Here is a 144,179-nt window from a genome sequence, read left to right as displayed (position 1 = left end):
GAAAGTAATGTCAACTATACTTAAGCAACTGTCAGAAGCAGTTAGTTCAACATGCTCTTAAAAATTCCCTCTGCTAGACATTTCCATAAGCAGTGCAGGTAATCTATTCCTGTGCTTCAGTGTAATTATAGTGTCAGGTGCCCCTGTACCCCAGGTCAGAAGCACAGAACACTCACTGAGTTAAAACAGCAGGAGACAAATAGGCTCAGCTTCATTTATCTATCAAGTTCAAGATGCTGTCTCAGTTTTGGGTTCCCAAACAGATAAATTCTGCTATATTTACACTGTGCTTTGAACTGCCAATTGTCATGGTAGTCGCTAGAATATTTATCTTGGGATGTTTCAGCTGGAAGCACTTAAACTGAGCCTAATTGAGAGAGACTGAAAAAAAATTTTAATAAGAGGACTGATCTGAAAACAATTAAGAGTATACTTGGATAATTATGAACCTACATTAATTCAAGGACTTTTAGAAGAGGAATTGAGTGGAATTGTCTGGAGGATTTTCTGGGTTGCGATACAAATGCTGTTATGCTTGTGAAAGTTAGGTAACTATTAGTTGAAGTAGTTCATACAGCTGTGAAAAAAAGCTAAGCCATGCAATTTGTTTGATCAGAAGAACAGATGACAAAGGTTGCTGAATGATATGAAAACTGGGAGAATGTCTGCATGGAGGCTTGGATTTTGGAAATAGAAGTGCAGAATTCAGACCATTAACCCCTGTGTAAATGAGCCCCTCCAGGCTTTCCAGAGTAGTTCAGCTAACACTTGCATTTTGCTGAAGGAAGGTTGCTCTATTATGCTGAAAAATGCCAGCTGATTTCTACAGAGTAGCAGTGTAATGATGTCAGTAATGCTGCAAAAGCTTCTATGTGAAATTCTCATCTTTAGTCCTTGTTGCTGCTAGAGGTTATCACGACTTGTTACTTTCATGATGTTCTAGGAAAAAATATGCGCTACTAGATTATCTGTTATCACTGTCACAGCCCAACCCTCTCTGCTGCTAACATAAAATGGAATTATAAGCATCAAAGGGAAATGAAAAATCAAATCCAATTGCCTACTGAGTGACTCAATTGCATTTTCTGTTTTTTAGATGTGATGACAAGATAAAATACCATCATTCCTGGGCAGTTCAAAAGCAATCACTGGCAATTTTTTTGATAGTTATCTCTTTAGGCTCTGTCTTTGTTTCCAGTCTGCACAAGAAGTATTTATCTGCCTAAATTTAGCCATTTTCCTTGGATGTCTGTGTTTGCTGGCTTGTTTTCTAGTCTGCCAAGGAGAGATGGAAACACCTTCAGAGGATTTTTGAGTAGGTGTAGAGCTCTGAATCACTGTCTGGGAGAGCCCACTGAAGCCTCTTTTTCCTTATTTTGTTGGACAAGTTGCCTCCTTTATATAGCAGTTGAAAGTTGACAGTGACTTTCCCCTTTGATATAATGTGACCCCCCTGGTTGTGAGCTGAGATTAAACTCCATGCCATGCTTTCCCTTCCTTCCTTATTCTTGGGACTAGGATGGATATGCAAGGAGAAAAGTCAGTATAGGCCAGCCTTTGGGAAAAATAAAATAAGATGATACAAACAAGGACCCCATTAGATGTGCTCTAGGATCTGTCTAGTTGAAGCCTTTTTAAAAATCTCTGGGACTTCACAGACAGACATATTACTCATTCTTTACGGCTTACAGTTACTTGAGAGAGAACAGCATGGAAATAGCTATTTTTAGGAATTTTTAAGTTTTAAATCTTTTTTAATAAAAACCCTGTATTCCAAGGCTCTGCCTCCAACAAAAATCAAAAGCAAATATCTAGAATTGAGAATGAGCACAGGAAAAACATATATGTCTGCCATCCTCTAGTCCTTTTTGTAGCCCCAAGTATTTTTAATACAGAAATATGTTGAGGTAATATGCAGAGAGTTACTTCTGGCATATATCTCTTCCACAAATTTGTCTAGTTTCTCTTTAATAAAAACTTACAAACTTTCACTGTTATATGGCAAGGGGATCAACAACTTTATGAACTTTGTATGAAAAAACAACCCTTTTTGTTTGTTTTAAGTTTGGGTTTTGCTGGCCTCATTTGAGGCCACTTGCTTCTCGCACTGAATGAGATGGTGAATGGGCATTTTACCTTACTATCTCTATGACATTCACAGTTTTGAAGATCTGTTTTGTATGTCTGTTTGGTTTTCTAGATTTCAAAGTCTTGGCCATTAATGACAAGCATTTTCCTATCTTTTAGACAACCTTGTTTCGTCTCTGTGAGTTTTGTCTAACCCTACTTTTTGAGAGCAGACCAGAACTTTCCACAATATTTCTCACTACTCCCTCACCCTTTTACCTTGTCTGACATGTCCCAGGGTTCACTGATGTGACTTTTTTCAAAGGTGCAGTATTTGTTCAGATTTGGAACAGCACAGAACATATGCACAAACATGCTGTTCTTCTCAATTTTAAGTTACTATTCTGGATAGTTTTTAAAATAACTATTAGACATGTTTCATCTTAGGAAAAACCTTGAGAATGGTTGAAAAAGAAAATGCAAGATTTCAGCCATGTGCAGAGTTTAACAAATTTCTGTGCAGCTAAACGGAGGTTGTGCATTGGAACGTGCTACCAGAGGCACTTTGCTCACTGCTCCGACGTGGAGCTGTGTGTAGAGATGAGTTGACAAATGTAGGTCCCCTGCTTACTTTGTCTAACTTCTTGACTGCTGTCTTTTTTTTTCAGGGGGTCAGGAAGCTTGTGGGGCAGTTTCAATGCTCTCCCTCTTTCATGTTCCTGCAATGCAGTTTGAATTTGCTGCAACATATGTGCTTTTTGCAGGAACAGTAATCATGTTGATGTGACCTCATGCAAATCAATGCTGAACCTGGGTAGTCTTCATGATTTTGCACATGTATTTGAAGTGTACTGCACATGTATTTGAAGTGTACTGCACCTCATTTTCCTTCAGTAAAAGCCCTCTGGGCTGAATTTACAGGGCTCCTATGCAAGCTGCTGCAGAAGAGTAAATCCTATTAGGAGATTTCTGAGGCGAAACTGAAGATCTGACAAAAACATGGGTCAGTTCAACTAATCAGCTTTGTAAATGTATTAGTATTTCATTCAGGAGAGATGACCTAGAATGGTCAGCTGCCTACACTGTCTGTAGGACTGAAAGGACCAAGCTGCAGAGCCTGTTTTTGCAGGAGTGTGGTGTTGCTCTGTGCAGACAAGCTGCTTGTTCACATCTCTGGGTGATGGGCAGGAGAGATGAGCACAGTGACTTCACCATTCAGTTACACTCACATATCTTGCTTTATGCCATAACTAATCTGAAACAAGCATCTCCTAAAGGATTGTCCCCAGTGATCATCCTGCAGAGGGTCTATGTGAAAAATACCTAATACTTGACAGATGTGTAGCTGCTGTCCTAATTGTAACACAACTGCAGCACAAATCAGGCAGCAGCTACTTTCTTCACAGGACAAATTTTAGCATAAGATGGCTATAAGCATTCTAGTGGCTCTGTTGATCAGACCTTCACTGGTGAGGTAGCAGAGGCCATGATCAGCAAATTTTGGTGGTAATTAGCTGTGTCAAACCCAACTTTACTGAAGTCAGAACAACCACTGTTTGTGGAATGAATGTGTTTGTGCAGAGCTGGGACACAAGTGATTAAATAACTGCAGGTTTCTCTCCTAATTGTACCTCACTGTCTTTCCAGACTACTGTCTATGAAGTCGTTTATTATAGTGGCTATACATGCTGCAGAAATGCTTGTAAAAGAGCCCTGACCCTGTGATTTAGAAGATGGGAGTGCCAAGGGTTCATGAAAAAGGGTTGCTTCCTAGAAGCAGTAGGTGATATACAGCAGGTAAGTCCTGAGCAGCGCTTCCCAGGTGTGTAAAAATGGTCTGGTTCCTGCAGTGATGATGTGGCTCAGAGAAAGCAGGAACTACTGCTGCTAGTGTAAATAGAGATGTCAGAGAGACAATTTGAGTATACAAAGCATTTGTTGGATTATTATCTGTGTAACAGCAAGAAAGTGCTGGATTTCCATAGCCATTATCATTATCCTTTTATTTAGGCTAATACCAAAGCCAAAGGGAAGTATGAATTATGTGAAAAATAACTAATCCTGGTCAAGAACAAAGAGTGTGTGTGTTTGGTCTTTTTGGTTTCTTATTTTTTGTTGGGGGGGGGGGTGTGAGGGGATTAAGTAGCAAGTCTTTCATAGTCAGTCATTTATATAATTACATTGACTCATTGCTTTTGATGCACTGAATGTTCCTTCTGAAGGCATAAAGATGGAGAGGATCAAGGTATATTATGTGGCAAATTAGAAGTTACAGTGAGGGAGCTGTAGTGAAGAGTGGCTCTGTAGACTTTACTGGTCTTGGGAGGAATAAGGACCTGTGGCAAAACACAGGTCTCTTTAGAGCTATTCCTATGAGCAGAAGGAAGCATTCACGTTAAAAATCTGTTGTTTCAACATCAGAAATATTACCATCAGTCATGCTAGTCAGATACCTGAAGTGTATGTGCATTTCCAATGGGTTGTTGATGCCAAGATCTAAAAGGGATTTCAGTGCAGAAGTACCATTTCATTCTTCATTCGTCATATGCCTGTGTGATATCCCAAATAATAGGAAGCCATTTCACATCTGCCAACATCACAGCTGTACCATAGAAGATGGTTACAACTAAAAAGAAGTTCTATTAGGGATATTTGAACTAGTGTTGTGTATATGTTGTTTGTATTAAAAAGTTCTATTGAGCAAGATTTTTTTCAACTGAGAAGGCTGCAGATTCCTACATATGTGGAGTTTTGCACATGTTCGCAGTGGCAGATGAAGACATGATTATGCAGATGCTTGTCTTGTCTGTTAAGTCAGACAATGCACAGATAAATATAGACCAAGAAAAAAAATCTAGTAAAACATTTGACTTCATAAAACAAAAGCTATGTAGGGGGACAGCAAGGTTACAAACTTAGCAATCAAAGACAACAGAGACAAAAAACTGAAAGTTACTCGTGCTTTTGGTCTTCCACCTGCAGCTTTCTGATTTCTATCTGTGCTTTTTTCCAATCTCTTGTCCTGGCTCTTGTCCCACCTGCCAGTCTGCTTTCCTTGCCATATTGCCTGGGTGAGAGGCACAGAAGCATTGAAACCCAGGAGTGAGAGAGTGTTTCTGCTTGACTTTCTCTGCCTATTGCCTCAACAGCCTGGGCTCTCCTGCTGGTGCCAGGAGACTGAGCATTTGTGAACTGCATGGGAACAGCTAAGTAGTATCTGTCACAGAAATGGTGAAAATTACATTCCTGATGACAAGGAACACATATACATAGCAAGATGTTAAAAAAAAAAAGTTGTGGATATTGTTAACAGGGGAAAAAGAGAAGTTTCTACTAATGCAAATTTTTAAAAATGACTGAAGTGCTTCTGAGGTAATGTCCAAAAAAAAAAAATCCTACAGTAATCCCACTATGGAACAGATAATGTGGGAAGTCTTCAGTTCCATTTCTTGGAATATGAGAAAATTCTAAAATTGCCTCATATTTCCATTATAGCAGTTATGCATTATAATGATAGACACTGTACTGGTAGCGGTAGGCAATATTGCTTGCTCTGATTACTTTTATTTACTTCTCTCTTATGATTTAGCTCATGGGCTTTCCCAAAGTTTTTCAGCTGCATGAATAGCCTCTGTCTCACCTGGCTATTCCCAGGCTGCTCTGTTTTTTCCTGTTGAATTGTCTCTACTAGGGGAAATTTCCATGACACTGCAGTTTGTTTCATAGGTGTGACCATTGCTTGAGAATATTGTGTTACAGGATTACAAGTAAGATCTTAGAATAAATGAAATAGATTCTTATTAGGAATTATTTGTTTCCTGCTATTTACTGACTTGTTTATAATCAAGAATTTTGGTATTAGAGAATGAATATGGTTATGGTTAAGTCTCTTTTGGAGTGTTTAAGAACACGGATTACTCTGTACATGTGACTGTATCAAACTATTTGTTGAAACAAAGCAAGGTTTATTTGCTAACATTCTCATGACCAACAAGACAAAAATAGCCAGTATGTTACTGGTGTAGAGTCTTGTTTTGCTTGTTTTTAGTGGCAAGCTGTTGTTTTTGGCAAATTAAGCTACTCTATCAACCTTCCTTTGAGTGACTGTTGGCGTATACTTTGTAACATAAAGAGCAGTGCAAAATTACAAAACTCTTAAATTTCTGAAATAAGGTCATCTGCACTGACAAGTGGATTGATCTGTATTCATACTAGTTCTGATGGAAAGGATCTGCAATGAAATTGCCATGTACAAATTTCAGTATTAGCTACTCCAAGGACTAAAAACCCCCACATAAGTAAACAAACAATAGCAGTTCAAGAAAAAACAAGGTTTTTTCTTGTTACATTCACCTCTAGATTTTCTTTGTCGTTGAAGTTTAATTTTTGTCTCAGTCATGAATATTACAATGGTTTTTGCTTTTAGTGGAAAATAAGCTTCTCAATTAATGCCTCATGTCAGAACTTGACCCCTTCAGAAATAAACTAAATAGCACAAAACTTAAAGTGGAAAAGAGAATAAACAATGCTGTCTTGACATTGCACGGAAGTGTTTATTAAACAACTCCATCAGCATCATGCTTCCAGCCTTGCTCTGTACTCCCGAGTTTCTGGTATTGTTTGAGACCTGGAGTTTTGAGCAGTTCAGCTGTATTTATATTTACTTTGCATAGAAGTAGAACAATCTCGCTTGTATTAAATGACTGAAGTATGAGTTGAGGATTGCAACAGCAGATGTGAAGGAAAAAAAATATTTTAGCAAAGGTTGTTTTTCCTGTGTTGCCTCCAACTGAGGCTTGTCTCTCTAAGTGCAGAGTTCTATTCTACCAAATGACAATTAAAATTCAAAGCTTTATATTTAGATAACTATTCCTCCTCAGAATACTCTCATACGCAGGATTTAGTTTGCTATTTAGGTTGGTTTTTCAGACATCCAAATCCTGTCAGGCTGAGCTCCAGTCTCCTCCAGCTTTATGGAACATTTCCAGAGGATGCATTGAAATGGATAGATTTCATGTCTCAGGTGCTTCCGCCATTACCTGGTCTCAGTGCTTGGTCATAAATTAACTTGGCACTTTGAGATATTTAGAAATTTCTTCTCTCATACTATTCTGAGTTCTTGATCTGACTAGTATTTTCATAGTTTTTTTGGGCATGTAAACTTACAGAATCAGAACCAGCATCTGCTATAGCCAACAGTAAGTTCCTTATAAACAGCCAGAACATATAATATAAATAGCCAGAATATATCCTTATAAACAGCTGCATATCTATTCAAAACAAAGTAGTACAGTGAATGATATGATTTTAAGCTAAGCAAATGAGTCTGGGAGCTGGGCAAGTCTCAGCTGTATTAAGCTGTTGGCTGGCTACCCAACCAACTAGGCAGTAGAGGGAGTAGGATTGAAGTTGTAGGTAGGTTTTGTTTGCTGAGGACTCCTGAAGATGCTCGACTCTGACAGTGCTAGCACACATTTTAATTTTTTAATGTTACTGTGGCATTTGAGTTAACAAACATTTAAAATTTACTCCAGAAGTGTTCAGCTCTTACATTACATTGTTGTATGGTGCTTTTCAGAACGATCAAGATCCCAGCATCCATCTGGGAACATGTCACTTAGAGAGTCAGAATTTCTACTACTGTGTTAAACTCCCCTGACTACATCCCTGGTTGTCTTAGAGCTGGGATGTGGCAAACAAAGGTACTCCACAGAAACCACTCCTAGCCCCTTACCCCCCAAAATTAATGTATGTGAAACATTTTTAATGTTCACCTTGCTCGCACAGCAGTCTGATGGCTGCCCTACTATGAAGCATTTCCTGACATGGATGGACTAAAAAATTTGGGTTTAAAAGGGCTTTAATTAAAACCAATTGTTTCAGAGCCTCCTGATGACTGGAGCCCTGTAGTGTTTAAGGTGGACTATACTATAACAGCTTTCTGATCTAATGGATTCTGGTATTTCCTGTCGGGTGTCAATACTAAGCTGATGACTCCAAGCTAACTTTAACCCAAAAATATTGTAGAATCCATTCCCTTAAAATTTAAGGGAGAATTTTATCTCTCATATTGGTCCCTTCATCAGTCAGTATATTTACTGGAAGTCTTTCATTTGGAGACAGAAGTTATCTGGTATAATCATACACTGAAACATCCCTCAGGCCCAGCAGTCACCAGCCTTGGTGCCTGTGGCAAGCGTTGCTGTACAATGATGACTTTTCTTTTTTTTTTTCTTTAAGTTCTATAAAATATTGTTTTTGTTAAATGTGCTGGAGTCTTATCAGAGGAAATAGTCTTAAAGACAAAATGGTTGTTGTTTTCTTTGTGTTTTTTTTGTTTTTTTTTTTTTTTTAATGGGAGGTTTTGGCACAAAGTTACACAATTTTATAGCTTCAAAAGAGCTCAGTAGCAGACTTTAATTTTTTTAATGCGATTTTGTTGCTGTTGCTGCAGTAGACAAACCTGTTGTGTTCCACACAGAGAGCAATACTACACTTATCCAAAGCATGGCCTCAAGCTAGCATCTGAATCAATGTCAGTTTGGGATTTCAGACCTGACTTCTTGTTCTGTGTCTGGAACTACTTTATGAAAAAAAATCTTATCCATGCATTCAGCATTCACCTGTGAGACTCCTCAGTCCTTTATTCCTCATTATGCAGAAAACCCCTCTTTAATAGAGACATTTATGACTTTTTATGACTGTAAATATAGACCTGTCTCTGTGTTTAAGAGTATATCTCACCTGAAATGATCCCAGTCAGCTGCTCTAAGAATACTTGCCCTTTAAACTCGGTCTAGAAAAAACACAATTTCTTTATTTTGATGCAGCCCACACTTTTCATGAAGCAAACTAAATATATTCCATAATTACGTAAATGTTTTTATACCAGTTTGTTGCTTATTTTGGGGCAGCATCTCAGACAATGTTTGTCATACTTGCATTTTCATTTCTGATCATGCACTTACTGGGTATGCAGGATGATCTTCAACAACCAAGTGAAGTGGAGGTCAGACACACTGAAGATTGTTCATGCTCTTTAAGAAGAAACAGCTTTAGCAGAACCCCTAGTGATGGATCACAACATGGAATATATCACTAATACAGGGTTTGTCCAGAAAAAAAACAACATTTTTCTTCAGAGGTTGGACACTGATGGATTGAGGAAATAGCAACAGTGATGGGGATGTGTGATTTCTTACATAAAGGAAGGGATAGCCTCAAATATAAAGTTCTATAGCTTTATGCAATGCATGCTGGTAAGATTAAGAGACATCTTACTGCTTTATCATAGAATAATTGGATTTTGGCATGCATTAGAGAAGTGGGACTAGCTGCATCAGAAAGAAACCTAGTTTTATGAGCCTAAAAAGGGTTTAATATATTCAAAGGGAAGTACTATTAGAAGAGCAGAAAAAGAGAATTGGGAAAAAAATCTCTTACCAACAGGCTGAAACCATGGTCGTGGGCCATCTTGGCAGGTTGGGAAGGAATCTGCGTATAGAATTCTTCATGGCAGTCAGGCATCCCATATTTTTATTTCTTTGCTCAGATATGGTCAACTTGGTCCTTTGTCAGAAAGGCCCCCGAGTGCCTTAAGAGCACTCTGACACTAAATGGAGGAAGTGCTTGAAAGGATCTCACAAGCAGGCTTGGAAATTAATTCCATAATGTACCTCTCTTTTATTTGGAGTGGTAGGGTGGTGAGACTAAGAGAATATCTTTAGTGTTTCTTCTGTAGAAGCAGATGTAAGTTCCTGAAATGGCTTGTGTGACTCGAGGAGGAGGACCTGTGTTTTACAATACTTCTCCCAGTTTTTCCATTCCAGTCTTTAAGAATGCAGTGCAGAAGGATGTGATCTGTTAAGCATCCCCCAGTTTCCTATGGTATCCTGCTGGGGGTTGTTTTAAGAACTGCATCAAAAAGGAAGAGGTATGTTTAGCCCATAATACTGTTGAGTCATCATTAAGTATCAATTGCTTCTCCATACTGGAAGTTCTACTTTTTCCCTAATTTAATTTAATTTACACATTTTCTACTTGGTTTAACTGCGCTAACAGGTATATTTTAGTACCTCTCTGTGCCTAATGACTTCAGGAGAATTTACATGGTTCTTGTTACAACTTCAAAGAAACAAGATAATACAAGTTGATTTAAATGAAAATATTAATGCACTAGAGAGTTGCCTGTGCAGAATGTGCTATGACTTCTGTAATCCCTGTATTTATTGTTTCATACAGGATATTTCACCTACTTGCACATCGTTTATCAGCATGTTCAATATAATCCTTAAAGGCTATAGTACTTGGATTTTTGGTTTTGATCATGACTTGTGCTTCTGCTATTACCTGGAAATCAGTCTGTACATAATTTCTTTAAATTTCTTTCTGTCAGAATCAAATGTATCATTTTAAAGGAACAAGCCCACAGGGCTTCCATATTTTGTCGATGTGCAGCAAGTAATTTCATGAGAAATGTTTTTAATATCAAATCTCTGCTCTGGTATTTTAATATTCTCAAATTTTACTGTATGACACAATAATGTTTCTGACACATTCTGATTACATCTTTGGCATTAGGACAGAAAGTGACAGATTATATTTTCTGCAGTATTTGTCTGTTATTCCCAACTCAAGAAGGACTCTAACATGCCCTGTAAGATCACCTAGGAACTTACTCATTTACTTGTGATTTTTAATTTGTAAGAATGTTAAAAAAGCATATCTCTTCCATGAAGGCATCTGACTTCTGCTGGGAATTTCTGCAGCAAATACTGTGGATACTCCTCCTGAATCTTATTCTACAGCAGATCCAAAGGGATCTCATCTGTCATAACTTGCATGGTAAAGATTTGAGCTTTATTAGACTATTCAAAAAAAAAGCTTGCAAAATAAAAAAAAAATAATTAAGACCAAGTGGTTGAAACATGCACTCGTGCCCCTAAAGGCACTCAAATTTAGACTGTGGGTCTTCAGTTTTGTTTTTAGAAAGTATCCAGTCCCCTGTGGATGTCTTTGGAAGATAGGACTCAACAGCTTTTAGGTCCTGAACTCCCTTCTTTCTCTTCGAGTTATTAACTGTATGCTGATGGTTATAATACTAATTCTAGACATGTGCCTACCATTTTTCCAGCATCTAGTTTGCAAAATATACTTCAATTCATGCAGAAAACTACTTGTTGAGCCAGCTAGAGACTTAGGGGTTCCCTGTGTCATGTCTTACCACCACTGAGATAAAAAGCACTGCTGCTCTGCTTGACTTGCAAAATGTTATATTGAGGACTAAGACCTTATTTGAGCAGAGGAAGGTAGAAAAGCTGCAAGAGTCATCGGCATGCAGGAATCTAAGCCAAGCTGTGGGAGAGTCTTGTAAACAAAAGGCTGTTTTGATTTAATCACTACCACAGGAGAACTCAGGTAGAAATGTTGCACAAGACTGTGTATTATCTGGAACACTTTAATGCTTCAAACTCTCCTACAATGACCTTGCACATACAAAATAAACCTAATTAACATGTTTAATAATTATGAGACCAAGTCCACCATTTGGCACTTGTAATATTAGTAGAGAAGACTGTCTTTTATATATTGACAATGTTAATGTTACAGAAGATTCCTACTGTTCTTTCCTTTTCCTGCAATATTTGAGGAACTCAGTGAAGGGCAGATGGCATGAAGAAAGTTGGAGTGTTATTTTTCTACAAAAAAGGTAGAAATATGTTCAGTATGTATCACAACAAGCTGTTTCCCTACCAGATCATGTGCCTCCAGCCACATGACCCTGGTGTGTCCTGTACTAATATTCCAACCAAGTACCCATTCTAGCCCTTAAGGACAAAGCAGGTAATGTATAATTGTAGTGCTTCCCTGAATTACAAAACAACGAGCACAAACTTTTTTTAAAATTTGCATTTATCTTTGTTGGTCTGTTGACTCCCTCATGTATTTTGTTGCCATTTTGCCTCTTTCCATGTTGCAGGTAGGAGTGTTGTAAAAGTTGCACAAAGATGGGTGCCCTAACAGTTAACTTCGATGGCTAGCTCTGTCACAACCTTCTTTTCTTCTTAACAAAAGGAAAGCTATTGCCTTGAGTAATGCATGAAAATTGGCAGAAGTTACAGATGGCACTGTCAAACAGTGAAAGAAAAAATAATGTCCCATCTACTGTGATTTGTCTGGCAGAATTGAGGATGCTTCTGTCATTTCCCTGACATGATGCTATACTTATCCATGGCACATGGACAAGACTTGTCGTTTAGATAAGAGCCAAAGTGAACAGAGAAAGCAGAGCCACAGTAGATTTATTAGTTTGGATTGAATTCAGAAGAAAAACTGCTGTTGAGAATTTTGATAGTCACTTTATGTGATTCTACACTTGCTGCAAACTATAGCATCTTGACCCAATAAAGTTGTTCTGTTTTTTAAACATGCCTTTGTCTGAAGTTAAAGTGTAATATCTCTCTGCATACCTTGTAAAAGGCTCATCTATGCTGGTGATAAAACTTATGTATAATGGTGGTGTTAACCTTGTGTCACTTTTGTTTTTAAAAGCCACCTAAATAAATAGAGAAATCCTAGCAATCTGTGTTACTACATGCAGAGTCAGTTCCCCAGCTTCTAGCCTTTTAATGTTCTACACTGTGTTCTGTACAGCAGCCATATGTCATTTGAAACAGTGTGTTGCCTTTTCAGGTGTAATTTGGTTTACAGCATGTTTATTCTCAGCAGGCGTTTCTCTGGTCTGTGAGTGACTCTGAAACCACTTCAAGATGACTTGCACAGTGCCATAAACTTCAATAATGTTAATAAGAACAACTTAACTAGAAAAAAACCCAAACCAAAATCAAACAGAAAAAACCCTTGCCCACCTAACTAAGAGTAAAGTATTTGCCTTATTTACATTGGAATGGATTCAGAATGCGTCAGTGGAGTGAAATATTGAAAGGACTTGTGAAAGAGTAGGTTTAGTTTTGGTGAAGGAAATGGGAATAGGAAAACGCAAGAGATAGGCTGTTAACACAGGTTTGAGGATCCACCCCTTGAGGTCTGTTATGAAGTACCTTCATGCTCTGTACCCAGGATATTGACAAGTGTTTTGATTCAGAGGGTAAGCTCATGAGAACTGTCTGTGTCTTCACAGGCATACTTCAGAAAATTGAATAGGTCACAAAACTTTCTCTGACTATGAATGACAGAAAAAATGGTTTGGAGAGGAAGTGGTTTGGTTAGTAGTGGACTTGTTGCATGGTGATTCTTCCTTTCCTGCTGTAAAAGTTTTCTCAGTACTGACCCACTGACAGTGTCTCTCCTAGGAGGTACTTCTTAGACACAATAACCTTGGATGCCATCTTGTAATATCTATGTATTTAAAAGGAATAAGTCACTTTGAAAGAGTGCTGAAGGCTCTCCTGAGTGTAGCCCAGGTGGGAGGGTTAATTTCATGGGCATGAGAGAGCCCTGGGCTGGTGCAGTCAGTGTGGCTGGGTGGTGCATCTGTTCCATGTCTGTATCCCTTCATTAGGAGGAGGCAGTCATTGATGGCTTGTAGGAACTTCTTAGGACATTTATAATGTATGTTAGAGGACGTGGGGTGAGAAGGGCACTGGTGTTCTTTACCTGTGTAAAGAAGCAATTGAAACCTTCTGTGCTTCTCCATTGTGTATGAATGCAGCTGTAACTGGTATTCTTCTTTTTCCAAAGAACTTGCAGACTGTTGTAGTGTCTTCCTTACTTTTTAACTTGTTTTTAAGTTTGTAAAATACTAACTTCCTAGAGCGAAAAACTAGTATACATTGGTAGGTGTGGTCATAACAAAGATGGGACCTTGGAGAAGTTGTGTAGTGGGGATGTGGAATTCAGTCACTGTAGTTGAATATTGCAAACAACAAAGGGAGTAAATATGTAGTGGGAAAATAGCTTGAGAGTACACCATTAGTAGGAACAAATGTAAAATGATGAGGATGCAAATCCAAAATCTCTGAGAAAACAGAAAGGAGGCGTAAATCAAGCAACTCAGTTGCTAGATATGACACTACTCTTTTTTTCTCTACTGCACTCTAAAGACAATGAACATAGTAAGCGGCCGATGTGGGGCTATATCTTTCTTTAGAGTGCACTCTCTGGAGTCAGTGAGAGGTAAAATGTATATTAAAGGCAGAATTTGAGGTAGAATTCTCTAAACTTTACTTAGATTCATTAAAACGTGTCACTGCAACTAGAGTAAGTGACTCAAATCAATGACCAGCCTTTTGGAATAATGTCAGGTTATCTACATTTTTCCCACATAAAATTCAGTATATCCATATGAAAATTGAGATTATAACTAAACCTGATGGGGAGGGACACAGCACCAAATGGAAGCATGTGAAGGTTATGTTTCAGCCACATGCTTGGTAGTAATAATGACATTACTGCAATTCTCTATTACTCTTCAGAGCTGAAGAATTAGTTTAACAGAGGGGTGGCATCAGCTCTCACTGATGAAGTCTAAGTTGTGAGTCCCATCTCACAGGCAAATTTACCAGTTCCCCTTTTTGTGTTCGGGCATCCAACAGACTGATCCTAAAATAGATGGTGTGTGACCTAAACTGTTGTGGTGTTGCATAACAAAAATCTGCTGCCTGCAGGGCTCCACTGCAAGCAAGAAACACTTACCCCATTGGAAAACATCAATACTCTTATCTTCTTTTCCTTGGAAGGTGATAATTTTGTTTACCAGAATGTCATAGCACTTCAAGAAAATGGAAAAAAAACCCAAACAAACCAGGAATAATTTTACTAGGTCAGACCAAAAGTCTGTTTAGCCGTTTTTAGTCTTCAACTATGGCGGTAATGAACAAAGTCAAAGGAGGATAAGTGTAGAGTGATCCACTTCCATAGGCTGTGGAAATCTGCAGTCAAAGCACTACCAAAGTTGAAGACTGCATGAATTGTATTAGTGTCCATCAATGGACCTCTTGTCCATTATTTGTTTAGCTCCTTTTTGAACTTGCTTGTTTTCCTGATCACCCCAGTGTTCTGGGGAAAAATAATCAATGAATGAAGTATGTAAAAATATTTATTCTTCTATGCTTTTAAAAGTAGCACTAAATAGCATGACTTGGGTAATTGTGGTGTTCTGAGAAGCAGTCGATATCAATGTGGAGAAGATGAATAGGAAGTGATTAGAGATGCATGAAATGAGCATACTCCATCTTTATTGTCAGGTTTCCACTCTGAAGAGTCCTTTTCTATTCAGTCTCTATTTCTAGAAAATAATTTTGTTTCTAATCATCCTCTGTTGCCCCTTTCTGCTACGTGGGTTATGAGGTTACTAAAATTGCACTCATGATTCAAAATGTGGGCACCCAAAGGATTTATAGAAAAACGTAATGATGTTTAAGGTTTTGTTCTCTGTTGTTTCCCTAACAATTTCTTATTTACATTTAGACTATTGGACATTGAAATGATATTTTTATCAAAGTAACTGTTATTTTTGATCAATATCAGAGATACTAAATTACTTTTTGAGTAGAAAAAGATAATTCAAGCACATAATTTTGTACTTATGTTTTCCCTATGGACAGTTCTTAATTTATTGATGATGAATTTCATCTGCCTTTTACTCATTCAGAATTGTTAGCTCTTTCTGGAATTCATCTGGATGTGTTGTGGTCTTTATTACCTTGACTAATTTATCATCAACAAGACAATTTTTTATTCTTATAATTAGCCTTCTATCCTTTAGCAGATTATCTGTCTGCCAGGGGATGTTCTTATGCAATGATAACTTATTTTCCTTAAAGGTCATTGAGAGACTTTTCTAAATTATTTTCTTTCAGAAGATCTAGGATCCTCCATGGCTGGCCTATGCTAGCTTGGTTTCAGTATCAAAAACTTAATAAATTTGAAATTTTATTTTTATTGGAAAAAGAGAAAAGTTGATTTGCTTTCCATTCTGCCGTATTTTTGAAAGTACCCAGAAAATTTATTGTTTATTTTACTTTCAACCTCTCTACCCAAGTTAAAAGCTTTTGTCAAGGTTTGTAGTTGATTGGATCAACCTTGCTAACATTCATGTATCTCATATGGAAGCCAATTCAGGAATAGGGCTTTATAGAGTAGCAGGTAGTAAACAGGCAACTTCATTAACAAATTTTTCAAACTTCTGGCTGAATATTATCAGGCATGTTGTTCAGGTGGTGATCAATAACTAAGCCTTCTACAGGCACTGCAGATTTTTATGGATTCTTAGATGTGACCTGGTCATGCTCTGGTGTGAGGAGGTGCCCATAGCTCTTCCTGCACTGTGAACATCAGCACAGAGATATCATTGAGCTTTATCCTATGGTTTCAGCTTCACTGAATATTTTGCCTGCCCTTCAAGCACTATCTAGAATGGATCCTTACTTTTATGTCTTTAACAAGTCTTTTTTCTTTAAAATCTCTGCCTGGCCTTGATAGTTTCATGTTAAACTCTAGGGTGTTTTGCTTTTTTCCCCCCCTGGCTTTTTTATTTTTCTTTCTTTCTTTTTTTTTTTTTTTTTTCCATTTGTCATGTTTTCTATTTCCTTACAGATTTCAACTCTCCCCTCAGTGAAGAATGACCCCTTTAAACTGACAAGATAGGTTTAGATTAGATATTAGGAAGAAATTCTTTACTGTGAGGGTGATGAGGCACTCAACAGGATGCCAAGAATCATGGATGCCCCATCTCTGGTAGCATTCAAGCAAGGCCAGGTCTAGCAATCTGGTCCAGTGGAAGGTGGATTGGAACTGGATGGTCTTTAGAGTCTCTTCCTACCCAATGCTTTCTGTGAGTCTAGGCTACCCTGCTCCCAATGTGGACTGAGAGTTTACATTGGCTGAGACTGTGGAAGAAGTTCCAGTTGAAAAAGAGCCTTTGGCAGAGCTCTTTTATTTCCACACTTCATTAAAACACCTTTCAGGGAAGAAATACTCTGTCTCTTTCAGCAAGAGCCATTTTTCATCCAACCTATGATGAAGATTCACAATTCAGTCAGTTGCCAAAATACAATTAGGGTGAAAAAAATAAATTACATATCCCTTCGTAAACTGTTCATTCCTAACAGGTTCAGTGTGGTTAGATTACTCAGAAGAGAACCCCCTGAAGACAAAAATTAGGCAAATTACCTAGGCCAGTACTGAGTGACTGAGAACTTTTAATTAAGTTGATATAAAACATTTACATGTAAAGTGTTCTTTACTTAATATTGGCTGCATAAATAATTCAGCTGAGAAAAGATGAAGATTCTTAGACTAGTAGATTTGACAAGCCTGATTGTGCTCATGAAAGTGTAGACAGAGCTTAAAAATTATATGCTCAGAACAGGGATCCTAACATCATCATTATCACAAGTTACTGAAATGAAAGAAGAAGAGCAGCCTTAGCTTTTATTTGCTAACGAAATTTGGCTAGTAATAGCAGCAGCAACAAAACAAGCAGGTGCCCTGTGCCTATGAGCCAAAACTATTATATAACAACAGTATTTGATTATCAGACTGATGACTTGGGAAGTGCCTTTGTGTGTGTGTGCACAATCCAGAGACTGACTGCAAATACCTGATTTCCAGACAAGTCATGTTGGGTTGTTTGGGTTCATCCTAATTCAATGAAGCACTTGTGCAAATGGCTGTTTACAGTTGAAGTCCACTTGAGAATCCCCTGGTAGAACCAGAAAATACACTTTGTTGCCTTTTCTTGTGTTATCACAGGGGCCAGGCATAAACTATCTGAAATCACAGACAACTCACTTTTATCAACAGTTCTTAAAATACAATCCTTTATTTTTTTTCCCATTTCTCATATTTGTTAATGTTTTCTACTGTTAATTGTTCTACTGAGGCAGAGTTCATGAGGAAGGTTAATCCACATCAGGCGTCTGGGGGCAAAGAGCTACTGTCTTCTACAAAACAGTCCCAAGCATGATGTTAAAAATGTATCTGTGTAGTTTGTGTCCTAAAACAATTGTTAGAAGGATTTCTGCCTTTTTCTGTTCGGCATATGCAGGTATTGGCTTCATACACATATGTTTAATTTACATTTGACTTTAGTGAGTGTGTGGATGGGCTTCACTTGCTAAGCACAGCTTCAAGAGCGAGTACCCAGACATTGGTACTCCTGTACAGAGTGAAAGGTGGGCAAGAGAGAAGTGAGAAATGCATTCTGCAATTCACAGCTCCCATTCTTTGCTCCCGCCCATGAAGTATTGGCAAAAGTGGAGCTAAGCAGTACACATTAATTTCAGACAGTTGTTCTAAAAAAGCAGAACATTTTGATTTACTTGGGTGGGGTTTAATATAGGCATCAAGGGAACTATTTGGGTTTCCCCAATATGAGGAGAGGAAAATGCAATTTTTACCATTTTCCCACTGATGGTTGGCTCCCTTTGTTGTACTGGAATAGCTGTGGCTGTTAGTATTTTATTTGTTCCCTCTCCCCATCAGAGCTCTACAGCCTATCTGGAATAGGCAGGAACAAAGAGTGGGAGACAGACTTTTAGCCCCAGGTCTGTCAGGGAGGACTCAGACAGTGAAGCAGAAGCTGTATTTGTGTCCTCACCTGACCTCTCTGTATGCAGTTTCTGTTTTGCAACCACCTGTGTCCTTTCTTTCCTGGGGTCTTCATTACACATTTGTGACCAGGGCAGGGTTAGCACATGGGCTGCATTGGGGCTCAAATCCTCTCACATGTGTGGGGACATCTGTGTACAGGAGGAGGAGAACAGGAGGCCTGACCTCCTGCCTGTGACTGACTAACTGAATCTTCCTCTCAATTACTTCAAAATGTTAGAGAAAAGTTTGTTGTTCAGCTTTTCAGAGCACTTACCTGAGATGATGGCAGCACAGAAATCATGTAAACTTTCTGTATGAGTGAAAAGTACAGTTTACTATGTTTATTGCTATCAAACACAAAGAATAGACTGGAAATTGTTTCACTGCAAAGTGAAATAAGAGGGGAAACATGAGAAACAATCATTACAGCCTAAAGTGTTAGGAAATGAGGTGTTGAAAAACACAAACAACTGAGAAGATGTTTAAGTATTTGTATTTAAATCTCTAAGTCTCTTTATGAAGTTTTTGCTTTTCTTTTCTTAGTAAAAGGAGTTAAAGTAATCTGTGTAAATCCATAAACTTTATCAGGGCTGTCAATGAAAAGGATTTGAATATGCTCATCACAGGATTGGAGCTTGTGTTCTCCTGTTACTTGGATATATCTCTTTCTCCAGATTTTGTAATGCCTGTTACCTTTTCTCCCTTAGAATAATTTAAAAAGCTAAACTTTACCACCGTGGCCATGAAGAGGAAGTTATGGCATAGTTGTTATATAATACATAAAATGTAGTATATTCTACCAATACCCTATAGAAATAATCTTTTTGTTGCCAAGGGGAAACAGAAATTATTAAAGATGTAATCACACAACATGAATAATATAATAACATAGTATAATATTTATAATTATGATAATATAGATAAAAATATAAATATTTTTAAATACATATAATGCAATAAAAACATGTAGTCTAAACACAGACTCAAGTATTCACTGAAACAGTTTTGTTACCAAATTACAACCAAATTCTGGAGAGTTTGGCCTGCAAAAGCTGAGACAATAGAACAAATTGGCCAAAAAGTATTGGTATATTTTGAATTATTTAGCCTTAAGTCAGATGAAACATTTCTAAATGGACTTTTTGACCTAGGAATTGAACGCTCCCATTAAACTTTTCTCACTGAAAATGTCCAAGTCACATATTGCCCATGGGTTTCTAAGTAGGCACTTTGCTTCCAACAGAGCTGTGTGCTTATCCAGATAATATGGAATGCAGGAGAAATGCTTTATATTGACTTTTACTGGGTACAGTGTATTGGTATCCATTCCTTAACTAGAGAAACACATGACTGGCTTCCGTGCAGCACAGTGTGCTGTTTGCAGACAGTTCAGCTTTTAAACAAAAATTAAATATTGTGCTTGAGAAATTGTGCTTTGAATGTAAAACCCACTGAAATAGCATTAAAAGCTTTATTATACCAAAAAGGGAGCTCCTTTTGTGCCCTGCCTGCTGTTGGACTCTTTAGTACCCTGGGTGCTGCAGGTTGAGTCTATGTGGGCAGAGTTTATTTGACATGCAGAAAACACTGCATTTCTTGTTGGGAATCCTACTGAGCCCACACTGCTCATATGCAGCAGGTGTCCTGGCAGGGCATGTGTGCCTGTGTGTTGTTTTGATACACATGACTTTCTGCAGTTATTTTTTAAATTTCTTTGTGTTTGTTTTTGTTTGTGTGTTTTTCATTTGGACAATTATATTTTCAAGAGTGGCCTCATTCTTGAAGCCTTGTCTTTTATTTCTCCTGTAGCTGGTTGTGAGAAGAAACTTGAGTTGCAAATGGAGTGAATGTGATATGAAATTCATCAAGAGGCAATAAACATAAAATTGATAATATAATTAAATGTGTTTCTGCATTAGACATTATTTTTTGGCTGTAAGTGCAGTTCAGCTCTGAACCCTTATGCAATGACCTCATTAGTGGTGCTGGTAGAGACTGCACTAGGACTAGCAACAAGTCCTCGAACAGGGAAAATTAAAGCAAAATCCACTTTCAAGTAATTGAAGCCTTTGCAAGCTGAGAGTTCTAGAAAATTGCTTCTCAGTTTCATCCTTTCAAAAGCTTGAAATTATATTTTTTTGCTCCTCTGGTGATTTTGTGGTTTTCCATTTGGAAACTTTAGAATATTTTCTTCCTTAGGTTTTTAATGGAAGTTGAAGTTGCAAGACATTTTTTATGTTTTTGAACAAGCTGGGCTTATGCTTTATCTGTGGCTAATCATGAATTATTGGGCAATAAGGTATAGAGATTTTTTGTGCATGGGCTATTGCTTAACTGCTGTTTTCTTCACCATTCTGATAAGGCACTTCATAGGAATTATTCTGCAGATTATGTTGTTAAAAATGTTTGTGATAAAGAATTAACTGTTTAAGTGTTGGTTTATGAATAAATATTAGCAAGTAACTTGCAAAATTCGCATAAAATAATTGTAATTATTTTAAAAGGTTCCCAAACCAAAATATTTCTTATAGCAGTGCAGATTGGCCATAAAGTAAAAATTGGACGACATGAACATATTTTTAAATGCATGTATTAACAGACATGACTAAACTCTTATTTTTATAGGGTAGTAAGTAACTCCACACAGGTCTTCATGAGGCAAGAGGCTGCCTGGCATGTATTGGAAGTGAAGGCAGAGCTAAACCTGAGATTTTGTTAGGAGATATATGGGGGGGGTGGGGGGAGTGAAAATGGTTTTTAAATCACAGGTTGTCTTTTCTATCATCTGACTTTTTTCTTTGGTAATTCTTCTGTAGAGAGAGCTTTCCAATATTAAAGACAAGTCTACTATGGGAGCCTCTGCCAGCTTTTGGTATCTTTCTATTACAGCTGGGGATGGGGGTCCGAGGCTCTGACCCAGGAAGAGGTGACCGGTCCGGGGAGATGGTCCCGAAAGGAATCGCCTTCCCGAGGCCCGGTGTCTTCCCTCAGCTGCTGGCAGGAGGGCCCTTGCAGAGACTGTCAGCTCTTCAGTGATTATCAGCTCGTGATTCCAGCTCAGCTCTGCAGGGCAGCCTCCAGGCCAAGCCAGACCAGAGAGAGAGACAAGAGGCCCGTGTGGCTGGTTCCGCACGGAGGCGGCTTTATTATGGGTCCTCTCCGGCGAAGGGGAGAGCCAGGGACGGGAGCCCTCTCTCTGCGCCACAGGGGCCCATAGGGCTTGCTTTTATAGGGATACAGGGGATCAATAAAGGCCAATGGATTACAGAGGATCTGGGATGGGTACAGGCCAATGGGTTACGATGAAATCTGCATAGTGTCTCCCAAAGGATTGTAGGTCTGTCTTTCCTCCCTGTGACCAAAGTGGTTGCCTTTCCAGGGAGTCCTGCTGGGCGATTGCGAAATCTCTTATCTCAGCAGACATCCCTCCAGGGCAGGGGCTGAGCATACCCCGCATCTTTCTTCCCAGTACCTCTCTCAATTTGTTCAGCTTGCGAATGAAGAGTCAAATTAGGCCACTGATCAAAATGTGTGGCAAGACTGACCAAAACGAGAGCTGTGGCTAGGCTACTATTAGTTTATAATGTTAATTTAGGAATTTAATTTTAGTTTGTACCCTAAAATCCGTGACGTACATTTTGTCTATAAAATCCCATGTAAAAAAATCCTTGAAACTTAGAGGGACCTGTTCCTTCTGTAGGTACTGCCCCAGCCCCTTGTGGGCCAGGTGCCTGGAAAACTCAAGGATGCCAGTAAGGAAATTCTGACTTTGTTCTCTGCCAGCATTGTCTTAGTTGCTTTAAAGTATTTTAGTCCTGTTGTTCAGCAGTTATATGCAGGCTTTGTGATGTGGCTGAGGGGAAAAAAAGTCAGTAGCACAAACTGCTCTACAGTAATTAGCAAAAGAGGAAATGAAGCAGTTCCTGCTCTGGGATGAGTATACGGACACTTAAAAGCTTCTGTCCTTGAATTAAAAATGATAAAACAGCAAACTGCATATTTTCAGCACCTCGATGTTCTAGAGGATTCGGACTGTGCTTATTTGTTTGTTGCTTAATGCTTGTAAAGCTCTGGGGACCTGTATTTTAGCTGTAGGAAACCTTTAGATCTCCTTTTCACTTCCAGCATGTGAATAGTTTAGCTGAGGTCCATAGCGTGACTTTAAACCTGAACATGCCGAGCTGCTATGCTGACCTCTGTAGTCTTCCTCTATTCCTTCTGAGTTCATTGGGACTTGTGCCAGGGGATGGGATTAATTCAATTGCAGAGACAAGCCAAGCTGAAGAGACAGTGGTTTTTTTGCAAGATGTTCTGCAAATCACAGCGATGCTGCAAGCAGGCTCAGACCAGAAAGGTGTTTTGGGGTGAAATACAGCACAGAGGAACAAGAGCCTGGGGGCTTCTGCATGTGAGACCATGGCTGCTTTACCCTGACTGAGCTGAGTCAGTTTTGAGGGCACTTGTTCATTTCCAGGGAGTGATGGCTGTGACTCACAGTAGGAGAACAGATAGTAAGAGGTGGAGGGAAGAAGTTTGGCAGTGTCTGATTGCTCTGCATTCTTACCTGCAGCAAGGTTGTAGGATTTCTTTTGCCAATCCTTTTTCAATTTTTCCTGGGCTTCTTGTGAAGTGTAAAGGAAAATGTGCACAGCAAATGAATGCTGGGAATGAGTCTCTGGTGCTGGCATGGCATAATTAATTTTCTTATGTTCCTTTGCCTGAGCTGTAAACAGCACAAACAGCTGGTAAATGAAGCAGTTTCTCTTGCATGTAAGAAAGGTGGAGATAACCATTTTCCTGGCTTGACTTATTTGTTCCTTCTTCACTGTGCTTAGGTGGTGTTAAAGGGTTTCTGCAGGTCAGGTATGGCTCTGTGGATTTTCCAGCACACTTTCCCCCAAGTAATTACAAGTTCATAGAAACAAATCTTTCAATGTCAGCGGGGCCTGTTTTGGCAAAGCTTTTATCAAAAGGATCTTTTAAATTCTAGCATGTAATTCCTACCCACTCACCCCTCTTACCCATTCCTGAATAATTTCTATATTACTCTGTATTTATAGTTTTTACTTGGTACTCAGAAATCAAGAGCATTTTCTGTACTGTATCTGAGTGCTGAAGTTTGAGTGCTGTGGAGGAGCCTTTTGTTTTTGTCCAAATGAAAAACAAATGCCAAAAGTTTGCTAAGTAGAGGTCTAGTTTTGCAGGAAATTTTAGTAAGGACAGCTGCAGAAGAAACTTTCCTACTAATTTGAAACTCTCACTCATCCTTTCATTTTATTACATTGTCAGAATCTGTAGGTGGAAAGGCTGATATTCTGCAAGATGTGGAAGGCCTGAGCTGTTAGAGAAATCTGCTGTAATTGGGTGCATTAATGGCAAGCTCAGTGCTGGTTGTGAGATTGTATTTCTATTGTAACTGTGTTTTCTTCTGCCTTTCCCTCTCCCTGAAATGAAGCCTAAGATCTTTTGACTACTTGCTGTATACTTGTATTTGTGTATAGAGCTTACTTGTGGAAAAACATGGCTACAGTTGTACAGCATCAACGTTATCCACTTCTCTTCCCTTAAAATGCTGTGAAGCAGAACTACCCTTCTGCAGAGCTCTGTCGCATTCAGTTACAATGCCTCACTACAAACCACACAATGGAATGGCAAATTCACATCTCCATTTGTAAAAGAGCATCCCTGCATCATTTCTAATTCCAGTGCTGCTTGATCCTGTTCTGCTGGTGCCCTGAATTGGGAGGGATGGTTGGAAGCTCTGTACTGCACAGCTCTTGATGTAAGAGTCTGTGCTAGCAGGCTGACAAGGAAAAAGCTAGGGCATCTGAGATTTTGTGGCCTAACTCTGAATTCAAAGCCTATTAATGATTTGTTACAGATAATTGCAATCCCCATCTTCTAGTTGTATTTATATAGTGTCACACTTTCCCTTTTACTTTTCCTCTGTTATTTTTATCTATGAAAAATTCTGTTAACTAACAGATATGAAAATCTTATGTGTTCTTTAGAATTTTTTTAATATGGTGCTAACAGGTATGTTTCCTTATGTCATATTTCTTACAGTGTTTTGTTTGAGCTTAGAAAATGCTTTGTGATATTATTAGTCTTGTAGCAGCATGCAGGATGGTCATGGAAGAGTGTTTAACCTCCCATGGGACTGTGTGTTATTTGAAAAGTTACAGAGAAGATATTAAGAGGAAGGCATATAAAGGCATATTACAGGCAGTATTGTAATTTTGCTATGATGTTAGATTAGTTTTTAATATACATTAAAAAAAATAATGTTCAAGGCCACATCCTGTGAATCGTGAAAGATCTGGAAAATGAAGTGAAATATTGCATCTTCACCTGTGGCTTTTTCTGAAGACCACCTCAGTAAACCACTTCTAAAACTATTTTCTTTACTCTTACAAGTTGCAGTGGAAGAAGAATGGGCGTCTGCTTTGCATTTCAGCATTCTCACTCTTACATTAGTACTGTGCTTAATTCTCTCTTTTCACAGGCTCAGTTTCACAAATTTTTTTCTTTTTGGTTCCTTTCCTGATCCATGTCACTGAATATTATCCTTGTCAATTAAAATAGCATTGAAAAACCATAGAATACCCAGCAAGTTACAGTGGGAGAGTAAAAAAATCCCAATTCTAACAAAAAGTATGCCTTAGTGGTGCTCATTCAAAAGACGTTAGTTTGTTGGTATATGTGGATATTCTATGCGAAAGTACATAAAGGAATTAAATATATTGGTTGTGTTTATAAAGGTGTGAAGTTTAATGACTTAAAAATGGAGATGTTACAGGAGATTAAACCTTATAAGGAAAAGCTACTATACAAATACTTGTATCAGTACCAGCAGCTTTCAATATGCTTTTGGATCAATTTATGAAGTAACTTATCCCCTCCAGTTAAGAATAAATAAATCATTAAGCAGACTAAGAATTTTACTCAAAAAACCCAAAACCAAACCAAAACTAACGAAGCAAAAAAACCCACAATAAAACAAACCAAATCCAAAAAACCCCTCCACAAACCAAACTAAAAAGTTAATAAAATTTAACTTAGTCAAGTTGAAACAACTTCTATAGCCATCTTAAATAGCCGCAATATTTCAGTTTATTTTGACAGGTATGTACCAACCTATCTGCCTAGGATTCCGTATTTGGCTTTTTTGCATGAAGCCTACTGACTTCTGTGGGAACAATATAAATTATATGGAAGGCATATAAAGTACCACAGGCCATACAGATAGAAATCCCAGTAGTTTTCTTACATCCCTAAGACTGCTTTTTTTATAACTAAAAATGTAATTTTGAGTGGTTTCTACTGTTTACCAGTACACAGCTCCCTTCATTCAGTCTCTCTAACACTGTTCTTCCCCATGCTGTGCTTACTTTCAGCACTCAATATTAAAGCATTATATATCTGGAGAATTCTTCTGTGGTAAAGTCCATTGGATTGATCAGGCCATTTTTAATGTGATGGAACATTCAATATTTATGCCTTGAAAAATAACTAAAACTAAACCTAGCTAATGTAATGTACTGGCTGTTGCAAAAGTTGCTCCTTTTCATCTTATGTTCTTTCTTATAAAATTACCTTGATTCTAAATGTGTCCTGGGAAACCTGTTCCACGTAACATGAATATGTATTGTTGGAACAAGTTTTTCCAACTAGGTGGAAAAGGCAGAAGCAATGAAATGCAGTGGGAAGACAGGGAAAAGGCATGGCTTGTGCTTGTGTCAGAGGAAGACACAAGACTTGTGTTGTATGGTGGGAGTAACACGTGTGTGTGTCTGTGTGTATATCCAAAAAAAAGAAATATTTAATGCCTTGTTAGTAACCAGAATAATTTTTTGAATAATACATTCTGCTCCTGAATATATCTGTGTTTCTGTGTTCAGATATCCTCCTTCAAAATTCAAGTAGTAGCTTTCAGTGTTCTGAAAAAAGGTTGGAATTAGAAAGGGTTCCTGGGGTGTGTTCTTGTCCACTTGTCTTGTATCAGTTGCTCCACTCTAGTTTATCACTGTGCATGTGACCTATGACTACTTCTACTTTTCTCTGTATATTGTCCCTTCAAACATGGGATCTATTTATTGTATCACTGGCTCTAGACTATATGTGCATGGCAGATCACCAAATGCTACTAAAACCTCTCTGACATGAAAGGCAGAAGAGTCCAGATCCAGAGCATGGTCCAGGACAGAAGCAAATAAGTGTCAGGCCTGTAGTGCCAGGCCTCTGAGCACAAGGACTGAGAGCCACTTCTATTAAATTGGTTTGGCAAGTCTGCAAGAATATGTTTGTCCTGATACTGGCTCTGCTGCTCTTTTGTATGATCTTCAAAAATGCCTGGATTCCTCTGCTTCTGAATTCTATAAGCTACCTTAATGATGTATTAATATCAGGCAGGACTTCTGTGAAAATTTGTGTTGGTTAAGTACTCTGAAGATGTGAAGAGCAATGTACTGTAATTATGACTATATGATATTATATCCTGTTTAATTGGTTGTTCTTTCTCTCTTTGCTTTTTTTAACCTAAATTCTTGTTCTTCATTAGTGAAGTACTTGTCGTTGAGACAATTTTCAAAGCAAAATAAGAGTATTCTTAAGTAATTTGAGCTGAAGTAACATTTGAGATTCAATAGAAATCAAGTTGTTGCTCAGCTTTCTCGACTTCTTCATGAACAGATATACTCTGGTGTGTAATAGGCTGGACTTACAAAATTAGAAGAAGATAGCTACACTCCTCAAAGGGCAGCCAGACTTGTGTAGTGTTGTGCATCTTCTACAGATAATTGACTACATAAAGTAAATCGTGATAAAAGAAAAATGTGCAGAAAATATTTTGCCATTATGTAGTCTGTGAGTGGCTAAGAAATTATGAACAAGTTTTACAGTCATCCTGCTGGAAAAATGAGGATTTAATAGATTTGGAGGAGGATTATGCTTTATTCTTTTTATGGTTTGTCTTTTGTTATATCCTTCCAATACTATAATCAAGTTCTGGCCACTTTGCTTTGTGAGACTAAGGCTAATGTCTTCAATCTGGGGCTCCTCTGGAATTTTAAAGTGTATTTTAATAGCTGCCCAATCAGGAGAGTCTCACTTGTGCACTTGTTGGCAAATCCAAGTACAGTGGGATTGAGAGCAAATCCATGAGAAGTTCTTGATGCTGGTGCTTCCCCTCAGTCTGTTTCCATGCTGGTGTCCAATCCTGGAGCTAAAGATGTATCCTAACGGGCATTATTCCCAGCCCCTTTGACAAAGTACAGCATATTACTTGAAGCAGGAAAATCCCTGTTGTCCCAGATTGCATCTCCTTTCAGCCTGTTCCAAAGGAAGGTGTATTGATTTCCGCACCACCCCCCCCCCCCCCCCTTCCTTATCTGGGGCTAAAAAAAAGGAGATATGTTATCAGTATAGATACTACAACTACCAGAATTCACGTCATACAATGAGCTAGAGTTCACTAACAAACTTATATCAAAAAGTTTTAAGAGGGCTTCCTGAGGAGCTGTGCAGGTTACTGACTATTGATCTGTTTAGCTCTTTTCAGAAAACTGCAAGAATTGCCTAAAAGTGAAGGAAGCTTAAGCTATGTGTTTGTGTGGTGGCTGAGGGTAGAAAGGAACAATCAGTCATTGATTCCTTGTATAGTTTTTGAATAGTTGTGATAAGATTCAATAATAAAGTATTAAAAGAAGGTTACAGTAAAAGAAGAAATAAGTGTATTTCTAAACAACCAGAAGATCATTAGTTTGAAAGGATCTGTCTCTTCTGTCTGGGTTATGAGTTGAACTGATGCAGGCAATACTGTTGATATAATTATTTTCACAGAAAATGTGAGCTGCTGATGGTCAGAATTTTGACCATGAAATGAGAATGATAGAAAGCTCACCCAGTACATAGAGAAGGGATTAAAACTTGGAAAATTTTCAGGGAGCTGCTTTGTTGGTGTGTGCAGGCTGTAACATTTGACATTGTTATTTTCAAAGTAGTTATTAGAACTGCTAAAATAACTATTAAAACTTGCATGTCACACACAAGTGAGCAATCAGACAATGTGAGAGGACAATGGGAAGTTCTGTGTCTAGAACTGAAGCCCGTAGTTGGCTACAGTGAAGGACTAATCCTCAGCTGTAGAAACAGAGGGCTTTTCCAGTAGGAAGAGAGGGTATCCTGTACCATTAGCAGTTCTCTGTTTCTGGAGCACCATATAAAATCCTGGGGTGGTAGTTCCAGGAGGATCTCGGTAAGGAATGTTCATCTAATTGAGGCAGAGGACTAGAGTGATTTCACAAAATTAGCTATTGTAGTTTAGCAAATCACTCCCAAACTTTTTCCTTAACAATTTCCCCCTGCCCCCTATGTTGGGGGGTATACTCATTTTTCTTTTGTTTTCCTCTTTAACAGAGAAAAGATATTGCATCACTGTGATAATGTCTGGGTTGAGGTTAATTTCCAGTGCTAGAACCTGGAAACAGGGATCCTTCTCCCTTTTTTTTCCTTTTTTTTTTTTTCTCTTTTTCTGAAGATGAATGTTGAATTTCATCTGAACATTAGCCTTAATGTCTTCAAACTGTGTTTCTATGTTCAAGCTCTCATCTGTGTTATTTGGGAGAGCATATTATTCATTAACAGTCATACCCTATACCTTTTGTATCAGTGTGAGCCTCCCCAACCTCACAACCAGCAACTCATTTCTTCTGAACAAAATAAGGTTCAGAAATATGCCTAAAGGTGAAATCCCTTAAATAATAAACTACTAGCTTCTGTCCTTTTGTCAACAAAACATATAAAAATGCCCTTCCTTGTGACTTTATATAAAGTCAAGTTATTACAAATCTGTTTGTGCTCTCTTGTTTCCATGGAAACAGTCAGTCTAATTTTAGGGAATACTCTTCACTCCTCCCATTTGGTTAAGCTTGACATAAATTTATGTAGTACCACTGGAGTCTCTTGCATTGTCATCCAAGAGAGCTCAAAATGGAGTTGGAGACAGTGTACACCATCAGATAAAGTGGATGCAAGTGAAAATTTCCAAAAAGAAGAAAAAAACCAAACCCCAAAACCAACCAAAGGAAAAACAACCAAAACTGAAAACAAACAAAACCAACAAACCCAGAAATCTGCCGTGTGAGCTTTGTGAGGTACCTCTGTGTTTGATTAAATGTACTGTTACTGGATTTGTCTGAAATAATATTAAAGGAAGAAAGAATCTAGCAAGAAGTGGATTTTATTTAACTCATATATGTAGCAGACCTCTTCCTTCTGGATATTTAAATTTTAAAATAATGAAAATATATATTGTCACATGCACATGTAGAAACAAAGTAGAAAAGCAAATTAGAAGACAGGTGGAGAGACAGTGCTGCTCAGTTTTTAATGACTAGATAACTTCATCTGTGTTTGTAATAAAGATGAAGCTACCTAATGATATAACTGATGAAATGTCGCCTATAAAGGCCAGGGTGCCTGTATTAAATCAATAGTGCCGGTGTGTTGCATACAATACACCGAGGAGTAAAAATGAGGTGAAATCTCGTATCTCAGCTGTCAGCAGAGTATAAGCAGTGGAACAGAACCATCTAACCCATGGTCAAACCTAGGAGCAAGACCTTTGCTTCTGCTAACACCGAAATGGGAACTGTCAGAGCATCAGGAGCTCTCAGGAAAATTATGCTTTCAAAGATTAGGGAGACATGAGAGAGGTTTAAGAATTCCAGCTTTAAGAGTGCCCGTGTCTTATGATTTAAGCCAAATAATAGTTCTAGAAATATCTCTGTGCTTTAGCACAACCAATGATATTCAGGGCATTGCACAAGGAAGTGCATAGAATGTGTCTATAACCTAAAGTTCTTAGTATTGAGATATATTGAGAGCAAAATAATCTGTATTGCTGAATGTAAAAGAAACAGATATCACCTGCACAAAGTTTTATTCAAGGAGATTTAGTGCCATAAAGAGTAACTTTATTTAGTGCCCACAAAGAGCCAATTCTTGACTCTGGTAATTGCAGGGAGCCTAAAGAAGTTAGAGTGTGCATAGTGCTTGTTGGTTTTGGTTTGTGGCTGAGCCCACAACAGCTCCTGAGTGTACTTAGTTAGGGTGACTTATCTCAGGCAGTAAACAAATGCTCATCTATACCATTGCATCCCTGTGTGCAATTATATGAGCAGAGCTCCTTCAATTACTTCTCTAACAACAATAAACTATTGTAGACCATAAAATCACAGACAATGGATTGTTAATTGTCATGTCCTTAACCTAATAACATTATTGTGGATCTAACAGTGTTTGTCTTCACTCATTCTCTTATTTTTAATTATGTTATGACCTAAGAGGAATTTTAGTGAATTGAATGTTTTTGTTTGGGTTTTCTTTTGGATTTGGTCTCGAAGTGTTATACTACATATATAAATATGAATGGGAAACCTGTAATATAGAAAGTAGCATCATAGAACGTGCAGATGGAAAAGGATCTTCACAGGATAAGTAATGCTGCTTTATTTACATTTGCTGATAAGGAATCTGGGATAACTTTCACAATATGCTTCGGAGAATTAACATAGATCCCAAAACACACGTAACAAATTATTCTTTTCCTTGAATTGATATGAACAAAGTAGCTCATTTAGATTTACATTTAATAAACTGAGTAGCTTTAAAATATTTTAGCTAGAGACTAATTTGCTGTTGATATTAAAGATATTAAACTTCCCATTTGTAGAAATAACTTAAGGACTTAAGGAAGAGTAACTCCCATTTAACAGGAGTGTGGAGTGTTTTAAATATTTCACCATGTTTTTATGAATTGTGGCGAAATATTTTGAGAGCAATGTGACTCAAAGCAATTAGGCATGCCATAGCTATCTTAGTGATTCATCTAGATTGCAGAGACATGAAGTAGCATGTATGCCATGACCATTGTCTTCACTACTATATTAAGGCAAACTCTTTGGCATTTCTTCTAGAGCTCCCAGATAACTGGGTTTTAAAATTTATTTCAGCAGTTGTCCTGTTTCCAGTTGTATATGTCTGGCGGCAATGAATCTCTTCCTCCTTTCTGCTCATGCTCCACCAAGCACAATTTTTCTGTTCATGTCAGGAGACCTGTTGCAGTGCTTTAATTTGTGATTTGTGAAATACATCTTGTTAGGAACAGCAAAAGCTAGCCCCAGAAGAGTACAGTTGGTGACAGTGCAAGCAAGACAAAGGAATTGGCAGCAGAACAAGACACTGCTGGGAAAGCATCTGTGCTGTGCTTTCAAAAGTAGTGTGTGGGGGGAAAGCAAGAACAGTGTGAGAGGTAGAAACTGTAGCTCCTGGCTTATGCCTCATACAAGGTCAAAATAAAAAAATTAAAACCCTATTAATAGTTCCAATTCATTTACTCAGTTTTATTATTTTTCCTATTTTGGCAGGATTAGGAGGAACTGATTCTTTCTGAGGGCTGCCAAAGGTGTATTCAGGCTCAGGTGCTCATTGAAGTCTTTAGACCACCTGCTAAAAAGCCTTGCTTGTGTCCTGACCCACCCTGTGCTGCCTTCTGTTGCTCTTCTGACCAGCCGTACCCCTTTCTGGAGTATATATATAGCTCTCAGCAAGACATAGCTGGATGTTTGATCTATTCTGGTGCCTTCATTCCTTTTGATACTTCCTGACAACATTAATGGAAGTTGCTGCCTCTAAATTGATGTGTTAGCTGAAAGAGGAAGGGTTTTTTGCTTTTTGTCTAAGACTGCTATGTGTGGTGGGTTACACTGGAAGAGGCTTTGCAAGCTCTTGGCTTCCCGAAGGGCACTGTGTCAGATGGAGCTCAGGAGAGATCCTTGGTCTCTGTGATGGCACAGTACCCTCACAGAACTGCTTCTTTAGTATCCCAAATACTTATGAAAAGTCCAATGTGGAGGGGCCCCATTTGTGCTGTCAGTTTTACAAGTGAAAGGCAGGAGTGGAAACCATTATGGAAACCAGAAAATAGCCCTATGGCTTTTGGCTGTCATACAGAAGCATCCCATGGACAGACTATTTCACAGCCTCCACCCACCTTCCTCAGTCTTTGGCTTCCTTTTGTACTTTGGCTTCTGCAAAACATGCCAAAAAACCCCAATCCAACCACTGTCCCAGTCCCCACAAATTTAGGTGTAAATCTTATTCTTCAGAGAAGAAAAATTGTTGAGTGCTGGTGATAATTTAAGTTTGTAGGGTTTTTTTGTCTTTATTCAACATGAAATTGGTGTGTGGTCAGAGCTGAATCTAGAGGCTTTCTCTCTTTAAAAAAAAAAAAAAAAGAGAAAATATCAATTTGATTTAAAATCCCCAAATTTCTTCTGTTGTCTAAGTTGACAATGGGAAAAGCAAGATTTGCTGCATGTTCTTATACCCAGCAATGACTAATTTAGAGCAAAATTAAAGGGCCAAGAATAAATGATAAAGGCAATTCTTCATATTTGTTTAACAAGTGCATGGTTAAATTCAAAGTTACCTGTCATTTGTGTATAAAATGCTAGACTGTTACACTGTATTTCTTCTCAGTAAGTTGTGCTGCAGCTTTGGACATATTTTGAATGCTTCCAGAGGAATAATGCAATCAATTTCACAAATAAGAAACACTGTGCATCAAGCTCAAAAAGCATGAAATGGAATAGTATTAGACTAGACAAGAATTCCTGGCATCAAATGCTGTTATCATTCTCTTAATGGCACAGCTCACGGTCACTCTTGCCTGGCTTACAGACCTAAGAGCATTTCTGTGTTAAGCTGGAGAAGTTTTTGAGCAAATGCTGTTAAGGATCAGAGAAACTTTGCAGAGCAAGGATCTTACCATGTTTGCAATAATATCCTGGTAAATTTTTAGCTGACATCAAGGAAAAAGCCAGTAGTTCCTCTAGAACTCTCACTGTCACTAAGTACTCATCGTGATGTTCAGGGAGCTCATGGGCTGATGCTGAGATGGTGCAAACCCTCAGCTCTTCCACAAGGCTCCCAGTCTTGGTGCCAGACAGGATGTAAATATCTCCACTATGACATTTTATGCTGAAGGACTGCAGCTCAGCAGACATCAGTCTGGTTCTGCTGGAGGGGTTAAGAAGCTGTATGTTCCTGGTAGATATTTTAAGGTGATTTTCTTATACCTGTATGTGGGCTGGTATTTGGGAACATGAAGTATTGCTGTCTGTGCTGACCTTGCCCTGTACATACTAATAAATACTAATACATGCAAGATGTCACCATGGTTGAAAGGCTCTTCTTTAAATACCAAGTGCTGTTGGGTGCTATCTTCCAAACTATCAAACATCTTCAAAACCAAAAATATTTTAATACGTGTATTTCTTGCTTTTGCAAAAAAACAAACACGTACTTTTAAATTATGCTTCAGTAGTGTAGTGATTGTGTAACAAATTAATAGAGTGACATGTGATAAACAAAGACAGTCATAGTAACTGTGGTGTCCCTTACAGCTAATTTCCCAGTAAGATTTGTTTTCAGCTGGAAGGTTGGCATTCAGCTTTCATCACAGTTGCCCTGTTGCTACAGGGATGTTTTGCATACATTGTATGGAGAACTGACATGTAGGGAAGCCAGATTCTACTTTGCCTTTCAGCAATCTTCTTAGTCTGTGGGGAAAACAGATGTGGTTTTAATCCTTTTTATCTGTTCATTGCAAAGTGACAGTGCATATTATGTAGGTGAAAGGGAGAATAAAGTCTTAATGCATTTATTTAGCTTTCTTGCATGTGGGTTTGTTTTTTTGTGGGTTTTTTTTTTTTGTTTTTTTTTTGTTTTTTTTTTTTAACTCCAAAAAGACTACTAATTTTGGCAGTCTTTATCATTTAAGGTATTTTTAAAGCAGACTCTCCAGTTCCCTGGATGAAATCAAATAGCTTTGTTTGACAATGTATGTGGTGTGGAAATGATTCTGTGATCCTCTTGTGTATTGGAGTATGTACATGATCTGTATTTACTAAAGAGGCAGGAATTATACACGCATTTAGGTAATCCTTATCTCTGACATGAACCTGTAACGATTAGTTTGTGGTTTGGGTTTTTTTTACTTTACCTGTAAAGCTTAATTTCACATGTCCCACTTACATGATACAGGTAATTTCTGCCCTGTGATCTTTTCCATGGCAAGGTGGGTTAGTTTCCAAGCTGTTGGTCAATTTCATGCAAGAATGTGAAGTTCTAATCCTTGCTTTTGAGAATGGAGGAACTATTTCATATACACCTTTAGTTCTGGAAAGACTAGCTTATGTAAGAAAATCCTTCTCACTGGATAGATCTTAGTGGATATAGCTAGACAGACAATGCAAAGCACTGTCCCTGGCTGACCAGCCAGCCATACATCTTAAGAAAAGGTTCTACTACAGTCCTCAGAAATGCACTTCAAAAACAACATACCAAAGTGAGCCAGAAAGAAACCCAAGTATTTTTAGGGTTTATTTTTCCATGAAATATTGGAAAACTCTAACTGTGTGAATCTGGTTATTAAATAAGCTATTTGGAAAAAGATGCAATAAAGTATTTGCTGAAGGAAATAGAAATAGGTTTGGGTTTTTTCCTGTTGCAGTATCCATGTACAGAGCCTGCTCCTCCATATCAGCACAGCTAATCTGCTCTGTGTTGAGGCTTCCACAGTTTGCACATGGAGGCCCTTCAGACTGCTGAGAAATTAGTAGGAAAACTTTTGGAAATATTCTCTGATTACTGGGTGCTTTTTCCACTAATGGGAGAAACAGAGAAAAGTTCCTCAAATTAATGGCTTAGTGTACTGCTAATGACTCTAAATTAAGAGGCTGTGCTTTCTGAATTCTTTTGTGGAAAGTCAATTTTGCCAGTTTTTACTAAAGAAAGGGTATTATTTCTGTTAAATTACATTTTTAGGTTATAGACATTATGTTATGTTATGAAGGTCTCCCCTGGAAAGACTATTACCTGTCATCTCAGGACTTGTCTCTTTGCTTTGATGCCACAGTTAAAAACAGTTTGCTCTTTTTTGAAGTAAAAGCCTGTGGTAAAGGTGAAAAGCAAAATTCTGAGTTGCCTGGAAACCCTACTAGTTTAGGGTTAATGCAGAGTTTTAGTGGTTTTTTGTTTGTGGGTTGTTGGGGGTTTTTTTTGCGGTGGTGGATGTTTGTTTTTGGGCTTTGTTTTCATTATCTCCCTCCCAGTCATATGGACAAGAACAAAACTCAAGTTCAGTGATGTTGCTATCATGGAAAATAGATTAGGGTTTCAGAATGAAACATGCCATGAAGCAAAAGGGGGAAAATTTCGTTTTGCCATATTCCCATTCTGAAATAGATATTTGTTTGAAAACCAGCTCTTGTCAGGGAAGTGTCTGTGATATTTTGCCACAGAAATCCATAATATCTATAGAAAAATGCTACATGGGTGCAGAGATAGTCTACAAAAATAACAACTAAAGTAAGATTTCATAGAACATGACAAGGGTGGGATCAGCAGAGTTTTTTGGTTCTGGTCTCAGGATGTGTGCATGTATGTGCTTGAGAGACAAACATTAATGGGTTTTAAAGTATGCATTTTTATTTCTCTTTGGTTATAATGGAAAAGCAGAATAACACTAGCCTAGGATCCTATATACTTCATTAAACTAGTGATAAGATGCTTTTTGCAAGTCATGACCTTTATTAATTTCTATTTGTATGGCCACACACAACCGAAATACACAAAGTATTATTTCTGTTCATGTATTCCTTTCGAGTCAACACAACATACAGGCATAGTTATATAGCTAAAAAAAAAACCCAAACAAAACAAAAACTCCATTTACTTGCTACAATAGTAGTACAATTTTTTCTGGTGCAAGATGGAAAAAAATCACAATTTCTTGTTATCAGCATGTTAAGACATGGAAATACCCAAACTGCATATTTTGTATTTGTATTAGATAAGAACACCTCACATTCTCTACAAGAGGCATGAGATAGGAAACTTTCATAATTTTAGAATACTATGGTGTAAATAACTCTCTTCTCCAAAGGGTCAAGTCCACAAAAAGAAGAAAGATAGCTGCATTCCTATTTCTTTGATGAAAGTGGGGAAAATGATGTAGCACTGACTCTACAAATTTATAGAGGAGCAAAAGCAGAAAGACACTTTAATATAATTTCTGAAAGCTTGAGAAAAGCCAAACGGGATTTTCAACTACTTTTTGTTGAGTCAAAGGTCCTAAGCCATCCCAATTGACCTAGAGAGAGAAATGTGGGCTTGTCACTGGTTGGTAATAAAGAAAAAATGGGAGAAGAATCTTTACTGCATGTGTGTGTGGGTGAAGTGAATCCTGCTGTTCATCTTCTCAACAGGCCATAGGATACCATTAGCATCCTTCTCATCAGCCAGTGAATTTTGTAGGTGAAGAATAGGTTTTTTTCCTTTCTCTCAAAAGTGTGGTTGAGCAAAAACTAGAAACACACACAAAAATCTTATTTTGTCTTGGTAATGCAAACAAAGAAGAAAAGGAGAGGAGCAAGCCAGAACTGAAGTTGGAGTCAGCATTTTAAATTAGTTATTCTCCCTCTGCTTCACTCCCTCAGTGTTCTGGCACCACAGCTGACAATAAGCATTTTCTAGTTAGATTATCGAAACTCTTAATGTCTGCAACAGCATCTGTGCAGTGAGGATTAAGCAAAACAATGCATTTTAGCCCTGTGGAGCCACAAGCTGCAGCCAGCTCCAGTGTGGATCTGTTCAGGTTTTGCTCCAGGAGATCTCCAGCATAGGGGCTTTGCTGTTCTGAAATGGGAGGTACAAAGAGAAAATGGCTCAAGGCCTCCCTGAGCTATCCCAAAGCCAGATACTTTGGATTTCCTCACCAATGAGTGGCAATGGATAGCCTGGGGCTTTGGGGTGCTATATGAGGCTGGCAGTGCTTGTTCTGCAATTTAGGCTGCAACATCCCTGTATGGGGTTACCTGAGTTAGAACAAGCTTATTCTGTGTCTGTTGTACCTCGGTTGCTCTGTTTGTTGCTCAAAATTATTGCACAGTGTGTTGTACTTCAAACAGGGACCTAAAGTCAGAGCCGTGAAATGCATTTGTTCCTTGGGAGAATCAGTAGATCTTGTCTCAAAATATTAGTTTTCTTTACATATAAGTGATAAAATGAATTAAGAAAAGGCACGTGTGTTAATTTGAAAGCTACACGTAATAGCTGAAGAAAGGAAACCCAAAGGGTTTCTCCATGTGGTAACTTTTCATGAAAATCAACAGCAGATTTATCTAGAAAATAAATTAATAGGAAACCTAGGGTTTGACCAAAGCAATGTTATTAACAATGTTATGATTGATAATCTTATCAACCTTAGCAAGATTTTATTAATGCAGTATTCAAGTGAATGTCCAGCTACTAGTTTTGAATTTCTGTTGTGCATTCCCATGCTTGGGGATTATTTTCTCCATGTGGGGTTGCTACCTGCAGTCATTTGCCTTAAAATGAGCTGATTAGGTAACTGGAATTCATACAAGAGAGACACAGTCTCCAAAGAGCACTGGTGTGTTTTGTTTTCTTCCTTATTTATTCTGGTGAAGCACAGGAACTCTATGTTCTGTCACAGAAATATATCTTTTTTTCATAAGTGCTATATAGGCACAAGAAGGACATGAGAATTGTCCTAATTACTCATAATTTGTGTCTTAGAAGAATTCAATATCTTGCTGCAAACACCAGCATTTGGGAAAAACAGCAAGCCTTTGCTTTCCTTCTCTTCTTTCCCTTCCCCCCCCCCCCCCCCCCTGCCTTTTTTTTCCTTTATCTATTTCAGACATTCATCCTTCATCTCATCCATTAAAGCTCTTTGGGAAAGGCCCTATATTTGCTCCCTGGTAGAAAAATCATCAGTGTTTTCATGTTAAATGAAGAATAGAATTTTGCAGCTGACTGAACATGAGAGCAAATTCACTATTCATATTAATTAGCTGTAATTTTCCCAAACTACTACTAGAAGTTGATCCTAAAACTACACAATAATGTGCAGCTCTCCATGGAATTGTACTGATAAATATTTTAGAAGGAAAATCTTAAAAGGTGTCAAACATCAACATTAACACCTTTCTTGCCTTCATGATAGGAAAAGCAGTAAGTTCCAAGGTATGCCTATGAGTTAGGTTGAAGAGATTCATTGCACACATTTTGGGAGAAAAAGAATTCTAAGCTTTGAATTATCCACTGTTCGCTTAATTCTGCTCCAGCTGAAGTCAGTGAATCTAAGTGAGCTGCCAGTGCAATTAAGGGGAGTTGAATTAAGCCTGTCTGCTGCCAGCTCTAGCTGGGAAAGGGAAATATGCATAAGCAGCATAAGAACTCAAAGTCCTTTCTTTGATAGTCTTTTCAGATTTTGCGATCTGCTATTTCATGAGTGGAAGAGAGATCACTTCTAAGGGGTGGCAGAGTATGTCAGTAATGGGCAAAAGAACCTGCAGTTGTACACACCATCAAAGCCAGCAGATTGTGTAGCTGGAGTACCCTGTACCTGCTGATGTGGACATGAGAAATGGAGAGTTTCCAAGTAAGAGCAAGGCTAGCAGGGTGTGTAAAGACTGTTATTTTTGTGCTGGCTGGTGTATTTGCCATGGGGAAAGCTGCTGACTGTCTGGGCTTTGTGTTGGAATGTGGTCTGTTTACCTGTTGCAATGAGGGGCTTACACATTCAGTCTGACCTTGGATGATAATGTGTCATTATACCCATTTTATCAATGGCCTTCTTTCTTGAGGCTTTTACTGGGACTTGATTTCTTCTTGTTGTTTTCCCTTGCTATTTAATGCTCTCATTAATGTTGGCTAACAGTCTAAGAGAAGCAATATCCAAATGGGCTGTGCTGGTGAAAGTCTTGGATGTTTCTCTGCTTTTATTTCCAAGACCTTTTTGTTGCCTGTTTCTTTGTCTCAGATTACTGAAAGTTATCAGAAAGATGTTTACAATTCTCTCTTTCATTATTGCTGATGGATTCTGTTAGCTTTAGGGAGAAATATATTTTAAAAAAACTCCAACCCAACAAAAAAAAAATGATGCAGATGTTTATGGCTTGTTTTTCTTGATTGTAACACTAAAGAACATTCAAAGCAATAGCCATAAATGACTAGAATTACAATTATCTTGCTGTTTTTTGCACCTTTAGTACTAAAACAGTTTCCATATCTCTGTAAATCAGCCAGTTCCTGAAAGCCCAGGAGAAAATGGAGTGAATAGAGCTTGAGAACCATTGCATATTAGGGCATCAGTATATTCTTATTTATTTTTCTTAATCACAAAAGAGTAGGTAGTCAAAGAATACATGCCATTGATTCCCTTGCTTTTTTTCTCTTTCACCCATATTTTTGTCTTGCCTTTCTGCTGCCACTAGGTCAATTACATGAGCTGAAATGCAGTTTTCTTGAATATTACTCTTCTCTCCAGCAGAGAGGCTATCCCTTATTTTAAACACAAGGCTTTTGCTCCCACATGACTGTGGCAGGAACCTTGTGCATGACTTTTTCTGTGTATTTTGGCCATTAGCTTTGTCATATTCTGACTTATAAATCACCCAGGGGATAAGGGAGAAAGAAATGGGTTGTAAGTGGTTCTTACATAATGTACTATGAATCTGGCTTTCTGATACTGAAAAAATATATATGTATTTCCTGGGAATTGTTCTGCTCCTTAGTAGGACTTGGTCATCTCCAGTTATAAAGACAATTCCCACGCTTTGGACCTGGTGTGTTGTGGTGGCCTGAATCATGTTTCCTCCACTGCTGCTCATTTGTTATGGCCAAGGGAATGAGCAGTGCTGTCATCCCAATTAGCTGGGGAAGAAGCTTAGGTCTGATATTCAGCTTCTGACACCTGGTCAGATGAATCAGCTCAGAACAACCGAGATGCTGCCTGCTGGGCCAGGGCTGCAGAGGCTGCTTCTATTTTAAGAAGACACATGGTACATTTAGCATACTGATGGCAGCACTGCAACTGGCAGGAAGTCAAGTGATCTCTTCTAGGAAAAGCGGTTTCAGGTGCTGAAACCAGCCCATCTACATTCTTTTCAGCCTTTATTGTCCATAAAATGAGATTGAAAACTTACACTGAAGCCCTAAAGTTAAAGCACATCACAGGGATCCATGTTTTGTGTGTATTTGTGTGTGTGAGCTAAACACTAATCCCTTAATGGTATTAATTAGACCTAAGCAGGTGCGATGTTCAGGCTGTGTTGGCATCTAGTACCACACCTGCTGTAAGAGACTGACAAAGTGGTGTTAATTGGTACCATTTTTTTTCAGACTCATTTTGCTTCTCTGCAATGTTAGCAGAGTTTTCTGTCACATACATTCATCCTTTCAGCTAACACAGTGTTTGCTGTTTGGGGAAAATACTAAAAAGAACCTATGTGGGTGGATTTTCTTGGATTTTGCTTTTACTTCTCTTTTTTCCTGATGAGGTACAAGAATATTGTGGGTCTTACAATGTGCTACCTGATGTCCCTAACAGACAGACTGAGACTGTTAATGAACATGGATAGAACCAAATGATTATTCCACTGTTAATTAAGCCTGTGCTTTCTCATATGATCACTGCAGAGTCAAATCAGGTAACTCAGCTTCCTGAACTTCTGGTTTGCAGGAGATTTGCAGGATTTGGGGCAACCTGGGTTTAATTAGCTAATTAAATTAAACTGTAGCTGTAGATAGCCCTGGCAGAAGAAGGTAATCATTATATAGAAATAATGAGCATGCACAGTAAACCCTCCTCTAACCAACATTCTGAGTAGTCCCTGAGGTGAAGGGAGGGATATGGTTTTCAACTTGGATCTACTTTTTTGTTTCTTGAAAAAAAACTGAGCATCCAAACAGCAACCAATTACAGTAGAATAAGAGAAAGGCAGATAAAAGCCCACCAGTGTTGCAGGGAATAATTATGACTGGTTTACCTTCATACAAGCATAGCTACAGAAAAGGTATCTGGTCTGATGTTCTCTCTGAAGGCCAAACTGTTCAATTTGAAAGAAGAACTTACACAACTTCTAGAAATCTTTCTGTCCTGAGGTGCTTTGAGGGAGAGGCCATTATAATTTTTTTTTGTCTGCTTTGGAAGCAAAAATTATTAATACATCTGTATGTAGGAAACCACTGTTCCATTCATCTCTTGACACATGCACCCAGAGTGTGTAGTACTTGTCTGTTTGAAGAGCTCTGCTGTTAAAAATATGTTAAAGACAAGCTCCAGGTAGAATCAGAACTATTTTTGAGTATAGTAGCAGGAGGTAGGTACTTACCCAATTTAAGCAGTGTTGTGTTTGCTGGTGCACTGCTAGTCTGCTGCTCTGTGAACAGGAAAGGGGTGATAGTGTAAGAGCCTTTGCCTTAAATCTAACAGAGTGGTGCAAGAAGAGCAGATATGGTATATGGTACAAACTTCACTGCTTCTAGACCCTAATCTGTTCTCTAATTCATACAGTTAGGAAGACAGGCATAGGAGAAATGGCATATGTAAGGAGGCACAGAAGACAGGAGGGAAAGAAATAGGATAAATTCTTTGTGGGAACCAGACCTTGGATGTAGCAGTAGATGTTTTATTCATTCAAAAAAGAGGAACAACATACATGGCAGTAGAGAGGTCAGCCTTGGGAAGGGAAAGGAACAAGGCAAGAGATGCTTTCTACCCCTGGTACTCTCTCTTATATCCCAGAAGCATTATTTGCTCCCTGGAGCACTGCTGATCTTCCCAAGCCTCCCTCTACTCCCCATGAGATCTTGTTCTGCAGAGCGTGCTTGAGGCAGGAGAAACCAGTTCTGCTGCCAAATAAAGAACTTCTGAGTGGGCTCAAAGCAACCTAGTGCTGTTGACCCCCTTCATCCCAGCTCATGCCCAGAGAGAACTATTTGTTGCCCAATCCTGCTGCTTCTAGCAAATTACTGCGTGTCCTCATGTCTGAGAGAAAAAAAGTTGTTCCGTCTGGCTCTTGTGGTAAGAGCAGAATTTGATGCCATATATTATGTAAGTAAGTTTGAACTCCTGCAAAATGTAATAATCAGATCACAATTCAGCAAATAATTTGAAAATTCAAGGACCATGTTAATTCTCTGCTTACTGAATTTGTTAAATGGGTGTTGCAGGTGCCCTTGAAGTTCCTTTTGCTCCACATTTCAGTCAAGACAAAGCAGAAGTGAAACTCAGGCCTAAATAAGGTAAGTCATCACTGTTTAAGTCTTATGCAACATTGTAGGTCTGCTTTAATGTTAAACCACATGCTTACAAACCACTTCTTCAATATCCAAGGACTCAAGTAATTGTGTGTATGTTTTCAGGATCATGTTTTAGGCAAACTGTCATATTTTTTGTGCTTAAAATTGGATGTCAGCAAATAAAAGTTGAAGAAAAATGGTTGTTAACTATTCCAATAGTGAACAGCTTGTACAAATCATCTTTCATCATTTACCAGGCAGAACCTGAGGTAAAAATACAAAGCTAAGGTCTTGCTACTAAGAATTTTTATATACACGTATGCTTCAACTGTGATTATTGTTCTGTTAAAGTGAATTAAAACTCTTTGTCCCTAGAGTGAATTAATGAGGCTGCTGCCATAATAGAGTGCTTCTGTTCAGTAATTTTGTGAAATTTCTTGACAATATGATTGGTTTTTTCAAAAGTGAAGTGAATCTACTAAAATAATATTGTAAATGCAACTAGTTCAGGCTAATGATGAATTAGTTAATTATTAATTGATAGTCTTTAATTTGGTTATATCATCTTTTAATAAATTTCTAACTCTTTTAATTAATTTCACTGGAAGTATTAATACAGATAGAAATCCAGAAAATTATTAACAGGAAGATGTTGCAACCAGCACTAATCTCACAAGTTTAGACAATTTGTCTGAGGCACTGCAGGATGGAATTGTTCTTGCCTCAGTGCTCTCAAAGATTAATGAAGGAAATCCCATTGCTTTATAATTCTTGCTGTTTTCCTCTTCATATGATGGTACTTACTTGTGAGCATGTAATAGGAGATAGGTCTGAATCACAGATCTGAACTTCAAAAATCTTCGTCCGGCTCAAAATTTAGTTTTACTTCTGCTACGCAAAAAACCAGTGAAAGATATAGTGGCTTTCAGCTTTGTCATAGATGTGAAGAAGCTGAATTTAATGAAGGGGATTTCTTCTGAATGTGCCTAGAGTAGATTTTATTCATTTAGGAAGACTTTTCTTACTTAGTTTAAAGTTTTTAAGGTAAAGGAAAATATGGTGAGTTCAGCTAGGTGAACATGTAATATCACATTACTTTTCTCATCAAAGTATAATTCTCATTTTTGAAACAGTTGTGTTTGTTTAATTATTTTTAAATCAATTATTTATTAGGAATTTATGCAGGCCTTACTGAATCACAGCTGCTTTACTAGGCTGCCATGATGCCCTTGTGCCTGTGTTGGTGTTTTGGTCTTGTCCCTGCCAACTCACACCTGATGCTGTGCCATTCCAGCATAGCGTTTTATGTGTTTTGTCATCTTTTACTCTTTAGATATATTTAGAAGTTTTTAGGATGAAACTACGGGGTTTCATTGCTGCTTGTTATTATGAGGTAACCCTGCAGCACTTTCCAGCTTTCATGTGGCACAGATATGTGGCAATTTTTTTCTGAAGAGAATAAAATTCATCAGATCAAATGAGTTGTTGCAAGAGTATGTGTTCCTCAAAATGCCTGCTAGGATTAAGGGCGTAACTTGGATGTATAAAGTCTCTGTACTCAAATACTGGACAAAAATTAATCCCAAGCTCCTTATTCTACTGTTTTTTCAAAGCTAAAGGAGCTTGCTGCCATGGGCATCCATCTTGAAGTTACTTTGGAACAGAATTTTAAATACAAATAAGCACACATACAAATTTTAATAAAGTATGTCATAGAAATATATCAGTTGCAAAGAAAGTAGAGTGCTGCAATTCATGTAGTGATCCTATAAAAATCTTTCTTTATTCTTATGTTTATTGATTTTTGTGTAGAAACAAGAGAATGATTGCTGTATTTCCTTTTAATTATACACTTAAGAGTGTTATAATTACAATAAAGGTGCACTGCTTTTCACTCATAAGTACTTACGTTTATGTAAACCAAATGACAGTTAAACCACATTTATTATTTAATTTCTAACCTATGAACAAATGTAATGCCATTTGGAGAGCAGGGATATTTTCTCACCTTAGTAAGCAAATAGTTGTTAGTGTATAAAGAGAATATTTAACAATGAGGAAAATATTTCTTGGTACCCTTGATTTTCTTTTCAGCATTTGGGGATAACATAGATCAGGAATTTGGAACAAAACATGTTTGTTTCACATTGCATTGCCCTGTAGGTTAGCAGTGTGAAAAACTTATTGAATGCTGTTCAGTATTCTATATCACAAGAGTAAAAGTGTATCTTGTGCAGTATTTTCTATAAAAGCTGGATCAAATATCCACAGATTACTTACCACACTGGGAAGTGTATTTAAAACTTCTGTTCTTTGATGATTGTCTCCATGATGGTGTCAAACATCTTCAACTTTGCTGAGCAGCTGTCTCCTTGGTAAACAGTGACTCTCCTAAATAACTGATACTTTTTTGGTTTTTTTCCTCTACCAACAAGTAGCTGCTTACAGGAGCTGTAATTTATTTTGCAGAGGAAACCATATAACCTTAGGAGTGCTGGAGGCTGAAATACTAATGGTGTGAGGACATGGCACTGTATAGATTTGGCACTTGACTTTACAGGCTGTGGATTAAAAAAACCCAGCAGCAGCAGAACAGGTTGAAACTTGAGAAGGAACCAAAATTTTGTGAGTTTCAAAATTAAAATCTGTATATGAAATTGTTTTACATGTGGTGCTCCACAGACCAAACTTTTACCAATTTTTTTTCTGTAGTTGAACAAATTCGGTCTCTGTATCCGGACCAGGCTTCTCACTAAGATTTATACAGCTCTTCACTTCTCCTCTCATCCTGCTCAAATAACGATCAGATTAAGTCTTTTTGGAAGAATATCCTCTCTCATTCAAAAAACAAGTATAAAGAATGAGTTACATCTGTATAGTGCCCTAGTGGAGGAATAAAGAATGAAAGTTCATGTCATGGACTAACCAAAACTTCTTCACATATTTTAGAAGCCCTAATGCAGTATTTACAAGCAGGGTTTCAAGGATGCTTCCAGGAACAGCTATTTGGATAAAGGTAGAGTCACAATAAGGGTTCACAGTTGTTGACAGTGCTCATATAAGCCCATAGTTTTTGTATCTTTTCTTAAACATTCTTTCCATCCAGTGGCAGGCTTTGGATTATACTGGCATTTAAGCAGTAGAATTGAAGAATGGGAGAAAAATTTAATGACACAAATATTGAAAACCAGAGGAAATTTGAGATGGATCTTCGCTTCTAATAAAAATAACAAAATCAAATAAATTTGCTGCATTAACAGCAAGAAGGAGGAGCAAAATAAGAAACCTAAAGTCAAAATAATTTGATTGTGATGGTCATCTTATCCCATGCTTGCATCATCCCATGCTGTGGGAGTTATTAGTCCTTGCAGATGTTCAGATCAATGAGCAGTGTGCATCTCAGCCCATTTTTTGAGCTGAAATCTATACTGATTTAAAAAGTGAGGAGCAAGAAACCTAAACAGTAGACTGGGGAGCAGCTGCTGTTGTAAGGGGAAAGGTGGGAGAAGTCAGAAGAGAGCAAATGAATAATGAAGTGGAAAACAATCATACACGCATTTTAAAGTGTTTTAGTCATGGCCTTCTCAGGAACCTGGGTGTTTTCTGAGCAGAAAGAACGTGATGGACTAGATGACAAATCCTACCTAGGTCTACGAGTGACCACCCATGCGAATGGAGCTTTTATTCCTGACTGGGGACATTTCTGCTCTGTCATGATTGTACAGAGAGGCAGTGTTGCTGACCTTGAATGAATTATTTTCCCCTTTTTTCTTTTGGCCTATGGGCTGACAAAACAGTTATTTCCACAGCTCTAATTACAATCCACAGAATGTATATTTTTCAGAAAGTAAAGTTATTGCCTCAGGCTCCAATTCCCTTTTGGGCTTAACCTTTCAAAGCAAAACTGCCAGTTGTTTGTTCTCTCAAGGCTTTTAAGTTGTTCAACAAAGTATGAAATGACTGCAAAGTAGTAATGAATAAGTGGTCCTTTTGGCTTTTACTCAATCTACTGACATAAAGAAATTTTGGTTCCTGTGTAATTGCTGTACATCATTAAAAATGTGAGGGTTTACTGCTTTGTTCAGTTTCTCTGCTTTAGAGCTAGTTTCCTTGATGTGGCTGTACTATGGACTGGATGCTTTGGTTGGTGGGGGCAGGGATGCTGCTGGAATTGCTTTTTTTCTGAAGTACAGAGTAAATCTGATTCTCTAATGTCCATCTTGCAAGATCAGCCAGTCCCTGGTTCGAGTCAGCCCAAACTCAGTTTTCCTTGTAGTCAGTAAAGCTGTTAGCAGAACAAAGGGGCATTTTGCATTTGTTTCCTGGGCCGAGCACTGAGGAGGCAGGAATAGAGACCAGTGTGGCGACTTTGCTCTGTACAGGCATTTGTGGCTGAAAAAGTTCTTGCGGGGCAGGAGAGGCAGCTGTGGAAGGTATAGCATTTCAGCACACTACAGCTGTTTTCTTTGAGAGCTCCACTCTTCCTGTTTTAATTATTCTAGAACACTGTCAGAAATAATTAGTATTAAAAGGTCAGTAGCAGTTTCCACTTAATTAGTTCTGCAAACGTTTTTTTAGAGTGAGGCCCACAGAGATTTTTACATACACAAATAAGAATAAGAAGTGGCTCTAGTGTAGAGCAGAGCTCCTTGCAGGCAACTTGGAAGCAAGATACGGCTGGCCGTGCCCACTGCTACCTTGGGCCCATGGCTGGACCAGAGCTTAACCCCAGGGCTCTGCCTCTGGGCACTGCTCCAGCCTCACCCTGCTCACCAGAGCTCCCCAGTCACTGCACATCGGCTGGGGGCTTCAGCACAGAGCTGAGACCAGGACAAGGGACTTGTGAGAGTCTCTGTGGTTGCTGGAGGTCCCAGATCAGTTACAACACGTCTGTGCCTCAGGTAGCACACTCAAAACTTGTGTGTGGAAGGGCAAGGCTCAGTTACTGTTGGTATTTAACTCAGTCAAACACCAGCAGATTTAAACTATATTGAGGGAAGGGTAAGAATTAATTCCGTCCACAGCACAGCTGACTTCATATGTAACAATGAGCTAACACTGAATTTGTATTGTCAAGAAGATTTATCACATGTACTCCTTAAGATAAATATTTTTTTTAAAAACCCTGGGTATTTCACTGTATCATTTCTATACCTACAGCCTTTTTCCTATCATATGTTTATCTGTTAAATCAAAGAGCATTGGGGTAGAGAACATTCCTATTAGTATTTTTTTACTTTTGCCATGTGTTTGAGATATTGTGATACATGTAGCTACATACCAATCATTAATTTAAATGAGTCTAAATCTTTTCTGTCCTTTTCCTATACTTTAATGCAGACAGGTATTACAATAACCTTTCTGTATTTGTGAACACCCTGACCATACCTTCAAAATCAGAGTTGGCTCTTCTAAACAAAAGCCCTTAATTGCATTGTAAATTGCAGTAAACTTTGTGGTGAATACTGAGAAGTAAACTTGGTTTTCTCAGTTATTTTAAGTAGGCCTAGCTAGGAGGGAGTGACTTTAAGATGGAACAAAGAAATTCAGCAAAATGAACACAAAGTTATTAAGAAAATAGTTATCATTGTATATGCATGGGTAAATGCTGATACTTTTTTTTTTTCTGTAAAACTTCTATAAATATTCTTTGGCTGTTGTAGTGGTTTCCCACTAAAACAGTGTTTTGATTTGCTTTATTGAGTAATGTATTGGGGCTGTAGTTTAGTTAAAGCATTCCTGCTGATCTAATGTGTTTGCATTTACCCAGGCTTTCGATTTGGCTACCTCAGACAGTCTCATGGACATTAATAAATTAACCTCCACAACCCTGAAACTGGTAAGAAGGGATTAGTACTCCTATTTTATAACTGTGGGCTGAAATTGGGAGTAAAGAGAGAAATGTATGTTGCAGTTTAAAATCAAACATACTGTTTTTGGAAGGTGTTTGCAGACTTTGAGACTGATGAACAAATGCATATATACACACACAAATATATATACACACAAACCATAGAGTGCTGAATTGTAGTTGCTTAATAATGACCAAGGATTAAGATGGGTGACAGTGTCAGAGATACAGTTTAGAATCCTGTCTTTCAGGTGAGTGCTTGAAACATCAGGATGCTATTTTTCCTTGGTTTGGAGTGTTATTCTGACTAGTAACTCAGGAGGTAACAGTTTGAAACTGAGAAATCTTTTTTATCCCTTTGAGTGAAATCCACTAAGGAGGATAGTTGGAGGGGCTTATAGGCAGTTCTTTTAGTGCTGATTTTTTCAGTGGTTTGGATCCCTAAGTGAAATGGATATATTTTACCTTAATTTCTGTGGTGCTGTGTCTATCACTGCTATTAATACTCCTCTGCATAGACTGGCATTTTTGTATCATTTTGGTGCAAATTTGTCTTGCATGTAATTTAGGTGAGGCATATTGAAACCAAACTTATGGAATGGAAGTAAATGGGCTGTTTTTTCTGATAACAGATGCTGACTTGTGCCAAGTTATTAGCACTGATATGCCTTACACTGTGGAAATCCTCAACTCTATTTAAACGTGGCTACTGAAATGCAACTCCCTTATCTGAGTAGTGCAGATTTAGCCAGAACAGTGATATGCTTCTTGGTCAAATAGGCCTTTTCCTTTTTTCTTTACATTTAGAAAGATCTTTCTTTTTGAAATTTAGGAGGCTAACTTTGTTAGCATTGATACCTGGAGAAGGTTTGCTCCATCAACTGCATGCAGACGTGGTTCTGCACCCATTGCAAAATCTAGGACTCTAATTTAAAAAGATAGTAGGCATCCTCATATGTTAAATACCATGGTTCAGCTGAATCCAAGTCCTGAATACTGTGATTTAGCTGCTGTTGTCTGAGGTGCTCTCTTTACAGCCCTCCCACACCTCCCTCAGGAACTGCCAGCTCTCCTAATGTGTCCCGTGAATGGCCAGACAGCAATTTTCAGCAAATTCGTGCCTGTATTCCTTCACAGATCTTACCTGAATTTCCTGCCTGTCTTTAGTGTATGCTGTATTCTCCAAGCCAAACAGTAGAGTTTGTTTGTTTTCAAGGGCACGCAGTACCATAGCAGTTTTTCACCCAGAGAGTGGTTGGGCACCGAACAGACTCCCCAGGGAAATGCTCACAGGACCAGCCTGACAGAATTCAAGAAGTGTTTGGACAATGCTCTGAGGCACATGGTGTGACTCTTAGGGTGTCCTGTGCAGTGCCAGGAGTTGGACTTGATGACCCTGATGAGTCCCTTCCAACTCAACATATTCTACGATTCTGTGATCTGATTTGCAATCTGTGTGCTGGTGCTCATCTCCTCTGTGCCGTGGTAGTTAGATTAGTTAGCTTGGCTCAGAGCCCTTACAGAAAGGAAAGGGAGCACAGAGGATGAAATGCCATTTCTGCTGCCAGCCCTAAATAGCTTAGCTTGATATAGAGAAGGATTTCAGTGCTGAGGGTCATGGAATCTGTTCTAAATGCAGTGGAGCTCACCTATCGAAATCACTGTGGCAGTAACAGTGTGCTCTGTGCACCTTCTGTGTGCTCTGCTGCATCTGAAAATTTCGAGGAAAGCAAGCAGGTTTGCATGTTTTACTCCTCACCTGCTCTTTGTCCTGTCTGCTACACCACAGGTGCACCCATATGTGCAGAGCTCCTGTGTTCTTGGAAAATGTCAGTCGCACAGACCCTCTGAATATCCATCCCATCTATTTTAACTGCAGAACCACACCCTGCCTGCAACCTGGCAGACATCAGAAGAGTTCAGGACTATCACAGGATATTATTTCCTCAGTAATAGATAGATCATCCAGGCAGACAAAGCTCAGCAACAGAGGCTTTTAAAACTTCCCTTAGTCATGTAAAAGAAAAATTCAGAAAAAATTACCTTAAAAAGAAGAAAAAAACCAATGAACACTTAAATATATATCTTCTAAATACTGCTCTACTCCTATAATTTAAATGGTTAAAAGGTATCTGAACTGCTTAGATCTTTTAGCAGCCTTTAGATACCTATCCAGTTTTGCATGTCAGACCCTTAGTCACCCACCTTGTTGCCCATTCTGTTTCTAGTTTCTTAGAAACAGATGTAACAGCCTTTCTGTGCCTACAGAGAAGCTGTAAGGAAAAATACATCAAAATGTGCTGTTATTCTTCAGTAACTCCACAAGCGTTTTCACTGTATGAGCATTTTTTGGAGCCTAACACTTACTAGTTGTACTGTGGAGTTCTTCGTTGACCTTATTGAAAGCTTAGTGTTCCTAATAATATGCCTTGAACAGAGTGCTACAACTTTTTCAATGCAAACAGCACATCATCCCACCCCATTGCCAGATCTAGCATCAAGTTGTTGCTGTTCATTTTTATTGTTGTGCTGACAAAGGATGTACTGTACTTTGAAGGCATTCTTGTTTTCAGTTTTTCATGGTAGGATGCACTTCTGTATAAAAAGTATGGTGTTTACTCTGTTATCCTCCCTTGCTTATGTGTGATGGATGATAAAGCTCTGCAAATGCAGTGTTGTTTGTCTTGGTTTTGATAGGAAACTGCAATTTGCTTGCAAAAATTGCTTCTTTTTTTGTGGTTTTAATTACGTCTGTGATGACAAAAGAGCATCCTGTCAAATGTCTCTCAACCTGCTTTGTAGAACAAAAGCTAATGGAAAACTGTTTATGTATTTGAAAAATAAGAAGTAAAATATACTTGAAAGGTGATAAATTCTTGGATTGCCTAAACAGATATTCCTGAGCTTTTGCCATTTGACTCTTCTGAAAAACAAACTGTTGTAATTCCTTCTTCAAAAATGTTTTTCAAAGATTTCCAGAAGTGACTCTGTTCAAAGAAATAACATGTTGTAGGTGTTTGGTATTAAGAAAAATCAAATAAGCAAAGAAACAAACAAAATTCCCATCACCAAAACCCCCAAGTTCACTTTTCTCAATATTCAAACAAGATAGATGACTGGCAGTTTTCTGTCTATTTGACCTGGCACTCATTGATAACCATGAAGAGGAAATAATTTTTTGTATCAGTGGAACAGTCAACCCTCCAGAACACATCATCAATTGAGTGGGAAACAATTACCTACAAAGTTCATAACATTATAAATTATGCAATAATTCTGCAAGGCAGAGTGACGTGTGGATGTTGCTAAAGAAATGAAAGATTTAGTTAGGTATGCAAAAACCTGGTTATTTCAGAAACTCACCTCAGACTCTAATAATTACAGTGTTTTTCATATCAGACTTTTCTGGAAAGTAGTGCTTGAGACCAAAGATTTTCTTCCTGAAAAAAATGGAATTAATTATCTGTAGTCTGTGTAAAGCACTAAATAAATGTAAAATCATGGGGAGTTATAACAACTTTAAGATAAGGTAATTTTGAAAAAAAAATTTAAATGAGTCCATGCTTCAAAATTTCCTATTTTTCTGGATTTATTGACTTAGATCAAATGTACAGCAGAACTGTTGAGAACAGAATCAAATACACTTGTACACAGTATTAAGGAAACCCCGTGCATTTATTTAATTATTGCAGCTATCAGTATTGCAAATTACAGTCTGATTTTGCCAGGTTCTGCAGACTGCTCTATGTTGCCTCTATGGTAGCTGTTCACTTCTGTAGTTCCACCCATTATGATACTTCAAAGCTGCTAATGAAATAAATTAATGTATAATGCCAGGGCAGTAATCCAGAAGAGTTTCAGAAAAAGTTCCATTTGCGAAATGGAGTGTTTAGGTTTCTTGTGTTTCTTAATTAGTTTTTCAGTGTATGAGTGGGTTTTAGTTCTCCAGTCTTGAGAACAGAAGCATCACAGAACCTGAATACCAAAATGCTCCATCTCGTGAGGCTAAATAAGCAGTCTTAAGTCATGATGTAAATTAATAGAAGAAGCACAAAGGTCAAGTCTACACACTTGAAAATGATCTGTAATCTCTCTGCCTCAAGTGGTCAAAGAAACTCCTGGAGTTTTCCCATTGAAGAAAGCTCTGAGGAATCATCTGTGGGTTTTATGTTTGTTGCTGTGTAGCTGATGAAAATATTGTTCCATTTTACTTTCTACTCATGCAGCCATTGCCAGCTGTATTGAGTAATAAACACAAGACAAATGTCACTGGCTTACATACAAATATTTGTGTTTTTAAGATAAGGTATGGGCTAGAGTAACTGTAAAATCAAGACAGCTTTATAGAATAATATATATATTTATTTATATACACAAAAAAATCCTAAATACCCCAAAATCAAAACTGAGACTTCCTTAGTAGTCTGAACTGCTTAAAAGCTGAACAAATATCCTGAGAACAGTCTTGAAAACAGTCAAGGATGCTGTTTACTGCTTATGTAAATTGTGTTGCCTATCTAGGGGAAAAATCCCAACATCCCTCTTGAGATTTCGTTTTATTGCTAAAATTGTCCTGAGTGGTGTCCTGACATATGAAAATTGCTATGCAGGGAAGACTTCACACATGTCAGTGTTAGTCTCTTGATAAAACTTTTAAGTACTAGTCACTCTTACTTGCATATCATTCTTTTAAATCTTTCTTGAAACTTCTCTGCACTACTGTTAAAATCTGTTCTGTCCTGTTGAATTGGGCCTGATCTATTTGCCTGTGGGAGTTCATACCAGTTGCCCAGATATGAAGAAACCTGTGAACTGCACAGCATGAAGCCAATGATATCAATGAGACAAAACTTCATTTTCAGTCAGAAGAAGGATTAATGCCTAAGTTTATTGCCTGCCCCCTCCCTCATGTGCAAAGATGAAGTAAAACAAATATCCCAGTAGTCACAGTTTGTAGGACAGAGAACCATAACCTGCTGAAATGTGTGGATTTAGGTGTGTGTAGGGAAGGGAGTGGAGAAAATAGGTGTAAACCTACTCACTCAGTCAACTGGAAATCTTAAAAAGATGTGGTTATAGAGTGGCAGGGGCTGTGACACTTTATGTGTGTGTACTGAGCAATGTACGTTCACAGTCAGTGCTCCAGTTCAGTGCACATAGAGGTGCAGTCAGTCTATTTTGTGCATCTCTACTGGGCTCTACTCATCTACGAGTTGGAGGAGGTCAGTGTTGTGAAAAAAAATACAGTGTTTAATATTTTTACAATATTTTTTAATCCCTGCTTTGATCCTGGGAGTATTTTATTGCGCTAACTTGAAATATCTCTTCTGATAGTAGTATATAGTTATACAAGGGATTTTTTTATTTTTGTTTGCTCCAAGGATAGGCACTGAAATGTTTCTGGGATTTTTTTTAATGCTATGTAATGATGAGGATCATATAAACCGCTGCTGCTGATATTCTCTTGATAGAATAAATACAGAAAGGTTTCTTTGTGTCTGCTGACAGCCTTCTAAACTTTGGTTCTTCTAAACTTTTTCATGTTCTTTCTCTAAAGCTGAAATAGAATTGCCAGAAACGTAGATATACACAAGAGGCAGTTACAGGTTTGCAGGATGTGCTGAGACTCATCTGGGGACTTGTTTGTTGCTCTTTGTTTTTAAAGTGTTTTGAGCATGTTTTTGCTCTGCTGAATAAAATTCATATCTTCACTTGAATTTATTGTTTAAATATGATAATTTGATGTCAGATCTTTTGCAGAATTTCTGTATCAAAACAGTTTAGTAAATAAAAAGAAAATGTTAAATATGTTTTCTCAGTTGCCAACTCATGCTGATGTGAAGGCCAGAAAATCCTCACAAATATGGTTTTTCTGCCAGATGTGATAGGAATTGCAATTTCACCTATTTGTATGCATATAACATGTGCTCTAGCTGCTGGCAGGAAAACTTAAATTTAAATGAGTGATGAAGAAATACATGGAATTGAATGCAGAAATTGTGTACATAGTTTTCGGAGCAGTAGCCCTCCCATCAGCAATGAATTGGATGCTGAGCTTCTTAATTATTAAAAGAAAGTGCTGGCTGTACTGAGAGTTGTTAGATTAGTGTTCCCCACATCGATCCTTTCACTGAGGTAAAGAATATATTATGAAAAAAGCTTGAGGGATTTAATCACACATATATTGAAGTCAGTGGTGGAGTGACTATTGAGCTCAACACGGGGACAATGTTGCCATGATTTGCAGGACAGAGGGAAGTCAGCAAACATGCAGAGATGCCACTTGGCTCAAAGTCAAAATCCTAGAACTCAAGTATATTAACTTCCATGAGATATCTAGTGCTTGACCTTGCTTCAGAGGAAACAGCCTTTCTGCAGGGGAATATTCTTGTGGCATCTCAGAATGAGTCTGTCATGTTGAGACATCCTGGATCATAATCCACTGACTTGCCACACTTCCTACTTTTTTATGCATGTTGTGGTTACCATCTGCAGCATATTTGTTAGTTCTTTGCTTAGATCACACTTAATGACAAGGTCCTTAATTTTAAGGTTTTAGCTATTGGTTATTGGAATATCTGCAGCAAATCCATGGGATGAAGGAGAAATAAATGCATTGCTTTTGGTAGATTGTGGCAGCCTTCCTTCTCTTTAAGCTTAACTGATGTGGAAAAAGGACTTTGAATGCAAACTCCAGGATGTGGCTTTATGCTGGTTACTTGAAAGTGGCAGGGGGGTTTGTTTGGGAGCTGTTTTTTTTTGTTGTTTTTCAACTAAAGGAGATAAATGAGGCAGTGTGGCAGTTATTGCCATTAGGAGGGTGAGTTTAAAATTTACTTACTTGTAGTGCCAGGATCAGCAGTTCTGCTTGTTTCAGGTAAATAGCTAATTTGATAGCAGGTGAGGAGTTGGCAAATGCAGCTACATATTCATTGTAATTGTAATGCCAAATTAATTATGGTAAGAAAAACTTGCATGTGACTAAAAAACATAATGCATATAGATGGTGCTTAGAGAGTTTTCCCTATAGAAAATAAATGAGTACAGCAGTTGGTATATAATACTGTAAATAATTTAAGGTATAATTTGTGAAACACATTCACATAAATGGTTTGTAAAAATTAGCATGTTTGCAAAGCATTAATTTTGCTGTCCATGAGGGAAAAACATGCAAAAATATGATTTTTTTTTTGTATTCATTGAATCTTCATTTTTTTAATCTCTCAGATTTTTATATACATAATATGAAACTTAAAGTATTTATATTATAATTTAAAAAAACAGATTCTTTAAAATAACTATGTGTCAACTCTGATAACATCTGTTACAATGCTGCTTCATTTCTTATTGGTTCTAGCCACTTGTCAGGATTGGCTTGCTTTTGTAGATATATGGGATGGATTTAGATGTTTTATTAATTGACCAGTAACACCATGTAACAGGCAATCTTTTTTTCTTTTAAAATTCATGTTTTTTTCTTGAGGGTTTTCTTTTCATGGGCTGAAAAAAGGATATATATTTTAGAAAAAGCATATTGATGTGCTGATGTGTGGTGAAGTGTTTGTATGTGACTTCTGCAAACTGTCCCCACTGGACACATTTGATTAAATAACACTAACTTGACCTTTTGGCAGACACTGTGATTCACATGACCTACTTAGAAGCTGTTTTGAAACTAAACCCAGAAAATACTCAATCTTCTCTCACCCTAATTGCATTGGTTAAAATGATAGATTGTCAAGGAAGACATTGGCAAAAAGAATAGATTCTGCTTTCAGAAACTACCAGCTGATGCAATTATGTCCCTAAATGGAATGTGGAATTGTTTTCTCCCAGGGAACACATAATTTAAAAACTAGCTTATGTTTAAAATAAGTGAAATCTGAATTTCTACCTGCTGCTAGCATTCAATCATTGAAATCTTTCTTCTGAGTGGTTAGACTCAGACCCTTGGTTTCCTAGCAAATATCACTGCTTGGGACACAAAAAGTATCCAAGAGGTACCTCTCCACAAGTAAAAATCTCTGCTTCCTATTTTGCCTTTATTCCTCATTCTTGTTGGAACCTTTGTCCTCTTCTGACTCTTTTCCCCCTTGACACTGCTGTCCTCCTCTTACCCTTCTGGACCTCCTGGATTTCCTGGGTGGGCTTTAGCCATTTGTTATCTCCAGCACTACCATTTACTGCTCTGTTCATAATAGGTCTCATCAGGACTTGAAATGTATGTGGGAAATCTGAAAAAAAGGACAAACTAGTGCCTAGGGTCAACATTCAAGAAAAATTCATCCCCAAAACTGCTGAACAGGATCTCAGCATACAGAAGTTAGGGCTCAACCTTTCATCATTACAGCTTTTTCGTTTGGGCAAAGGGTTAAAGATGCCACCTTCCCATGGTGTAAATTTACTGGATCATCTTCCATTCTGAATGGTGCTAGGCCCTGGAATATCCTCTCTGCAAGGCTTACAAAGTTCCCAGGCAGCTGAGTTGATGATGGCAAGATCCCTGGCAGCATTGCTCTTCCACACATGTTTGAACATACAACAGTCTGTAATTCCACCTGGGAAAATCAGAAAGAGTTGCAAAGAACTGGATGTGTGTGCTCTTGGGAAAGGTAGGGCTTTCATTCACATTAGGAAGGTTCACACTAGGAAGATTGACTGTGAAGCAAGGAGTAATTCCACATAGGTTTTTTTGGTTGGTTGGGTTTTTTAATCTTATTGTGACAATGCTTTTCCTTTTTCCCTTTTCCTCCTGTGTTTTTCTGTGCTGGTGAGGGGAGCTTCCTACAGTCTGCATGCACATTTAGGCTCACTTGGGCTCCTACCTTGATCGCAGTCTGGGTTGTTCACTGGCATGTCACTTCATTTACAGGCATCTGTTTGTGCTTAGAGGGTCTGTGTGCATGCATGAATGCATGGAAGGATTAAAGAATGTGCAGTTCTTTTATTCTTTCACTGCACCCTTTGGATGCTGTGTGATATTTTATGTGACATTTTAATGTGAAATTTCTGAAAATGAAATTTAGCTCTTGGGTCAAAGCTCCAGCTAGTATGAAATAATTTGAATTTGGCATTGATTTGCCCAGGCTACAGTCTGGGCTACTCTTTTTCCAGAAGGGTAGTATAAGTTGATAGAAAGAAGTTCCTGTTTTAAATCACTGCTGGATTAGCGTGAAACTATTCAGCTATTTGACGTTGTAGTAAAATTGCAATGGTGGTCAAAGCATTGACATAGATTGACTTTCTTGCACGATTTAGCCCAGCCCACTGCATTGGTGTCCTGTGTATCTGTTAGAAACAATTCTGGGCTAAATCCTGCTGATCCTGTCCCAGCTATAATGGGCCACACAGTTGGCTCTGCTGAAGTCCCTGGGAGAAGGCCTTATCTTAATGTGGGGAAAAACTAGTCTTATACAGCCAGGAAGATGTAAACACTGTTGCTGAGTTGTGACATTTTTTGGTCACTTTGAATGTAGCAGACACTGAAGTTAAAAAAAAAAAGAAAGATAAGATAAAGCCAATTTGGTAGCAGGGGTCAGATGTTTTCTGGTTGAATCAGCAGACAGCCTCTGATATTGGCTTCATTACACCTATTGTTACTGTGGACACCTTCATTTATAACCACTAGTGTGCATCAGATTATTTCTCACAGCAAGGAACTGAGTCTGAGAAACAGCAAGAACAAGTATCAGCCATAATCACATTAATACTCAACTAAATGCAACATCTAAAACAGCCAGAACAAGTATTCTGCTGGGTCCTGTTGTTGATCCTTCAATAAATTCAGTGGAGCCAAATTAATTTGTACAAGCTGAAGTTCTTGTGCAGTTAGTATTATTTTTGAATGGGCTTCCAAGTCACTGGAAAATAAAGAGTTTAGTGGCCAGTGGAAGGAGGAATAATAATTTCCCTATGGCACTGAAAGAAGCCATTCTTTTACCTTGGAAGAGAAACAGACAAAAAGTTCTGTAGCTCAGCTCTGGGCTACAGTTGCCCACTATTTAAGTGGGTAATTGGGGATGTGAACTTTTAAATACTACTTATGTCAAGCCCTACTGTCAGAAGGGTTTTCTGATCAAGAAATGAGAAGGGTTTGCAAATGAAAGTAAGTCTTTTGAGAAAACAGAATCACCTCTTCTGTGTTTTTCTCTGAGTTAAGATGTTGATTCTTCAAAGGATACTGCTTGTGTGGACCGTGGCTCTGAATATAACATCACACAGGAAGAATTGACAGAGCTTTTGTTGACTTCAGTGTTAAGATGTTTGAGGTATGCCCTAGCTTCCACTGTGCCCAGGGGCCAAACTTGAAGAAAAGGAAAAAATGAAGTAATCATGTTCAAAAGTTTTATAGATAGTGGTTATTAAAAAAGGGGCTGAAGAAATTAGAGCCCACTTCTGAAAAGATAGGACCTGAAGGTTAGTTCTGGTTTTTCAGGCCAGCTTCTAGAATCTGTCTGTGGGAACTAATTCTTTGAATGGAAACTTTGCTCTTTCAATGTTGATGGCAACATTTCCATGAATATCAGTGGAGCCAAGATTTCACTTTATATATTCTGGTAAATCTTTAATATAAATGTCACAACATTATTGGTGTATTTTAGGACCTTATTCACTTTACCACACTGAAATAAAGAGAACACTTTTTCATAAATGAAATGCATTAAGCTGAAGTTTGGCACAAAAATGCCATGTTTTTACAGCAAAATGTCCTTCTTATGAGATTTAGAGTGTTGCTGACTGCAGAGGTCTCTGTGCAACACTTATTTTAGCAAATAGTCTATTTTTAGATCCTGTTTGTTTCAAAATCTAGGTCAGCATGCTTGGCAAACTGGAAAGAAGGATATGCTGTAGGACTAGAAGACATAGTTCTGAAAGACAATACAGACATTGCCTTTTTCATACTGGTGATACCAATTTTATTTCTGGATTAGAAACTTCTGAAAGCCTTTAGGATTTATATGTTATCACTAGAAAGTAGTGGTGGTGTTATGTCTCCGTTGCAAATACTTCTTTATTTGTTATGTAATTCTCAACTTTTTTTTTTTTTTTTTAAACACCAGAAAGTATTGAAAAAATATTTCTGGAGGAATTCACTTCTATAAAAAAATGAGTAAGTGAAAAAACTAATTAAAAAAACCCCTAATTCTCAAAGAAATTTATGACTGTTCATGTAGACATCATATGTGGATCAGAAAAATCATTGTATTTCATAATATTCAAGAAACTATGATCTTTTGCTTTTTTGTACTCTTAAAGTATTTATAGTGTGCAATAAACAGCAGTAAGAAAAGGGAAACCCTTTTTTTGTAAAACTGGTAGCCAAGCTTACTCTAAGACTTTCTGAGTGCTCTGAAAAGTTTTGCAGATCAGGAAGAGACTGGTTTGCTCAGTAGTCCCAGCTTCTGCCAGCTGATTCGAAGGGTTCAGAGCTATTTTGCTCTTATCCAAAATACATCGTTTAATGTAATACTGGGGTATACCTCCCAAGAAGGAATAGTTTTTCCCTTGAGGTTAGAATTTTCTGTCATGCAAGCAAACATTTTAGCAAGTATTCACTTTAGGTAAACCCATGACAATGGGCACAAAGCAAATGCATTTGCAAAGACATTTCTGTGTGGGGAGGCAAGGTTTATTCTAATCCCATCTCTTAATTGGATCATAAATTTGTTTGGGTTGAAAGAGACCTTTAAAGATCATCTTGTTGATCCCCCCCTGCCATCAGCAGGGATATCTATCGCCTTTTCAGGTTGCTCAGAACCCTGTCTAACTTGACTTTGAACACTTCCAATGATGAGGCATCCACATTTTCTGTGTGTAACCTGTTCTAGTGTCTCACCACCCTCATTGTAAAAAAAGTCTTCCTTAGATCCAAACTAAATCTTTCCTCTTCCAGTTTCAAAGCTGTGTTCCTTGTCACCTTTGTGAAAAGTCTTTCTCCATCTTTCTGATAAGTTCTCTTTTGGGAGTTGGTTGGTCCAGCTGCTTTTGCCTTCTGGAAAGGTTCTTATCTGACTGCAGGATTTTTTTATTCTCAGTTGTATTTTCCTTTACTCTTTCTTTTCAAGTTTTTATGGGTAAACAAATGTTCATGGGGAAAAAAAAATTTCTAAGTACTCTCTCTTCTCTTGCAACTTTTCTGTACTTGAACTCAACATCATCTCTCTGTAGCATAACAGTTATTTGCAGACTGTGGCTTCAAATGAGGCATAATCAGGAAGAGCAGATGAGTGAGTGGTGAAGAAGCATAGATCACATTTTCATGCAAATATACTACTAATAAGCTGAGGGAACAGCCCTGCTTTTGAACATAAACATGCTAGTTGGTGGAATTAGCATCTAAATTAAACCTTTATCTAATCCTTCTAGAAGGTCGTAATTTGTTTTTTCAGTTCTGCCCTGTTACATACTATTTCATTTGTTTTATATACTGCAGCCTAAGTAGTGATGTATCTTTTTTCTTTTTTTTCTTTTTTTTTTCTTTTTTGCAAAATACTATTAATCTTGACACATGAAACTGCCATCATAGGATCATAAGGTAATTCAGGTTGAAAGAGACCATAGGAGATCTCTTATCCTACCTCCTGCTAAGATGTCTATGAGATCAGATCACTCATGGATTTATTCAATCTGGTCATGAAGACCAACAAGTATGGAGACCATCCAGCCTTTCTTGGCAACCTGTTCCACTGTTTGATTGTCCTTGAGGCTTTTCCTCCCATTATATTAAGTCTGAAATGCTCTTGTTTCAATTTATGACTGTTTCCTCCCTCCATCCTGCACTGTTGTGAAGAGCCTGCTTGTGTGTTGTTGATAAGGTTGTCTGGAAGGATGCTCCAAAGTCCTGCTTGAAGCCTATTCTTCTCCAGGTTTGACAAGCCAGGTTCCTTCAGCTTCTCCTCAAAGGGAAAATGTTCCAGCCCAGTTTGCCCTCCACTGAACTCACTCCTGTTTATTGAAGTCTGGCACTGGTGGACCCAAACGTTTCTCACTGTCTACAGTTCTTGGTTAACAGAAACAATTTTGTATCCTTCTTTCAGCACTTCTGACGTATGGAAATTCTGTAACTCAGAATTCAGCTACTCTAAGAGCTAATATTACAGGTATTACTGTGTAGACAATGGGGTTTTCATATTGGATGGTAACTTAAGACATAAAAATCATAATTTTGCTGAGTTCTAATTCAAGCAGCAAATCCAGTTCTGAGAGCTAGGAAAAAGCCTTAGTGAGTTCTATATCTGTTGAGATAACGCAACTGGGACATGATAATTGCTCTGTCCAGATGTATCTTGAGAAGAAAAGCAACAGATCTCCTTTCATGATTTCGTCAAGAAAGCTGGCCATTTTCTGATCCAGAATTTTTTTTTTCAGTTCTGTTAAAGAGGTTGGGTCGTATTGGCTCTTGTAAAATCTAACTGAACTCAATAGAAGGATTTAATTCAGACTTGAAATCTGCTCTCCAGATACTTACTTGCTGAACTGCCTGGAAAAGCAGCAGTTGAACAGGAAAACAGGAAAGTTCACTGGTTTTGTTTTCCTTTCTCTTCTTCCTGGTCCTTTTCTCCTACAGTTATGGCTGAACATCCTGAGAGTTGCTGGAGCTGTAGGAGCACTGAGCAGTGAGGCAGTTCAAAGAATGCCTCTGGGCTTTTATTGTATTGTGCATCCTACTTCCACTCCCTGCAGCTTTTAAAGTCCTATGTGCATGAGCAACTAGTTATGTTCTTGTCTTTGTGCCTGGGACATTTTTTGAAAGTGAATAACCCAAACTGATTAGAGCATGCTACAATAATGCTTAATTCCTCTTAGTTTGTCGGTCTGGAACTTTTTCAGTCTCTGTCCAAAATATTAGAAATGAAACGGCGAGTTGAATGTCTGCTTTGATTTTAAAAAGCCTCTAAGGAATAGCAAGCTAGAAATCCCTGCTAGTGCCTTGGGTGCTATATTCCACCTTTGCTAATCAGACATACATGAAAGTCTTTCCAAATAGCCTTTGAAGACAGAACGGGAAGCAACTGGTGTATTCATTTCTCTCCCATGAAAATGACCTTTTGCAAGGGCTGAGATATTTTCACGAGTGGATATTTTCTCAGTAAGGTGTTTCTTCTTTCTGATTTTTTTTTTCTTTTTGGTCGTTGTTGTTGGGTTTTGGGTTTGTTTTTAATTATTTTTAAAAGGCTAACGTCTCACGTCCTTTGAAGTTCAGGTGGAAATGAAAACAAATTTTTAGCATCTCCCTAAAATCCTTCAAAATCCTGGAGGTAAATAGTACCTAATGATCTTGCCTATTTAAACCTCTCCAGCCTCTTCTACAAGATAATGTTTAAGTTATTTCAATATTTCCTTACAATAAGGATGTTTTTTCCTTTTTTCCTGTTAATTCTCCACTGTTGAAGGTAGAATGCAGTATTATTAGAGGAAGTTGTATTTTGCTCATTACAATCTGAGTAATGAACACACATCATTGCTTTAATTTGAAAGCAGTTTGCAGAATTGCTGTGATGGGAAATAAAGTGTCACTGGCAAAGTTTGTGGTTTTAACTTGTACAGTATGGAACCAGTGTTTTTCTGCTCCCAGGCTTCTGGCAGAGTTACTGAGGAAAGTCTTGCTGAGTGTACCAGTAAACAGCATGGAACAATTTCTGATGTTCTCCCATCCTGAGAGATGGCTCAGTTCAGTCTGATATCTCTGTGTGTGTCTGTGTAACTGAGCCATTTCCATGTATTTCTGTAGGTATTTTTTTTGTGTAAAATCAGTTTTGCAAAGAGTTCAAGGATATATGGCATGCTCAAGGCCATAAGTAATTTGTAGAAGAGGTATTTGGAGTAGTGTGTTAATGCAAGTAGCAGATCAAAAATAGTCATCACCTTTTTTAGTAAAAGCAAACCTCTTTTCTTCATCTGAAAGGAGGGGAAAAACAGGTGTAGAAAGCTTCAAAAGAAGGTTTTCAAGTCTTAGAGGAGTTTCCTTAAAAGTTGATGGGTTTTTTCATGAAAATTATATAGGCATTTTAGAAAATAATTTCTTGATTATCATCATCTGCATTGTATTGACAGGACTGGAAGCAAACAGTAAGGTTTTGTAGATATACTGTGTCAGCTGCAGTCTCTTGTTCACCGGCATTAACTGAATACCAAAGGACTGATACTGACTCCCACCAGCCTGAGCTGTCAAGCATCAGTTCAGGCATATTAACTAAACCTCAGCTCTAACAGTAAGAAATGAACTTTGGAAGGCAGTGTTCAGTATTGTAGAAATGCCATCCTTTTATTAAACCACGTTTCAGTAATACTAGATGAGACATAATGTTATTCATTCAGCTACTCCAAGTCAGTCAGACTTTTCCACAGATGAAGGACAGGTTGTGATATTGGAGGATGTACCCCTCAGATATACTGCCAGAAGAATATTGACTTTTAGACAATTTTTCCTTGCTGTGTTTAGAGGGCAAGTTTGATCAATGTATTGTTAGAAAGATAGTTTAAAATATTCATTTGGCTCAAATCAAGAGAGATGGCTGCTTAAAAAATGATGCTGCTTCATACAGCTTCCTGAACATTATTTTCTACCCTGTCATTCTTTTTAAGTGATAATGCCTATTTGTTCAAGAGCCAAGATGATAATTTAGTTAGGAAGTTATATTTGGGTGTTTTGGTTTTTCTATAGAAAGTTAATGGGATTTATGCAAAAATTTCTTGATTGCTTCAGTGACTGTTCTCCCAGGGAAATAAACTTTGATCTTAATCTTCATGTTTAGATTTGTAATGCCCTTGGCAATATACATTTACATGAATTTTTCATTCATTGCTTTATAATTGGAAGTTTCATTGAGCATTCTGTGAGTCTGCAATGGATTTCTCTCAGGTGCACCTTGCAAAACTTACCTTCTCAATTTCACAGTTACTCAAAGGTTATCAATTTCTACCTGCAGCAAAGCAGAAAGAGAGTTATAAATATTCACCTTCTTTATCTTTATTAATAAATCAGCTATAGGAGCTACTTACTTTTAAGCTGCTAATTGCATGGCCTTACTGAAGCACAGCTACTGTGCTCCTAAGTCATGTGTGTGACCTCTTGAACTCCAGTGGTGGCAGAGATACCTGAAAGCTGATCACGTGTGAGAATCCCACGCAGTATAATGTAGGAAACAAATAGCATAAGGGAACTACACTGTTCATGCCAGTGCTGGAATAATGTGTCTGCATCCCTGTCTTGTTTACCTTTTAGGTTTTGTCAGCCAAGTTAGAAAAAAAGTGCTCTCTTAAAAGTTCTTTAGAGAGTGATCTCAGTGCAGCTATTTTAAGATGTATTTACACTTGACACTTGTTCCACCAGCATTCTAGGGAGGACTCCAGTGTCTCTTTCCCTTCTCCACTAAAGGAACTGTCTCCAAGGTATTTATTAGCCCCACTTGTTTTGTTAATGAACTGATTCACTGTCTCTTGATTTTCTTGCAGAGCTTGTGACAGTAGCCACTGAAGTGTAAATACATGTTAAATATATTTCAACTTCCAGTGAAGTGGTGTCAGAAGCTGCAGTGTTAAGTGTTGAAATGTTCTCTCCTGTAGTGTGAACTCGTAGGGGGCAGGGCTGTGTCCTTACTCTTCTCCTCACTGTCTTCAGCCTCTCTGCCTCTGCTAGGTAAGTTTTACACACACATAGTATCTTTTATTTTCTGCTAATAACATGCAGGATGTGCTAATGCTGTGTGTTGGCTGGAATGACCCAGCATTACAGGCACCTGCTTGGCCTCTGTCAGGAGAGAGGAGTCTTTTCCTTCCAGTTCATTGTGGCCTCAGAACTTGTGCAGAAAGGCTTGGGACTTAAAGGGGCTGGAGCACAGCCTGTAGGGGAGGGTAAGGAGTGTTTTAGGGTGCAGGACTTGCTGGGATGCTGAGGGACTAGTGTATAGGGCAAAGGGTGTCCAATGTGACAGAGAATCTTTTGCATACTCTGTGTACAGAGTAGTCCTTGGAATAAACTATCCCTGGATGAACTACAGCACTGGAAAGAAACTGGTTCATCCAATCTAAAAATAGGGTCTAAGCACAGACTAATATACATAAAATGTACATGATCAGACTGGATCAGGCCATGGAAAGAATTGAAGAAAGTAGCTGTGACAAGGTTGTTGTACCTTTTATCTTTAAGGACATGGTGTCTGAGCCTCCAACAACAGATGAAAGAATTCCTTTTCTTTGTCTCAGTGGCTTAAATTTTGTATTTAATTTCCGGGTTTGCTCTGTTTGTATTCCAAGCAATGTTTTTTGTGATGATGCTTCCTGCTGCAGTAGAGAACCCTTTTGTATCTAGTATTTTCTTCCTGAGGGAGCTCTGTTCATTGGTGTGGCAACTTGATTACATCCTTTTTTTTTTTTTAAATGATAACATTTTTAGGTTACCAGGCAGCATTTGCTGTAATCCTGGGATTATATCTGTGGCTGGTTTTTTGCTTCTTGTCCAATTAATTAACATCCTTGAAAAGGCATGGATTGAGGGTTGTTTCTCCATATCTGTTTATGTGCCTGTATTATGTACAGTGTATCAGTGGCTGGACGGAGACGTCAGAAAAGTTTCCAAGGCTGTAGATGAGCACCAGGTTGATCACAAGCCAGCAATGTGCCCTTGTGGCACCAAAGGATAACAGCCTGCTGAGCTGCATTAGGAAGAGCATTTCCACAGTTAAAAGGGGTGATTCTTGTCCTTCCACTCAGCACTGCTGAGACACATCTGGAATTCTGGGTTCAGTTCTGGGTTTTCCAGTCTAAGAGACACAGACCTACTGAAGCAAGCCTCGTGAAGGATCATGAGGATGAGTAAGGGCTTGGTTCATCTCTCTAACATGGAAAGGCTGAGAGAACTTGCCTTGTTTAGTCTGGAGAAGAGAAGCTTTGTGAGGAGTGTCTAATCAATGTGTATAACTGTCTAATGAGGGTGTAAAAGCAATGGAGCCAAACTCTTTGTAGGGGTATCTGAAGATAGGACAAGAAGCAATGGGCTGAAACTGAAATACAAGAAATCCCAGTTAAGCATAAGAAAAACCTTCCTGGACCTCTTTGTGCAAAGAAGACCACTTGAAAGTCCCAGTGTAATTGACAAACATTACAGAAAGAGCTAATTTTTGATACTGAGATCCAAAGGAGACTTTTCAAATATCAGAGGTGACTGAATACAACTTAACAGCTTTTTGTACACAGATTAGTATTTTTTATGGAGTGCAGATACAACAATCAGTTTGTTCTGAGGAAATCTGGCAGTGGAGAGTGCAAAGCAAGAAGATATTTAGGTCATCTCTGTCTTGCTTATGTTATTTGACAAGTACCCTGGAAAGGAGTGGTCAGATTCTGTTCACAGTAAGGCTGTAAGTGGAGGAGAAGAGCTTCTCCTGAACTCCTCTGCATATCTGAGAACAGAACTTGCCATACTGTCTTCAGCGTAAGGAGTTTGCATTCTGGTTCCATTCCTGCCTTTATATGTCTACCTCTGTCAGAGAAATGCACTGCAGCTAGGCCTGTGATGTCTAATTGTGCCTGCTAAAATAGCTCAGCAAGAAGATGGGACTTACTCTATTCTGCCTGTACAGATTTACTTAGGGATTGGAAACTGATAGAGCTTTAATCCCTTCCCTAAAACAGGAAAGTGAAGGCTTCACACTGGACAATGCAGTACCTCTTTATGTACATTCTACCCAGCAAAATATTTAACACTTTTAAATCTTAAGGGATTGTGACTGTCTGGGTTTGCAGTATTCCTGGTAACTCTGGGACATTCCATACAAGGTACAAGCCAAGGATTTCAGTTCCCGCCTGAACCTTTCCTCACACCACAGATACATTTTCAAAATTTTCTAGTATGAACTTACCTGAAAAATTGTCTCTGCTACTAGTTCTAACTTTTGCATAAATTTCCATAGGTGTTGCAGAAGATTAAAGTTCTGCCTAGTTCATTTTCTCGCATCTGTTTCCTGACAAACAAAGCTGGAGTAATGAGAACTATAGAGTGGAGTTTGGTCAATTAGATGTTCTTTTTCATAAATAAAAAGGTGAAAAGCACAGAGAGCTGGAACTGTTCAGCGGCCTAAACATGCCCACTGTGTGATGTAGATAACTAAGTGCAGGAAGGTTAAGCTTTCTAAGCACTCCTGAAGATCATTTTGCTAGGCACCTGCTGTTTGCTTTCTATTTTATGGATCTAAGTCAGGAAGAAGCTAATGGACATCTCACATGCTTGACATTTATTATTTTTAGTCATTTCTTGGTTCCCTTTATTGATGGCTTTTTTCAACACTGATCGTGTTGAAAGCTGCCCTGAAGATATTTGCATTTGAATCAAAGTCTGGCTGTTCAGGGAGAAAGCCAGGTCACATAAAAGTCAAGATGTCCCCTCCCAATGAGACAGTTTCCTCTCTAAAATAAGCCAATAACCTGTTCACTTGACACATTAAAATGACAGATAAAATGCATGAGGCACAGTCTTATTATGTGAGTTCAACAGAGTGAAGACATAAATGGCTTTCCTTTATACCTACATTTGCCCTCAGGATGCTTTGGTTTTCTTAAGCTATGAAGGTTGAAGAGCTGATATTTATGTATCATCAGTTCAGAGACAAAGGTGAGAACTCCAGCAAAGGTCCTCAGGCACAGTGTTAGAGTGTTGTTGTCACTGGCTAATTGGTGCTTTTCAGAACTACACAGATTGGTTGAACACACATGCATGGGAGACAAGCAAACAAAGAGAGGGGGGGAAAAAAGGTCTGAAAACAGACCTACATGAGTACAACATATTAGATGTCATTACAGGGCAGAACAGAATTGATGGGAAACCGGAAAATCAGCTGCTACTTGAGAATGACACAACCTCCTTGCTTATGCCAGGAGTCTGTGTTGTGGCACTTTTCTGCTATAACTATAGGTAGGTAGAAGCCCTAAGTGGTGGTTTGCCAATGCCTGTAGAGAATCTGTCTCTTGATGAGAACTCTTGACTTCCCTTCAAAGCATTGGCAAAAGCTGAAGTTTTTTAACTTATGTAAGTAGATAATTAGACCTTTTAAATTTAGCTCATTCTCAAGGAGTACCTCTGGGATATAGCAATGTCATTTCTTGTTATCTTCACTAGCATGTGATAACCCTCATTTGGTATGGATGAAACTAATTGTTCAATTTGCCTGTCATTCAGCAGACTGAAGAAAAGCATTTTAAAATTCCCCCTGAAAATGCACGAAGAGAGAAATTCAGCACACATAAGCCCAGGCCATTTTCTCATATATCTTTACTGCATTGATAAAATAAGTGCCATGAGATACTTTAAGTATGTCTTAAAGTTTAAACAAATAGTGTAAACTAGAGTGTTTAGGTAAGTAAATTTGTTAGGTTTAAGGGTATTCATGTGTTTGATGAACAGAATTGCTCTGTGCACTTTACTATGTCTGAATCTGGAATTAAAGGGCATTGTGTCCAGGCTGGTTTCTGAGCAGGAGTTTTACGACGCTGCTCTGAAATAATCTCAGCTGAGGCCAGATGAATGTAAAGCTTCCCGACTGATCTCTGTCCTGCAGGCTCTATTTCAGTTCTAGTAGGACAGTGCTCTACACAGGGAGTCTATACTAGTATTCTCTGCTTTTATTTTAATGTCAGGAGAAAAAAAAATCAATGCATCAGGAGGTCTTTGAAGCTGTTTTGGTATTTTGAAAGGATTATATTCTTTTTCTGTGTCAAGCATATTAACATTTCCAATTATGCTCCCTGTCTGTGGGGACAAATAAACACTTTTTACCTAAGAATTGCTGCTTGCTCTTGCAGAAGAGACTTGTATTTTTTTCCTGCCAAGGGGATTCTTTTTTTCCATCTCATTTCTGCCAGAACTGGGTAGAAATCAAGCTAGACCTTGATTTCAATGTGCGTCAGCTCCGTTTAGAGAGCACACCTATCTCATTATTAACCCTTCTCTGAATACTAATAATAATATTATACTGTTTAGTAAAACAGGCCTTGATTTTAAATGGGAAAGATATAGGTTTCTGATATGTAATAGATAATTGTTGAAATAACTAAGTGATACAGATGCATCCCAAAAGTTATCAAGTAATCCTAGTTAACAATACTTGTTCTACACGGCCCTGGGTCATGAAAGCTTGATAAATAATTAAAGATCAGTCTTGACTATATGAGTACATGGCAATGTGTTTGTATTTTTAATTCAGGCAGTTTATATCATGGCAATTGCATAATGCTAGCAAAGGGCATAACCAGAATTACAGATACCTTTTGGCAAAAATAAGAGTCCTGCCACAGCTTTGTATTAATTGCCCTTCAAGGGAAAACGTGACCTTTGTGGAAAACAAGCTGTTTTGTTCATTTATAGTCAAACAAAACCACTAAGGAAGGGAGTTAAGCAGGTTTACAGAAACTAAAGTGTGAAGATAAGAATAGCTTAGATGAAAATACACTTTCCAAAGCTAAAAAGAGTAGTGGTTGAGGAATAAAGGTGATTTGAAAATATCTGAATTCTCCTGGAGTGCCTTGGTTTGCATATGTTTACTCCCAGCTTGAAGGTGGCACCTTCTTCAGGCAGAAACAGAAGTCACGTTTATTGCTGTCCTGTGGGCAGATGGCTGTGTGTCCTGGGCTGGCTTTGAACCTGTCAAAAGGGATAAGGGTCATTTCATTTGAAAAAGTACACCAGGTGAGGCACCATTGTGGTTTCTTCTGGCCTATCTCATTACTTAAGCTTTATAGCAAGGCAGTATGGTAGCTGTTATACAACTATTATTGACCATATTTGAGATTTTATGTAGCGCATACTTATGTGCTGCTTTAACAAAGGGACTACTTTGTAGACTTACAGAGGGGACCAGAATAAAGAGATGGTAACAAGACACAAGTTATGTGCTCTGTCTGAACAGTGTGTCAAAGCATGCCACATAAACGTTTGGTAAAAATAGACACTGGAGTTCCTTTGCCTGTATTGCAGAGGGCACGCAGTTTGCAGAGATTAACTGCAGAGGCAGGCAGCTGTTTATGGTTTCTTGCTTCACACTTGAGCAGGTCCAAGCAGCTCCTGGGAATTTAGCACCCTGAAGCTCCCTGGCTGCTTCTGAAAAGTGAGATTTGATGAACTCTTGAGGGGAAGAATGAAGCGCAAACCATTCTGATCCTTCCATGGGCTACTCCTAGAAGGTCCTACTCACTTCTCAAGGTGTCAAATCTTTTGCATAGATTATGATCCAGTTTTCCAGTGCTTGTTCTGATGTCATTCTCAGAGACCCTACAAACATGTACCCTCCAGCAGACCAGCTGGAGCACTTGGTGTAGCTGGAGTGTTTGGTGAGGTCTGCAACTGGAGACTTTGCTTTTCAAAAGTAGCTTGGATAGACTTAGAATTTTAAAGCTGTGAAGCACCACACTTGCTGATGTGCTGTCTTCTATCACATAGGTGCTGTGCTGCTGCTAGTGCTGGGTTGGTGCTCATCAGTTTATGGCTGTTACCAGCATGACTCACTGGGCATCTGTAGACATGGCATTCTCAGAATTAGCAAATGTAGGCAGTATCACAACCTAGCTTGGTGCGGGAAGGGAAAGCACAGATTCATAAATGACAGGAATGTGATCAGTTCCTTCAGTTGATGGGGAAGTACTTGCTGGGAAAGAATTGTCCAGAGAGTTTTAAGAGTATTGCCTTTCTGGGCTGAAAGCAAGACTTTTTATTTGAACGAGATACAATTGGTAATTAGGTCTTTCAGAAGGCAGTTTAATGAATACTTCTTGTCCACCCAAGAAGGTATAGCATTGTAGTCAACTCAAGTCTTTCTCTAAGCCTTTATTTTCTGCTAAGGAGAAAAAACCCTCAACAAACAACAATTAAAAAAATCACTGAAAACTGGTAAGATACATGCATGTTATGAGTCTTGAAGAGAGAAATTTCTTCATCATATTTTAATAAAATATATATTGTTTTCTACACTGTGTACCTCCTTTTGTTATGGAAGGAAAGCTGTTACAGGAATGCATTCTGAATAATGGTCTTAATATTAGGATAGAAACAGTCACTGTTTTCTTACTCTCATTTTAAATATGTGCTTAAATAATGCTGAAGTTCCTTTTTCTCAGTTAAATAATATTTTATTTTATTAAGAGACTGATTCTGTGGAGACCTGTGTTCCTGCAGATTCTTTAGCAGTTGCAATAGTAATGCCTTCCCCACATTAGGAACAGTCCTCTGTGCCTAACAGGATCAAGTCCTTTACTTTTGAAGACCTTTTTTTTTCTTTTTTTTAAACTTCGTTTAACTTCAAGAGTAGCTTAGAAGTTTAGAAAGGCTTTGGCTGATTCTGTATAGGACATGGGCATAAGAGTTTGAGTGAAATCAGAAGGAAAACAGAAGAGAAATGAAGCCCTGGAAATCGGAGATGCTGTCTCTTAAAATCCAATTATCTGCTGGGAAACAAGAAACAAGAGGAGAATAATTGAATGGGACAGTACAGAAAGTCTATCTTTGTAGTGCATTGAGCAGGATGTGTTTCAGCTGTCCGGCTGTTAGATGAGCATCGTTATTTATCTGTTGGGAGCTTGCTTCTGACATTATCACTAAATTGGTCCAACAGTCTGTTGTCCATCATCTACAATAATTCAAAGATGTGACATCTCCTACTTGGTCTCTTTCACTTCAAGAGCACAAGAAACCAAACAACTGTACATTGTCTTGTAAAATAACTCAGCTCCCAGAAATTAAACATGTATTTGCAAAAGCTGTTTAATCATTTAGTTTTTGCCTCAGAACAAAACACCTCTCAAATGAATTCCTTATAAATGTCAATTTTATTTATGATGGCAAGGTCATAGGTGAAAAGAAATGAGATTCTCAGTGCTAGTCTGCCTTTGTGAAGGGTATTTTGAGGAAGGAGTTCAGTGAGTCTTAGAGTCCTAGTGCATGGGTCACTGTGAGAAAGTGGCAGGAAAATGGTGAAATCACCCAGTGGGTCAGCAGCACTCAGTGCACAGAGAGTCTGCACTAAGTCACAGTGAAGCTTTGGTCTTGTTACCTCTCTAAAAGTTGTTTTTTGGTATTTTTTGGTCTTGTCATGTTTGTCAAAGAGCTACCAGGCATATTTGCTATGATTTACACCATTGGCAGTGTTTTGGTGTGTGTTAAATGGTAGCAAAATGGGAACAGCATGGAAAGATGCAGTAAAAGAATCTCTTTGAAAGCTGGAAGTATAAGGAACAAGAAGATTTGGATTTTACGAGGCCAGTCTTTAATAGGATGGATTACAGGTTTTTCATGCCTGAGATACAGCACACTGAATACATCAGCTGCCAGGGCTCTAGAAGCAGCAGCACAGCCATGTCATGGTGCAGAGTATGGCTCATCAACCCTGCTGATGGATGCAGATATGCTGAGATACCTCCACCGTGCTGATGGGGCTGAGTACAAGCATATTCTCAGTGCTCCAGATGGGTCTATTAACCCATAACAGCTGTTGGAACCCTGAGACTTGTAAGGCACACGAGCAGGAGGGTCAGGGACTTTTATTAACTATTGTGCGGAGTGGTGCCAACCCATGAAGAGCACTAATAATGCTGCTGAGCCCGAGCTAAGTGGTGTGTTCAGCACATGGTTAGTGTGCAGTGCAGTGAGCTGGCTGTGGCTGCCCCAGCACAGTCTCACTGTGACCTTCTGTACCCACCCACAGCCTGTGGCTCCTTGGAGCTGTGCAGGGATCTGCAGCATGGGGCAGGTGCAGAGGGCGGGCAGGATGGTACCAGCTCTCTGTCCTTAAGGATGTGAGAAGGCATTGGAAAATCAGGCCAGATGTCCCTCCAACATGGTGTCCTGCCTCCTACAGCAGCTACTCTCAGCTGGTCCAGGAGGCTTCGGAGGACCAGAACAGGGTCTGTGTTTGGTGACTCATCCATGCGAAACTCCATCAAGTTGAACCTGCAGAGAAGAGGCAGTGATCCACATTTACAGTAGTCCTAATTTGGATAGCTTATCCACAAAGAAAAGCAGAATTTGAGGCCAGAATTTGAGCTGCCACCTCTGCCCCAAATCTGCCTAGGGAGCAAAGCAAGTATAAACTTCTCTTTCCTTCCCTATTGCCTCAGCTCCTTAGATATTGCAGGTGCCTGGGTATTTCTGAAATTGGTTTTCTGTGTTTGGCAAAGTTTACATCAAAATATACTGCACAGAATTTTATTTTGTTATGGTAGATTCAGAACAGCCAGTTGTTTATATAGATACTAAAACATGACATTTAAACGTGAAACAAAATATCACCACATAGTATGGTTGGCACCGCTGACTTTTTAATAGGATAATACATGAAGCTGTTGCTGTCATCTCACTGCTGATAACTGGAAATGGAAGGATGGGAATTGTCAAAATTTTCAGCAGTGTTGTTATTTTCATTGAACTGTTGTGCGTGTTCTGACCCATGCTCTAGATGCATGTATCTGTCTGACCCAAATGTAAAGTAAGATTCAGAGAGATATGATATTGGCAGTGATGGGGGGAAGGACTATAATCAAGTAGGTGTACTTGTTCAGTAAAAAAGAAAATTTATAGATGGATTAGTTGACCAAAAGACTGGAAACAAACCTTCAGTTTGAGAATAGATTTAGCATAAATAGTACATAAATCTATGCACTAATAGTAATGTCATGTTTTTGAAAATATTTACTATCAAAGGAAGCACCGTGAGCCTTGAATTGATTTGATGATGCACAAGTTTCCTGTCCCCTTCCCTGTTTAATTTAATGGATTTGACTGTAAAGAATAGTTTTGCTTTGAAGAGTGCTTTATAACAAAGTCTAGTGAGCAGCATTTAGTTAATCTGAAGTATCCAGTTCTGAATAAAAATCATCCATTTCTTAACAGGATTTGACTTTTTTAGTATAAATCTTTGGTATACTTATTAATATAGATTTAGATGTGTTCGAGGATTAAACCACAGTGTTAAGTATGCATTATAAAGGTCAAAAAGAAAAGTGCTTAGAGCAGGGTTACAACCCCCCCCAAACTGCATGTGATTATTTAAATTTTTATGTAGGAAGTTTGTCTCGCTTCATTTTGATCTGATGGTGTGGAAAGTGAAGAATAATTTTAGTGGCTGACCACAATGAGCACTGCCCGGCCCAGGACTTGGGAGAGCTGTTTGGGAGGTGTAGAATAAGGACCCACAGTGGCTCCAAAGATCCAGGAGAAAAAACACTTTCCCTTTTGCAGAATAAGCAGTCACTATCACAGCAGCATTTAGGATTTCAGGGGTTTCTCTCTTTTTTTTTTTCTTTTTAAATAAGTGAAATTGAAGAACAGCAGAGGGATATATATATATATATATATGGCTGTCTTTTTTCTAAGAACATAAATTATCATTTGCTTCCATAAATGCAAATAATTTATATTCATTACCTTTCCATGTTTAATAAAAAAATATCCTGTTTTGGTGAACCCTCACTGACATTTTACTGGGCAATGAAATAATGCATTTTAAAATCTCTTGGGTAAGAGTCTGCAAAATATGGCACTCAGTCTTTCTGTGTAATCTCAAATCATCAAAGATAAAATGGTTTCATGAAGGGCAGAAAAGCAGTTGGGGTTTGCTGCTGTATTTACATCTCCATTTGGAATACAAATGATGCTGAAAAGTGTGCTTGCTCAGTTCTTTATGGAGCTGCCAACCATGAGCTCCTATCAGGCCAAGCAGCAGTTGACTCATCATTTCCTAGAGGAAAAATTGCTTAAAGCTTCATGTACTTTTAATGCTCAGTCAGGGATTACATCTGTGCCAGCTCTTGGATTGCCTATCAAAGGTGGATATGCTGAAGCCTTTCTTTTGGTAGATTTTCCTGTTAAAGGTGCTATAAAGATCCTTGGATCACATTGACAGAAGTTCTGTAACAAGACTGTAACAGAAAGAGAAAACACTGAAGGGGGCATTTTTGTTTTTGAGATGCATGCCCACATTTGATTTTTTACTGAAGGAGTGGCATATATGACTCAGGTGGAGAGAAAGAAAACTGGTGGAATGTTATCAGAAATAATAAGATTTTAAAAACTCAAAAATATTATTTCGTATAACCTTAGTACAAACTAAAGTGCCAATGTTTACATAGATGCCTCATTGCAAACACAGGAATAATCAACGCTGACTTTCATGGAGAGCATAGTTTAAATTTTTCTGCTTGAAAGTCAGATAATTCATTCTAGTATGTAAAATGGGGGAAGAACAACTCTCAGGGGTGATTAGAGGATCGGGCTACATGGTAAAAATAATTGTTGAATATACATGAATATACATCTGTAATTCCACACAGAGGCAAATGGACAATATGAAGGAAGAATAAAAAAAAAAAAAAAAAGCTGGGTTTTTAAAAAAAACAGTCTTTAGTAAAGTCTGGAAGTCCTGGGCAGGGGAATAGGTACAGGTAGGAAAATACCTGGTAATATTACCCATAAATGTTTAAGCTCGGGCTGGAAAGGAGATTGGTGGAAATAGCATACATTTTAATGTTCATAGAGGAGAAAACTCTCTGTTTTAAAGTTAGAAGTCTTAACTTGCAGGTTATTGAGTATATTTGGAAATATAAGCAAGGACAGTGTGGGCCTGGAGTTTTACCATGCATGCATTTTTGCATATGTTAAAAGGAAGGTCGGGACTTCCCTAATACAGCAAAAATTCTCTGATATACAGCTTGATATCCCACCCTGGAACCACAGCATAGTGTCTAGGGTATCCAGCTGAATTATTCCATTTGAATCGAGTTTTTAACTTGTCTCTATTCCTAGATCTCTTAAAAGGGAAATTGGGATTTTCTATGGATAAATTTTCTGCTATTCACATAAATTCACAAAACTACTTTTGAAGATTCTTGTCAATTCACATTTGATTAAGAGCAATCGTAACTTGTATTGCTTGATAGCCCCGTGCTGGGAGATTTGTGGAACTTGTAAGCAATGGATAAGTGGAAGTGGAATGTGTGATAGTAGTAGTTCATTCCTACCCTGAATGGTAGATATGGTGATGGCATTCCTGCTAAAATGTGGGCGTTTTTATTGTTGCACTCAGTATTCCTTTTGAAGAAATCCTACCTTAATGCAATAGCTGCGTAAAAGAGGACCTCAAATGTGAAAACAGAACTGTGTTCTCTTTCGATCCCATAAAGCTACTCTTCATGTCTGCAGTCATGGCATAATTCTGAACCACTTGGCAATGAACCCATTTTTCAGAGTCTTCTATTGCTGGTGTTTCTGAGCAGCTGTGTGTTGGCTGCAAAGGACGACTGTGTACACTCTTCTTTACAACCAACACACAGTTTTGCTTAAGCAATGAGGCATTTGTCTGCTTTGTAATTGAACACTGCTGGCGGCCTAAGAAATCTTTATTCTGTGTGTTCCTGTGCATCTGCTCAGAGGGATATGTAATACCTTATGAGTGCTGATGTTGCCTCAGAGTAACAGATTTTTTGTAGTGTTATAGCTCTTGCCGTGGTACCAAGTACAAAGTTCTTAGCTTCACTTTTCATCTTTTTTTTTTCCCCTTTAAAACTTGCAGCAGAATAGCTCTGAAATCCTTTGGTAGGATTTTACATTGCAGCTGAATACACTAACATTTTTGCCACTTTTGTTTGTTCTTCACTGGCATCAATGACATTACATCCTGTTTTGTTGGGTTTCTTTTCCACTGCAAATACTTTAAGTCTTTAAGACTGAAGGCTGAGTTTGTTTGTCTGTCAGAACTCCATGATGACTCTGTTTTGATTTATTTTTCTGTTTTAATTTGGAGGTACGGACAAAAGGCTTTACTATACTTCGTTAAGATGAAAAGTCTCTTATCAGAGATGGTAACAGTTTTAATGCTAAATGTGTAGCATTTAAGATGAGGATGCTTTATGTCTAATGAGAGAACTAAAATTCAGCTTCTTTAGGGTATTTGAAAGCTGTCTTGGTATTTGTGGTTTCTCTTAACTGTGTGAACCAATAAAAGTGAACAGTTGGGTTTGTTGATGTCCATTCCAGGACAAAGAGGTTCCATGTATGATGAATCTGCACAGTTACTGTCACCTAATGAATTCAAATGTGCAGCATTCACAGAGAATTTCAAGCATCACCAGCTCTAATTGCCTTCTTAATCTTATTAATTATCTCCTTTTCTAACTTTTGTTTAGAGTCAGCATAAAAATATTCTTCCTGCTGAAATAACTTCATAGGCAAAGTTCAAGTGAGCAATTAGTGATTGCATCTGGTTTTGAGTTATTTTCCCAGCTTGTGGTAGTTCAGTTAATAACCTTTTAAAATTCTCATGTATATCCTCAGGCAGCTGTAGGTCTGTTTCCCAAATCTACTGCAATGTTCGAAGTGCTCGTCTTTCTGGGACCATCTGCTTCTCTTCCCCAAAGACCATAAAATCCTTGGCAACCCCTTGAATGAACTTAACATACAGGAGTAAATGGAACACATAAATAGAAAAATTATGGGAAGATTTAAATTCTGATATTAAAGTCATTTTGCATTCAATGACCATTACAAGAATAGATTTAATGCCTGAAAGCACCTTTGTGAACCATTATGCATATCTGCAGTGCACATGAAATTCCATTCCAGGAATACCAGCAAACTTCTGAAAATGGGCATTTCATTATCAAGTATCTATCAAAATCCTGATTCTTTAACTCACCAAACACATGTAATAATTAAAGAATATTGACTCTACATGTTTCTTGAATTATTCCATGAACAAATCTAGGGGATCTTTGGAAATCATTCTCTTTCTTCCAGCATCCTTCTGCTAACTCTTGGATGTAAGGCCTTGTCACATGCTACTTGCCTAAATGCTGAGGCTTTCCCTAGATGTTAGCTACTTACTGGTATTATCCATCATAGCGTTCTGATTTATATAAGTTTTGAAGTTTAAAGTATGATAAATCAAAAAAATATTTGAATATACTAACATAAACTTAGGAAATAGAAACCCAAGTATGGCTAAAAGAAATTAGGTAGCTATTTAAGCCTTAACGCAAAAAGAATAGTTGTTCTGAACCTAAGGATTTTTGCTGCTCTCTACAGTTTTACTATGAGTTTCAGATCAAGGGAGTTAACTGTGAATTGTCTATTTAACTGAAGTATTTTAACTGCTTGTGTTTCCCAGGTTTCTTCTTCTGTGTTCCAGAAAGCTAACAAGCTGTTTTCCCTGAGATGGTCAGTTAGCCACACAAGCTATGCCTATACAAATAGACTTAATCAACATTTTTCTGGTTCTAAAAATATGCTGCCTTTTCTATCACCATCTTCAATTTTTTTAAGATAAATGAGCTTTAAGATCAGCTGTCTGGGTTTGGGGTTTTTTTCCTGTTCCTAGAGATTATCAAACTTCAGCTGTGCACCCACTGAGTTGTGCCAGTAATTTCCTCTCTCCCTGGGAAGTAACCCTTCCTGAAAACTGTTCTTGCACCACATTTCCTATTCTTAGGAATCTGGTTAACTTCAGATTGTTGACTCATATAATTTTGTGGTTTTCTCTTGTTACTTTTAGTCTAAATCTACCATGAACATATAGAAGAATGAAGAACACATTCCTGTTGAATTTATTATAAATCCATGCTGATGATTATTTCCTGCCAGCACATTGAGGGTGGGATAGGTATTTGCATTCTCAAAACACTCATTTTGCTGAGGTACCAGGTGCTAGGCACCCAAGCTGCAGACAAGGCTGATATCCCTGGGCTTTCCAGCTTCATTTGTGCCTTCTCCAATGGAGCTAACATGGGTAATGAAGGTGGGTTTGATCCAAACTGTTACCTGAATGAGCTCTTCCCTCTTCATTGGTGTTCCAGGGAAACTAAGGAGACTAGAATCCTAACTCAGCCCCAGACAGCACAGTCATTTCTCTTATACAATTAGGGTGGAACATGGTGGAAACACTCACACCTCTGTGTTTTTTAGCTCAGGGATGTGTTTGCAGTCTCTGTCAACATTTCCAAGGTGGCCTGAAACTGGCCATTCCAGCAGTCTGAATCCTGACCCTGGCAGTGCATCCTGAATTTGAACATCCTTTGTCACTGGCTGACTTGGGGACAGGATCTGCTTCAAATGTGGCTATTTGAAGCTGCAAAGCAGGTAGTTAGGATTGATGTTTGTAACTCAAATGCTATTAGTCATTCAATCATAGACTTTTGCTACCACTGGTTTCTTGCATAAACTCTGTTTATATACTTCTATGAGATGTTTATATATTTATATATATATGTAAACATCTCATGGAAGTATATGAACAGAGTTGTGCAGTTTTTAACTTATGGCTGGTTTGCTCATGCAGCATCATCTAAGAACATATTTTTCCAAGTCTAACTGATCAGTTGTATAACCAGAGGTCAGTTACATGGTTGACATCCTGGCTTGGGTCCATAGCTCCATATGTTAAGGCACTGCTTCTCAGAAAAGCTTTGCTTCCCATTCAGGACTGTAGCCAGATCCTTTGTATTGGAATGTCCATCTCAGACTGCACACCCTGTGGTGAGCCTTGCACAGGTGTGCTTTGGACTGGATATGCCCTCCCAGCGATGATATAATTTGGCTTTGAATTTGTGCAAACAGCCATTTGTACTTCCTGTTCCTGTGCCTTTCATTTCCGTGCTCAGTCAGGTGTGAGATTGCTACATACCTCTCAGGGAGCCTGCTTTTATTTTAGTAACAGCCTACATTTCCTTATCATCAGCACTCTGTATGTGGCACAACTCAGAAGTAGTTCTTCCACTGCAAAACAGACCTGTAGCTTTGCTACAGCTTACAGATAAAACAGTGACACTGATGATTGGAACAGTTGCTTCCAGCACAGACTGCCAAGGCTGCCTCTGTAGCTCACGGAAATCCTTCCATTGTCAGCCAGTGTGACCCTCACCTTTCATTCTCTACAATCTTTCTTTTTCAGTTTTGGAAGTATTGCCTTATTAAAATATTTTAAAAATAATGTATCATAAGAAATGTACTGGATGAAGAAGGACTCCTTGGCACTTACCACATGTCTTAAAGGTCTGCCATCCTTCCCACTTCACTATTGCTGCCCTCTCAGAAACTTCTCTGAGTCTGTGGTTCGTGTCCCTTGTGTTGTAAGTGGGATCTACCTCTCACTTATGTTCTTGATGCTTTTGTCCTTTATCTAACAGTAGAGTAATTTTAGGAACAGAGGTTGGTTTTTCCAAATACAGCCTTGATAGTCACTCTACCCTCACCCAACTAATTTGCTCAACTGATTTGTTAAAAAATGCAAATGTACCCAAGGGGTGCTTCCTGGGGGTTCTCTAAGCTGTCACAAGATTTTGTAAGTACTGTGTCTTAAGAAGCATTCGCTGTACCTTTATTTTATCACCCTTGCAGGTTCCCCAATCAGAGAGGACAGCCCTGGCATTTGCTGTGCTTTTCTCAGTCATCTTCTTTCTACTTGTTCTTATTTGGCAACCCAGGGGGTTAACATAATTGTCCATGTTCATTTGGGAGAGAAGAGACTTGGTAAAATAGCAACCCTAGTAGGTTGACCTCCCTGTGCTTTCAATTATATTCTTTGTCTAATAATGAAAAACCTGGAATTACTGAAAAGCAGACTTTGCCCTTTTTTGCCTGCCCACCAGACAGGAGAGCAACAAAGAACTGTAAATGTCTTCATCCCTTGAACATTCTCTGTAAATTGATATCCTGTTTCAAGAGATTGAGGAGTTTCCTACTCTAGGCTGCTAACATGCAATTGCATTCATGAAAATGAATGCCCAGAGATGGAGGCATGTCCTCTGGAATCAGCCCACTCTGATGAATGACACACATTACCATAACAGAATAGGCAGTGTGGGAGCCTTGGGAGGGAGATGTGACTTGAAACAAAGTCACATTTTTTTTCCAGTTTTCTATTTCAGGTCTGACATAACTTTGCTGCTTTCAAAAACAAGCTTACTCATTTCTTTGATTTATCTGTATTATTCAGTCTCTAGACCTTGTTTGTGGTTCCTTATGCAAAATTCAACACTTTTACTAAATTTGTGGCCCTTATGTTTGCATTTCATTTTTGATCAAGTACTTTTTTTGCATCAGTCATATAAAATATTCTCAAAGGGCAGAATTAATATTTCATTAGTATGTTCAACAGCTAACATTACTGATCAGGAAAGTATATTTTTGGTAAGAACTGTGTAATTGTGGTCAGTCTGGTCTTTATCCAAAGCCCGTTGAGTGGAAAATGCTCAAGGATTTCAGCAGTCTTCAACTCAGACTTCTATGAGAACATTTCTATGTGTCTGGCAATCAAGCCTCTTTTAGCCTGTAATGTCTCTCTTATGGCAGATTAGAGTATACACACTTTCAGGGAGAAAGAGAAGGTTGGCTTAAGGAAAAAAATGACACCAAACCCATGCTGATTATATATGATATTTTCAATGAAACAAAGAAATAAAAATAAGGTACTAGTTATCTTCTTCAGCATACTGTTAGATTTCAAATAGCATCACCTAGGTAATTTTGTAATTTTGATAAAGAGAAATTGCTGATTTCAACCAAACTGAATTTATTTGAAAACTAGGTTTTTTCAGATGTCTCTTACAGCACTCATATTCATTTCTGGATGGTGTGAAAACGAACCAAGACATATGTTGAAATTTGCATTAACCACCTGTGCTATAGGTTACATTGCTCTACAGAAAATTCAATTTTTCTTTGAAAATGAGTATGATTAAGGTAGCTGGCTGGGAAGCTCCAAGGACAAAGTTATCTCCAAAATCTGATGTAGAAAATGGGAATCATGGGGTGATGCTGAATGGAGAGAAAGTGTGAGAAGGGTAGCTGTTAATAAGCAAAATGAAACAGACCCTTACTTAGGTAAAAGTGGTCTGAACTTTGATGGACAAAGACAACTCAGGTGAACATAGAAGCTGAAGTTACAGAAAACTATGTATTGAGTAATGCAACAAGGGATGAAGGAAACCAAGCCAAAAGGGACTTGGCCTCAAAAGGTACAGTTTTTTCAATATTTATTAATATTTTCCAGAATTATGGTATGCTTTTTTCCCAATGATTAATAAAAATAATCTTTCATTTCTCTTCTGAATATTGAAAATCTTCCAGATGTGGACACACTCAAGGTTCAGTAGGGGTGGCTCTGGGCAGATGGCTGGAAATGATGAAGCATTTTCAATTCAGTAGGTTTCTTGATAGAGCACATTTCTGATGCTTAAATATTCATTGCTACTGGAGGTCTTATTGACTTCCAGTGATAACATGGGGATCTGCTTCGGAACATGCATGCCTTTTCACTGTGGTTCTTATAAAAAGAAACCCTCAGCTTCTTACTGCAAAAGTCTTTCCACGAAGTAATTAGCACTGGCTAGACATGTATATCCTGCAAATAAATCTGTGTTCTTACCTTGAGTCCTGTTGACTTCAGAACATCAGCATAAGCAGCAGGGTTAGATCCTTGAAGAATCAACTTGTTTCATATTTTAAATTCTAATCTTATTCGTTCAGCCAAAAATCTCTTCAGTTTCAGCTGTGCTGGCATGGTTTTTGATACAAAGAATCTTAGGAAATGTGGACATCAAAAGGAAAAGCAAACCAAAATATAACGTAGAAATACAGTAGTGTTTCTTGGTTCACATTTTGAAATCTTATGTATTTTGCAGTTTTAAAAAATCCCAACCAAAGGCAACACAGAAGACTTTCTGAAGAACTTTCCTGACCAACAGTGCCCAAATATGTCTTTACTGACAGCAGGCATCAGTGTTGCCCAAAAATTCCTGGAGTGTAAAGAAAGAAAATGTTAACTTACAAAAAACTAAAAAAAAAAAAAATCCTTTATCAGAAAAACCAAACTCCCACTCAGAAGAACATGGTTAATTTTACTGAAAATAAAAAAATGTGAATCAGTTTCTCTGAACTAGAATTGCTATACAAAAAAAAAGTTTCCTCTCTCAGGGATTTTCCTTTCCTATTAAAGACACTGGCAGTTTGTCACCCAGTGAATACATTAGCCCTTGTGTTCCTGTGCCTCTCGCTTGTATTTTGGTCTGCAGTGAAGCTGGTGCCAGTACAGCCTGGAACTCATCCCACGGTACCTGTGCATGGATGGCAGTGGAGTCAAACACACTCTTTCCCCACACAAGCAAACAATCCAGGCTCATCTTGGTGACTCACTCAACAAGAGATACTACCAGCTTATCTCAGTGATGGAAGGTTGTAATTATGCTAAAATTTATTAAACCAAGCTCTAGAGAAGCTCCTCTGATCCTAGAATAGCAGCTGAACTGCATGAAGGGCTTTGGTTAAATAGTGTTCTCCATGGAGTGGCTTAGATCCTCTAGCCTTGGAGCACTTGAAGCATCTGGCTCGTGTACTCAAGAAACAGCTTCCAGGTTTCTCCCATAAGGATCTTTACTGAGGTTTTATGTAGCTCTTTTGGCCCAGTTAATACATGCTGCTACTGACAGAAGGATACCAGATTTATCTGAACTATAGGTGCAGCCAGGATGGAAGGAGCCACTGCTGTGTGTCATATCGTAGTTTTCTCTAAGGAGGGAAGTTTGTCATCTATGTCACTGCTGTGTGTCATTTGTGTTCAAAATGTATTTTAAAAAGTGCTGAGATACTCAGGTGTATTTCTGAGGGTTTTGTTCCCACTAGATCTGGTGGGTGTTTTTCATGTTAGAAAAGATCTTCACAGTACTGACTCTGAAGCACTTTAAGGATCAGTTAATGAGCAGGTATTCATTTTCTATCAAGGCTCTTCCTATGATATTATCCTTTCATTTTTTGGACTGTCCATATAATTGATTATGTCCCCATTTGTCTTCTTTATGTGAAATCTTTCCAGAAATTTTGTTAGATAGCAGGCATTATCATTGGGAAATACTTGAAGATTTTAGTACAGTCAAAAGTGTCAAAACAGCTAATTGAAAGCTTTTATCTCCATGACTAATGAAAGATAAAGTTATTGCAAAAATATGTCACAGAAAGCTACAAATTTTAACGAAAAATAGCAACCTCATTAACTCTGAAGGCAGTTAAATGCTACTGTGGGAAATGTCTCACTGCAGAGACCTTTGCAAAAGAATAAGGAGCACCACCAGTGTATATTTTTGTGTCTTTAAATCATACAGACTGCTCCAAGATAAATTCCTCAGGGACCTGGGACTTAGCCTGTTTGCCTGCAGGTATCCAAGTGGGTTTCTGGTAGGAACAAATAATCAGAGAGTAGGAGGTTTTATCCAAGAAAGACAATTCCATGCATGTCAGTGGTAGCGCAATGGTAGTGAGTGCTGTTTAAGAGGTACCATCTATTCTGCTGTTCTACATTTACATGGCCCTAACATTTCTTTCTCAGGGCCCACAAGATTCAATTAAACTCAAATCAGACTCTGGATGTGCACTAGTTACAAATCTGTGGTGCATTGGCAGCTGTGTAAGCAGGGGAAAAAATCAGTCTTTCTTACAAATAAGCTCAATTCTCTCATCCTGTCTGGAAATCTGTCCCCTTACTATGACTAGTAAATCTCATCACTTTACCCTAATCCACTGCTGAGCTCTACTCTCTTTCATGTTCCTCTTCGTCTTCATTTTGCCGACTCTTTTCCTTTGTTTCCTTCCCTCTCTCCTGTCTGTGATGCCCAAAATTTGTGAAACATATTTGCTTCTTTCCTAGAAACATATCTCTACCATCTTTTCTTTTTTTCCTAGAGTGTCCTGATAAAATACTGAAGAACCTTGATTTTTGTATCAGATTGAGTTTACATCCTTTGCCACCAAGTGATAGAACAAACTTTCTTATTTATAAGGGGAAAACTGATGTAGATTGTAATATTCTTTGGCTAAATTCAACTTTCATGAGAATGAATGGTTGTTTTTGGAGGCGGAAGATGGTTTAGTTTCAAAGGGAGAATGGAACTGGAGTAGGTAGGGCTATGTGTACTCCTTCCAGACTCACAGAAAACATATAATTCACGCAAATGCTGTAGAAATGCGGCATAAATTTTGAGCTTCTCAAAGAAATGTACCCATACGTGTGAACCAGATAGGAAACCTATGGCATAAGCCTATTTTCTCTGCTTAGCTGCTGCCTTAGTCTGTGATCCTAAGACAGTCTTGAATAGAACAATTTCCCATGGCAAGATGAAATTTGGTAAGCCATTTATTCATTTTAGCTGCCTCTTGGAAAGTCACATTGAAATAATCAAGACATAGGCACAGATTTTAAGTGGAATTCCATTGTTTTTAACAGGCTTTAAATCAAGGCCATTTTGAGAAGAAAACTTTGATGACGTGGAAGATATAAAAAAGGGTCAGAAGTGGACATGAAAGGAACATCTTCTCCATTCCCAAACAATACAACTTTTCATAAATTACAAATGGTAGAGATTTCTGATAGATTTCCTTTGTGCTGTTCTTCCTTAGGAAGATAAAGAGTGAAAAGTTTGAAAACAATTGTCTAAAAGTAACTCTTTCAGCTACTGCTTGTTTGCAGTAAGTGTATGAACTTAGTTTTCATTTCTCATATGCTATTTACTTCATTCTTCTTACTTTTAACTGAGGTGGTTTGTTCAGCTACTGTGGGATGTGTGACAAATACTTTTAATTCTTTTATCTTAAAAAAACATTTCTTTTCCCCCATGAAGTCACCTCTAATTTTAGATGTATGTTTGATTCCTTTTTATTTGTCATTCTCTGTCTAATTTAGTTGCCTGCCAGCTCAGATGCGACATTTCTGGATTATGCTAATGTATACTGATTTTCTCAAATCCACCCACAGCCAGTTTTCAGTTTTGCTTCCTCTGTTTGATTGACAAAGATGCCTTCAGATCTGCTGATCTGGCAGAACTGAACTCAGGTCATCAAGCAGTTTGGGACCAATGTTCTTGGGTCCCCTCCTTATGGCAGAGATGAGTTGCAGAATGGCAATGCTGTAAGTTCACCAGGTTACAAACTGAGGCGCAGAAACAAGACTAATAGCTGATCTGAGGGAAAAAAGCTTTTTGATAACCACATTGCCTACTTTTCTAAGGATATGAGTGCAATGCACTTACTCCTGTAAGTATGATGCTCTCAGAAGAATATGGAAACAAGCATTTTCAATCTTCTATGGAGTGGGATATTCACCATAACTTATTCCAAAGTTCCTTCCTCTTTCTCAGAAAACGTCTTATTTGCCAGAGTAGATTATTAAAAAAGTATAATGTATTTCCTGCCACGTAGGAAGGAACTGTATATTTTATTCCCATATAAAACTGCAAAGTGTTGATATGATCTCTGAGAACAGATTGATAGGAATTTCTTGTGGGAATTGCTTTAATTTCTGAGTAAAAATCAGAGGTGTAATCTGTGTGTGTGTACACATATATGTGTATATATATATATTTCCAAAAAAAGCAGGTTGCTTCCTGATTTTAAATAAGCTTTGGGTTTTGGTTTGATGGGTTTTAAAGATTTAATAGATCAAAGTGTTCAATGTTTGCTGTAAGGAAATACTCATATTTAGGTCACAGATAATAGAGGAGGGCTGTTGGATGTCCTAAAAGCCAGCAGATTTCCTGCTACAGTGACAGCAGATCCACTGGCAGGAGCTGCAATGCATTCTTAGTGCGACAGCTGATGGCAAGAAAGCCTGAGAGTGAGAAGTGTCGTGCTTTCCCAGGCTCTTACATCTCTGGCCTGTGGTTTGCTAACGCAGAGTTTATAAGCTGCCCCTGAAAATTAGATTTATTTCTCATTCAATAAGAAAATGAACGGGAAATTAATGAGTTGACTTTGGACCAAATTTTGCTCAGATTTAGTTGTGTTGCAGACAAGCTTCCAAAAACGTGTAACATTGTCAGCTGTCAGGAACAAATTTTGCCCTTCATGGTCTCACTTGAACCAGTGGCCACCAGCATGGCAAATTCTCCACATAGTTATACCCCAAGGTAGAAACTAGATTTGTGCTTTTATTGAACTAATTAGGAGTAAACAATTTTGCTTTTGAAGAATGCAATTTTGCTTTCTGCCCTGAGGTCCAAGCAAAGTAAGAACATTTGTATTAGTGTCCTTTTAACAGCATCTTACATAATACTGATTTATTTGGTCTGAACGTCACTATGCAGACAATTGACAAAAAAACATCCCTTTAAAAAATAATTAATAATCTATGGAGGATAGGAATGAGGTCTTGAATATTACATTAGACATTTAAATTAAGAATAATGAAGAAAGAAGATTCCAAAACACAATCTTGATGGTAGCGGGATATTTTTTGCATCATTACTTCCATGTTGGGTTCATATTAAACCTAAATCTCTTGAGATTTTTGAGATTTTTTAGGCAATTATCATTACTGTTAATATGTGTAACTTCTCATAGGTTCAAAAGGTCATTTTCTCCATTCTTCACCTGCACCAGCTCTAGCCAGACGTATAGTAGCCAAAACCATGGTGTGAGTAGCCCAAGGTTGCAAGGAACATTGCAGTATTCCTGAAAGCTATGTGCTGGGGATACAGATCTAAGAATAAAGCCATCAAACAAATGGATAATGGACTGGAAAACCATAATTCCTTCTGGAAGCACTGATAATACTTTATTTTCTTGCATGTCATTCATGCAGTTTTGTTCTACTTCTTTAATTGCGAATCACTTCTAAGTTTCCCTAGAGTTTTTGTGAAGGGTATAAAAAAGATTAAACTCCTCTCAAATTCTGAGGTTAAATAGGAACAAGTTAAAAATTGGTTTAAAAACTTGATGGTTGAATTCTGTCTTCAGGTTCTGAGCGAGGCTCTTGGGACCCTCTGAGAGTGGTACAAATATGGCTGTGTTCAGAAACGGTTTTATGGGGTTTTCTATCCATGTTCTGGGAGCATCTGCCTGATTTCACAGGCTTCACAGTGAATTACAGGACAACATTTAGTTCAGGGGCTAGTATCAGAGTAGTTTAGTTGTTTTAATGATCATCCTGATAATATAGTTTATCTCATTTGCTATGAATAACATTTTGGGCATATGTAAGCAGTGGAACAGTACAGGCCCAAGGGAATACCATATTTCCCATCATCACGTATGGCTTGCACTTAGGCTGAACTCTGTATTTTAATAGTTGCAAAGTCCTAGGGAAATAGAGATGCAAATTTTAAGATGTTTTTCTAGTATTTTATGTCAGCTGTAAACTCTGGTTGTGCATACCTGCTAGGAGACTGGAATTTGTGTCTCTTGGGACTTTTGATTGTTATTTTTGGCAGTCTCCCTTGGCTTGTTTTCCTGCTGCTTCTGAGTCAATAGGGATTTGCACCTGCTACTGAAAGAGCATATTTATATCTTTCGGTCTTAGCTGACTACAGACTCAGTGACACCTTTGTCAGCTACCTAATGGAGCAACCTTTGCTGTTTGTATTCGGTTCAGGCTACAGAGAGGTTCTGTTTGATGTCTCCACTCAAATGCTCTGGGTGCTTTTGAACAGTCGTGCATTGCAGGACAAATGTGCTGAGAACACAATGAGCGCTGCAGGAGGGGAAAGTGACTTTATTTGTATTCTCTCTTTCCTGTCATTCATTCTTTTGTGGCTGTAATGTTAGACCAGTGGCAGGTAGGCTGTTTGTAAACCTTGCTTCTCCCAGGGTTAATCAGGATATCCAATGTCTGCATAGAAAGTTAATTATGAACCCAAGTAATGTCTTAATCTTTCCATAAACCACTGATCAGAGGCTCTTCCAAAAGACTGTAACATGCTGGAGAGGCCATGTCTTGGCCAACATGGCATAGTTTCCTGACTGTGGAAGCAATGATATTTTAATTGCTAATCTGTCACAAAGTCAGTAAAAATTCTCTTGGAAACTGAGAAAAAAACCTGCTTGGTGCTAACATGTTATCCAGAAAAGGTGAAAGCAGGGGGAGCTCCTTTACATTCATTCCTCAAACCGCCAGTCTAAGTTAAAGCCATAACTGTCTGAGCACCCAAAACTAGAATGTCCCTGAGACTGCACACCCAGTTGAGTGCTCTTTGCTGGGCAGAGGTGAACATCCAAGTGGAAATTGGTGAAACTGGAGCAAAGTGAATGGGAGTTGGAAAGAACAGCCAGGTGGAAACAAAATTGTGGATCTTACCAACACAGCTACCTTGGTGAGCTCTCTGTTTTACAGAGGAGCAATCCGTTCTCCAGGAGCAGCAGAGGCAAATATCATTCCAGGATGCTTGGGAGCAGTATTTTTAACATGAAGAGTGTCTGTTTTGCTTATGTTGTAGTTGTCAGAAGGTTAGCACAGAGGATGAGATGCTTAATGCTTTTATCCCACATATTTTTGAGTGTTTCTCTGATTTAGTAAAGGATTTAGATACCAGTTTAATGGTATTCCACATTCTAGAGAGAGGAAAGGACTGAGGTGCTATGCTAAATACTTCCTAAAAACTAGATGTGATTTAAGTGCTTCACTCTTCTAGACTAAGGATAGATTATTCAGAAAAGCCTACCTATGTCTTAATGTCTCATAAGCTGCTTTTGCTATGAAATATTTGATAACTGTATCTAACCATTAATGATATGTGATTTCTGTTTGGGCGTTGTCTTGCTGTAAGAGGTTAGGATAATAATTCAGTTCCTCCTTAAAAGCCATTGTCGATACCCAAGTTTGCTGTACTTGTTGTCCTCTGGACTATTTTTACCTGAAGGTTCACAGAAGCCAAGAGGCCCAGCAGGAACAGGGTGTACTGGAAAGCTGTTGAGCCTGATGTACCTGCTTTGCAGACCCAACGGAGGATTCACTTTCCCCTTGACTGCTTCCACCATCCCTCTTTTTTAAGCTACAACTGCTGCTGTTGTGCCTTATATTTAATGAGGTGCATTCTTACAAGAGAAAGAAACATTACAAGAAACATCTCAAATTCTGGAAAAATGTAAAAAAATCAAGAAATTATATTTGCACATCGCAGTATTTGCTGTATTTGAAAGAATAAACTTTTTATTTAACGCATCTTCCTGCAATATACTGCTATTCCCTTTCCTGTTTTCCAGAAAAACTTGGAGAGAGAGCTCTCGAAAAGAATTCAAGAGAAATGTCACAAGGATGCTTTTCATGTCTCTGCTTTGTAGTTCCTGGATGTTTGTCTGGCTTTTAAATTACCCGTGGAAAAATAATCCATCTCTTCTATAACCAACATTTTGCTATTAATCACTCATTGGAATTCAGGGATGTTAACTCAGAATTTAAAATGGGATGTCTAGTCAGAGCTATAAAATCTTATAGCCAAGGGATGTAAAGCAAGCATACAATGAGAGTGGAAGATCAGAATGGCATGATTTATTCTGACAAATTTCATTTTTCCTGTTAAGACCTGTTAGCCTGCCATATAGGTTTATTCTAGATATATAAAAAATACATACATATGGGGTCAGCTGATAAAAAATTCTAAAAACTAGTCAGATGAAAGGTTGTTGTGATGGTCTTCATGCTGTTAACTTTGAAAATCGCAACCCACAGCTGCTTTCTTCTTTGTGTGTAGTTTTATATTGCTAAGATTATGAACTTCGGTGTTTTGTAAATTATGAGTCTTGAAAATAAATATAGGTTTATTCTTTAAGAACATGCTGCACCTCAAGCCTGAGGAGGTGTGTAAGTTACCATATTTAGAAGCTTTTTCATCAGAGTGCAGAAGTTTTACATTTCCAAAGTAATGCCAGCCCTTTCTCCCCAGAAAGCTTTCACCTCTTTCAGAAATAGCATTGCCATAGTGTAGTCATATAAGTAAAATAGAGCTCTGTGGAGAGTATCCTGTATTATATACAGTTGGAAAAAGAAAAAAAGACAAGATTTTTGGCACAATAAGTACCAAAAGCCTCAATGAAATGTCTTCTATGTGATAAACAACCTGTTTCTGAAGTTCATAGATTGTCACATGTTTGGCTCTTTCATGATGGAAATTTTCTTCAGCATGTAACCCAATTAAAAATTTTCTCCTGATAATTTCGAACATTAATGATATATTTGGGGAAGGAGTTCCAAGAACATAATTTTTAACTCTAGGCAAGCTGTAGATTGGTTGGTGGCACAAGAGGTCCAAATCAAGTGCTCAGGAGCTGGGGGATGGCAGGAAAGGTCCATGTCAGTAGCAGGGACCAGATGGATGGTACCAGGTGGGCAACATGAATAGGATGAGCAGGTGGTCAAGAAAGCAGGAAAGACACATCTGGCAATCAAGAGACTTCCAGGGCAGCTGCCACAGAAGTTTGATGGGACATTTTATTGTCCTGCAGTCATGCTCAAGACTCAGCGCACAGTATGGGGCCAACGTTCCCAATTTGAAGAGAGGTGCAGACAGCAAAAGTAGTAATGAAGGCAGAGTCTTTGTGGTGCTGAGTTAGTGACATTTCATACATTCCTCATTAAGCTTTACTGTTTCCTGGTGCAGCATCTCAGAGCAGTATTATCTGTTGTTATAAAGTTGAGGTCTCTGCTCTATTTTAAATTTTTCACTGTAAACCATTACTGAAGGCAGAAGAGATGGCTTGGAAAAGGACCTTCTCCTACTTTCTTGATACTTTAGAAGCCTGCACATGAGAGCATCCCCCAACCCATTCACTCAGGTGTTTTCTCCCTAGTGTTTTGCTTTAATCCCTGCCAGCACTTTGGCTGTCAGTGAATCACCAGTGGCTGCTGTGTTTGCCGGGTGTCCAAATGAGTGCTTCTTCTGACTGCCCCAGAGAGTGGACCCAGAGAGTGGACCCACAGCTGTACTCTGAAAGCACTTCCTCTTCTGTGCCAAATAAATGCAATAGGCTTTGATAAAACATGTAGGCACCTCCCTCCCACCCCTACACACTGGAGGAAGCTTTACCAAGCATAATGCACAAGAAGCAAGCTGGAGAAATGGGTTACTAACTAAAGAGCCCTGCATATGGTGCTCATCTTGGTTGTGAAATAGCTTTGGGAAGAAATAGAAATAATGGTTTCTTAGGGGCTCACTTTTCATTTGTTTCTTTGGAGAAATGAAAAGATTTTGTTCACAAAATTGTGGTTCTCTAGTCCACTGGTTTTAAAATTATTCATAGGTCTTGAGTATATAGAAATCAATGAATGTAATAGTGCCTTTATCCTGATATTTTATTAGGTTATCTGAAAATGGGCAACAAAATGACTAGTTACAGTTAAGACTATTGTAATAAAAAGAAATGGGAGTTTTTAGACAATTGGAAATGTACTTCATTTTTCCTTTTTTTCACCAAGACAGAGATACATTCAAATAATCCAGGTTTCTTCTTATTCAAGTTTATCAGCCTTCATTTTCCTGTGCAAAACTCATTTTTAATTCTGATTAAGTTACTTTTAGTTTTGTACTTGGTATGCCAGAACAGAGAAGCATCAATGACCAGTAACATTGCAAGAGCTGTTTATCTCTCAGCCGATGACAACCCCTGATTTCCTGCAGTTGGGAGGGATCTGCTCGTATGACAAATGCTGCAGTTCTCAATAGGTTTTGTTGGGTGTACATTTCAAAGAGAACTTTTGGGGTGAGTCATGCATAGATTGTGCACCATTTATCCTTCACTAACTCATCTGGAATACCACAGGGAGTAATTGGGATTTTAAGTGGTTTATGATATTGATATTCAGTGCAATGTGAAAAAGCTTAATTGTTTTTAATTGAGCAGTAGTATAATAACCATTTTCTTTCAATTAAAAATCTTTTTGGGCAAAAGGCAATCACAAATCCAAAATGCTATTTTATGGTTCATTTTCCTCACTTTAGTTTTGACAGTTGGAGCCTTCCTCTGATGATAGGCTCCAAACCAAAGAATTTTGTTGTTCTCTCGTGAATTATATTTCTGAGCTCAAAGAGGGCATATGGTTCTGTCATGATATCTACAGAACTAAATAACCGAGGCAATACTTTCTAATATATCATTTCAAGCATGTGTTTTAAAGCTTTACTTTGCACAGTAAAATGAGCTAGCACAAAAATCAATACAAACAGTGGAAAACCTATTTTGCCTGCATTACGCTGTTGGATAACAGGTAAACAGCTTATAGCTCTTGTAGGAGCACCATCATAAAATCCTGAGGAGCAGAAAATCAGTTTTATTTCTAGCAAGGTAGCCTGTGCTTGTCTTTACAAGCATATATAAATCCTGAAGCTTCTGTAAACCGCAGATGTGTGCAAGAAAACAAAGCGAAAAGAGCTTGCTAAAGGTGGGAGAGTGCATCAGCCTTCAAAACAAAATAGTTTGCAGGTTACCCATCCAAGAACAGGATGCTGCTATTTCACATATAAGAAATGTACTCCTGTCTTAAGGGTCACTTTTCAAAATGTATGTTTTCTCTCTTGATTTCTATGCCTTTAGTTTCTTCTTCTATCAACCTTTGATAGAGCTTCCCCTTTATAAGTGAGAATTATCAACTGCTCTTTACACATTGCTCTTTGAAACTGAGTTTCTCTTCAGAGAAGTGCAACTGCTACCTGATTCCAATCTAGCCATTGAGAAGGAAAAATGTACTACAAAATTGTAGTGAAAACTGTTTGAAAAAGGAAACCTGACTCAATCACCATTTGAACATAACATTCAGGAGAACTTCTCATTCCTTCAATCGTGTCTGACAGTTGATGTTATTTTAATACAATTAAATACTCCACTTTAAAGTTTGCTCAGATAATGAGAACTGCTTCCAATTTTATTGGGATGTGAATGTTTCAGGACTTATACTTGGGCTTTTGAAGTCAGGTCTGTTTTGATGACTGCTTTTTTATACTATTCAAGAGATACGCAAATCTGAACAATAGCTCATTTTCTATTTCAACACATGACAGTCATTTAAGTTAAGCTTTTTTCCATGAGCAAGGAAGAGTTTTTTGTATTTTAAATTCATTTTTTTAGAAGGTGTTAATGGGTCTGACAGCAATGAAAAATATAAAGTGCTACCAAACTAAATTTTTTTTTACACTGAAGGGGAAGATGGAAGTTGTTACCATGGACAGAGGTGGAGCACATGAGACAAGGTGGTTGTGTGCAAAAATACCTGCAAAAATATTCAGCTCTGTTCTTGGGCTTAGCATCAGGATGTCAAGGACCTGAAGTAGGAGAAAAACACAAGGAAGCAGAACAAGTGCCGGAGAGGCATGAGGCTGTGGACGTGAATTGATCCAGCTTGGGGCTGATGGGGTGAAAAAGTCGATCTCCCCTTGGCGCCTGGTTGCTGGAGATACAGGCTCTCAGGGCAGCAGGCTCTCTAGTAATCCATTTTAAACAAAACTGTGGGTCTAATTTCCAGCAGACTGATTAAATTGTTTATATTGTTATACTAATTTATACTATTACACTAATTGCTGCTGGCTGCTTTGCCTGACAGGCGCCGGGAGAGAGCTGCTCATCTGGGGCAGGCTGGTGACCTCTCACCGGAGCAGCACAGAACCATCACAGGCAGAAATGTCTCATCTTGTGCCAGCACATAGCTTTAGACAACAGGAAAAAATTAATCAGTAATTAATATAAAATTATTAATCACCATTACTGTTGTTGTAGTATCTGAAGGTCTATCAGAAAGAGCTCCCTGCTCCACTGGCCACTGAGCCAAACAGAGAAGTAGCCAATTGCTCCTGTAACCTGGAAGCCTCAGAGGGAGCAATAGTGGAGGCATGGGCACACACAGGTACAATGAACAGCAAATAAGATATTTACCTCTGATCCTTTTCCAGAGAGGTGTAGGTGTCTGCAGAGATAAATCTGTGTAATACTTGCATAATACTGCTTGAGTGAGATAATAGGCTGGTCTATTGTTAAAGGGTAGTTTTCTTTATGTTGATTATTGAACCTACCTCTATTTTAGGACTTTGACTTTACAGGAGGTATAAAAGTTTATTTTTTTTTTAAAGTTACTGGTTAGGATCAGATCAAAGGCTTTTGACTCCAGAAAGCTTCCTCAGTATAAGCATTTTGTTCCAAGATTTCCAACCTATCCATACAATGCAAAACACCCACATATGGACCAAATGAGTAGAAGGATACACTGGCACCGACAGCTCAATGGTAGTTCTCAATTTGGAGGCAAGACACAAAAATATTGCAGCCTTTGCTTGCATTACAGTATAAATCCAATTTGCCATATTTGAAAAACAGGAAGATTAGGTATTATTTTGGATGAAGGATATATAATTTGACAATGAAATCAATTGATAGAAGAGGAGCAGAGAAGTGATAAAGGATACTATTTATGTGAACTTGTCACACACAATGGTAATTAGCCATCTCCCTGGGCAAGAGAGGATGATGGGGCATCAGGTATTTCAGAGCACTTTGGCAGCTGGGATCGTCTTTCACAGTTCCGTGCAGCTTTGGGTTCCTTCAGTTTCTCAGCCTAAGAAGGATTGTGGGATGTGAGGTTTCAGCTATGGCTTTGTCAGACTTTTTCATAGCTTTGAAAGACTGTGTCAGTTCTCTTATTTTTCAGACATTTTCATCATGTGCTGTTGTAGTTGCCCTGGTGAAGTGGCTTCTGTTGTCAGTTCTGCTGGGCCAGACAAAATGGCTTAAATTTATTTTTCTCTTTTTCAAACAACCAAGTAAGCAAACTGCAACTGATGCATTTATTGCTGCATCTGAATGCTAAACAGGATGATGACTTTGGAAAATGCTGTTTATGGAGTATATTGACAGAGATTTCAGAGGCAGAATATCTGGGTTTGTTTCTTCCCAAACCTTACAAGTGCAAGTTGCTGTGCTCCCAGCGTTAAGAACGCTGCAGCCTTAAGCTTTTGTAGGTTTCTGTGCAAAGAAATATGAGGAACAGGAAATAAATCCACTTAATATGATCAGATGTAAAGACAAATTCTGCAGGACAGTCTCAACCCTCCAAGCAGCTCTGATGGGCACAAACCTGGGGAGAATGCTTGGGATTTCAGGTGAGAAAGTCATGCCACAGTGTCTCATAAAACCCCTGCTGCTGCAGACCCCACCCTGTGCTGAAGGGAACCTGCCAAACCCTTTCTCTGCCCATACAGGACACAGAAAACAGAGCAGTGTTTCCTTCCCCAGCTGCTTTTGTTCATATTCTGTTTACTGTGATGACCATATCACGACATTTGTCGTGATGGAGTGATGTTGCTGTGCAAGCCAAGTGCCAATCCATGTTTCTAGCTTTGTCTAAAGATCAACAAAAGGATGCTGTCAGAAGGCCACAGTGGGGGCTGGAGGCAGCACAGGGCAATTTCATTTCATACTGCTTGTTTCTCTGAAAACCATATTTCAGCTAGAAAATGGATATGATATTTGACACTCTGAGAACCATCAGGAAGGGAATGGAAAGAAGAAAACAGTTTGTTTTGTAAGAAAATGAGTAAAAACTATTCCAAGCCCCATTTTTTATTTCCAGAAGTTCATATAATATCTAGTATCACCAACAACAGTGCTGTACATGCTCATGAACTGCTAGTGATCAGTACTAAGCAATTAGAAATAAAATTTGGCAGGGAAAGGAAGCACAAGGAAAATAACTTCTATTTTAACTACACAAATTCAGTTTGAAAATTACATCTATTTTGTAGGAGAAACTTAGTTATTTCTACACCACATAGTGGATTTCTTTCTTCCAGGAACTGAGGGACTAAAGCTTTTTTTTTCCTTGAAAAAATTAGCTTACCCAAGTTTCTGTATATTTTGTTCAACTGCCTTATATATATTTTATTCACGGGAAAGGACTAGAGCACGATCTCAGGTAATTTCCTCAATCATTTGGTTAAAAGACACTTCAAAGCTATAATAAGCATAAGCAGGACAGAAATCTCTGAAGGCTGGCACAATCTTACACCAGCTAGGATGCAAGACTTTTCAAAAGTCAGAGGCCTTATTTATTCTTCATTAATTATTCCTTCTGCTGGTAGAACCCAGATAACTGTAGCGGGTTCTGTGCACTATTACATAAAAGCTCCACAAATGCAAATGTGTGGATGAGAAGTGAGGGAAGGCCCGTGTGGGATAATATCCATACTGGAACACAGTACAGAAGGCACTGCCTGGGCCACATCATATATTTTCATAGAGATATCCATGGAAGAAAGTAAGTACTTAGGGAAAAAAGAGTCCTAGAAAATTAATTTTCCTTTTTTTTTCTGTCTCACTTGAGAAAAAGAGGTTATAGGGGCTCAGAGAAATTTTGGTCCAGTTTCTCTACCCAGAGGTCTCCGGGGTTTCCAGAAACAGAGTCACTCACCTCTGTCACTTTTCTGCTAGAAGGTCCCATGTTCACTGCAACAGGATTCATACAATGTCAGTATATCCATGAGTCTCCCTTTTCTCATATAGAGAGGAAAGAATATGGATTATGAGGCCCATGTAAGTTTATTACATTATTAGCGTGATAAACCCAAGTCAGGCCATCTGCATGAAACTGAACTGTTGCTCCTTTGTGTATAATGTATTATATTATTCGTTATTATAATCAAGCACAATTGTACTATGCTTTATAGGTCTCCTGCTTCATTAAGTCAGAAAATCAACAAAGCTGTTAGTACTTTGTCTCTTCATTTTTCACTTTGTGGCCCATTTACTAGTGATGATTCCAACCATAGTGTGAAGGAAAAATTGCTACTAATTAATGGTCTTTCTGTGGTTCTGCTCCCTGTCCTGGATACAGATTCCTTTTTGGAATGCTGGGTAAAGAATGTATGATCTTTTACAAATACAGAAATAATACAAAGAGTGAGTAAAGGAAATGTGTGCTTCCATGGTCATCATCTGAGATTTACAGGGCCTTTCACTTACTTAGGCTTTCAAATGTACGAACTGCAGGGTACAGTGATACCAGTAAGACAAGGGTGTTCAGACTCAGACAACCCAAAAAACAAGATAAAACCCCACTGTTCCAAATCAGACTTTCTGTGCCATAATGAGAAACAGTTAGTGACTAATTGGGAAAAGAAGGTGGTTTCAGTGACTTACCAGGGTGGAATTGACCCTGTTGTGAGATAGGCAACAGCAAGACTTCCTGGTAAGGAGGGCCCAGGGTTTTATCCACAGCGGTGAACAATAAAAACAAGATGTATAAAAGGCTCAGGGGAACAGAGAAGAAGCTGAGATTTGTGATCCTACAGAAGCTCTGAACCACTTCCAGATATTAATTTTGTAAGCAAGAATGAATTAGTGGATCTTATCGACACAAAGTGTTAGAGGAACTCAGAACACATGGGTAAACACTCTGGAGATGGGCCTGGGGTAGCAGTTCCCTGGAAGGAACATAAGGCAGGCTTGAAAAAGAACACCCAGATAAGAACTGTAGTGCACATAAGCAACAGTTTACCCTTGTATTTAAAATGAGTCTGTTTTAAAACTGTCTTGTCCTTCTAGATTTTATCATGATATCAGGCTTGCTGGACTAAACAAGAACTCCTTTTGCCTTTCTTTGTCACACATTACTTGGTGTGACTGAAATGCTGTAGCGTTGCATGCAGCATCCTAACAGACTATACTGACTTGCAAAAAAAAGGGATATACTATTTTTATCCTTAAGGAATTAAATTAATGAAATCTATACTCTTTGAATTTTTCTACTGAGTGTATTATTAGATTACTTTCAAATATTGAGACTGAAACAAGGATAAAAGTCTTGAAGGTTTTTCTTGTGGCTAGAATTTCAGGCAGTTTGTCAGTCAGATTGAAGGCGACAGCTCAGTGTTTACTACTGCGAACGCGATATTAATCCTTTGCCTTTTTGTGATTGTCTCTGAACCCAGTGTGTTTGAACTGTAACTGCTCAGCACTGTAATTCATGCCACTGAACAAAACAATATGAAGTAGTTCTTTTTCGAAAAAGAACAGTTGTCCCATCACTGGTTTCCTAGTGATGGAGTGTCTCTATTCTTTATTCTCCTTTATGTGAACTCAGCTAGAAGGTAACAGTTTTATGACGCCAGATTTATTTTCCCTTTATTTTTAGTAGTGAGACAAGAGAAGTGACCGTCTGAAGTCATAACATACAAAAAGGAAGTGTAAGGGGAATTTAAAAATCCAAGACTCTTCTGTGCTGTGAATTTAGTGATTAAAGTATGAAAAAAAAATTGCATCTTTTTATCAAAAAGAAATGATACTTTCCTTATGATTGTCCTTCCTATTCACCCACATTTTCTGTTCAAGTATAGACATTCTTAATTAAATATGGATTATTGTATTTACATGTTAAATTCATTGTATTACTTAAGGTTGTAGTAGTTTGCCATTAAATTGAACATGAAGTGATAAATGGACAGGCAATTCCATTAAATTTCTCCAATGGAGATGTTATATTATGAAATGGAAATTATTTCTTCAGTTGATGACATTAACTGATGATATCATTAGTGGATGGTGGTACAGATGAACACAATAGACATTTCTTCATTTTCCAAATATATCCAAAATTAAATGTAAAAAAATAGAGTAATCATATCCATGAGGAAAAACAGAACCTATACAGCATAAGGCAGCAGCAAGAAGCAAGGGAGCTAAAAAGGTACATCTGAAAAAGACGAGAAGGTAGCAGTATGTGCAGGACTCACATTTCTTCTATACAACAGTACAGAACAGCCTCTGTCAGGCAGTACTTTTCCAGATGGGGCTGAGCCTGTCTTCTGCTGCAGTGAAAACACAACTTCAGCAACAGTTGAGTCAAGCCTCCTGTAATTCCCATCTGCACCGGCACCCCGCTTTCTTCCCTCTGCTGGTGGGTCTGGCCCCCAGAGATGGAACCTCTCCTGGATGCACCCCTGTATAAAACCTCTGTGTGGCTCCTTTTTCAGGATAAATAATCCTAAACTGATGTGGAGACAGTAGTGAGTTACCAGCAGCCTTTGATACATACACTTTGTATCGATGTGCTGCCATACACTGGAATAATTAACTCCCTTCAGAAAACTAAATTTTAACAAATATTTTTAAAGTTCAGTTCTTGTTTCCTGATCATTAAAGGCACAAATATTAGTGAAGCTGTTACCTAGTTGCTTGGCACCATCTTCCCTGATGATTAATGTATGCAACGTTTCTGCCACAGGCACGGCACAGCTTTCCAAGTAGCAGCAGGGGGTTGAAGCGCGATGTTAAAGAACATTTGTGCATGCAGCATTTAGTGGCTATTTAGAAAAAAATCCTTTTTTGTTTTTATATTGCAGAAAGTCCACTAAGGAGGAAGCCAGGAAATAAATGAAAGTAAGGATCGATCAATCTTTGGTTAAGCTGGAAGACAATTATTCATTCCTGTGACAGGATCTCTCTTGTGCATTTACAGGACTGTGTTTTAGGATGGTAGGCATGCATTAAACATGAAAAAAAAATACCTAATTCTTTCTATAAAACATTCAGTTCAGGAAAGCGTTAACTGCAATTTTTTTTTTTTTAACAAAAGAGAGGCTGCCTGGTGAGCATGAGAGGACGTGAGAGGGTTGGGAAGCAAGATGTTTCCTATAGCTGGAGTAGGCAAAACAGAAGGTCAGGGCAGCAGCTTGGGAAGAGATAGAAAAACCCTGCTACAGCCTCAGGACAGGAGCTGGGGACTGGTCTAATCATCTCCTTATCTCCACTGGACTCCCCAGGTTAGCATTCCTCGTGCTGAGCAAGCAGTGAACAGTAAATAAGGAGGGACTGCAGGCATTTGTTTGTGGCAAATCCTCACTGATACTGGCATTCAGGGAGTATAACATGAATTTAGAACAATGCACTGAATTGAACTTACTGCATAAAAAGTAATTATTTCTGTTTCTAGACACACTAATGAAGAAATACGTACTCTAAACCATGCTAAAAAAGAGCTTTCAAGCACATGCTCCAAAACAGCAAGGCTCTCTAGTAGGTGTCTGGCTAGGTACTGTAAAGGCACTCAAAGATATATTTTATTCAAGCCTTAAATGTGACATTTCAAAGGAGCAAGAGTTTCATGGTGCACACAGGCCTGAGGAAATTCAGTGTTAGAGAACACCGACCCATAGCATCACCATTTTATTACCTCCTCTCAACCCGAAAATGCAGATCAAAAAGACCTGCCAACAGTTTGGTGGTAACACAAGCAAAAAATATCCAGTAAGATAAATCTTCAACCACATCAGGCATAGGAAGCCTACCAGTCTGTAAGGCCAACAGATGATCATGGCAGAAAGATTGTATTCAGAGGAGGTAAAGCCCCTGCAGACAACCTAAATGAATCCTCTATTTTGTTATGTAGCAGCCAGCCTCAGAACACCTGGAAAGAGCTGAGTGTCCGTGAGCTCCTCCCCCCAAAATGTAACCTCTGAGGGTTGCTTGATAAGAAAGGGACTGCAGTGAGTGAAAAGCATCCCTCAGGCAAAATACATGAAGCTGGGAAGAGTATTATAACAAATGTGATTCACCTGCAGTTCCTGTACTTTGGGTTAGGCACCTGTTCATAACTACAATCACACCAAAAAATTGCCATGGACAGGACCATGCTCGGGCCCAGTTTAACTGATCATAAAGGCTATGTTAAAACAAACAAGCTAGAAATTTACACATCATCTTTTTCCCTGTATGTGCACCAGTTACCAATGTTATCAAATGTTACTCAGCGGCTGCCTGGACTAACTACATGGTTTAAGTGTCAGATACACAAAATTTGCTGTTTGTGTTACTTTTCATCTGTCATCCCTCTTCTTTCTGTTCATCGTGTTTCTAGCCTGACCTGAGATAGAAGCCACACCCCACCTGCAAGGTGCATCCCTTGCACACATCTGAAGCACATGAGGGACTTCAGACAGAACTGGAGACCTCTGTTAACACTTCATGCTTGGAGGCTTTGTGCAGGTTTCTTACTTCCCTTCTAAAGCAGGAGAGTTACATTCCCAAATGTAGATAATGCAAAATGGGTGGATAGTGTTTGAATTGAGTCAGGTCCTTGTTGGCATGTTTAGATAGCTGTGTCTCCTGCTGGAAGTAGTTTCAGCTAAGCTTGAACTAGGAAAAAAGGTAAAACTGCTTCAACCACAAGGAAAACTATTTATCAGTAATTCTTTGATAATTTCTCCTCAGATGGCTTCTGCTTCAGGTCAAATAGACACAAGAGTTGAGCTACAGTTCTGTCCCCCAGGAAGGGAGGGTGGTTGGGGGAGCCGTATTTATGTGCAGGCCAGAAGCTGAGGAGTGACCATGGCTTCTGCCCAGTTCTGTAGGAACATGCCTTTGTTGAGTGGAGAGCTGCAAGCTCCAAGCTTCCAGCACCCATATGATACAAACAACGGGTTTTAACTTCCATGATAGGGAGCTGTGAGGATGTTCCACACCAGCAGTGCCCTTGTTTTTATTTCTGCTTGTTCACAAGCCTCTTAAAAGTACCTGTGCTGGTGAACCTTTGGCAGCAGAGCCTAAGGCAGCTGTGAGGCACAGCAGCAGTGCTGGCACAGCAGCCCTGCCCTTCCCAGCACAATGTGCTCTGCAGCTGCCAAGACACCTGTAAAGCCCAAGGCACCTGTGTCCAGAGGAGCAGCTGATGGTGCTGAAGGGTTTTGGCTTCCCTGAGTGGCACATAATAAGGAATGACCGCAATCTCCTATGTGCTGGATAGGAGTAGACAGAGGTCGTTTATGTCTTCACAAGGAAAAGTAAACAATGTGTCTGAAATTCAGTGCAACTAATGCACATTTGTGGGAGAATTTTTTAAGTAATGATTCTGAACAGCATAAAATTAAATGTATTACAATGAAATAACATATTTTACTCTTCAAATTATAGTGCTTGACCTTAATAAGCATTTCATAAAAAGCATGTTTAAAATTAGTATTTTTATGTGAATTGCTCTGCTCCTTCAGAATTAGTCAATTGAAAAAATGAGTTAGTAGCAGATTTTTAGTCATAAAAGATTCAGGTTTGTAAAAAGACTTGATGAATAGCAAATCTGAGGATCCCTTTTCTGTTACTCTGTACTGTTTGAGAGCACTGAGTTGAAGTTAGAAAATCCATTTAAAATTGGAGATAAGCCTTGCCATAGCCTTTCATTCCTCCTTAATGATTAAGCTTTTGCAGTACTATTGAAGGATTTCTCACTGATATGAACATTTCTTGTATGTTAAGTTGGTGAACCATTATGTTACCTTCGATACTCATTTACTCTTCTTTAGCTCACTCATATCCGTATCAAGGTTACTGTAGCATCAAAAGATCATTCATCGATGGGTAGATGTGAATAGCAAGAAAAAAATCCCATAAATTCAATGGCATTCAATGTCCTTTTGTGGGTCCTTGTATGACCATCATCCTTGGCAAACATCTCATATTAGAATTTTTTTTTGCTCAGAGATATTTGGGGTTTCTTTGATGGAGAAGTTTTCCATTAATATTTAGAAGTCTGATACTAGAGACAGACTCTGTTTTGCAGAACTAATAAACATTTTTGTATAAACCTTTTATGGCATCATTTTCAATATAAAATAGTAAATATCAGCTATGAAGGAGCTTCTTTGCTTTACCAGTCAGACTGTTTCAAGAAGATGACACAGAGGAACCGAACGTCAATTCTAAATGTGTTCATATGATGGAGGATCCAGTTTGCTTTCTTGTCTGGAGATACTGTGACTCTGATTCAGGTCATGCCTTCAGTGTTTCTCATTTTAAAAAATAAAAATGGCAGTATTTTCAACCGAGCTCAAAATGTAGCTCTTTCCAAAAAATCTGCTTCAAAGGTAAATGCTGAGACTTTCTGACTTTTCACAGTAGAGACAACTGAAAAGTTTCAGGGGAGTATAGTAGATCATGAAGGTACTGCACAAATGGAAACCACTGTTGTAGGGCCTCTAGGACAAACATCTTGGTTTTGTTCTTACACACTTAGATAAGTTCAATATTTGGCTTTACTCAGACTCTTAAAATGAGCTGAGCAGCTAAATTTGATTGTGTTTTGTTTCAGCCTAAATTGTGCAATGCCATTAGAAAAGGGATTTCTACCTATGTGGAAAAAACCAAACAAACCCAAAACTAAAATAAATTACTTGAAGTGAGACCAGAAAATGGATATATTTAAGAACTTTAGCAAAATGAGTCAGGGATGAATCAGCCACAATTCACTGATGTAGTTGTAAGAATGATCTGCTGTTCCAGCTATGACACAGAAAGACAAAAGTTCCACATAAAAACTAAGCTATTAAAAGTGAAAATAATAAAGATTTTAAAAGCGCAATGAAAAGTGCTTTCCATAGAAAAATATACTAAAATTTATTTCCAGAAGCAGTTTCCAAATGCAGCTCCTGAATTCTTGAGACAATTTTGTATCCTAAAAAAGTTTAAATTCATACAGTTTCTGATGGCCACAGAAAAGCTGAAGACGTAGGACAAACCTATTCTTTGCATAGTCTGGGATGCTGGGATGGCAGCACCACTTTCTGTAGCCATGCCATTTCAGCTGTGCAAGTACAAGGCCTGAATGCTTCACATCCAAAGAAAAGTGTGACAATAACTCTTATCATTGGCACACACTTACTTGCTAGAGCAAAACTGTCATGTGGAAACTTATTATTGCTTAAGGCTATTTATTATTTCTTAATAAAATTGAAATGCCAGTACATTCCAGAGGCTTTCTTGCAGAATCATCCTGATTTATCATCAATCTTTTCAGATTTTCTTGTCTGTGGTTGAAAATAAGCTAAGTCTGGTCATTGATTCTCTTTCTATGATGTTGGTTGACATCAGCAGTTGGGTAGTCAAAACAACGCTATAAATAAACTTAAATTCTTTTTAGATATGAAAATAACAGTAGTTAGAGATCAGAGCCAATGCTGCAAATGAACTTGAGTTATTTTAATGCACACTGGAAATAGATACAGAAAATGGAAACAGAGCTAGGGAGAATGCTGTGACAAGAGCCTTGCTCAGCAGCAGCTCTGGTTTATATCTCAGCTGTAAAGTACAGAGGGAAAATAAATGTAGCTTATCTGGATAATAACCAAGCCATTTGGTGTGAGCCTGCCTCTCTCCTTGACTTATTTCCCTTTCTGGATTTGGGGGTTCTCATGTGTCTGATGCTCACTAAGAAAAATGCAACACAACTAATAGGTTTGGTCCAGAGGGCTGTGAGCTTTTTCCAGACAGGTATTCCCACACAGGTATGTGATGGCAACCCACTGTTCCAACTTGTCTGTTCCTCTTCTGTTAAAATAAAATACTTGTATCTGTCATTTTTCTAAGATTTTTTTTTTTTTTGAAGTCTCCAGTGCATCTTGTTTAACATTTTCTACTGGATTTTAAGCTGCTGGAGCAGGACTTCCAGCAATCACTTGTAGCTCTGGGACAGAAGGCTTTTTCACTCGATCCAGCCAACTGGTCAGCTGCTCACCATGTCAGTACAGGTCTGCAGGGCCTATCTCATTTATTTCAATACTTGTGGAAGTCAGTGACCTTTAAAGTTGTAGTTCCTATTTCACTGCTGGCTATATTTTAAATTACACCTTTAGCTAGGTTCTGCATGCTCTGGAACTGAGGAGGTGGATAAGTGGGGTCGTCAGGGACATCAGTGGCAATAGGCCACGAGCTCTAAGGCTGCCAGACAGCCAACCCTGACAGCTCTGTAGCTGCACAACCTGGCGCCAGGGCTGGCTTGGACCTGCTGGCTGCAGAGCTGGGAGCAGCCCTGAGCCCAGTGCAGCCCTGGGAAGAGACCCCAACAGAAGCTGAGTCCCAGGCTATAAGTAGCTCTCACACAGGCACTTCTCTAACTCTCCTGGAAAAGTCTAGATTTTCCAATAATGTTAGTACCTTTGGCATTATCTTCTGATTTATTTCATTAAGCACAGGCTTTATATTAGACTCTTTAAAATGTAAGAAAGCTGTTTATTTAGGATATGCTGATAAATAGCTCCAATTATCCCGATGTAACTCATGACAATGCTTCTGGGAATGAAATGTCTATAAACACATGCAGCAGTGTATGGCTCTTGTCTCAGTGTTGGTTTCAAGAGACTCAAAAAAAGGTAGATACTGAAGCTCATGTCCTCATAGGAAAAGTTTGGTGATACTTTACTTGGTACTTTGAAAAGACAGATAATATGAAGGAACAAAGATATGGTTTATTTTGGTGATATCTAAAGGAAGAATGTTTGTACAAAACACTTTTTACAGCGCACTGTGTATTTTTACCATAATTATGTGAAATGCTAAAATTAAACCTCTACTTTGAGTGTTTTCTGTTCTAAGGTTTGAACCCTTTTCTGTTTCCATAGGAAATAGCAATCTTTTGTACTTTCTTTAATTTTCAAGCCATAAAGAAAGTTACTAAAATGCCTTTTGATCTGTAAAATTTTTAATGGCTCACATTGACATTTTACAGCAAAATGTCAAGAGAGTATTCAGCCATTAGGATTTTTGCCTTTGTTTTGGATTTTATTTTGGGTTTGGTTTTTCTTACATTAGGTGAACAGAAACAGGTAAGTAAAAGGGAGAAGTAAGAATGAAGTTCTTACCTACTGAGAAGCAAGGTTGTAATATTGGGAACTACTTCAGATGCTAATTTCAAAATACTGTCATTCCTCACAGTAGTTGTGGCAAATTGCACATTTAATGATCTCAGTTGAATCATGCTTACTGAGGCAATGGATCTTCAGAACTCAGAATTTTTTCTTGTGTTTGAATATCAGATCAATTTTTTTCTTTTTTACATATAGTTACTGAAGGAAAAGCTAAAACTAAATCAGCAACAAAACTTAAGTTTCAGAAGCTGGCCACCCTCATCCTCTTAGATCTGCATGTTTCATATTTAGTTACAGTTTCTGTTGGGTTTTTTTCTTTCCCATTTCATCTGAGGCTTAAAAGTCTAAGAATTTGTTCAATTATGATAGCCATTATTTGCAATGACAACTAAAGAATACTATAAAAAGTAGGAAATAACAAAGAAATGCAAATTTACATGGGTGACTGGCCAAATGTATTGAACTATCACATTCCATATTCTAGAGACTTTTATGTCAGCTTTCTCTGCAGGTAAAATGGTGTAAAGTTAAAAGAGATGTAACCTTCAGTAATGAGGAAAAAAATCTTCAGAGCTTGTGTCACTGCTGCTTTTCATATAAGGACTTTTCTTACAATTAAATTGCAATTTTAAACATTTTTACTACATCTATAGCTATCTGTCTACTCATCTCATAACTGTAAATTGTAGATAAATTCTGAAAAGGTTGGACCAAAACATAGTTCCAGTCTTATTTTCAGTGAGTGGAGAACATTTTCTTCATATCGCCAGTCGATTGAGTGTAGGAGACGGCTGGAATATAATTTGTGTTCTCTGAAGATGTACAATCCAGTACTATCTCACTCAAGTTCCTCATGATATAAATTTTTCCTGCATAAAACCAGTTGCATTTAAAAAAAAAATAGGATGGAGAGATCACTTGGGTGGTTTTGGGTGGGATGGATGTGTGTTTGAACTGGAACTCATGCAGGGTTTCTGTAAGACCCACTCAGCATATAACGACAGGTTCCAGTAGGGAATGCTGCAAGTGGAAGTGAACTGCTGTGGATGTAGTTGTTTCATAGCAAGAGAGATTTAGCTGATGCTATTTTAGAAATGCCTGTGTATGTTGAGGACTGTAGGAAAGGTGACAGGCATATCATATATGTCTTTGAATTTCACGACGAAGAAAGAAATACAACTTATTGTATTTGAACTGAATCCCACCTGTCTGAGAGCTGAAATAAATGGAGAGTCCTTTATTTTGGTTTGATATATGTTTTCCGTGATAATGCTAAGGATGGGGATAAAGTGAAAATTGTGAAATGTCACATAAAAGCTGATTGTGCGGTAACTCTGGCACAACTAAAAGAAAAGCTAAAGGATGAGGATTTGAAAGTTTTTTCCTATCCTTTCAGAACATAGTTTGTCTCATTCACACTCCAGTTTAGCCCCACAGTTGAGCCCCTCATGCCACCTTCCCAAGCAGCAAGTCAGACTGAGGGTGCTGAGAGGCTGTGTCGGAAGGGTTAAAATAAAAGGTCTACTTAAAAAAAGAAAAAAGAAAAGAAATCTCTGTCATTTCTCTAAGTTTCTATACGATAGCAGTAAGACAGATTGTTTAATTGAGATGTCCTAGATATTTTTGTCCCCAAAGGGCTTTTGATACAGAGCTTCTGGATGAGAAACTGAATAAATAAATGGCTGGGAATTTTATCCATCAGTCTCTGTAGAAGTTTTAATGTGTAGAATTCACTGGTGTAGTATTTGCTGAATCCCACTAACTGTAAAATCTATAGTTTTATAATGGACCTGGAAGTTAATTTTATTTTATGATTTTATTTTTGATTAGAGTTTCAGTCATCCAGAATCTGATCTGTTCAGGTTAACTGTTGAGTTGCAACTCAAGGAAGAGAATGGTTCCCTATGAGCTCATTGCCTGAAACTTGTTCAAATAAATTGCTTGGTGATTATTTATGAGTTAGTTATTCATTTCCAAGAAGGGTCAAAATCCCTAACACTTTATTTGAGAATCCAAAATGAACAAGGACCATATTTAAGAATCTAAAGAAGAAAAAAAAGTATGTGCAGTTACAGGGAATGATTATTTAATTTCAGTCTTGTTTTTTTGACAAGCATGGGCCTTCAGTTCTTCGCTCCTGCAAACATTAAAGATAAGATCTTCTTCTAAGGGCTTAAAGTGAATGTCTGTAAAGTTCAAGAATGTATCATGATCTCCAAAGCATTTAAATTCATTATTAGCAAAGTGCTTCAAGCCATTGTGATTGCAGTAGGGATTTGAATATAAATTTTTTCTGAGTTTCCAGCCTTGTTTTATACCATAATATGTTTAATAATTTTCACTAATTCTTTAATTTCCTTGAAATTAGCTTCTTAAATGAGGCTATTTTCCAGATCCTTAACTTCTACTTTACTGTACTAAAAGAAAATGGAAAATTTGACTTTTATCATTTTGACACACCAAAAACTCCATTGACAGAGTGTTTTAAACCATTAAGAAATTTATTAAGGAGATTAAATTATTGCCTCCAGTAACTGCTGAGGATAACAATACCCAGCAGTTCCAAAAGCACATACTTGAGTCTCCTTGGGCCCTGTGAAAGTGCTCAGTGCTGTCCTTTAATTGTATTTTTGGAATAATTACACTATGGGGTGATCATTCTGTGGAATTTTACTTGTCTACTAAGAATCTTTAATTCTTCCAAAGCTCTCATTTCACTTCAATAAACATTTCTCATTATATTATTACAGAAAAAAATAAAAGGAAAATATAGACAATATAGCAAGCCAGCATTTTTACGTTTTAGCATTGGAATAATTCATTTTTAATTATTGAAATACTGTCTGCATTATTGATGCTTCAGCCAAAACATGTAATAGCTGTGCTATAAACAAAAAAGAAGTATTAAATTTGTAATAGAATTCAATTACACTGACCCTATTGGTAATCCCAGTGGATTTTAGTGGGATCAGACAGAGTCTGGGTATTTGATGAGTAAAAGCTGGGCAGAAGGCTCACTGAATGTGCTCTCCTAGTCATTCTTTGTAAATTAATGTCTAATGCTTCTTCTCTGACAACACTCAGCTCACTTGCAGAGTGGAACAGTAGAAGACCGGAGGCAACTCTGTGAAAAATGTTTCTGACCCCAAAAGATATACTATTAATTTAAAACTAAAGTTAGGTTTTAGTGTGGGGGGGTTTTTTTGTTGTTGTTGGTTGTCTTTTTGGGGTTTTTTTTGGTTTTTTTTTGTATTAAGTACGAAAGAACCAGATTTGATGAAAGCCAAGTAGGAGAAGAAGCTTAGAGGCCTGCATTTTGACTCACATAAAACATGACAGTATTAATGTCAGTGCAAACCTCTGCAGTTTACAGGTGAGTCACTCAAATTAACGCTGAGGCTGTGACTGATTGCAGAATGTTTGAGGTCTTACCAGCAATAACTGGGTAGAAGGTAATATTTACACCTAACTGAATGGTCTGCTTCCATTTCCCTATCTGTAATATCAAGCTTCCTATGAATTTTTTTAAAACTTATGAAATTGGCATTATCTTTTGTTTGTTTTTCTTTGCCTGCTTTTCTGTTCTGTCTTCTCTGTCTTCTCTGTCTTCTCTCTCTCATAAATCTTCTCTTCTTCTGTCTCTCATAAATTTGCGCCATTGGCCAACTGATAAGGAATATCATAGGAACACATGGCTATAGTTGATAAAAGCAGAGATCCCAGAATCACAAAATCAAAGACTGGCTCCAGAGTCTGCAGACCTCTGGATCTCCTCTAGTTTAGCAGCCCCCTGCTAAACCAGGTTCACCTAGAGCAGTTTACACAGGATCACATCCAGGCAGGTTTTGAGTATCTCCAGAGAAGGAGACTCCACAGTCTCTCTGGGCAGCCTGTTCTACTGCTCTGTCACCCTCAAAGTAAAGAGGTTTTTCTCATATTCAGATGGAACTTTCTGTGTTCAGTTTGTGTCTATTGCCCCCTGTTCTGTTGTTGGGATGCTTTAGTCCTACTTGGTCACTCTCAGAAAAAAGAAATTCATAGTGACTGTCAGAAAAGATTTTTTTCTGCAGAAAATCTTTTAAAAGATTTCATTATCCCCAATTATGTCATTTGTCTGTAATCATTAGAGATTGGCTTATGGATGAGGAATATAACTTAGCATCCCTATCAAAGTTGCTATTATTCATTACATTTTTTCTATGACATCCAGACTGAGAGGCAAGAAAGACACAGCATGGAAAGAGATTTTACACTGAAAGCAGAAATCTAAAGGCAACAGAAGAATGATACTGCTGTATATATATATATATATATATATATATATAAGGCTGAAAAAAAAAGGTGAGCTAGAAGATTTTAAAATTTTCTTGCCTTTCTGCATCAAGACTAGTATTTCTTATAGCCAATCTTTCCTTAATTCACAGCTCTACTCTGTAGAAAATGAGATGTGGATTTATTTCTACATATTGATCCTGTTTAGTTTACTAAGGTAAATAAGAAAAAAATATGATGAATTCTGATAATAATGGATGTTTAGATTTTAAAAAATTACAGTAACACCACCACAATAAACCAGTAGAGTATTACATTCTATTTTTCCATTAAAAAAGGGACACTTTCTTCATATCAAGACATTTACAGCATGCTTTGTTATTTCCAAACGCTACTGTGTGCAGATGAATTCTTTGGTGTCCCATTACTGCACCCATGCCATCTTCTTTTCCAGCCTTAGCCTCCTATGACAGATTTTCAAAGACATTTCATCTGTGCCTCCCTCAGCAGGCATAAATACTTACCTTAATGTCAAGTCTGAATTGAGGATGCATTTCTCCTTTCATTCTGAATTCAGCAGGGTAAAAATGACAGGCTATATTCCACCTAGAATTTGTTTGTAAAGCCAACACCTTTCCTCAGGGCCTGGTGCCTCTTCTCTATAGAGCTTTGCCTACCTCTGCACCAGGCTCCTGTTGTGATAAGCACCTTGCAGATTTTGCAGTAAAGCAGCCACCATGCCCCAAAATACCTGATGAGCTAATTGCAGTGCTGAGAGAGACCAGCTAAATCCCCCAAAATGCCAAACAAATGAATGAAGAGTAACCTGGCTGCTTTGAAAAAGGGGCTGGGGAAGTTCAGTGTACTTCTGCCTCATGGGCATTACAATTTAGAGCATGCAAGGTGGAGCCTGGGGAAGTCTTCCAGTGGTGTCAGCAGAGTCTGATGGGGCTGTGATGAGACTCTCAAGCACTTAGACCTCTGTGTTTGATGGTTTCTGTCTATGGAGCAGTGAGAAATGGCTCAAAATCTTTAAAGAATATATTTGAAGAGAAGTAGCATCAGGTGGCATGTGAGGGTCCCTGCTGTTGGGGAAGTGGATGAAGCAAGGAGGAAAGGGCCCTGTTACACTCCTTGCCAGCTCCTGTCATTTCTGCTCAAGTTTCTTTTATACAGAGAGGGTGCTGGGACATTGCACACAGCAATTTTTGCAGGGCTTTTGGAAACATCAATCCCCTAAGTTCTCCTGCATGTCAATGGGAAAAGTAAATTAGAAGGAAAGTTCTTTCTCTTAAGTAATAAAACTTTTATAAATGCTGGAGCAATGATCAAATACTTCCAACCCAGTCAAGCATTTCTAGTAAGTGCTACTCATTCAAAAGTCTTTAAGGGAGAAAGAATGTCTCTGGTATCTTATCTGAAATATTTGTCAAAGGCTTGCATGTCTAAAAGACAGCTTTTGCCTTGCTCTTTCACTGGTTGTTATTAATAACAAAATTTCCTTTGACTTCATTGTAGTCTTTAAAATTTCCTTCATCAAAACTTTCCAGATTTATATATTACAAATCGCTGATTCATCAACAAATTTATTCCAACAAAAATTTCACAGCACTGGGGATGAGAGAGAAAAATAGATAACAAATAAGACTAAATCTCACAGTCTTTAGTACATAGCATTCTCATTTAGATAAACACAAATTCTTAATTCAAAACAGCAGAATTTGGCCTAGTGACGAACTGCTTTACGATTCTTCTGAGGGAGAAGTGAAATGAGAAATCCAGTTTATATCTGCTATCTGCCTTTTTCACTTTGTCTTGGGAGAACAAACCATTTTTTAAAGTGGACTGCAGTTGCCCTTGGCTATACAAATTAGTGCTCAAAAAGGAAAAATGGTCTGTGTCCCACTTTCAAATTGTTGACATTTTGTGCTGGCAAAGAAAACAGGTCTGAAAGGAGGCCCAAAATAAAATAGAGGCTGGGAGAAAGAGGCAAGGCCAGAAAACGTGTAGCAGTTGGAAGGGGTAGCAGGCTGAAAGTTTGTGTGAGGCTAAAAAGAGTAGAGACAAAAGGGTTTGATAGACCCAAAGGTCATTGTAGTCCAGAATAAAATTGAGGCTGAACAGAGGCGGTGGACAATAGTGGGTCAGAGACAGGAAAAAAGTAGAGGCCAAAAGCAGCCTCAGAAGGCCAGGATGTTGGAAATAAACCAGTAATCCAAGGGGGCTGGAGGCTGTAAGTAGAGGCTAAAGCGGGTAGAAGGACAAAAACAGGTGGGGGCCCTGTGATTGCACAAATCTCTTTGTGTAAAAACTTCCCCCTGCAAGTCTCCTGGTGTGGGATGGCAGCTTGTCTTCCTTAATTCAATTTTTTCTGAAAACTGCAGGAAATTTATCTACATGAATTCATCCAACTGCAACTATTGCTCACTTTATCCTTCATACTCCTTCTTTGGAAGATGTTCTGGGGAAGCCTCTGCTTATAAACTACTAGTATTTTTATGTCCCTAGAGAAAATTAACTCCACTTACTCTTTAACTTTGAAATTGAGCCATAGCAGTGGTTTGGATTTATTGAAAAGGATTTCAATATATATACATTGCTATAGCAGAAGAAGTGATTCTGGCCTTCCTCTAAAGAGGAAAAATGTTGTATTTGAGCAGCCATTATAAAAGCCCCACAGTTTGAGTGTACTGGGAGTGGCTGGGATTGAGTTAACTTTTTCCATCGTGGCTTGTGATGGTTCTGGATTTATGATTAGAAGTGTTGATAAAAGCCCAGTGTTTTGTGTAGAACAGGGCTAGCACACTGTCAAGGCCTTTTCTGCACCAGCTTGGGTATCACTATAGAGACTTGCATGCAATGCCTCAGAACAAGAGGATTCTAGATAGAGCATTTGACAGCTCTGACACCTAACATATGTTGATGGTGGCAATGCCTTGGATGGAGGCTGCAGCAGCACTAACCACCAATCAGTGCAGTATTTCTGAGTTATTTCACATCCAGGTTTCAGATTTTAGTGGATAATCACTCTTCTGCACAGCAGGAGGGGAAGGGATGAGAATTAAGATGACTGAAGGCACTATACCTTGCAGCAGATGTACAGAAATGGATGCTGCCCCTGACACGCCCAGCATTTAGTAGTGAAGGGCTTCTACTAAATAGCACTGTTGATTCCACCCAAAGAATTAATATTTTTACTAATCCACTGTTGCTTCCATTTTATACAAAGCCCACTGATCCCTGTCTATTAAATGAGTAATAGGCTCTTGAGAGTCCAGAGGAGATGGAACGAAAGACAGACAAGAGGGTATCGCAGGTAAGCGAGGGATTAGAATGTCCTGTGTGTGTGTGAAGAGGATGAGAGAACAGGTTGTTTCAGAAGAGCGTGCAGAGTTGTCATGATACCTTCCTGTCTGAATTACTAACACTCAGAGCCCTGTGCTGAAGGAAGGATGCAGATTTTCCAAATTTAGAAGTCTGTATAGAGCACATTGTTTTCTTGATGCTTTCCTGTGACAGTCAATTCCAGCTGACAGCAGGAAGAAAAGATATGTGCTGAATAAACCTTATTATATTAAAAGTTTCTCTTTTAATGTGCAATATCTGCATTTCTGGGAAAAAAACCCAGACAACAAAGACCAAAAAAACCAAATCAATCAAGTTTATAATAGACTGTAAAATCGTAATGTTTTGCAAGAAGTAATGTCGTACAACGACATTCAGAACCTTTTGTGTTATAAGAAAGGTGTAGAAATTTATTTTATTTTAGAGAATTAAAGATGGACTAATCAGCTTCTGGTTATATTATACTGCTTTTGTTTTTATACTCTTATTTTCCACTATAGATAGGATACACAAAATGTTTTGTTTGACATTTTTAAGGGATGCATACTGGGCCTCTCAGCTTGACCAGAACTGCCACTTCTACTCAAACAAAATACAGCTGTAAAAAAGAAACAGAGAATAACAGTGACAATTTTAACTCATTTCCAAGCCATCTTGTGTGTCAAATCAGAAGTGGTGTCTCCATGTTTAAAATGTGTTAATAATACGGCAGGTTGCAAGTAAAAATAGTCCTTATCCTACACCCAGTGTGTATTTCTATCCCATTAAACTATTTCCTTAGCCTCGGGAAACCAAGGGATAGAAATGTAGCTGACTGTCTGCCTTAAACACATAAGCTGTCCACTCAGCATCCTCGGGCTAAAATAGCTGCACATCCACCTAAGTCAATTAAAGTAACAGGCCAACGAGCCAACCATCTGAAGAGTGGCTGGATAAACATTTAAGAAACTGAAAACTCCTTAAAAGATTTTTCTGGGGCAATTGTGAACAGCAAGTGCATTTATAGAGACTTTTAAGCAATTTTTAAAGAGAGGAAAGGATCAAGTTTTCAATACAGGTCAGTGCTAAGGTATTTTGACTGGCCCAGTCCTTGAAGTAACAGCCAGACTTGGGCAGAGAAAGCTGCTGTGAAGTATGCAAAGCAACCTTGAAATGCAGGAGTGAGTAGAGAGTTGAGGCATATTCCTTCACATCCCAGAAGCACATATTTCATGTTTCTGATGTCAAAGGATTTCTTTCCATGACAGCTATTCCACGTGACTAGTCAAGAGGCTTGAGTACTGAGGGGAACAGGGGCACCTTGAAAACCGGCTGTGTTTTAGATACAAACTTGAGGAATATAAACAACTTTTCAAATAGGGTCATTGTTATTGAACTCACAGCCAGAGGGCTGTGCTGATTATTGTCCTAATAAATCTCAGTTGTGCAGAGCTCAGATCAAGGTTGAGTACTATGTTGCTATGTATTTTAACTGGAATAGGAGAGCAGTGAAAGGAACAAAAGACTCATTGGAACCATCAGATTTCTCTTTAATATATACTGTCTTGGCACTCTTCTATAGAAACCTCACACAGGGCTGTCAACCACCTTGTATTAGTAATACATGTTTACAAGCTTCTCTACTCTTCAAACTTAGAGGTTCTCCTCTTCTCCTGAAGCTTTTACAGCTCCAGTCAAATCTTACTGCAGCTAAAGAAAAGATTGTAGTGCTTTTTTCTATTGCAGAAGTATTCTGCATTACACACATGGCTGCCAAACTGCTACTGGAAATTATTGCCCCAATGGTAAATATGTAACTCCATTTTATCTCACTTAGATTTTACTCATTAGGATTCCACACTGATGTTAGCAAAAGTCAACAATGGCTTATGTTTGGTAGTTTACAGAATTGTAGGGAAAAGAGATAGATGGAGCCTATTTTTATTAATTTGTTCTTTTCCACTGTTTTGGAGATTGAGATTCAACGTGCTGCTGTGGTCCATTGTTCCTGAGTTGTGATAGAATACAACTGCCTCAAAAGGAACATTTTCATGAGAAATCAATGAAAACCATGCAGCAGATGTACCAATAACAAAACCAAATGAATAGAGTACTGAAAGTATTGGAAGCACCTTTGGAGATACAAAATTGTAGTAGTTTGGTAGTATGAATTTCTCTTTACTGACAGGTTACCTTGAGTGATGTTTCAGAGCCTCCTAACTGAGGTCTTTCTGTGCTCAAAAGCCATTAATGTAAGTGCTGTGGTGACATTTTCCTTGTGAAGTGGCTGCTATGGGGCATGATGGATCCTGAATCAGCACCATCAGCTGTTCCCATGACTAGCCAAAGACAGACACTAATTTAATGTCTTTAACCCTCCTCCGTCTCCTACTGCTCCTCTTCTATCATTTCCATAAAGCACTGGCCATTCCTCTAACAATTAAAGAGTATATAATAGCAATTTTACTAGAGTATAGAGATGTAGCACTTGAATAGTCACAAGAGACATAAATAATTACCATTATTATACCATAATAAGTACCACCTTTGTGTTACTTCACTGTATGGTCTTTTACTGAAGTTAACCTTACTGAAGAGAAATAACTCAATTATCTGGCTTCAGTTAATTGTCTAGTGAAAAGAAATGCTAATAAATTGCCCCATTCCAAGGCCAGGCACTGCAAGAAAATCTACTTGTTACATATTTTGAAATGTTCAGTTAGCAGAAGTGGTATCCTTGACCTTAAACAGATATCCAGCCTTAGAAAATTGTGTTTAAAAAACGTATGTAATGGCAGAGTTTGCAAACAAGGAAAGATGGGTTAGATTAGACTTTTGGTGATACAATACCTTATTTTGGTAGCTGGCTTTCCCTTGAATTCAGTCAAAAGATGTTGATCATATTAAATAGCTATGATTACATCCTTGATGCTCTATTCCACTCTATGCCATAAGTATATGCAGCTCAAAGTTCTGTAATAGTTTTCAAGCCCGAACGTAGTTCTGTAGTTCATTTCTTTATGAGTTTTCTTCTTTTGGAAAAATGAAACCCAGTAGAAGATAGCATACCAAAAAAAAATTAGCCTTTCCCATTTTGGTCTTAATATGTGGATTTTATTTCATAGCAATTTTTGAATGCTACAGTTTAAACTATTTGTTTGCTTTTCCTACTGTTCTGACTCTCTCTCGAAACAAGGGGAATAGAAATGAGCCTAAACCCCAACCACACACACATATTAAAGCCAAGAATAATGGAAACTGAAGCTGAAGCACATTTCTAGCTATCATTCCTCATGGGTTTACAGCTCATCACCCAGCTCTGTTGCACAGTTGAACATTAATATGGCAATATATAGTTTGATGATGCAGGTGTGTATGTTTTGGTTTTTTTTAAGTCACTGGTCTTTTTATGAATTAATTTATTTGAAAACATTAATATTCCACCTACAGAGATACTATTAAGCCATACAGCTTCAAGAAAATATGAAGGCTTTGGCTATACATTTCTAAATATGGATTTCTGAATTCTTGCCTATATATTGAACACATTCTCTACTGAAAAATAACACTAGGAAAATACAGAGCAAGAAACACATGGTGCTATGTATAGAAGGAATATATAATGTTGGTGTAATCTTCAGGGGGTCACTATAAATAATTTCTTTTGAAGATATGTATATGTCTCTCTGTTATCTAGACTTTGTTATTTTTAAATGCAATTCAATGAAAATCAGATGAAGAGGAGGAAATTCCAGCAAGAAAAGGGCAGGAGCTATCTTAATTGAATGAAGTATTATTGCTGCTATTGGTTTGGGGATTTTTTAGCAGGTAATGCTGTTAGAACTCTGCATTGGAGGCAGTGGGGTAAATCTGGATCTTTGTGAAACATCATGCTGAATTCACCTTGTTTTAATTCCTGTAGCAGCAAATAGTCCCAGGGTTGATGCTGTGTTCTCTGTGTCTGCTCCTGAGCCTTATTATCCAAGTCACTTCCTGAGCAAAACAGGTTAATTTGGGGTGAACAGTTTCCATTGCAGGGGCTGATAGAAGCAGCACCTGGGAGCTCGTGCCTTTATCCAAACATAGGGTGTGTTCAGGGCCTGGATTGGGGCAATACATTTGTGCTCTTCTGCACACAGGGTAAATACATCATTTACTGAGCATCTAGACACAGTGATAAGGACGTGATACCAAAACCAAGGAAAACCTAATCAGGTGTAAACACCGTTTCCTTACCCCTTACTCTTCTAAGAAAGAAAAAAATACAATAAAGTAAGAATAATAAATTCCAGTTCCAAAACTCAGTGATGATAAGAAGACTGTGACATTTTCAAACAGGACTTCTGTGAATCTGTATTATTCATGAAGTTTTGACAAGCCCAAGAGTAAAATCCTTTGATTTAGAATAGCTTTTTTTCAGCTTTTAAGGAGTAAAGGAAATTGAGTTTCTGCAATTATAATATGTGTAATAATTGTCACTCAGTTTCTTGTCAAAGGACTGAAATAAGTGGAACTATGTAAAGCTGAACAAAAACATGGCTTATGTTCTCATGCTTTGTTGGGCCAGGCCTCTTATAAAATGGAACAATTTTTCTAAAACTAAGCTGTCCTCATTGACATCAGATAAAAATTATTCTAGGGCTTTCATGAATGGCTTTTTGCCCCATACCACAGATAGATGAAATGGATGGCTTCCAGATTAACAGTGTAGCCAAACCCTACAATTCATGGCACGGTGCAGACAACTCATGATATCTTAAAAAACATAAATTAAAAAAGAAAAATGCTAAAAGTCTGCACAAAATGTCTGCTTGCACACTGCCAAAGGCCTTTTGAAAACAGTGTCAGTTCATTAAAACTAATTTATTCTGGTGACATAAAATACTGCAAAACTATTAATGCAGATATCAGTTTCAAATTTACAGGAAAATCAAAGATGCCTAAGACTTATATCGATAAATAATCTTTTGGAACTCTTATTCCAGCTTATTATCGTATTTGCAGTTTAAATTAACTTTGGTTGCTCTGTAAAGCTTTGTGTCTTTCACAGGTTTTAAGCTGTTGGTCTTATCGACATTGAGATAACTCAAATATTTCCACAAGAGATATCAGTAAAAGTCCTGGGAGTTTCCTTATACATAATGCAATTTTTTTAATATGGCCAGATTGAGGGGCTTATTCATCCAGGGATTTAAACATAGGAGCAGGCTCATTTGAAGCCAGCAAGACTATCTAAATTGAGCAAACAAAGCAAAGTACTTAGTATCTGGCATTGAGACCTAAAATAGGAATCCAGAAATAGATCTGTAACTTCAGTTCTCTAAAACTGTCTGCTAGATCATAAATATTTGTCTTAATTAAAAATTAACATTGTTATTTGAAGCTGAGAATTTCTAGTTGCCTTTTCTTTTTTGTAGTTTGTACAGTTTTTGGTATGCATATTTTAAAAAGCAAATCAAAATCAAGTTTTAGGTGGAGGAAATGCCAGCTCAGCATCTGTCTCCCTGAGCCAACTGCCCAGAGCCCAGGGTAAGGGCAAAGTGAAGACCATGGAGAAGAATTTGAGCAGCAGAACATACAGTCTCTATTTATTCTCTTTTTCTACAAAACTGCAGATTACATTCAGGGGGTAAACTACCCAAATATTATTCATTCTTTTCCCTCAGATTCCCTAGAATTGACAAGTTATCAAACAAAAAGGATTACTCTTGCTAAAAAAATTTATGTTTGTCGAAAGTGATACCATAATACTATAATAGATTTAGAGAATTTAATTTCTTGGGTTTAATCTGATAAAAATAAAAAAAAAAAACCCAACAACATTTTCCCCACCCCATAAATCTACCTGAAACACTACTAGAAGTCAGACTTACTTTTAAACTTTCTTTTTTTCACAGCCTCACTCGGAGTGTCTCTGCTCTGGGGAATCACAGGAGAACCACAGCATGAACCTTCAGTATTTGCACAACGTGGTTCAAGCTCTCGTGGATATGGATGAACCTACTTGGACACCAGGGACCCTTCATGAAAGATAAATGAAGCTGCTCATGAGATCCATGCAGAATAGCTGATGTATGCCTTTTATTCAATTCACCGTTTATTTATATTTATTATCCTTTATGCTAATGCTTGTCTATGTGCATCAACAGTTCCCATGACGGTACAGTAGGAGGCATTATTCCCACTTGTTTGAGTTGTGGATTGCTTTTGAAAAAACCACAAACACAGAACAATGAAAAAGAACCACGCTTTCCAGCCCATCAAGAGGGAATACAGCAGAATCTAATGGAATATTCAACACAACAGTGTGAATGCACAGTGAATGTATGCAGCTCTCAAAATCCCTGGAAAACAGGTAAGCACAGTTCCATTCTGTGAATATTTTTTGTGACTGGGGAGTCTCAGCATGTGGTATCCCTCAAGCCTGGTTTTCCTCGGTCAAGTTCCCATGTTGCGACCTTTTTTCCCTTTCCCAGACTGATTGTCTCATGTAAGGACCAGATTTTGGTGGATAAGTCAATGTTTTTTTAATCATTACAGTCACTCCAAGGGTGCAGCTATCAGGATACATTGATACTCATTTTCTAGGAATTTAAAACTTTATTGTCATTGATACAGCACCAAAGCAACCTGCAAATTCACTAAGTTACAGAGTTCTTAATGAGTAAAGCCAAGTAAAGGCTTTCAACATCTCTTCTACATCCTCACAATTGCTTCTAGGGCTCTCTATTGATTTCAGTACTTGCTGTGGCTTCCTCTACCTTGAGGAACCAGTTCTGGAATTGTCATTGACTTCATCTAGAAATTTGATTGTTTCCAAGACACAAAATCCCTTTTAAAAGATATGAACCATCCTCTGATACAATGTATATTAGTAAAAATTCATAGAATTTTCATAGAATTCATAGAATTTTCATAGAATTCATAGAATTTTTACTCTATTAAATGTTAAGCAACTAAACAGATCATTCAAAGTCAAATAAAGAGATCACAGAGGAACTGAACAAACATTAGAAGTCTCTCAGGCATTCAGGAACTGCCAAGTGAATATTCCACTTCTGTGACACCTGTGAATTCCTTTTAGGTGTATTTGAGTATTTGTAAGTACACTCAAATTCAGTGATCTCAGATTTACATGGTTGTACAAATACTGCTATTTTATTCTTTAGAATTACTGATAGTTTTGGAATAAAATTATCCAGGAACTGAAAATAGCAGTGAGGCAAAACAGCCAATCCACTGATCAAATCTGTGTTTAGATATAGCAGGGTATCCCTTTAATTTTTCATTAATTTATTAAGGAAATTTATGAGCAGTATTAAAGCATATGTTAGAACATATGGCAAATAGGCTCCACCATATGGCTGAGCCATGACTTTACCCTATTAGCCATCTATCCAGAGGCTAAGTCAGGGCTGGATTAACTTGCCATGTGCCATGTTGGGGGGTTTACAGTCCAGACCAGAACTCTGCTGAAGTTTTTCTCCTGCCCCAGATGTGCTGCAATTATCAGCTGTTCTAGGAGGGAACAATGCTGGTTAGGGGAGAAGCAGAACTCTGCCTATCCTCATGTGTAGAGGTTGCCAGGAAACAGAATTTCTTCTGAAATCTCTGCAAGAAACATTGTTTTGGTTTCTAGAGACTACTTAGGGAAGATATGGAGCTTTTCTGGAAGAAAGAATGCAAATGAGAGGGTTGGATCAGCTCAGGTTTAAAAAGAATTTAAACTCATTAAAGTGTAAACAAAGGTGATGGTTCTGGTTGATTTGCACAACTGCTCTCGAAAAAGTTAAATGTGCACAGACTTCTCTTCCCCAAAGACAAATAGGCTGGAGCTGAGACTTTTAAAGAACCCCATTTAACTTCAACCCAGCTGTTCTATCTCATCTATGTGTAAATGAGAAATAGTTGTTTCGGGTATCTTTAAAAAGCAGTACATTCACTTATCTCAAACTCGTCAGTTGGGCCCTAGACACTGAAGGCATTTGCAAGGGAGAATAATTGCTCACAGCTGAGATATATAGACTTTTTTTTGCAGTCATAATATTGCATAATATGTGTGCTCAGGGTACTGATTTATCCTGGTCAAAGCACAAAATGAGCCCATTCGAACATTAGTACTACTGTAAAAAGAAATACAGAATGGCCACCATTCCCATCTCAAGTGTTAAGTCCTCGTTCTGGATTTCCTAAAAACATTTCCTGTTCAAATACAGAAAGAAACAGGATAGAAAATTAAGTGGAAACATTTGTTTTGTGAATAGATAACAAAACTGAAATAGGAGGTATAAAGAAAGCAGAAGAAAAGAAAGCTATCCTCAAGTTAAGGCTGTCAAAGCAGCTTTTGTTGGTTTGTAAATGAAAGCTTATTCAGCTATTTTTTCCTCAATTAAATATATGAGGTGTCCACAGCAACAGCCATTTTGCAGGATGCCTATATCTCATGATGTTCTGGATATTGAGCAGCTGAGAAAGTGGAAAGGGAAATGCAATAACCATAACACAGGACTTTAAGAGTACCTTCTAGGGAAAGAAGGAGTACTTACTGCCACAGAGTAACAATTTTCTTGACAGTAATGCTAATTTTAAAAGTTTTGTTTATTTCTAAAGAAATTATGCATTTCCTTTTCTGTTCTTGCTGTCTTTTGTTGTGTGATATGTGAATTTTAAAAGATAATTTTACATAAACATTGAAATAAAAATTCAGATTTTTTTCAAGTCATCATGTAACAAATCTAGCTTTGCAGCAGGTAAAAGTCCTTTCCAAATCACTGAAGTGACAGCAGAGATACTAGTTATAGGGGCTGAGGCTCTGCAGTCAAACTGTTAGACACGCTGGTAAAAGAAATTTTAAAATATAGTTTCTCTAGCGTGGCTGTTGGTCACAGCTCAGTAGGTGTTGTGCAAGGGAGAGAATGCAAGAGCTACCTAGAAAATATTTTAAAACTTATTTTGATATTTATGTTTGCTGTCAATTATATGAGGACTGAGTACTACACCTTCCTGCACAGAGCCCATATGTGTCTGGCAGAGCAGGGAGCAGCAGAAGTAAAGGGTTAATCCAAGCCCTTCAGTTACAGAGAAGAGAGCTTTGACATAAATTTTGGTGCTGCATCTGTATTTATAATTTAAACCCCACCCAATATTGTATCATAGAATCACAAAATGGTTTGGGTTGGAACCCACAACAATCATCTGGTTCTGTGCAAGATCCTGGCCCTGTAAATCCAGTGGCAATATAAAACCTGATATAAATCTGCAGTGTAGAGAGGGAACAGTAGACAAGGATTTTGGTCAGCATTTCTAAGGCAATTTTCTCTCACAGCCTTTCTTCCAGACACTCTTTAGCATCAGGTTGATATATGCTGAGATAGTCAGTATATCTTTCAGATTCCTCCAAACATCTGTATTTACCTTTCAGCATTTCTGAACATGACATGGGGAAGGATACCAGGGATAGGGAACTATTTGTGTGCACCATGTTCCTATATTTAAAAAGTGACTACAAAGCTGGAGATGTAAGGAAAATTTTTCACCGTGAGAACAATTAACTCTTGGAATAATCTCCCCAGGGAAATGACAGATCCCCCAACACTGGACACTTCTAAGATTTGCCTTGACTGGCTGCTGGACCATCTTGTCTAGACAGTGCTTCTCCCAAGAAAGGTTGGACCAGATGATCCTTGAGGTCCCTTCTAACCTGTTGTTCTGTGATTCAAACCCCTTCAGATATACTGGTGTTCACCATGCATTTCTGACAATTCATGTTAGAGAACAAATTCAGTGGGTATAAACTGAAACAGGTGAAGAACAGCGTTTCTGAGATCACCTGGAGAGGGAGAGCTGATTTGGCACAAAGCTTAGCTTAGCTTGTGTAGTCTGCTACAAGAGAGGCTAAGAGAGGACATTCTTGCTTGCTCTAAACATTAGAGACACAGGGGAGGTGGGGAATGGCTGCTTAGGTAGGAGGGCAGTGCTGAACACAGAAGAGCATTTCAAAATGCTGAATCTAAAAGCAATTTGAATGAAAACTGGAATTAGAATTCAGTTCACTGTAAGAAGGTAAAAAAAGAGCAGAAGATAAATGAGTAAAACAATTTTGTTGCTAGCTAATGTAAAGCCTGTGCTGTGTTATCTTTTAGTGTCTATAAAAGCAGCCCTGTCCCGTTGCTCCTGTTGCTGGGTGATTGGGGTGCCTGTGGAAGATCACCCTTGCAGCCAGGGTGAAGCCAGTGTGAAGGTGCTGTTACCAGCAGGTTTCTGTGTGTGTGTGAAATTGCCTTACAAGTGGACAGGATCAATGTTCGCACCCTTGGGATACGGAGCAGTGCTCAGCCACAGTCAGATGTGCTCCCTAACAGGTCTGCAAACAAGGGCTTTACTCTGAGCTGAATTCCTCTTCCTCTTTTTCATTCTTACAAAACAAACCATGAGGTCCTGCATACTCTTTTTTCCTCTCATACTATTAAATTTTCTCAGAGACCTCTCAGGTAGCAGCCTTGAATGCTCAGTTGGAATAGGTGATAGCTCAGCAAATTTGTGAGCTAAATGCTACATATTTGTACCATACCTGTGGTACATTGTGTTCTCCATAACAAAATTAACTCCTTTTCCTTCTCCTGTATGAACAACAGGTCATCCTCTGCCCTGTTATGGCTACAATGTCAACAACAAATTTGAGCCAGGGACAGAGCTGTTAAGCCCTGGTAAGATAACTGAAGCATGCCTTTCTTAGATATGAAGCAAATGTATCTACCCTAGAGAAGATCTGTTACTCTATTTTTCCTCAAGCTAATTGGAGGTTTGTTTTGCAATGTCTTAGCATGGCAGTTTAGGTACTAATGCTGTCACACAGGTCCCATAGACTCTAACAAGAATACCACACCTGAAAATACTGAGTGCTGTGAGTGATATTTCTGTTGGAATTCATGCTTACCACAACTAACTAGCTAAATACAGGGGATTCAGAGAGAGGATTAAAATGATCCTGTCTGACAGGAATAGCTACAGGCACTTGTATTAACTGGATTATTAATCTCCACAAAGTACTGAATAGCGAAATAGAGTTTTCTATATTTTCAGAGATAGTATTCTTAAAGATGTCTGATTTTTCAAAGGGAACATAAAATGTGACTGAAGCATTTCCATTAAGGAGAAGACAGGACCTGCAGGGTGTTAAACTAGCTCTTTGAGAGGCTGAAAATCTCAGGAGGGAAGCAGAGCACAAGCCACTCTCAAAGTTCTAGAAATTGATTTTCTTTTCTCTCCCTTGCTGCATTTTACTAACTTGGGTATTGATGACATACATGCTATTTTAATGGTCATGTCCAACACAACAAAACACCCATGAACTGTATTCGAATTAGTCTTTACCATGTATGAATAAGTTCTACAAGTCTTACCTTCAAAAAATATAAGTTTTATAGGCTACCCTTAGGTATTAGACAGCTATATCTGTAGCTATAATAAAAACAAAGAGTGGCACTAGCTGATAAATTGACATCTAGACAACTATAGCTTTTTGAGAGGGTTGCTACAATGTTCCTCATCATGAAGTACCCTTCAGAGTGGAGCTGCTTGACCTAGCTTTGCAATGCTTCCTCAGCAAGGTTTTCTTATGGAATATGTTTACTCACTGGTTATAAAGATTTGGCTGAATAAGGACTGTATAATCTGGATACTTAATCATGGAAGCTGCCTTATTTATAATATTGTTTCTTATCCAGATTGTCAAAAGAGTTGGTAACCTGACAAATATTCCCACTCTGTAACTATTAACAGTCAGGTTAGAGAAAGCAGTCTGCAAAAACACCTGTACAGGAGCTGTTGAAGCCCAGATCAGCAGGATGTTGCTACAGGTAGTGTTAAGGTTAATGTGAACGTGATTTAGAAAGATTTGCACAGTGTGGCCAGCATTTCACAGAATTTCCAGTTATCCAGCAGCATCTACCTGATAATCTCAGTGTCTCTCAGCACAAAGTCAGTTTGCTGCTACTGAAAGTCACAACAGTAGAGTAACTTGTGTGGGACATGAACGCTCCCGAAGTCAGGACAACAGAACCTCCATTTATAAATGAAAGGCAATAAATTTTCCTTAACTTTATCAGGAATTATTTTTGAGCAAATGCATGATCCTCTATCCCTGTGCTGTATTTCTGCTCAGACACTATGAAAAAAACCAAGGGAATGTTATCAAGCCTTACTTCAGCAGGTCTCACATGCCTGGAGAGGAGCAGACTATCACTAAATCCATTAAGGTTTGCTCAGGTGAAGAACTGAACTGATACTTTAAGCAGAAAGCAAACTATGGCAGTGTCAGGCAAAGAAAGTGCAGCAGTAGAGTTGTAGTAGGCAAAGATGCTTTGCTACCAAGGGCATGTCATGCAAGGTAATTGAGGGTATGAGTGGACACAGAGCAGCTCAGTTGAATTAGATTAGAGCAAAACCTGTCGATAAACAAGAGGTGAGGACAGGAAAACTAGGAGAATTAACAAGAGGAAAAAAATATTCTTTAAAAAACCAGAAAGGTATGTTATTGCGAGCAAAATGAAACAATAATCAAATCAACGCTTTTAGAAAAACTTCTGGTGCTTTTTTAGCTGTGCAGCACAAACCCTATATGAGAGCAGTACCTCTGGACCTACAACCTCTGCTATTATTTCTCATTAGTATCATTTTAGAGTCTTTACTTCTCCAGTAATATTATTAGAAATAACAATAAAAGCAATACCATGTATCCTCAGGGTTGGTGCAGGCTTCAGACTTTCAACAATATATTTTTTGGGAGCATTTTTAATTCCTATCTTAGTATTCACAATCCTTTTAGGTAAGCATAACTATGAGAATATTGCCTTTTCTTTTCTAGCTATGGTTTGGTCACCTCCTGACAGATTCAGCATCTAGTAGACAATGTAAAGAAGTATTGATCTCTCCATCTCCTGCTCCATCACTCTGCCTCTCTGGGCTAAAACTCCAAGCACTACACGCATTATAAAAGAGATATTCCTCTGCTTAAATGTTGCCTCCCTACTGCCTTTTTTTTTTAACTTCCCACATTCCAGGATATCTGTTACAACTCCAATTTGTCAGTGCAAATGCATTCAGGAAGCTGCATCAATGTGGAGTCAGTAAGGTACTATAATTAAGGATATATCTAGGCAAATCCTATAGCAGGACTTTAATGCAGCAGCTTGAGATTTTGAATGTCCAAGACTCTGACTTAAAGAAAATAAAATAAAAGGGTTATCTATTGTTTCAGTATCTTGAATCTATGCAGGGCAGACCCCTACAGAGCTACTGGTGACTTGCTCTGGGTCAGCTCTCAGTTCCAGCCAAGCAATCTCCCAGAGATTGGTGCAGTCAGGACCATCAAAGCCAGGAAGTCAGAAGGAAACAGTTCAGACTGTTGCATTTGTCCTTAACATTTTGTAACCGCATACCTATGTTTTGTCACTACATTTTATTTTAGCATAAACATTTCCTTTGGGCACCTGGACTTCACAGCAATGGGATCTTTTCAAAGTACATGATCCAAAGATGTCATGCTTGCTTCAAACTGCTTGTAGATGAAACACCAGCTGGATGAGAAGTTTGATGAACAGGTAAACAGAGTAATGGGTGGATTATCTTTCATGTAGTAAGCAGCAGCCACAGCAAAGTGAGTGCTTTGTTAAAGGAAGGGTAGCAGTGCTTTACAACAAATGATTCTTTATTTTAAAAACTCCAGCCACTCCTCTGTGTTAACAAACCTTATTTCCCCATCTCAAGGTGCCCGTGGACAGGAGCTGGATGACATGTGAGCTAGAAGATACATGGAGTAAGCCATGGTTCTCTTTTTTTATCTTGATCTGACTTTGATTTTCACCAATTTCTTGCCTGGCTCAGTATATATCCTCAAATTTATTGTTGAACCTTGATGCTTTCTCTTCTGCAGTAAAGTGCAGTTTGACCTGTTAGCTTCTCCTTTTAATAGATGTTTATGTGAAAACCTCAAGACATCAGCTGCACAGCACTCTGAGATAAAATATTCCTTGATGAGAGAGACATGTAGTGATTATGCCTCATAAAGTATAATAAATTTCAATCCCTACAACATCAGCATGGGTACACATTCTATTCTCTGTGAGGCCATCTCCTCATCTAGGTTTCATTATCTGCTTGCAGACTGATCTCATTTTGTTTTTAAAGTGTAAAGAAGGAAAAGGGAGTAAAGTAATTGTGACAGTGATAATTTGCAACCCATGCCAGAGAAGCCAGTCCTTTGGAGTTGTTGTTTCGTGGTGGGTGAGGGAGAAGGTTGTAGGTGATAAAGCAGGTTTTCTGCTCCTGTAGTTGTCTTGTTCATTTGGTGCCAGCTGAATGGTGGTCCCTTCATGCCATCAGTATCTCTACAGCCTGTCTGTCCCAGTGGGGAGCAGTGACAGTGCAAAAATCTGAGTTTATGTTTCTCTTTTTTGTAATTCATTAAAGGTGAGAAAAAGGCCTCTGTGCATTGAATTACTCTGATGCAGAATGCTTTCCAGCAGTTTATAAACCTGTCCTTTAGGGTTTCAGTGATAGCCAAAAGAGAGCATGCATTTTTTTGAATCTTATTTTCTAGATTCACAGAAAAAAAAATACCACAACAAATATATTCTTTCTTTCTGCATCATGGTGTTGGGGTCCCTCCCCCCTGCCATGGAGCCCTGGGAGAGGGGCCCTGAGGGGAGGCACGGGGTTTCCCTGCCACTGGTCACCTTTGTTTCCCATTGGTTGGTTTGTGGTCCCCGGGGTGGCCAAGGACCCTCGGGTCCCGTGACTGGGGGAGTTCCTGAGCTGAGCCCCAGCCATGCGGCTGGAGAAATAAACATCTCTGAAACATCTACCACGAATCTGGCCATATATACTTCGCTTTCCATGAGACTCCTGGTTTGAAATATGCTTGTTGCAGTAATCCCCGCTGCAACATCATGGCATTTCAAAAAATATCCATGTCATTTGTATCAATGTATAGAAAATTATGTGCTTGCCTGTTGAGGTGGGATGATATGTAGTAACAGCCCTTGTCTCCAGGCTGCTGAGTAATTTAAATAATCTTTCTTTATTGATGGATCATGTCAAGGCCTAAGAAAAATATCATTGTGCTGCACCTGAATTTTTTTATAAATAAATAACAGAAAGTGGGCTAATGATATTGTTTCTCACAGTAATTGCATCAATTAAAATAAGAAACACTGTGGGAACTTCATGTCTAAAGTTTTTGTTTAAAACCTGAAGAAATCCACTGTGAGCCTCGGGCTCTCTCCCAGGTGGTTTACATAAATTTGAAACATGGGAGTGTTTCAAAGCACTTATGCAACAGCAATTAGGTATTTAATTACTCCCTTCTATTAGATCCTGTTGTTAAATCCAGTTCATAACCCATGAACATTCTGGGCTACCAAGGCAGGAGCCTCAAACCAAGCTGGAACAAACAACGTGCTTGGGCAGAGGCCATTAACTGTAGTACTAACCCTTGTTTATATATGTAATATATAAACTATAGTAATGGTGTGCTGAGGAAAGATGGGCGTGTTGATTGCTCTGCAGCCCTAAGAGCGAGTCCAGCTCCACCAGGCACTTCATCTTATCAGTTCTTATGTGCACTGAGTTTTGAGTCCATGAGAGTCCGGCAAGTGGCACTACCAGGCTCACAAAAAGGGCTGCATAAATGGACTGTGCCACTTCTCATAAAAATAACCTCTGACTTTGAAGAGCCCACCCCAAACACATCGCCTTTCCTTCTACGAGATAAAATACTCATCTTTAGCAAGCTCTAAAATAGTTTTCCACCTGAGGCCACTAATAACATAGGGCTCAGAAGTTAATATATTGACCCATACTATAAACTAGATTTTTAACTGAGTATTAACTGGAACCTGGTAAGATCTCTGCAGTAAATGAGGTTTGTATTGAATAAAATGACTGACATGGAATAGCATGAATTTCTTAGTGAGTTTGCTTTAAATGTGCCTTAGGAGCTCAGTAACATAAATCACAGAACTTCCATTATTTAATTTTTAATCACAGATTTTAATAGCTTCATAATTCACTGTTGTTTTTAATTACCATTCATATCTACAAAAAAAAAACAGGCTCAAAGAAAAAGAAATCAAACATCAGAACCTGGTTTTGATTTAGAAACATTCGTAGTATTAAAATAGAACAGTTGCTCCTAGCTAAACTGTTTGAATTATACATGAATTCATTTCCTCTGGTTTCCATGGTGCTATTTTGGAATATTTTCTTCAACCATTGATTTACATTTTATGTTCAAGCTGAAATTCCACTTCAATATTCAAAGATATTAGGTCAGCTATACAATTTATTAATTCATGAAAGTAAATGCCATATTCTACCACAAGTGTCTTGTGTTGGCTGCTCACTGACCAGGAAGTGCCACAGGGACAGTGAATCAGAACATTTCTGGGGTGTCTGCAGAAATCTAAGATTCAGAAAAGCAAATGTAAACCCCAGTGTGCTGTGGGTAACAGCCAGCCAGGAGGCATGTCAGAGTCCAAATGGCATCCTGAGGCAAACATGCATGCTGTTAACTATGCCACTTTGGTTCATGGGAAGAAGTAAACTCATAATAATAATAGTGCTTTGTCAGTCATTTGTTTTTTTCCAAATCTAAACTGCAGCTGATGTATCTTGCAGTGCTATAGAAGCTAGAATGCATTGGAAAAATTTCCTGATCCACCTCAGTGTGAGTACAGCCAAGAAAAACTGTTCACTGCAAAGGAACAACTTGATTTAAATTTTGCATTTCCTTGAGTCCAGTAGTGCTACACCTGCTTTCAGCTCAAACTTTTATATTTCACAAGTATCAAGAGGCAAAGAGAAGCCTCCTTTTAATTTTGTGTCCCAGCCTGATTTCCCTTTAGCCTATCTCCCTGCTTTCCCACTCTGGAGCTGGGCAGAAACCAGCATGGAGAACGGTGAGGTCACCCTCCGCACCCACAGGAGTCCCCACAGCCAAAACAGTGGGGCACCATCTCCATTGGAGCACCCAGTCTGGATCATTCTCCTTTGCAACACTGACTGCAGCTGTCTTTGGATCTGACACTCAGCAGAGACTAAACACAACTGCTGCAACGTCAGAAGTCAATCATGATGGATTAATTAAATAGAAGTTAAACTGCTGTCATCCCTCTTCATTCCTTCTCATCAGGACATCTTCCTCCTTCATCTGCAGCAGAGTTCAGCTGAGGCAGAGCAGAATGCAGACATGTAGCTTGCACAGCTACAGTGGGAAGTAGATGTGGGTACATCTATGTATATACACAAAGACATATGTTTTAAATAGATGTATATACATAGATATATATACACACACACTGAATAGTTGTCACTATAAATAAATAATGTAAAGAAATGCCATATTTACAGATAAATCATAAGCTCTTGCTCTCCAGAATCTAAGCAGCTTTTCTGTAGAATTCGGGGGGGGGGGGGGGGGGGGGGGGGGGGGGGGGGGGAAGGAAAATACGGCTGTATCGCCACCTGGAGGATCCGTGTGTCCTTATCTGTGTGTCGTGACCGGCTACGCAGGACGGGATGTGTGTGGTGTCTCTGAGCACAAGGGTTTAATTGTAGAGGAATGAAGTTCCTCGCATTGAGGTTATCATTAGGGGTAAATTGAATCAGCTAATTGTTTAGTTACACCTTTTATCAGTCTTTGTACCAGAATAAATAGCTCCAAAGCCTAGACACTTTGTTTATTACTGTGCTCTACAGATGATGTGTCTGTGCCTTCAGAATAAATCCTGTGTGTCTCCTCTTGCTTGAAGGAAGAGGCAGGAGGGATGATGTTGGCAATGGAAGGGGTCAGAATTCAATGCTTCTTTTCAGCTTTTTTTTCCCTTTGACTTTGACTCGCAGTTTTAGGACCCTTCTAAATTTTAGTGTTAGGAAAATGGGAAGAAAGCTCTATTTCAAAACCAAAAATTAATTCTAAAATTGAACCTGTTTCATTCACCCTGAGGAGATCTAAAAGCCTGAAATAAAATCCAGCCAAAGCCATTAAGTATTCTCATGCAGACTCTTCCCCCTCCTCCCTGCTGCCAGGGAAGAAATGGTTCCTTTAGTAGAAATGATCCAAGAATGAGGCGTAATATCCCTTGGACTACAGAAAGCATGACCATCCCAGCATGGGCTGCACAAAATGGACCCATCTTCCATTTATATATTTACAGGGACCTCAGCAGTGCTGTCCTGGTGCACTGAGGATTCTGCAGCCACAGTATTGCTGCAGAATGTCAGGAAGGGACACAGCCCTCATCACACTGCCCTCCTCAACTGAATGAAACAGCTTTTTCATTTCTCTGACAGCTGATGAAGATCCGTCCTGAGGATGGTTTCACTGTGTACCAAGGATGAACAGTGGGGACCTGTGGATATCTTCTCCTTACCAGGTGTGAAATGGGTGTTCTGGGTCCAGGAGCCTGGTCAATTAGAGAGAGGCAATACCCACAAAACTGGTAAATGCAGTACACGGAGCACCCTGAGCCTTTCCCAGGCAAGGAAAGAAACGACTGCCATTTCCCAGAGCAGGCACTGGGCTTTGCAGGCCTGCCAGAACTGTCGCAGAGTGGCACCAGCCCAGCAGGGAGCACCCCAGCAGAAGCATTCAGCCATGCCAGCCGGGCAGACGCGTCCGTGTGAGCTCCTGCCCTGCCGCGGGTCAGCACTCGGGATTCAGCAGCCGAGGGTAGATAACTCATACAGGAGCTGGAGCAGAGTGTGCCCCAAATAATGCTGCCTTTCCAGCTCTGCGCAGAGGGAGAGAAACAAAGAGAGGAAGGGCAGCGTTTTCCCCGCTCTGCTCCTGCCCCGGCGGGGACGCACGGGCGGTGCCCGCCGCAGCGAGCCCCGGCTCCATCGGGCGGCACCGCCGGCTGCTCCGGCATCAGCCCGAGCTTTGAGCTACGTGGGCATTCTTCTGTCAGGCTTCCACCCCGCGCACCTGAGCAGTTCCTGCCTCAGAATCACCACATTCAACAGATTCCTGGTCTCCTGTGCCACTGCATGGCCACACGCAGAAATGCAGGTCTGGGAAGGAGCTTTTGTGCTCTTTCCCTGCGATAACAACAAGGAGAAAAATAAATAAAATTAAGGAGGCTGTAACAGTGACAGCACAATGATGAGCAGACACCACTTGGAATTATAAAAATTCCTAAACACACACATAGACACGTGCTCATGTGTAGGTTTTCCCATTATAATTTTTGTTGTATTATATGTTCTTGTTTGGGGAAAACCGCCTTTTAATAACCGCTCTTTCACAAGAAGAAGTAACTTTAGTTCCTGATCATTAGTGAAACATTTATTTTCTTTATTGTTATGTCTGGACAGATGGCAGTCATTCCTAAATATGTCTTTATAGGACTAAAAATAATGTTTTAAAAATAATGTTAGCTGAAAATAATGCTAGGTAAAGCAGTATCATGTACTGTTATATTCTAATTCCCCAGAAAACAGATGCCAGCAGCTGCAGCACAGTAGCTGAAGCGCAGCATTTCTCCTTGTGTTAACCTAGACATTGCAAGGGGGCAGCCAGCCACAAAAGATGCTTCCCTCCAATTATTGTACTTATCTAGGAAATAATCTGAAAAGGGCCATCTGACAGGTAGGATGCCATCTTTCTATTGCTAAGCAACCCCTGACATCTCATTTCAGGTGGAGTGATCAGCTTCCTGAAGAGCAGACAGCTGAATTTAAAGAAGCCTTTTTTCTTCTATATTTCTTTTATTCTCTCTCTCTCTCGTTTTTCTTTTTCATTTTTTTTAACTACCCAAAACAACTACTGATGGTCCTATAATGACAAAAAATAGGACTGGGAAGAGCTTACTAGCAAAAGACAAGCAAAATATGAGCTGCAGACTGCAGTCAATATGACAATGTTGATAATGATGGCACAAATGACCTCCCACTGTAGCTGACAGTGATGGTAAAGAAAATTAAATGCACCACTCTAAGCAGAAAATGTGGATTGGAGAGAAAAAGTGAGAGAAAAGTGGGAGGCAGACTATATCTTCTTTATATCGTGCCTTTCTATTCCTTTTCTTACATTTGGTTTTACTTTCTCTCTTTCTTCTAGCCCTTATCTGGCAACAATTCAGCAGCATATGTGTTGTGATTCAACATGTACTTTACCTGCTTTTGTTGCTTGCTAAGATAAGGCCCTTAGTGCTACCTTCTTGCTGGTTCCTTGTTTTCCTTTCTCTTTGTCTCTGGGGTCACAGGTGCTCTTCCAACAGCTCTCGCTTAACTAAGCAGGTATATTTTAAATTGACAGTGTATCTCTAGTGGTGTCTTGAAACCAATTGTTTACACAGTGGTACTTTTCAGTATGACAAATGTACCTACAGCGCTCTGTCTCATGTTGGCTGTTTTCTCCTTGAACCTTTGTGTTACAGCATGCAGAAAGCAGTTTCTTGTGGATGCAGGGGTTGCCTTATTCTTTTTTTTCCTGACCAGAGAACTATGATGCCCACACTGATTTCCAGTCGATGCAGATCGCAAAGGACTCAGTCAAAATTTTCTCCAAACAGGTCCAGATCTTAGATCAAGTTCCCCCACCAGAGAATAGAGGGCATAGCACAAGATCTTCCTTTTCCTGCTTGCCCTCTGCCTTCTCTGTCTGGATACTACAAGGTCAATCCATAATCAAGAAGCTCAGTTTAACCTCTTGAACTCAGTGACCACTCAGCAGACATCATGCTATAAATAAGGATATTCTTTCCCACTTTCCCAGCCTCAAGCACATACTGAAGATACAACCTAATTCAAACATGCTAGTGCTTAATTTAATCCATTGTCTCTCATTTATCAGTAGCAATACAGAAATTTTCAGATGCCCATACAGATGTTGAGCAGAAATGATTTTACTGAACAAGGTCAGAGCTGGAATGAAAAAATGCTCACACAGGATGTATTTGCAGTTATCTTTCCAGTTGCAATGAGTGTAGATGCTAAAAAAGCTAGCAGAGAAATTTTTCCAGTTTTTCCAGCCTCCTGCGAAAGTCTCCGTTCTCACGCAAACTAGCTGAGAAATGGTTTGCTATTTTGTAAACTATTTTGCAGGTACAGGTTGTTGTGGAATACTGTGGATATTGTTTTGGTTCATTGAGAATAGTATTTTGAGAATGGTAACTATTCCTTTCAGCCAGTCACTTTGATGGCTGGTTGACCGATGGGCCAATCATGTCATTTTTCTATTGCGAACCAAGTTATATAAATGAGTTTGTAATTAATTAAATAATCACATTTGATCCTGGACTTGAATTCTGTGTCGTTTTTCTCACCGTCCCTCTGGACAACAGTGACAAATGAGTACCTGGAGTGAGTATGGCTTGAGTTTTACTGCTCTTTCTCTTTTTTGTGAATGAAGGTAGCAAAAGCACCAGTCAGTATAAGGGTGAACACCAGCATGGTGGGCAAAGCAACTGCTGAAATTATGGTCAGTTTAAGGACAGTTTGAAAGTATATAACTGAGGTCATTTAGGCAAAGAAATAATTAACACATCAGAGAATGGTGCAAGGGAAAATTCCTGGCAGGGAGGAATCTGTAAGAAACCAGAGGGTTTTGTGGTGCAGGGTTGTCCCCTGTAGTGAATTGCCTTTATGGAACCACAATTTTCTCAACAAGGATCTCCCACGGGGGAGAAAGAAATCTTCCTTTTTTAAAAGACCTCAAAATAATTCAAGCTGTCTGCCAGTAATTAAATCCATTACACTAGCAACAGGTGGTAAAGCTGTAATTTTTTCACATCTGTTATCATTTTCATGAGTCAGTATGTATTCATTGCAAGAGCTGTGTAAACCACAGAGCAGAGAGGGCTGGGTTGATGGCTGTCATCCAGGCAGACGCTGTGCTCAGTCCTATAGTTATCTGGAGAGCAGAGCTGAGGGGATGTGAGAATATGTGGTAGGCAGGAAGGGATTTGGGCAGGATTCCAAAGGGTAGGAAGGCAGGGATTTAAAAGGGAGTGAAAAGATTTCACAGGTTCTTTCTAGAGAAGAGTAAGAAAGAAAAAGTGAGCCTTGGTTGTGTTTAGAGCATTAGCTTGATATACCTTCCCTAACACAGACTTTGTGTGTGGTCTGGAATATATTCCTTGGTTGTTCCAGCTTAGTAAATTTAAAAACTAAAATCACTGGGAAATTTCATAGTTTCTGAGGGCAACAGGCATAGGACAGCTCATATGTATGTAAGTGAATTTATCACAGTCTCCAAACCACAATGCATTTGTGCAAAGTGGTTGCTGGGAATAGTGTGCCATGGTGAAGAGGTCTGAGTATGTTGCAAGAAGAATTCTATTGAAGAGCTTGCTAAGACCGAGAACTGCATTTAATGCAAAGAACACATGGAATGGCCACAGCTCTGGGTTGCTCTGTAATGCAGCAGGTTGTACATATCACTAGGAAAGAATCCTGCTACTGGAATGTGCAGTGTCCTCACTGCTCTGGAGAGCAGCTGCAGCTTTTTGCTGTACTTCAGGATACTTGACTTCCCAAGAATATTTTCCACGCCTTTTCCACCTTCCTCCAAACACCACTCCTTCTTTAACTCAGAGGGCAAAGGCTCTGTAATTTCAGCTGTCTTTTCCTTTTCTGAATACTGGGAATAAGTATGTATGGAGAGGTGAGAGAAGTTCACAATCATTTATGTCTAAAAGTAGTGACACAAGGTTTCAGGTTTTGTTTCGGACATGCTGCCTTTATACCTCTCCACAAAGACTGGTTTCTTCTCTAGTAGTTCCTTTCATGGCATAGGATACAAAAGGATACTTTTTATTGCATTGAGCTACAGTTTTGTAGTGAGTAAATTATTGTTCACTTAAAGAATCTTTAAAAAGCCAGCTTAGAACAAAAATATATGTAATTGAGTTACTGCTGGAGGAATTTCTTTAATTATATCTGGTTTCATGGCAATGAATAGATTACTGCAATTCTTTTAAAAGAATCATCATTTAACTCTACTGGAATTTGAACTAACAAAATTTTGCAGGTCGTTTAATGTTAATGACTGTCATTAAGCTGAGGCTACTTGGCTGAGATCCACAGTAAGGGGCAGGGCTTATCCAGCAGATCTTGTCTTTTCTGGAAGCTCACCCATGGGCAGAACCACAGATCACTCAACTCCTAACTACATCCTCATGGAATTGTGTCACTGTAAACTTCCATGTGGCCAAAAGACCGACAGGGACCACATCTTTTCTTAATTAATAAAATTAAACAGACATGGGAAAGTAATAACCCTTAAACTGTCCAAACCTCAAAACAATTATTGTGGAATTCTGGACAGAGATAGAAATGGGTGCAGACCAAGTCAGCCCAGGCATCCTTCTCACCCTTTTCTTGCTCCCTTTCATATCCTTGACTTTGGAACTGGCTGCCGTCAGTGTAGGCAGCCCCCCAACTCAGGCATTCTTGTCCAAAGGCATCCCAAAAGTGTCCAAAGTCCCCAGATACAAGAGGATGACCCCAGATCCTGGTGTGAATGCCCTTTCCAGCTGTGAATCACTCGGACCCCTCTGCCAGGGCAGCAGCAGGGCATCCAAGCAGCCTCATCTCATTATTCCAAGGAGAAAACAAGCAGGGGAAAGGAGGGACTCTCTGATATCCAGTTCCCTCATTCTCAAAAACTGGATAACCAACCCTTATTTCGTGGAAGAGTGTTTGCCCACAGAAGGCCAAAGTCATGATTGAAGTGTGAAATAATTAACTTCGGAGTCTCGTGTGATTGAGACTGGGATTGATTGATACAGGGATCTCCAGGTTTGTAAAGGAATGAACCAAAGCAGACCTAATGGGTTTTGGGGAAGGGTAATTTATTTGTGAGGTTTAGCATTTTTATTTGATTATTTGTTTAAAAGGTTCATATGATGGAGTTAGTCTTCCTGAGAAAACATTGAATGTTGCTCAGTGATTCACTGACTGCTGGCCACAGCACTCTTTGTAACTGATTTATCTGAATCCTTTTCAAATACTTCCCTTTATTAACATTTCAGCAGTTCCTTTCCTATGTGAATTCGTGGTAGTTATGTGTTACTCAGGAAGATTGTAGGAAAATGGGTTCAAACACGATGATTACATATTGAGCAGATGAGCTGTCTCGGGTTTATGTCACAGCCCATCTGCCTGTTTGAAACCGGCTTCCTGCACTGTGCCATTTCCTCTCCATCGGGCAGGCTGGGAAGAAGACTGCTCATGCTGCATCTTCATTCTGTTTGAACTTTCTAGAGTGTTATTTCACATGCACACTTTAAAGTTGTATTTCCTTCTCCAAATGTAATTGTAATCTCATTCTCTTTTGGCAGCAGGTACTGTTGCAATAAAAGCTGTTCACTCTTTATCCCACTATCTTCAGTGTAGAAGCTGAAGTACAATATGTCAGCTGGAGAAGGGCAGTCTGAGGTAAGCTCAGGGTACACACTTCAAGGCTGGATCCCACAGAGATCTGATTTGTAGTGAAAATGGTAAATGTATAGGTCTTGGTCCTGTGTTCAGCACTGAAGAACTTATATACTTGAATTTGGGCTGGGATCAGACTGAGATTTAAAGTGGAGCTTGATCAACTCCCTTCATCAGGCTCCCATTAACTGTGAGTATTTAAAATGAAAATATTTTCCCCACAGGTTTTACATTTTACTCACTCTTATTTCCACTAGTCTGGGTGACTACTTTGCATCATGAGGAACCAGCCACAAGGTGTCAATATAGTGCAGCAGATTCTCAGTAAGGGTTTGTTGCTACAGCATGCTTTGACTTTCAGTGTAATTAAAATCTGCCTTCTGATAGGATATTTGTATGACTAATTGCAAAAATTCAGGTCAGATCACATTTTCTGTACCTGATTCATTTAATTAGTGAAGTCTTCTCATGCTGTGATTGCAGGGGTATGAGGAGAAAAATCAGTATAAATGACTGAAGTAAATAATGTGACAAGCCACAACTGCTGTAGCACTGTGTTTTAGAAGGAAAGGCTGACAAACTGGCATGTAGACTGGTGGAGATGAACTTATTCTTGTCAAAATATAAGAAGCAACCATAAGCAAAAACCCACAATATTTGAATTCACTTTTCACAGTAAGGAGTCAAAATATGTGGATGAAGTGGTGCGTGTTTATAAAGCCCTGGTTACACCCATTTGTAAGAGGTATAATGACAGATGAGACAAGATAAAGATGCAAAAGAAATATTGCAGAATTCCATTTTGTGTCTTCTGGACACAAATCATTGTATGTCATTAAATATAAAAACAAATGCCTCAAAAGAACCACAGCTAAAGCTGAGGTCTGAATTCCAAGGGACATGGAAGCAATTTGGTTTTGTACATCTACAGGGGGCTTGGATCTAGGGAGGAAGGGCCTGTCAGAAATGAGAATAAAAGGCTGTTAGGAAAATTACTCCTGGAATTGTGAATATTATCTCTTTGAAGTATGCTTTAATGGATTTGGGCTAAGAATTTTCAAAGAGGTGAAGGACTTAGCTCCCACTGAATGTCAGTGGCTTTTGGACCCTTCACTGCCATAGTCTGTTTTGAAAATCCCATCTTAGATTATTAATTTTAATGTACCCTTTTCACTGCAGTAGGAGGGAGCAGATCCATGACAGAGAAAAGAACAGAGAAACTACAAAAGAAAATAAGTGTCTTTGTATGAAATTCTTCTTTTATAAATTATTATACTTTACCTAATCTACTCAGTCAAGTACAAAAGTACATAAAATAGGTGGCAGAGCAGAGGATATTACCTTATGTGACGTCCTTCACTTGTGTTAACGACCCTCCGTATTGTGCTTTGCACAAAGAGGAGGGCCCTGGTTAGCAGATAATACCACAAAAAGATATCCTTGGGTACATTGCTTAAAAGGACAAAGGGAAGATGGAGTCTGTTTATGCAAAGAGCTGGTTTTCTCAGGTTCTAAACCAGCTGTGACACCATGCCGTCATTTGAGAGATATTTTATTGGGCAACAGATCAGTGTTGGAGGTCAAAAGAGCAACAGCAATAGATGCATCATATTCCCTAGAGCTCCCTGGGGGCAGGTTGGGACAATAGTTAGAAAAACTGCAAAGTCTGTGGGAACAGAACTCTTGCTGTTCTTTTGCTTTTCTCTTTTGCATTTTGTTTTCATATCATATATCTTAATGAGAGGAAAGACCCACACACAATACTGGTGTGATGGTAAATAAAATGCTACAGGAAAGCTTTAAGCTCTTCAGAATGAAAGTATGTTGAAAAGATGGGTTTGCATTGCAATGGTGGCAACTAAACATGATGGAAAAGCCAGCAGAGAAATCACTGCTAGTCCCATGTCAGACTTTACTGTCAGAGATTCGATCTTCAAGTGGAGATGAGAGAATATCCTGGCTCCCCTTTTTAATACTCTTTTTACTTTATTTCTCCTGAAAGGAAAATAAATCTGAGCAATCTTTTTTCTTGGAATAAACTGGGCAAAAACTAGAACAAATTGCCCATGATACATGTGTATTAGGTTCATAATACGGTATTTGGGTGTTGGAGTTTTTTAATTGCTTTTATGCTGAAGAAAAGCATTAGTTTAGACACATGCTGTTGGAAGAGTATAAGCAATAAAGTGAGGTTGACTGGCAGCTCATTTTAGGAATGGGAGAATGAATGTGGAAAGAAAAAACATGTGCCAGAGTTGGGATGTAAGAGAATCCCAGTGAATATATGATTTCCAACAAAAGCTTGTTACTTCCAGATTTTCACTATTTACTACTGGTGTAAATAGTAGAAGGGTTTCTTTTAATAAAAAAATCTCAGGCCCACAATAACCATAGTAATTGGTTACTATGATTGAAGTGCTAGTTCCTAAGCAAGAGCACAAACTGAAGGTTTAGACTTGTGTAAATGCAAAATGATTGTCTGCACAAAACCAACAAATTCCTCTCCAGATAAATGCACAGGTTTCAAAGTGTGTATCTGAGTCAAGCTGTCACCAAGCCCATCTGTTCTATCTGCTTCTGAAAAATGAACACTGCTTCACAGCAGAAAAGCACTGAACATGTGGCACCTCTTGTTTTTGACTCGTTTAATCCAGTCTGGACAAAGTAAACCATTTTGTTAGATGATGATGCTAAAAGTCTTTCTTTCACCATAAGACTGTAACATGCCCAAGACACAGAAACTAAATATTACCTGAGCATCAGTAAAGGGATTGCAATATAGCAGAAAGAAATGTGCGAACAATTCCTGATATAAAAACTAAGTAATGCATCTTAATTACCTGTTGTATCCAACCTGGTCTCCCTCCTGCCACCTTGAGGCATAGATGAAATTTGCTCATGTTTGTCTACAAAAAAAAGATTTCTTCTTCAGGATGTTGATCAGCCTCTTCCCAGTCTTTCACAGCAGCTCAGGGTGTTCTTAATTTTGCTATATGAGCACTGGTAGTTCTGTTATTACTATGCTTAAGAGCCATTTCCTGAGCAATGATTTTAGGTTTTGGCTGTGAACAGAAATTGAGAGTTCCTGCTATGTTGCATTTACAATCACAGAGATAACACATGGGTTCATGAAGCTGGAGGATCACATGGAAACCATGAGCCAATATCTGATCAGCATGGATAGCAACAGCCCTCATGCATTGGGAAATTAACTGCCACCAAGGAAGGCAGAGCTTTAGTGAAGGAGTGAAAGGAAGATGTCATTGTGGTTTTGTGGCTTCATCGAGCCTCACTGGCCATTCGTAAAGAAAGCACAAGAATACTTGTGAGAAAACCTGGTAGCTGAAAGAATCAGAAAGCACACTAGATCTACCATCCATGAGGGGTGTTTGTGCTTTGCTGGCTCAGGACCCAGGTCTGAGTAACTTGAAAGAACAGACTTTCTATTGAAATGGCATGAGGTGGAGAATTTCCCAACTTGCATGTCCTCTGCTACTGCACACACTAGCTTTGTGCCCTTTAGTATTTAACAGGAGTCAGCAATGATGAAATTATTTAACTTCCACCATAACTAGCCACTCCATACTTCAACTCCTAGGCTTCCCCCAGCTTGGAATGGTCAGCCTAAGAACTGCTCTCTCAAAGCAGGACACCCACTTTAAATTCAGTAGGATGCTTCCTTCAAAGATTTTAATGTGTTGGCAGCTCAGCCAAACACAGATCGGATGTGGGTGGCATTGAATCATGGAAGGAGATCTAGAAGCACATTGCCTTCTGCTGAGTTATGTTAACCAAACTGTGACCTTAAGATCTCAGAGACCTTCTTGAAGCAAAGCCACTTGAATGACTTTGTGTCTGTCAGCATCTGTAGACAAAGTTCACAAGAAAGGGGCTCTTTATGATTTCTTTCTGTTCCTATTCTTTCACAGACATTTTCTACAATATCTGACTTACAGCATTGTTTATAGTTTTAATGTGGAGTAGTCCTTAGAGAGACCAGGGAATCATTCCTGTGGTTATGTTGTAAAGATAACTAAATATGCAATGAGAACTAGGAAATGAGTATTTGCTGTTGGTTGGATCTCAGCACAGCCTTTGATACCACTGGGTATAGCATAATTCCTCTCAAATTGGCAAAAGGACTGTGAAAGTAACTCGAAGATTTCTTTAATTTGGCTATATTATGAAGTTAGTTCACTTTCTTCCTCTTAGCCTGAGTTTCCTCCAAGGTGTATTCTGAGGATCAGAATCACTTGCAGCTGATTATTCCTCAATCTCCTTGCTTAAAAATGCCATTTTTCTTGATTATCATTTCTTCTTCCTATTAGAATAATCTGCTTCAAGAAGCTTGGACCCCTAGTGCCTCCTGCTAGTGCAGTCATTGCTAGCTGTGCAACACACATTGCATTTGCATTGCATTGTCATTTGGCCTGTCTTGCACTTCCTGCCAGTCACACAAACCTGGAGCATGTAGGGATATAGGTCAGCCTAGCAAGGAAGGGTACCTATACCAAGATGCTTGTGCAAAGACTAGGGGAGTCTAAGTGTTGCCTCTCTGCTGATATACCCTGAGAAGTAGAGGAGACAGAGATAAAAAGCATTTCTACTGTTATCTGCAACAATATATACACAGTACAGCACATGTGCTGTATTTTGAGGGCACCTCATTTTGAAATTCTTGCTATAGTGTGGAACTGCTAGTGAAAGTTAGGGGTAACAGCTCTTCACAAGCGCTTTTGAAACAGCCCTTCCTTGGCAACACCCTGGTTGTGCTGCAATAACACAGTGCTGTGACCCCAGTGCACACCACCTTCACCTCCTGACCACAAGAAAAATGATCAAAAATTGTTGTTCCTGAAGGCATCATTCAGAACCCTCCCAGACTTTGTCTCATTAACCATGAGTCACAAATCTGATAACGCAATTTAAGATATTGAATCATATCCTCAACTTGTGATTCATTATGGGATTTAAATGCCAGAAGTGGCGTCTTGGACCGTAATCCAATATATATGAGTTCAGATACCCTTCCAAAATAAGCAAGTGACTATGAACCATAAATTCATTTCACCTCAACCACTAATAGTGCCCAGAAAGATTATCCTGT

Source organism: Corvus cornix, chromosome 9 (assembly GCF_000738735.6).
Source record: "Corvus cornix cornix isolate S_Up_H32 chromosome 9, ASM73873v5, whole genome shotgun sequence".
NCBI classification, from domain to species: Eukaryota; Metazoa; Chordata; class Aves; order Passeriformes; family Corvidae; genus Corvus; species Corvus cornix.
Note: the sequence above shows the minus strand (reverse complement) of the source record.